This window comes from Triturus cristatus, chromosome 2_1 (assembly GCF_964204655.1).
Source record: "Triturus cristatus chromosome 2_1, aTriCri1.1, whole genome shotgun sequence".
NCBI lineage: Eukaryota > Metazoa > Chordata > Amphibia > Caudata > Salamandridae > Triturus > Triturus cristatus.
The window spans coordinates 147,763,913-147,908,091 of NC_140581.1; positions in this window are offsets into that span (position 1 = coordinate 147,763,913).

Genomic DNA, 144,179 nt, shown 5'->3' on the forward strand with positions numbered 1-144,179 from the left:
TCCCCTGTCACCATGTATATAGACGTGCTATTGTGTACAGGTGTCCACTGTGCAGCCTGACCTGATTGTCCCTCTTCATACTCACAGTTGCCAGTGCCTGTGTGTCTTGTTATACTCATCTGAGGATGGGCACTGGTACCTCATTATTTGTACAGGCGCACCTTTGCTGATTTGCGTCCAATCTTGCCTTTTGCCTGCCACTGTGTTCATCACCCAGACTATGAGATGTTGGTGCCACCTGTGTCTCAGCAATTAGCATCGTGTGGGGGTTGCTTGGGGCGGGCAGTGCCTATGTGTCAAATCCTGATTCCTAATTGCTGGGTCTGGACAGTGTGTGATGTTACTGGACACACACGCAAGGTGCAGTGACCGAGTTATGTTGGGCATGTTTGCAGCATTACCTATGCAGCATGTGTCTCAAGTTCATGGATATTGTCCCTGGTCATAGGTATTTTCACAAACGCTGTGTGGTGCAGAGGCAGTGCAGGATTGTCCCCAGGGCCTGGGTGCTATGTCAGACTCCGTTTCCTGTCATCAGCTATTGTCTCATGCTCTCCATGGTATTTCAGTGGCATGGTGGCTCAACCAACTGTGTTTCATGCCCTACATCGGTACCTTGTTTTGCAGATGTTAGGGATCTGCCTCTTCAGGCTATGCAATGTTGACTATGTAGATTGGACTCATGTGACAGATGTGTACAGGTGTCTGATTAATTTCTGTCTCTCCACCCTGCCCACAGCATCGTCGGGGGACACAGAGGGAGACATGGACACGGACCAGGCGGAGGGACCGAGCACCAGTGGCAGCCGTGACATCGGGGCTGGCACATCGAGTGGGACAGAGGCGGAGGATAGTGTGGCCGAGGACCTGTCGACTGGCACATCAGACTACGAAGCTGACAGGTCCGAGGAGGATGTCTCAGAGTTGGCGGAGGCTGCACCAGCAGCTGACAGTGGAACAACACCTGCCACCGCCCCCTCAGTTCCCACCAACCGCCTCCCACTTGCTCGTGTCCCTTCCCAGCGTGCCCGGTCACCGCATGTCTCCTTCCTGCCAGGCACCGCACCCCCTGCCCCTGTCTCCACTGCTGCCGCCAATGCTGAGTCTATGGACATCCAGCGGCAAATGCAGGTTGGTCAGGCTGCGATCCTGAATGTCCTCCATTCCCACGGGAAAACCCTCAGCAACATCGAGGCATTCTTGGAGGGCATTCATTCTTTGCAGGCTGACCAACGCAACTTGCTGAGGTCCCTAGACTCCACACTGACTGCAGCAGTGGGTCTCCTGCAGCGCGACCTCCCCCCACCTACCCCTGCCCCATCCACACTTCCCACTTCCATGCCTGTCCCACGTACACCCAGACGTCGGCATGCACCCACCACAACAGACACAGGCACCACACCAGCAGGGAAGGTCCACCGCACTCCTCCTGACACGCACACACAGGGTGAGATAGGCACACCCACTGGGTCGGGGGGCAAACGTGTGACACGCAGCCAGAGTGGGAGTCCGCATTCCACACAATCCACTCCCTCCAAATCCCCTCCCCTCAGCTCTCCTGGCCACATCTCCCCCAAGGACTCCTTCATGGCCGCTCTGTCCTTGAGCCCCACAGTTACGCCACCACGCAAGCGGTCAAGGAAGTCCTCGGTCAGGGTGGTTGAGTCTCCCCCCCTGTCTCCACCCTCCCCCGGTGGCGCTGCAACCCATCCCTCTGAACCCCCCCCCTCCTTGGGGCCTGAGGTCACTTCGGGTGCAGGGGACTCCCTGGAGGACCTTGCTAAGGTGTGTAGTGCCATCCTGGCCTCCGCCTTTGGCCATGACACACCCCCTGTGGTTGAGTCCTCCATCCCTGCACCCACAACGCCGCCCCTTTGCCCTGATGTCCCTGCGGTGCCTGTTGCTTCCCCCCCCCCTGATGCCCTCACCAGTATGGAAGACGATGGCATTTGACTGTGCAGGCAAGGTAGGGGACACACATCCCACTGTGTCCCCCATGCAGCTGGGAATAATTGACTGCCCTATGGCCTTTGTTGACTTTGAACTGCCGTTGATCCACGGACATTGTGCTCATGCTGATTAAAGCTTTATTTTTTTTTTCATTATCACACTCCTGCTATGGTGGTATTGGTGTTGGTGGGGCTGCTACATTGTTTTGGGTGGTGTTTAAGGCTTTGGGTGTGTGGGATTTGTAGTAGTGTTCTGCTCTTTGGGGCCACCCTAGGATCTGTGTGCCATCACAAGGTGTTGGCTAACTTCCTTAGGTCATGTCAGCAGTTACTGCATGGTTCAATTGTCCCAGGGTGTATTCCTTCCTCTGTGTACCCAGTTTCTTCCCTGCAGGGTGTTCCCAATGTTTAGCGCAGAGCTGTGTCTACATGAGCTGTGTGTGTGACGGAGCCCTTCTACTTTGGCCATGCATGCATGGCCATGTCTCCACCTGCAACAATCGTGGCATCCTTGCTGATCACTGTACTTGTGTGTGGAGTCAGTTGACATGAGTTCATGGGGACATGTTCCCTTGTAGGCAGTATGGATGTGGGTAATTGTGGCATCCCACACATGTGTTACACCCCTCCTGGGTGTGGACACTGCTGGGAGGACTCTGCACCCACCCCTCCTGGGTCTGGACACTGCTGGGAGGACTCTGCACCCACCCCTCCTGTGTCAGGGCACTGCTGGGAGGACTCTGCACCCACCCCTCCTGTCTCAGGGCACTGCTGGGAGGACTCTGCACCCACCCCTCCTGGGTCTGGACACTGCTGGGAGGACTCTGCACCCACCCCTCCTGTGTCAGGGCACTGCTGGGAGGACTCTGCACCCACCCCTCCTGTCTCAGGGCACTGCTGGGAGGACTCTGCACCCACCCCTCCTGTCTCAGGGCACTGCTGGGAGGACTCCACACCCACCCCTCCTGTCTCAGGGCACTGCTGGGAGGACTCTGCACACACCCCTCCTGTCTCTGGGCACTGCTGGGAGGACTCTGCACACACCCCTCCTGTCTCTGGGCACTGCTGGGAGGACTCTGCACCCACCCCTCCTGGGTCTGGACACTGCTGGGAGGACTCTGCACCCACCCCTCCTGTCTCAGGGCACTGCTGGGAGGACTCTGCACCCACCCCTCCTGTCTCAGGGCACTGCTGGGAGGACTCCACACCCACCCCTCCTGTCTCAGGGCACTGCTGGGAGGACTCTGCACACACCCCTCCTGTCTCTGGGCACTGCTGGGAGGACTCTGCACACACCCCTCCTGTCTCTGGGCACTGCTGGGAGGACTCTGCACCCACCCCTCCTGGGTCTGGACACTGCTGGGAGGACTCTGCACCCACCCCTCCTGTGTCAGGGCACTGCTGGGAGGACTCTGCACCCACCCCTCCTGTCTCAGGGCACTGCTGGGAGGACTCTGCACCCACCCCTCCTGTCTCAGGGCACTGCTGGGAGGACTCCACACCCACCCCTCCTGTCTCAGGGCACTGCTGGGAGGACTCTGCACACACCCCTCCTGTCTCTGGGCACTGCTGGGAGGACTCTGCACACACCCCTCCTGTCTCTGGGCACTGCTGGGAGGACTCTGCACCCACCCCTCCTGGGTCTGGACACTGCTGGGAGGACTCTGCACCCACCCCTCCTGTGTCAGGGCACTGCTGGGAGGACTCTGCACCCACCCCTCCTGTGTCAGGGCACTGCTGGGAGGACTCTGCACCCACCCCTCCTGTGTCAGGGCACTGCTGGGAGGACTCTGCACCCACCCCTCCTGTCTCAGGGCACTGCTGGGAGGACTCTGCACCCACCCCTCCTGTCTCAGGGCACTGCTGGGAGGACTCCACACCCACCCCTCCTGTCTCAGGGCACTGCTGGGAGGACTCTGCACACACCCCTCCTGTCTCTGGGCACTGCTGGGAGTGATGGGCACCCACCCCTCCTGTGTCAGGGCACTGCTGGGAGGACTCTGCACCCACCCCTCCTGTCTCAGGGCACTGCTGGGAGGACTCTGCACCCACCCCTCCTGTCTCAGGGCACTGCTGGGAGGACTCCACACCCACCCCTCCTGTCTCAGGGCACTGCTGGGAGGACTCTGCACACACCCCTCCTGTCTCTGGGCACTGCTGGGAGGACTCTGCACACACCCCTCCTGTCTCTGGGCACTGCTGGGAGGACTCTGCACCCACCCCTCCTGGGTCTGGACACTGCTGGGAGGACTCTGCACCCACCCCTCCTGTGTCAGGGCACTGCTGGGAGGACTCTGCACCCACCCCTCCTGTGTCAGGGCACTGCTGGGAGGACTCTGCACCCACCCCTCCTGTGTCAGGGCACTGCTGGGAGGACTCTGCACCCACCCCTCCTGTCTCAGGGCACTGCTGGGAGGACTCTGCACCCACCCCTCCTGTCTCAGGGCACTGCTGGGAGGACTCCACACCCACCCCTCCTGTCTCAGGGCACTGCTGGGAGGACTCTGCACACACCCCTCCTGTCTCTGGGCACTGCTGGGAGTGATGGGCACCCACCCCTCCTGTCTCAGGGCACTGCTGGGTGGAGTCTGCACACACACCTCCGATTTCTGGATATGTGCGCTTGGCACATACACGGTGGGGTTACGCACACTGCATTAGAGGTGAGGGTACGAGTCTACTGACACTGGTGTGGTGGGGGTACGCTCCGTACGTCCGCGGGTGGGGGTACGGGTCGTACTTACACTGTTGGGCTGGGGGTACGCTCCGTACGTCCGCGGGTGGGGGTACGGGTCGTACTTACACTGTTGGGCTGGGGGTACGCTCCGTGCGTCCGCGGGTGGGGGTACGGGTCGTACTTACACTGTTGGGCTGGGGGTACGCTCCGTGCGTCCGCGGGTGGGGGTACGGGTCGTACTTACACTGTTGGGCTGGGGGTACGCTCCGTGCGTCCGCGGGTGGGGGTACGGGTCGTACTTACACTGTTGGGCTGGGGGTACGCTCCGTACGTCCGCGGGTGGGGGTACGGGTCGTACTTACACTGTTGGGCTGGGGGTACGCTCCGTGCGTCCGCGGGTGGGGGTACGGGTCGTACTTACACTGTTGGGCTGGGGGTACGCTCCGTACGTCCGCGGGTGGGGGTACGGGTCGTACTTACACTGTTGGGCTGGGGGTACGCTCCGTGCGTCCGCGGGTGGGGGTACGGGTCGTACTTACACTGTTGGGCTGGGGGTACGCTCCGTACGTCCGCGGGTGGGGGTACGGGTCGTACTTACACTGTTGGGCTGGGGGTACGCTCCGTGCGTCCGCGGGTGGGGGTACGGGTCGTACTTACACTGTTGGGCTGGGGGTACGCTCCGTGCGTCCGCGGGTGGGGGTACGGGTCGTACTTACACTGTTGGGCTGGGGGTACGCTCCGTACGTCCGCGGGTGGGGGTACGGGTCGTACTTACACTGTTGGGCTGGGGGTACGCTCCGTACGTCCGCGGGTGGGGGTACGGGTCGTACTTACACTGTTGGGCTGGGGGTACGCTCCTTGCATTAGTGGGTGGGGGTTCGAGTCGTACTTACACTGTTGGCATGGGGGGTATGCTCCGTACGTCCGCGGGTGGGGGTACGGGTCATTCTTACACTGTTGGCATGGGGGGTACGCTCCTTGCATTCGCGGGTGGGGGTACGGGTCGTACTTACACTGTTGGGCTGGGGGGTACGCTCCTTGCATTCGTGGGTGGGGGTTCGAGTCGTACTTACACTGTTGGCATGGGGGGTACGCTCCATGCATACGCGGGTGGGGGTACGGGTCGTACTTACACTGTTGGGCTGGGGGGTACGCTCCTTGCATTCGTGGGTGGGGGTTCGAGTCGTACTTACACTGTTGGCATGGGGGGTACGCTCCGTACGTCCGCGGGTGGGGGTACGGGTCGTTCTTACACTGTTGGCATGGGGGGTACGCTCCTTGCATACGGGGTGGGGGTAGGGTCCGTACATATCCGTCCCCACGCTATGTGATGTTTGTGCGGCCCGTACCCAGGCCTTTGCCACGTGGGTGCGATCCGTCCCGCCATTGTTGGGGTGACGTGTGTGGGCGTGGTCCGACTCGTACCCACGCTCTTCAGGCGTGGGTACGGGACGTACCTGTCTGGTTGTGTTGCCGGTTCGCGTGGTGACGGACTTCCGTTGTGGCGGTCGCTGGCTATTCAGGACACGCCCCCACCCCCTCGTGGTGACCAGGGCATGGGAGTCAGGTATGTCCAGGCCATGTGTAGTGTGTCACTCATGTGGTTGTTTTGTGGCCTGCCCTGGTCGTGCCACCCCCACCCCACCCCACTTTCCCCCCTCCCTTAGTTATTCTGACCTTCTGCGGCGTCTGCGTCGTAACCTGTAGAGGAGGTGTACTGCTATGAGGGCAGGGATGACTCGTAGGTTCGGGTCCATGTCTGTCCGTCGCGTACTGGTACTCCTTGCTCGCGTCGTCCTGTCGCGTACGGGTCCTCCTTGATCGCGTCGTCCTGTCGCGTACGGGTCCTCCTTGGTGGCGTCGTCCTGTGTGTCCGTCACGTACTGGTCCTCCTTGTTCGCGTCGCCGTCTGTCCGTCGCGTACTGGTGGTCCTTGTTCGCGTCGTCCTGATTTCCCGGCAGTTTTTGGGTGCCGCAAAATATTGACCGTGCGGGGTGACGTCGGTGCGAATCGTGATTCCTGGGTCGTGAATGGCTGGCTGCGTGCGTCCCGACGTCAGGTCGGCGCTTTCCCGGATCGCATTGGTAGGTGTTTTTTGTTCGGTCGGTCTTTTTTACGATTCGTACGGTAATGGTGTACCCGTGCGAATCGTAATTCCATGTTTGTATATTTTGACGACCGGGTACGCGTCGGACGGAGAATATGCTCCGTCCGACGGTTCGTACCCGGTTTTTGCCGGATCGTGATCGGCACCTTACTGAGGCATGACAAAACTGTTTGGGGCCCTTACATTAATTCTCCTTGTAATTCAGTAGCTGCGGGTACACCAATCCCAGAATCATGGAAAGGGGCTGAAATTACCACCATTTTTAAAAATGGTAACCGTCAAGACCCTTCAAATTACCCACTGATTAGTTTAATAGATTTTTTACAAAAAATGTATGCTAGGCAAATTTTAACAAAACTAAATGATTGGATTGATTTAGAGTCAGAACCAGCACAATTGACCAGGCCTTTAGATTTCTCTGTATGAGCTGGAAATATACAATTTTAACCCCTTCGACGCCCATGACGGAACGGTTCCGTCATGCACGTCGGTTGGGCTGTGCTTATGACGGAACCGTTCCGTCATGGCCCCGCCCGCGCTCAGAACCTTCAGCGTGGCGCGGAAATCCGCGCCGCGCTGAAGGGGTTAAAGAAAGGTCATCTGTATATTGCCTTTGATGACCTGAAGGCCGCATTCGACCTCATCCCTAGAAATCTACTCTGGTAATCATTAAAAGATCAAGGGGTACCAGGAGAACTCCTCATGCAAATAATAAGATTGCATGAGGATAACTATGCAAAAGTTAGATGGGGTCCGAGGGGCAAACTCACTGAGGCAATTCCAGTAAAAAGGGGCGTAAGGCAAGGGTGTGTGTTGGCGCCCACCCTGTTTTAATTGTACGTAAACGATATGCCAGAGGATTTATTGGGTTGCGAACATGATTCACCCAAGTTAGGGGGGTCGCCAGAACCAGCCCTTTTATTTGCAGATGAAACTATTTTAATATCTCAAACCCCAAAAGGTTTACAATGTCTAATAGACTCTTTCAGCATATACTGTGATACTAAGGGCCTAGAAATAAATTCTAGCAAAACAAAATACATGACAGTTAACCCACATAAATCTTTTAAAAAAAATTAATGGTTAAAAATCAGAAGCTAGAATATGTGAAACCTTTTGATTATTTAGGCATAACCTTGGATACCAAAATGACCTGGAAAACGCAATTGGAGAAAAGCAAGACTGTCTTGCTCCAAAATTCCCTACCGATAGTAAAGAAACACGAGGGTAGTACTTTTAAGGCAGTATCCCCTGCCCTTGAGGTATACAAGTATAGGGCACAATCAGCATCCCTTTATGGGGCGGAATGATGGGGGCCCTCATTTAGGAGAAAATACATTTTTCAGGAAGCTATTATGTCTCCCAGTGTGCACACCTCTAATCCCTATTGTTATGGATCTAAACATTAAACTTATAGATCATCAAGCCATACTGAGAACATTATTGTTTTGGGTGCGACTGTGGTCTACCACAGAACTTGCCCACTATAAAGATGGCCTAGAAGAAATTCAAAGGTTTGATCAAAGTGCGAGTCTCCAGTGGCTCAAGCATGCTTTCTGTTGGTTTTGTAAACTAGAGCTGAAGCACTTTTGGGAAGAACCCGCTCAAATGACACTGGCTTCTAAGAAAATATTAAAATCCACCTTTTCGGCATACATCCAAAATAGTGTGTCCCATAATTCTGCTATTGGTACACTAACAACTCAGTTTCTTCCTATGAAGCCAACTTCGAATTTTGAGCCATTTCTGGATGAAGTGCAGCCACAGTTAGCAAAATCACTTTACATGAAATTTCGATATGGTGTTCTGCAAACCAACTCGAACACATCGAAATGGGTCCGTATACAAGGGGAGAACAATAGTGAGTGCTATGTATTGTGCCAATCTGATACTCGGGAAAATGACCTACACGTATTATTCTTTGGCCCTGCTTATGCTAAACGTAGGAAGAAATGGATCAAACCCATTTGCCGAAATATGGACATTAGTTCCTGTCTTGAGGCAGAAAGTATACTGAAAACTGACACTTCTCAAAAAATAGTTTTCAGTGTCAGGAGGTACCTGTTTGAAGTGGGTATAATAAGAGTAAACGTAGGCTTGAAATTTTAGTGACCTTATGTATATGTGTATTTGGAATTATGTTGTCAATTAATAGCCTGGCACGTGCACTTTAAAAATCAATGATAGACTATGAGGAATGTCCTGTTAGTTATATTTGTTGCACTTTTTAACTAGATTCCTACCAGGAAGCTGCACTTAAAAGATGTATAGACAGTCACCTGCAGGCCTTGGTTATTTGCAATGTTATTTGATTCACGTACTCCTCAAATGCCTTTTATAAACTTAGCTATGCCTAGCATTTTTTTTATCTATTTATGATATTTTAAAATTGTCAAATAGATGAACGGTTTCTTTTTTTCTCTTCTGTTTTTAGAATTTTGTATTTAAATTGTGAACTTTTTCTTTTTTCTTTTCTTTTATGTAAATGGTCTAAAGCAGTACCTTCGAAAGGCACAATTCTTTTCTATGTTTTTTATCATTATGGTGTGTTACTTGTTACTGTGTATCTTTTATGATTTAAACTAAACCGAAATAAAGACTGAAATTGAAATTGAAATAGCAGGGAAAGTCTTGGAGTTTGGAGGTGTTTAGCTTATTATTCCCATTCCAATCTAAGCAACACTAGGAAGGAATTGGACTTCAAAGGGGTTAAGTTAACTATTCTCACTCCAATCTAAGTAACAATAAGAAAAGTGTTGCACTCTGGAGGGGTCAGATTTACTATTCTGTTTCCAACCCATGCAGCAGTAGGGAAAGTGTTGGACTCCGTAGGGGTTAGATTTACTTTTTACACTACAGGATAAGCAGCAGTATGGAAAATATAGGACTTTAGAGAGACTACCAACAACATTTCACTACCTAATAATGTTGTAAAAAACATGTGAATGCCTAATTCAAAACAAAATTTCAATCTTATCAAGTAAGACAAATGCATATCGTAAAGTAATAAAATAATAATTTAAACAAAACATAATAAAATGTAAAAAAAAACATTTAACAAAATGAACTTCCCTTCCCTATCACAGAAAAGGAAATAGCAAAAAAAAATCATTATTTACATAATAAATACAAGATTTATTTGTAAATATTACTTTAACAAACACAAAAAATATTTAAAAGTACATACATTTGCAAACATTTTTATTAAAAGACTTAGCATGAAAATATGAAATAAGTCAAATATTGTACATATTTTCAACATTAATAAAATACGTAATTTTTAACTACAAAAGTAAATTCATTACAAACCACTACTAGATTGTGAATTACTAACTAATTTGAACTAAACAGCTACATAATTATGATAACTATGCTAACAACTACAATTAAGATTATAAAAAAGATATATGGTAGTAATGCATATGAGAGCGCACATCAAAGACAGTTAGTAAGAACGGATTGGGTATACAGTGATAATTGTCAGGACAGGAAAATAAATCACATAGCAAGATCAATTAGTGGTGCCACTCGGGATAAGAAAGCACCCTACTACCTAGGTGCTAAAATACATGGGTCATGCAAAGCAATCCCCATGATGAGCAAAATTTGAACAACGATATCCCAGCACTCCAAAATTACAGTTGTTATTTTTGTTGGTTACTAACCAAAGAAGCATAGAACAGAATATTGACAATGAGACTGGCTGCAGAACAGATTAGGTCCTCACAGTAATATGTAGAAAAGGATAATTTAATTACGAATTTTACAAAAGTAAGGAGGAATCGCAATCATGAACACAAGTCAGAGTTCCCTAATACAATAGGTGATAATCAATATTTCATGAAAAGAGACCATGTGGTCTCCACGTCTTAGTCCAGATGGATAACAGCCGACACGTGTTTCGTCACGTATAGTGACTTCCTCAGGGCTTTTATTGTAAGTTTATAGAGACAGTTTGAGTAACAGTCATTTGTTTAAACTTGTTTCCAATGATATTTAGGTTGTACGTTTTCCAAAACCGCATTCGAGAATAAAGAAGATTCCTTGTAGTTGTTTGTAAATGTTGTCTATTTCATAGGGAGTGGTCCTGATATTCGTACAGTTTGTATTGAGGGTTAACAAGTCTCCATCAATTATTTCTAATGTTCAGGAAATATAGACCATACTGTGATTTGCTATGGCCAGGGTACTTGGTTATATTATCTCTTCTGATAATTAGTCGTTGTGACGATCCTCGTATGGTTATTTAACAATTAGTTCTTAATATGATTACTGGCTCCGCCATGCTAAGTGGGGTCAGTGAAACGGCTATGGTGAGCCCGCGTGATGTGATCGGGGTGACCGAAGAAACGCCTCCCGTGTCTTCTTCACAACGAGGTCTCTTTTCATGAAATATTGATTATCACCTATTGTATTAGGGAACTCTGACTTGTGTTCATGATTGCGATTCCTCCTTACTTTTGTAAAATTCGTAATTAAATTATCCTTTTCTACATATTACTGTGAGGACCTAATCTGTTCTGCAGCCAGTCTCATTGTCAATATTCTGTTCTATGCTTCTTTGGTTAGTAACCAACAAAAATAACAACTGTAATTTTGGAGTGCTGGGATATCGTTGTTCAAATTTTACAATTAAGATTATAACTAATATAGCATACATTGAAAAGAAAGTTCTTTACAACTTTATTGAAGTGCATAATATTAAATTAAACAATTTTATTTAAAACAATATTATCTACCAAAAATATATTCTTGATGCCAATATTCTGTGACACAATATTTCCGTCCTAACAATATTTTTGAGACACTATTTATGTATCACAATATTAAAAATCAATATTTTGTGCTAACACCGTCTGCAGATTGAGGCAGTGTTTGATAATGTATGAAGTCATGGCTAGTACTATATATAGTGCCACATTCCAATAGTAGTTGGCCCTTTTTGCCCCACAAGGCTTTCTGCAGATGCAGATGCATTTTAACAAGCATCCTGAGATAGCTGAAGAAAATCACAAAAAAACAACCTTAATACATTTATAATGTGAAGTCTTGTTTGCTTATTGTGTAATTTTCATTGCTTTCTACGTCACTACTGTGCGGACAATGAGTGGGACACTGGAGCCAAGAGCAACACTAACATTCTGAGCAGTCACTCCCTAGGCAATGAGGCATTATTCTCTAGTATATCATCTTTATTGCTAATTATGTACCTTTTGCATTAAACAACATTCATGCATCTTCACCTATTCATTTATGTATCTATCTACAGTTAGCCACAGTTATCCGACTCTACATATTTCTATTTAACACAGGTTTCCATGTATTCATCCAGTTTTATTTCCGTCCTCAGACATTCATCCACCCATAACCCATTTATTTACCCATTTGCCATTTACCAAGAATACATCATTCAGCCTCAGCCAAGAACAGTTGCCATCTACCCATACTGTGCATTTATCTGTCAAGCAACAGGCAAACATTACTTTTCCATACTCACTTGCATCCATCTTGCTATGCAGTTGCACCAATCCACCCTCCCACTATTACATGCACCAATATCCATCCAATCAACTGTTTATCTCTGTATGCAATATCACATTCATGAATCTATCCATCCATGCATAAACTGGCACTCTTTTGTAAAATATATACACATACAGCAAACATATAGACATACTTCCAGTAAATGAGCACACATGGGGGCACATGTATATGACATCATAAAAATAAAACCAAAAAGCAATGCCAACAACTAAAAGCAAAACATCAATACTTAACAAGAATTAATAAAAAAAGAATAATACTATATTCATTCTTGTATTTTAGTGGAAATGCTAATGTGGTAAGTAATCTGGCCTACAACATTGTGTGTATGATTTGTAATTGCATTTGTGATATCAATAGTAGGGTCATAAACATTGCATTATGACCCCTCCATTTATGGCATGGTTTGCACTGCTGTTGTGTGAGTCATACATTTTGGAACTAACCACAATGCACAAATTTCAGTAGATTTCAGGCTTTATTCTATAACTATAACGCCCATTACATATACATGTTTTTGATTTTCTTACAATGTGCTTTACTGTTAAAATTGTATTTATAATGATGGATTTGCTTGTTTAAAATATATTTTAAATATTAGCACATTATCCAAAGCAAAAAATGTGACTCAAAACATTGATCAACATATCTGCAGTCTTCGGATGAAGCTCAGGTTCTCCAAATCTTTGTAAAGAGTACTATTATTTTCCTTGAGGACCCTGTTATTCAGGCCATGATACATGTGGCTATTGGGCAGTATTTCGTGGAGAATGAGGGCACAGCGTCAAGCCCACAAGTAGCATGGGACGCCTTCAAGGCGGTGATCAGGGGCAGATGTATCTCCGAAGCTATAGGTATCCGGGGGACACTACTGCGGAAGACTTTGACTGTGGAACAACTATTGCAAGACATTGAGCAGCGTAGGCTCGAACATCGGGAGGCACAGAAGATGCTATTAGAGGACAAAGAAAAGTGGCCTAACAGTTTGAAAGACTGAGATGCTTTGATTACAGGAATTATATGATCCGAGCGCCTTCGGAAAGAGATCGTACAGGGGCGTTCCTGGGGTGGGTGGCAAATGCTGCTAAAAGAGGCTCTGTAATTTTCGAGCTTAGGGAGGAGCACTCTCCCCCTCTCTATCGGCAACAGGATATTAATCGGCCATTCTATGATTATTATGTTGATATATATCAGAGCAGGGTGACATTCACAAATGCGGACATTGATATCATTTTGCAGCCTGTAGTCTTGCCGACTGTGTCGGATGCGGTGGTGGACTCCCTGGGACAGGATATTAAGCTTCCCAAGGTCAGGGCGGCCATTAAAACAATGGCCAGGAACAAGACTCAAGGCACAGATGCATTGCCAGTAGACTTCTACTTGATGTACGTTGAGGAAATAGGCCCCCAGTTGGTGGAATTATACAACTTTGCAAAAAGAGCCGGTAGGATCCCCGCAACCATGCGTGAGGCCCTGGTTGTGCACCTTTTAAAACCCAGGTAACCAGCTTCAGAATAAGACAGCCTATAGACTGCTCTCAATGCTCAATTTGGATTATACGATCCCGAGTAAGATCCTGGCTATGCATCTCCTACCACATATGGAGGCTCTTGTCCATCTAGACCCAGCAGGATTTATTCCTGGCCGCAACACTGCCATTAATGTCCAGAGATTTTCAAGTGCTGGAGGGTGACATGAATGACAGGGGGAAAGTCGCAATATTTGCAGTAGACATCGAGAAGGCTTCGACAGTCTGAAATGCCCTATCTTTATAGGGTAATGAGCAGGTTCAGTCTGGGACCTGGGTTTGTGGCCTGGACTAGCCTGTTCTGCACAGACTCAATGGCTAGAGTGTAGATGGGGGGCATGGTTTCAGCTATTGGGTGGAAAGGGGTATCAGACAGGGGTGCTCTTTGTCACACCTGTTGTTTGCTCTGGCCATGGAACCTCTGGCCTGTCAGGCCAGATCAGGAATCCCACACAGAGGCCTGGAGGTTCAGGTCAAATAGCACCATATTGCATTATACGCAGATGATCTCCTGCTTATCCTCCATACTCTGAGGGAGGACTTTGTAGGAGCAAAGGAGATCCTTATGCATCTTGAGAGGGTCTCAGGCTTACTGGTCAACTAGAGAAAAGCGTGCCTGTTCACGACTGTCTCTGGCAGGGTTAGACCAGTAATAAAAAGGGACGTGGTGTGGGAGTCCTGAAGCCTACTATATCTGGGGGTAAAGGTTTATCACAATGCCACTTACTTCCTTGAGGGCAATATTGGTAATGCTATCAGGAGAGTGGGGGCAAGCATGGAATTCTGGACTTCATTTCCCTTGTCCGTGATCGGTAGAGTCGCCCTATTGAAAATTGTGGTATTACCTCAACTGCTTTATTTTTTTGTAGTCCTTCCGGTATGGACCCCGGAGGGTGTATTCCAAGACCTCCGCTCATTAATAGTTGGATTTATCTGGGGATCAGGCAGGCATAGAGTGGCACTGTCCATGATGCAGAGACCCACTGCAGAGGGTGGCCTGTCCCCCCCAGACTTTGAGTGTTATTACCTGGCAGCAAAATTAGAATGGCAGTGGGTGGTGGGAAGTGTCCATGAATAGAGAATTTGGGCTCCTATGTGCCAGATCTTTGTTTTCTGTCCTACTTGGTGCTGAAATTACCAAACTCGGGAACAACAGATAGCGCTGAATTTAGTTTTAAATCTGTTTTATTGTCACATTTGCACATCATGTTAACAATTCTCAACGTGAGAGGTAACCCCTCTTCATCCAATCATAGATAATGCGACTTTTAAACCCCTAAAGGAAGGAAAAAGAGAGAAAGAAAGTAAGGAATAAAAGGAAACTTCCCCCATCGCACCCAATACTCCCCCCCCCATCCACAGTACCCACAGCTGTGTAAAGTGCGGTGTTGAGGTTTTGATTGTAGGTTGCTTTCAGATGCTCTCCTTTCCCATTTCGGTTTCCAGGTGTTTCTGGGCTGGGGATTTGTCTTCGGTCGGAGAGGGTTGGAGAAGAACGCTCTGAAATAAGGTATTTGCCTGATTGTTTGCCCAGGAGCCATTTCTTATAAGATGTCAGTAATCTCCCTGTCACATCGATGGGTGCATAAGCCAATGTCTGATTTGGAGATATCATAAACATTCATCTTTGGGGACAGTATAGTCTTTCTTTAGGGTGTCAAAGGAAATAGGGCCGTCCTGGTCAAAGAAGTGTCCTGCCATGTTACAGGGTGCTTCTCGCTACACCCGGAATGATGTCCCGACCCCAGGTGTAAAGTTAGGGTTGTCTATTATCGGTGTAAGGGGTAGGGAATGGTGGTGCACCCATCACACACCTTCAATAGGGAGTGTGTAATTGGCAAGATGTATAGGCTGGTGCTCGGTGTGCTCATGGGAGGAATGGGACTTTCTCCAGTGAGGTCCCTGCCAGGGCTCTGTCCATGAACAGCCAGTGTTTTCTCTGACTCAGCTCTGGACTATTCCACTAGGTATCGAAGCTGGGCGGCTTGATAGTACTGGAGTAAGCAAGGTATTCCATTCCGCCTTCTGCTGGGGGAAGACAGCTTTGCTCTTAACTCATTCTGGGCCATTTACCTGCCCAAATAAAATGGTGCAGTGTGGCCCGTAGGGCTGCAATCGTACCAGCGGGTATTGTTGCCACTGGTCTAATTCACTGTGTACCCGTTTTGTTAACACTCCATAATTTAGGACATTTGTTCCCTTCAGTGACGGGCAGAGCTGAACTCCCAGGTATGGGATAGGCTCGGGTGTCCAGCAGATCGTGTCAGTTCGTTTGAGCACCTCCACTGCCGGAGGGGGAATTGTGAGGTTGAGAGCCTGGGATTTATGAAGATTCATTCGAAATCGTAGCACCCTTCCAAACTCTTACAACTCGTTTAAAAAGTGGGGCAGACTCCCAACAGGATCGTCGAGCATGAACATAATGTCCTCTGCATGGAGGTTAATTCGGAGTTCCTCCCCGCCTAGGGGGATTCCATAGATATTTGTGTGGTCTCTCACCTGCTGTGCAAAGAGCTCAATGTAAGAGCCAATAGGAGAGGGGAAAGCGGGCAGCCCTGTCGTGTGCCCCTGCATATTGGGAAGTCCTCTGAACCCTGTTCATTCACTCGCACTGAGGCCATCGGAGACCCATAGCCGATGAGGACACAGGATTGGACTCTCCCCGAATCCAAAGTGCGTTACCGATACACTCAAGAAGGGCCAGTGGACTCGGTCGAAAGCTTTGTCCGCATCCACTGATAACAGCATGCTAAAGCCTTGCCTTCGGTGTGCTTTGTCTATGATGTGCAGGAGCCTTTTGGCGTTGTCCGTGCATTGTCTTTGCGTGACAAATCCCGCTTGATCGGGATGTATAAGGCCCTGCATGAGGGGGTTAAGGCAGGATGACAAAATGCCTGTGAATATTTTTGCATCCATGTTCAGCAATGATATAGGGCGGTAAATGGTGCATGATTGCTTATCTTTGCTGGGATTAGGATTGACGACTATGGTCGCCTCGAGCACCGAGGCCAGAAGGGTGGCCAAATCTGTTATTGTATTGAAGAGCCCAGTCGGAACTGGAGCTAAGGCCGAGCAGAAGGGTTTATATAAGCCAGAAGAGATCCCCCAGGCTCGGGGATTTCAACAGTTTCTGCCTAGAGATGGCGGATATGACCTCTTCGATGTGAAAAGGATCGTCAAGGGAGTTAACCTGGGAGTCAGCTAGTAGGGTCGCGGAGGAGTAGTGGAGGTAGCGTGTTATGGCCTCAGAGGGACAGGTTGATTCTAGTACAGAACCGCGTAGAAATCCCTAAAGCGGGCTGCTATTGGAGCGTCCTCTTCCAGCACATCCCCACTATCTGACAGGAGGGAATTTACTCTGTTGACCTGTCGCTGAGCTTGAAGCTTAGTGGCCAGGAGCCTGCCACTCTTATTCCCATTCACAGAGCAAGAGTGTGTATTCCACTCTTTCAAGATCTAGACTTGCCAGCTGCTACCATGTTGTCTCCAGCTAGAGCCATATCCTGGGGACTCCGGTACAATGGTGGATAAGCTCCAGTGCTCTGCCCTTTTGATCTTACGCTACCAGTTTTTGGCAGCAGAGGGCGATACCAGCTCTCCCTTACCGACCACCGTCAGTGCATCCCAAATGATGAATGGGGATTTACGGGTTGTCATTGATATCCAAATAATCACGTATGGCATTCTTAAGCTGCTTGACCACTTATGGTCACTGCAGTAGTGTTTCCAGATGCCTCCAGTGTCGTCGTGCATTCGTCTGTTGGGGTTTGTGAATCTCAAGGATAAGGGGGAGAGGATGTAGCCTTGCGGCTAGAGCGGTTGACGTCAAAGCTCGGGAACCGGGTTCGAGTCTCGGCTACGACGCTCAACATCCTGTGATTCTGGGCAAATCACTTAATCTCCCCGTGCCTTAGAAAAAATGAATGTGTCCTTGTGTAACAAAACTGGTGCTATGTAAAGCGCTTTGATACCCAATTTATCGGGTCTAGTTCGCGCTATAGAAAACTTCCCCCAAGCGCTGAGGGGTTGGACAGAGCTCTCGGCTCAATCTCCACTGAGTGGAGTAGTTGCTGGAAGTCTCGAGTTCCCAAGAAATAATCTAGGCGGACATATAATTTGTGAGCGTGTGAGAAGAATGTGTAATCAGGGGTGTTGGGATGGGATGCTTTCCATAGGTCTGTCAACCCTGCCTCTCCTATCCAGGCAAGTCTCTCGCCAGACAGTGTCCCGGCTCCTCCTTCCCTAAGAACAGAGCAGTCCATCTTCTTGTCAAAGACTATGTTGAAGTCACCCACTACTAGAACCAGTCTGTCCTGAGATGCCAGGGTCCTCACTAATGCCTTGCGGATAAAGCACTCTTGACACTTGTTAGGTGCATACAATGTGCCCAGGGTTAGCTTCTGAGTGCCTAGTTGGAGTCGGTGGACCAGGAGGCGGCCTTTGAGTTCAATAAGCTTAGGGCCTATTAAGCCTTGGAATTTACGTGAGAATAGGATTGCCACCCCAGCTGACTTGCGCCCTTGGGAGGAGACCAATTGTTGCAGGAAAGCTTTGGGTTTGAGTCTATAAAAGTTGCTCGCGAGGAGATGGCTCTCCTGGAGGAGACAGATATCCGCCCCAGTATGCTCTAGATAGGCGAGACCGGCCTATTGTTTACCTGGGTTGTTGAGCCCTTTAACCTTTAGGGAAAATATCTTCTGGGTGTCATCTGACATCATGTATTGTGTTCTGGCTGGGGGCTAGTGGTCCGTCCACTCATCTCTTTGGTTGTACTAGAGTGTAAAGTTGGTGCCCAAAATGCTGTAGTTGTTGCGGCAGTGTCCCTGTCACCCCTAGAGTTGTGCCCCCCAATAGCGGAGCAAGCTGGTACATTTCAACTAATATCTAGAAACAAACAACATAAACAGTCTCAGAAATAGATAGGCCGGTTAGAGCGGCCCATTGTTTCTGCCGAGAGGAACGAGAGATGGGGTTCTTGATGGCCATGTGTCTTCTTGGGGGTCCCCCCCATGGCCCTGTATAGCATTGGATGTGCACCCCCCTTATGAATCATCTTTGTAAGGGTACCCACTTATTCACAGCTGTACCAATAACCACTTTTTCTAAACTCTGTCTCACATACATATCAGAAATACACGGCTTCCATTCTTACCCATTTATTATTCTTTATATTTTACTACTTCAATTGCTGTATATTTAGAACGCAATGAACAAGCATTGTGAGATGCAGCCCAGTTCTTGGCTCTGGGTATTGTATATTTTTAGAGAACCTACAGATCAAGAATCCATCAGTTGTAACAGTAGTTTCTCAGGGATCCACCCAAATGATGCGTTGCTAAATTCAGAATTGTATCTACTTTTCAGAAATAAATCGATTTCTGGGATTACCCATGGATTTCACCACAAACTGCAAGTAGGTTAAAACCACAAACATTTTAAAATATTCTTCCTCTTAGAAAATTTTAAAAGTAAGTAAAACAATTTTTTGATACACCTCTGATTGTTCCTGAAAGCTAGGAAGATGGTGATCTTAGCACAGTAAACGTTCCGTTGATGCCATTATTTGGAAAAAACAAATTTGCTTTTTTGCAGAGTATTTTTTTCTCATTTAATTTTAAAAAGCCATTTTGGCGATTTTCCTGGTACCTAATAGGAAAAAAAAACCACTGAAACGCATTAATTATAGGAGATAAGCATAATTTGTGTCCTTATACATATATTACTGGCTAGTTATAATTAGGGCCCTATTTCCATACGAAATAGATTTTTTGGTTTGCTTATAAATTTGATGCAATTTCATGAATTTTTACAAAACTTTCCCCAAAAAAGTTTCATTCACCTCAGTTTCTTCATGGAAAGCTTTGGGGTGATCCATCAACCGGGGGCCGAGAAAAGGGGGGGGCCAAAAATGTGTTTTTCTGATTCATTTTTTCGCAGGAAAATTGAGAGAAGGATTCCACCAAAACTGAGTGACTCCACATATTGACAGAAAGATAGATCTTGGTCCAGAAAGTGTGCTTTTGTTTAAATCTATTCTGTAGTATTTGACTAAAGAAGGTTCAAAATGTATGAATATATCACACTATGCAGGATCTGCTGATCCAACTGATCAAAAGATTTGACCTGATTGGCTGCCACCACATCAACAAAGATGTGGCGGCAGCCATGTTAGGACTCAGGGACTCAGTCCCCTATCATGTCAAAGAAGGGGGCAGGGTGCGATACCCTGCTGCTAGGCCTGGTGTGGAGGGTCCTGACGGTCTGCTTTTGGGGAAGGGGGATGCCCCTCTCTCTTAGCCATTTTAGTCTCCGAGGACCCTACCATGGGGCACTTTTTTTTTAAAAGTAAGAGGAGGGTACACAGCTTCCCCTGAGCCTTTTTAAGCCCATGGGGACCATATCCCCCGGGGCTCATTCTTTAAAGAGGGGAGGAAGGCAGGTGGCCAGAGACCTCTTTGAGTCTCAGGGGGCACCATCCCTCAGGGCAGTGTGGCATTTTGTGGGGTAAGGGAGTGCCAAACTACCCTCCTCAACTAGAGATTGTCCCTAGAGGCCTTTTGTCTACACCCTCAGCTGAATGATTTACATGTTGTGGGTTCCCTAGGAGGGTACTGTGGTACCCATTAAAAAAAATAATTCTCAAATTGCTGGCTCTCGCCACAGTGTGGGCTGGAGAGCCAGCGGAGGCCACGAGGACTTGGTGCTTTTCCAATGGCCCCAACTATTCCCCATGTTGTTGGTGCACTGGATAGGCATTGGGAAACCCAAAACTCAAAACAAAAATAGTAAAGATCGAATAAGTAATGAGCAGCAGGAGCCACTCATTTACTATTCACTGATCTGTCAAGGGCCACCCCATAATGCTTTAGACTATTCAAAAGTATATTTTTCATCCTGGTGGTGCCCCTAGAAGAGGCAGGTACACCAGTAGCAATTTATTATGCTGTGTGTGGCTGTAGGGAGTGCAGCAGCCCGAGCAACATTAAAAAGCTCAGTAAGTCTCCTGGGTTATAGAATGCACAATCCCAGGAGAGCTTACTGTTTTTTATAAAGCACTCCAGGCTGGAGCTGTGTGCTGTTCAGCTGGAGTGCAGGGACCCCTTGTGGTGGGTTCTAGTATTGCATTTTGTAGTCTGAAAAATGTTACAAAAGACTTAAAGGCATGTGAATTTTTATACAAGGGCTTTAATGAAAATATTTTATGACAATCACTTTTATTAAACATTCTAATGTGTGAATGCATGGAATTTATATTTGATTATAATTATTGGTGACTTTCTGACGAAGACTATGTGGCTGCCCTTTATATGTTGATGTGCTGATACCTTGATTACGTTAATAAACCCTCTTTTTATATTTATGTGTTTTGGCACTTTGACAAAGCCAGTAGATCTGCCGTACTTAAAATGATACCCTTTATATTGTTACATAACATAGTCCGCTGTGAGCGTCGATGGCCAGGCCTTGTGACCAACCCTTTGTGATGCATGGCGATGGATATTATACTCAACATTATGTAAAGTGATATTACATTTAGGTGAAAATGTCAGTTAAAACATAGAGATCAACAAGAACATGCCTACTCAGATTTACCATATGGTGAGCTGAAGTAACTGTAACTTGTAACCTCACCATGCACTACTAATTACGTCATATATTACGTCACTTATATTATGTTCTATGACATAATTGACAGCATTACTATAACATCTGAAAAGACATCATTGAGCACAACACTGTGCATGGCAGGTGAGCAAGTTATAGGAGCCTATTTACAAGGCGGCGATAGTAAATTATCGCCGCTTTTGCGGCCGTTTTCGGCCGAAAAGCGGCGATAATTGTATCGCCTAATTAGCAAGGTCATGCTACCGCGTGAAACCTTGCTTTAGTGTACGAAATCTTGACGCCCAGCTTTGCATCTCTAATGAGATGCAAAGTGGGCGTTCCTGACCTAACATGACAGGAGAAATGTCGCTAAGCGACATTTCTCCTATCATTAAGCCCCACGCTATGAAGCATAGCGGCAAGAAAAGTAGCGATAACCCCTGTTATCGCTACTTTCCTTACGCCTGCTTCAGGACTGACTTAGCCATGATATCCTATGGAAGGTGGATATCATGGCTAAGTTTGTGGGGCCCTATCAACAAGCTAACACCACAATATGTTAGATTATCGCTGGGTTTCCAGTGACAATCTCACGTTAGGCAGTTAGCGCTAGGATTTTTATCGCTTTTGAGATAAGCGTTGCTAATAGCACACTATCTCAGCGATAAAAATCCACGCTAGCCGGCAATAATTATCCTAGCGCTAAGTGCGCTTAGCGATAATTATCGCAGGTTGTTGTTCATAGGCCCCATAGATACTTTAGGGAATGAGTTAAAGTTACTTGAGATAACTACAACTGGTAAATTTCAATGGTATGTTTTAACTCACATTTGCAGCTAACTATAGCATCCTTTAACCTTGGTTTTTTTCAGTGATTATATATATATATATATATGTTCTTCTTATAGACATATAATGTTTCAGTTGCTTCGCCCCCACGAAATAATGAAAGGGACGTAAAAATGCAACACTTTTATTTCCCTTGACTTTGACACAAATGTTTAACAGCGTTTTCTAGTTTTGCTGGGGCATGGCCCACCATTGAAGGAAAGGAAACGCAAATAAACAATTCAGTACAGTCTGTCTGTCCAACCATTGATTTCCATCCATCTATGTGGTCCCACGGGTATCATTTTTAATTCATCATGTGAACAATTATTTCTCTCCATCTATCAAGCTGTCTGGTTGTTGTTTAGCCAGATAATTCTTGCTGTCACCGAGCAGTTATGGTATGGGGCTCGGGCCTCTAATCATTGACTCTCACATATATCTGTTGTTCCTGGGGGTATGTCTACTTAGCAGTATATATCGACTAACTCTGGGGCAGTCAATAAAACAGCGTTCCAAATGCTAGATCGTCCGCTAGGATGTTGATCTTCAATGGTTTTCAATTGACTACGCGGCACTTTTTTTTAGAGGGCTTGTTATAAAAATCTACTGTTTCCTTTCTAGGAAGGCTGCCCAAAAATGCATCGCATTGTGCAAAAAACAAAGTACAACTCCCTTTGTTTAGCTCTGTCATTATGTCAAAAACTGTATTGCTAATAGATGTATACAATAAATAAAACACTAAGAAGCAGCACAGGACAACAAAATGATTAAAGTACTTTGTTATTCACTTGCTCACTTAATAGCAACTTTAAAAGTTTTGAAAGCATGTAGTATTTTTATTTTATTTTATGAACGCTTATTTTATAGCATCATGCAAGCCTTAATTTGTAAAACAAAAAGCCCGGGCCCTGCGCTAATAACTGTTGGCGCGTCGGCTACCAAGGCTGGTCGTCTTGAATCCACCCCAGGCCTCGTTAATCCTGCCCCTTTAACTCACTCTTGCTGGTTCGTCTTCATTTGTTTCTTCTCCCCTGCCACGTTTTCGTCTTCCTCTCTTTTCTTTGTTTCTGTCTCTTGTACTGTCTAATAGTGAGAAATACGTTTCAGTCCTCAAAAATGAGTGTTCATGGACCTCACTTGCAACCTCCAGCTCAATTTAAGCCCAGCATGCATCATTGCCCGTGTACTCTTTTCAAGGTGCTTCCACAATACTGAAATGCAGGTAGTAAAGCAGCCGTGCATCACTGTTTAACACGCCAGATTTGGGGGCAGATTTACAAGCCCCTTGTGAGACATTTACGCCGCCGTTGCGTCACTTCTGTGACGCAGCGGCGCCGTAAACCATGCGCCATGTTGCGCCTTATTTACAACGTGACGCATCTAGGGAGATGCGTCACGTTGTAAAGCCCTGCGCTCCATTAAACCTGCGTCAGCTTTAATGTATGCAGGGTGGGCGTTCCATCGGAAAAAGCCTCGGAAAAGTGACGCAGTGAAATCTACAAGATTTCACTAAGTCACTTTTCCGATGCTGCTGCGTCAAAACCCTGCGCCTGCTTGAAGCAGGCGTAAGGCATGACACAGCATGTTCGGTATGGGCAGCCCCTGAGCATTGCTGGAGTTGCGTCGTGCTTGCGACACGACTCCAGCAATGCGCTGCCCTTATGCCATCAGATGCGTCACGCTCTGTTTATCCTTGCGCCATGATGCGCTGCATTGTAAATGCGGCGCATCTGTGGTGGCGCAAGGGTAAACTTGCGTGCCGCATCTTTCCTGGCGCATCCCTGCTGATTTGCAGGGATGCGCAAGGAAACATAAATCTGCCCCAAAGTGCCTAACAAGAGAATGAAGCCGTAATAGGTTGTGGAAGCCAACCATTTAACAAAGAGAAATTATGGAATCCCCTTTTGGTTGTGATAGTTGATGTAGGACTGGGTAAGAGAACGGGATAATACTGTTCACAGACGACTCTTTGACATGATAGATTCCTTTGAATGGCGTGCCCCGGAGAAGAAGTGTAATCCGGGGAATTAAGAGCCTAATTCCGAAGAAAACCACAACAGACAATCTGTTACGCTCTTCACGCAGGACATCCCCCGACCTTGTCAGTGGGGGATTGTGGGATTGAAACAGCCTATTGGAATGGCGGAATCACAGTCATGTCAGGCAGAAAGACAGCTGTGAAAAATCATTGGATACTTATCTGGACATTCAAGGACGAATTGGCAGGGCGGGGAGAGGAGTTGGCCTAAGGTCTAGGGCTGTCGACGTCAAATCTGGGGAACCGCGTTCGAGTTTCGGCAAGGACGCGCAGCACCCTGTGATTCTGGGCAAATCACTTATTTCCCCGTGCCTAACAAAAATGAATGTGTCCTCGTGTAATGCGCTCTGATACCTTCGGGTCAAGTTTTTGCTATATAAAACTCAGTGGAAATAAAAAACCTACAACCTGCTGGGAAACTAAAACCCAGTATGGAAGGAGGCACACAACTCAGTTTGCCTCAACTTTGTGGTGCATTGCTGTGCTGCCACTTGCTGGCAGGAGTCCAAGTAGCAAAGGCAAGGTTTGACATATTTTTATCAGGTGCACTTGCCACCATATATGCCATCCAATAGCAGAAGGCTCATAATCTCACCACTCTTGCAGACACTATTCCACATGATGGATTTTTCTCTGTAGTTCTGGCAAATAAGATCATTGTTTCAGGATACCAGATGGAAAGCAGCCAACAATTGGCAGATGTCCTGTCTGCACTCCTTGAACCCCTTCACCTCGTGTAGGGTGGAGTACCACTAAGTTTTCAAAGATCTGACATCAAAAACATCTTCTCGAAAGGCCAGTTGCTACAGGATCCCCCGCTTCATGGCAATGGAAGGCTCATTCTGTTTTGTTTCTCAGAACCACAAATCCACTTTGCATATTTGTGTTCGAAATAAAAAAATGCTGATTGGTTTGCTAAGCGCCTATTAAATGATGAGTCAATCAATTAAGCCCAAAGATGTGACCCTGTGATGGCATGAGTATTTTTGGTGACTCATCTCTGATTTTACAGCGTAGATGTTTAAAAAAGGCAGACAGGATGATATAGGGAGGTATTGGTGGGGCCTCTGCCACCCAAGTGGGTTTATGGTTTGCCCTCTGAGGACTAAATTGCCTTCTTGATATTAGAAAGAGAGTGATCATTTTACTTTCTTCCACACGCATGGTGGGTGCTGTTAGTCCTGACATGGATTAGTCTTCTATTCCTGACTTTCTTTATTTACATATCAAAGCCTTTGTCTTCCCTGCTGATATAGTCTGACATGACAGAATCAGAGGGGTAGGTAATCTTGTTTCAAAACTAGAGTGGAATGCACAGGGAGTGTTTGAGGTACATAGTTGAACATTTGATTCTGTACCTGACTGGAATCCATCTCAGTTTAATATTGACTGTATCCAGGGGATTCCTCCTTTTGAATGAAACACAAGTTCAGGTATCACATGGGTTCTCTGCAGTCTATTGCAAAGCTATTATGTGATGCTTGTTTTGTGTGTGTTTGCATTATCGACCTTGGCTTAAAGAATGGTGACCACCACAGCTTTGTGAAGATGTGAGGCATTGTACAGAGCTGTCCAAATTGAAAATTAAATTCAAAGGTGATATCTTTTTTCTGCTTTCTGGGTACAATTTGTTCTCACAGGGGAAAGAGAAGAGTTTTAACAGTCTGGAAGTCGAATTCTGAAGTGTACTTACCAATGCAAGTTCAGGATGCTTCTGCCATTCTAAAGTGTGGACTAAAATTAAGTGTCCTGACCTGGAAGATTTTCAGGAGAAGCTGGACTTTGCAGTGAGAAAATGCCATACATTCTGTTTGCGAGAGTCAAGCTCTGGGAGGGCTGAACACAAATAAAACTAAATCTTTCAGTATAATTTCCTTTAGCAAATATATTCAAAAATTGCAAAAAATGTTCTGGAACTATGTTGATGGAGATAGATCAATGCACTTAGTACTCCTCCAAAGATCAGCATATTATTGGTACAGATTACAGTGATGACAGCTCACCTTTTAAATGTATCTGTGTCAAACTATTGATTTTGTAATATTATTATCTATTGCTCAAGTACGGGGTTCTGGTGTGTTCTGTAGAAATAGTTATATATTTATAAACAATGTGTACAAATATTTGCAGAATTGTACAATACGATATCACAGGTCTCCATGACACCGCCCTAGATACTTGCAAACAATCTTGGGGCTTGATTATGCATTTGGCGCTTGTTGCAAAGTCATCATGTGCCCTGGGCACCCCCCAACTTTTTGCTGACTGGTACTGGTGGTAACCAACTCTGACTGATCCTGGGCTCTGCCTAACCAGGCCCAGGGCCAGTGCTATGCTGAAAGACACTTAGAATACAGTGAGGACACCTACATACACTAGGGTACATTATGGGTTGGGGTACCCCTGTGATTGGCATGACCTACCCCATAGGGCCCTAGTACATAATAGGGCAGGGGGATTGAAACTACCTATCAGTCCCTAGTATATAATAGGGCATGGCAGTTTAGAGGCCAGAAGCCCTTTTCCGCACTTGCATGTGTGCACTGCTGAGCCTGAGGTCAGTTTAAAAGTAGCCCTGTGTTGCAAGACTGCTTTTAAAAAGTAAATTGTGCACAAACTAAACTTTGGGGCACTTAAAAATGGTTAACCTACAATTTTTGGGCATATTGGTGACCCACAGGGCTCTCCTAGGTAACCCAGGGGTGGGGGTCACATATCTCTAAGGTGGACCCTTATACAAAAGAGTTTTATAGGCTCTGGGTTAAGTGAAATTGCACATTTCACTCCCCACATTCTGATAAAGTACTGCCCCAAAACGACTTTGGTGGTAGGAACACTGTGGAGGGAGGATCTGCAATATTTCTGCATATTCAGAACCCCTAAAGTCTCCCCTAGGTATACCAGGGGTGGGGGTCCTGAAAATATAGGCAGAGTACTTATGAAAAATGTTTTAATGGGCCCTGGTGCTGGAAAAATGGCCCAAGTCATTTTTCCCATTGCAAATCCCCTGCCACATAGGTTAACATGGCAGAAAGGTATTAACTAATAACTCTTGATAGGCGAAGGCTAAAAGTACCATTCAAAGACTTCCCAGAATGGTATTAATAAATACAACAATACAATACTGTTGAATTTCTCCTAAAAGGTACATACAAGAAGTTATAAGACTTTCTTGCTTGTAAGTCCAGATTCAGCCTTCCAGTGGTCTGTCCTGATTGGTCAGAGTTAAGTGGCTTAGCCAGGCTTCTTTGAGGATGTGATAAAGAGCCCCTGGGGTTGACCAGCTCTGCTGGGAGGGCAGAGTTCTGTTGCACAGGAATGCCAGAGCGGGGGGGGGGAATCATAAACAATGGACTTCAAGGGAAGGGCAGGACCCCAGTGTCATTTACAACTTTACCCTTGTGAACCCCAGCCATATGCTAGGATTAAGGAAAGGAATGAGTAGATGCAAGGGGGAGAGACTATGGAGATTTGCCATCGTAGGGGTGTGTTTAGCCAGCTCTTCTCTCCCTGCTGGAAAATCAGCCATTATGAATTTGGAAGAATTGGTGCGCTCTGGGACAAAATAGTGCCACACTCTGCAGGAAGTGGTACCCTGCAGCCCATTGGACAGGAGTGACCTCTTGCTTGACCCATAGAAGTTGGAATAAGTATCTGAGAAGGGGAGAGCTCCTCAGAACTGCTGTTTGAAACTTAAGAAAGCAAGGCAGGCCATGCTGGAAGTTTGATGTGCACTTCCTAAGGCCTGCACTCTGAATACTGCACCTTCCGCACCATCTGAAACTACAGCCTGTGGATTACCTTGCTGTAAAAAAGGACTAAAGAGTGGACTCCCTGCAAGCTACAGGTTAACAGAGCTCACCTGGAACATAACCACCAAGAATCCTCAACCTGGAGAACTACCAGTGGATTTGTAAGGGTTTTGTCCAAGTGGATTGTGGGATCTGAAGTCCCCAACTTTCAAGGACCATCTTGGTGATTCCAGACTGTTGGAGTGACTTTGAGACACTCTGGGACCCTTTGGGGAACTTCAGGAAGAAGTTCCAGGAGTTTGGAGAACTTTGGAGCAACTTTGGAAAAAAGTTCCATAAGGAGACTGACTCAATCTGGCCAGCCAAGCCACCTGCCTTCAACCGCGAGTTGGCCTGCAGTGCAGGTGTGAGAAGTTGGCCTGGCATATGCTGTTCACTAGTTAAAGTGGCCACCTTGCACTAGTCCAATTCGACTCTTATGATAGATAGGTTTCAGACAACCTTTTAAAGAAAGCTATCCTAGTGGTAGCTGTGGAGAGCAGCCTTCAGGCTAAGTCTCAGAGGAATGTAAAGCAGCTTGGTTTACCTTATAATCTCTTGAATTACCAAACGAAAGGACACCACACAGGTATATACATAAAATATATATGTATTTATTTCTAGACACACTCTACTAATCTCTTTATGAGATTAGATGTCAGGAACATATGCACAAATCAATGTTTCACAACAAATTAAGCACTTATATGGCTGGGGCCCTAGGGGCGTACCAGACCATATACTAAAAAAGAGGTTTAGGAATGTTGACTTGCAAGGGGACAAGGCCTAGGGCCATTAGAATCTCTGGGGCCTCACTAATCCACCCAAGGTAGGTAAGTAAAGGACCCACGGGAGACAAGAGCAGTGTGAGAACACAACCGCGGGTTCCCTATTGATTTCAATGGAGCAAGTCGCGGTTGCATTTTTAAAGTTTTAGGGTACTTCGGAAGAGTTTGCAAGCAAGCCACTAACAAGGTAAGTACTTCGAGGGCCAACACACACAGGAGAACCGGAGTGCACGAGTTACCTCACGCAGGGAAGCCGGGTGCATAGGTGTCTTTTGGCGTCGGACCGCGGCGTCGTTTTCAATGGAAGCCAAAGAAGATTTGCTGCATGTGAAGACTGGAGAAGTGTTGACCACAAGAAGCTGCTCCTAGAATGATGTGACCTCACTACAGTTGTAAAGTTGTTGTGAGTATGGACATGGACATGAGACTGGAGAAGTGTCCTGTGGAATCCAAGGCTGGATTCAGAAGAAGGAAGACCTGAAAGCAGAAGGGACAGTGTTCACAGTTGATGGGGCCGGATTCTTGCCTACCTGGTTATCTCCAAGAATCTTCTCAGGTCGCCAGGATCTTTTTATCTGCTAAATAGTGTGGAGGGGAGGAAATATAATTATCAGAACATAATCACCAAAATTAGACTTCATTTGGAAAGGACTACTGACTCTGAATCTAACATTTATAGGATTTTATTACATCCAAAAATAGCTGAACATACAGACACCTCAATACAAGGTGTAGAAGGTAAATGGGCACTAATACAAAAGCAAGCCTACGCAGGATTCTCATGCGACTCAAAACAAAGAGAATCACTGACTCCAAAATCATCAAGAAAGCGATTGTTAGGCCAATATCCAAATTAGGAATCATCAGTCTAAAAGGAAAGCGTTAGTCTATCCCTACACCAGCTCTAAGGTGACATCCCTACTTAGCATTCCCCTTCCCAGGCAAGAGAATTAAAAGGTGTCAGAAGAGAAGACTTCTTAAGAAGTGCATTCACTTAGTCAGCTCGATCTAAGATGCTCTTCCTAGCTTCCCGTTTAAACCTCAACTGTTCAACCCATGGGGCACTGTCCCTAATACAAAACCCCAAAATTGTAAAACACGCCCTTCGGCACACCTCTTCAGCCAGGTCTTCGCCCAATAGTTTTCCAAAAACTTTGTCTGGCGTCCAACGACGGTTAGCTTGACCTTGGGTCCTAGGCACCTTCTCCGCTCAAAGTATCATCCTCACATTCCAGTGTACTCCCCTGTTGGCTTCTCGCAGCATCCTAACTCCTAAAACAAGGACCTAGTCTCACTAACGAGCTAAATGTCCTTGCACCTGCAACAGAAGCATGGGAACGAAAAAACATTTCACGTCTCCAAGATTTTATGTCTCCTTGCAACCCAAAGCCCTTACCAAGGGAAATCATTTTCGGCCTACAATGTTAGCTATCATAAGAAAAATAACAGGCCATTCTCTTTACATATAAGCGATCAGGCCTTTACACTATTAAACACTCTACTGAATCACATTCTAAGCATTGGTTAATTATTCTCATATACATGAGTAAGCGACTTGCACGGGTAATTCTAACATGGCACACGTTAACCTAATACATTGCATTGTACGAAACTAATCATTGTACATTTTACTAAATACATTCACCATGATTTGCAGCGTTACTCTTCACAAAAGCATTATTACAATTCTGATCACATCTATGTTAAACGATGACCGCAATACATTTCTATGGCACTACTTAACATACATCGATTAATATGCAGGTGCTGACTAACGATGAATAAGATGTACCCCTACAATTTCAGAATCACATGACGCTCTATCAGTTCCCCCCTTTGATGACAAATGTCATCACACCATCACATAATTACTTCCCTTGCAGAAATAACTGACCTAAACAGTGCTAGTTGCCATCCTCCCCTGTCGGAACCTCTCCATTCTCTTAAGATTCTGGTATTGACTGTCCTGCAGTCTAGCCATTCGCCTCTCACTCTCTCTGAGAGCTCTTTCAATTCTGTTTCCTCTGTACCACTTATAGGCTCTGATGAGACCCCACAAGCAGATCACACAAACCACAACAATAATAAGAGGCTTCAAGGCAAATCCAAGGAACCCTTTTCCCAAGCTCGCAAACCGCCTCCCCATACGACCAAATCCTTTACCAATCTTTTCCCACTCGCCTTCCTCAGTCAGATCCCCAATCTCTTGATGAATCGTAGTGATGTTGTCTATATATTTCTCTAGATCCTTGCTATTGTCTGGAATATACGTGCAACATTCCTGAACTTTCAATAAGTGACAGACTCCACCCTCTTTTGCCAATAATACGTCTAAAGCAAGACGATTCTGTAAAACCATCGTCCTTATCTCTCCATCCACCAATAGCAAAGACCTCGCAGTATTCATCGACAACTCATCAACCACAGTCGCCAACCTTCTAATCCTCACATCATTCAAAATCACGCCCAGACTTGGTATCATCGCTCCAAAGATATCACCAATCACTGCTCCTGCACTTGCAGCTCTTCGCACCTTAGAATGATGTCCAGTTTCCAAAAGATCCAAATCTTCTGCATGATAGATTTTTGGAAAAATAATAGCCAAGTAACATGTACCATACCAATTCACAGGCAACCTCACATAAGCATTCCTTCCGCACACATAATACACTGTTGGAATCACTTGCACCGGACATTGCAAGAAGTTCTTAGCAGAGTCCTCCATGGTAAAGATATGGTCACACGTACTTTGTCCTACTCAAACCTTTTCATAATAGGTCTGAGGATGTCTCACACACAACTTCCCCTTTTGCACCTGATCTTACGCTATGGGTCCATAACTCCCTTTGGATCTGTGCAATCTCTCCTCATCTGTCCAATCTACTGGACTCTCTCCTGTATTTCGTGTCTGTGTTAGTTTTCTACATCTATCTTCTACGTGACCTTCTTCTCTGTATCTGACAGTGAACATGTCAAATTATGTCGGTGAGCATGAGCCGTATCCAATTCCACAGACGGTATGAAATACTTCTGAAGTCTGTCTTCTGACTTATAATAATCATATTTATTCAAATGCTTATAAGCTGGAACTTCAGGAAGTACTGCATCGTAATTGGAAAAGAAATACTCAAATTGTATTCTCTCATAAAAGATACTAAGCAACAAACTACAAGAAATTCCGTAAGCTAGTGGAAGGTGATGGTATCTAATGCCCTCATCTACAGAAGAAGGTAGCTGCATGCACACATAACAGTATTTCGCATCCATTGCATCCACATACTCATACAACAGCTTTGCATAAGCATTAAGCTTAAAGTCACTTCTAGAGAGATCTATGTGAAATCTACGACTCTCTTCAAGTAACAAAGCTCTTTGAGCTCCTATAGTAACCTCTTTCTGGCTAGAGGTGGTAGGTGTAGGTGTCCCCTGTACCTCCTCCTCCTGCTCATGTGAAACAATATATGAGGCTACAACTATCGCAACTATAGCGACTATCACTACCCGTAAGAGTGTATCTATCACTAATTTAGCTCTACGGTGAGTATTTCCAGCATCGGCCGTCTTTGCAACGGTCTAAAAGTTCTTGGCTCGACAGCAGCAAGTAAGAGTCTCTCTCTCCTCCGGGTACTGCTTGTCAACCAGTTCAAACAACGCCTCAAAGCTGGAAATCCCCTTGCAATTTTCAGTTCCTTATTTACACAGTCCACAAAAAGACTTCCCTAGCCCTCTTTCATCATTTCGACGGAAAGTCCCTAACTTTATTCTTCTTCCACTCTGGCCTAGGTTATCTTCTTCTTTGGACCTTTATGTACAACAAAGTCTTTATCTTCAGTCCTGAATAAGATCAGCTCCCAAAATCTCTAAGACACCCTGCAGAATTTCAAGACGAATTACCACTAACTCCTGATGTGGTGGTACAATACCAAAAGTCGGAAAAACCAGCGTCTCCAGGATAAATTCACGAACCTTACTCAGAAGTGGTGGATTCGGAACATTGAGAGTAAGTATTCCTTCGATTTCCAACCCTGGAACTCGTAACAACACGTCTATTTTCAGGTTCGCATAATTGCTGATCAGCGTCAAGGACCTCAGCCTCCCCGTGCTCGGTATGCCTGGCATCAGTCACAACGTATGTCCACTCTGGTGAGGCGTACCTTTGACACGGCACTCTTGCTCTCCTTGACCTTCTCAGATTGGTTTGGGCTTGCTCTTCGTCATTTTGCTCAGATTCAGACGTCTCAGAAACTGGTGCAAGGTCTCTCTGAGGTGCCAATCTCAAGTTCAGCCGCCTCTGACTCACGGGCCAAACTCTTTCTGCTTCTGTGGCACTTCTGCTCTACCTTCTGATACCTTGTGCACTGCTTCCTTCTTCAGCAGAATTTGACTACTCCACCCACAGCAACACTTTCTCCGTCTGAGTCAAATTCGGGACTTCGATTTGCACAACCCCTTTCAGCTCGATCTAGTGCACAACCAACTGCATCAGCAACCCTCACAGCTTGGCTTGCCCTCTCAGATGTCCCTGCCACCTCAGCTGGATTTTCATTTACGAGAGGGGCTGTATCTTCCAAGGGTGCTGTAACTCTGCAGGTATGGGAGGCATGCACCCAGTTCAGCAGTACCCCACACTCGTGACCAGTATTACCTGGTACGGACCATGCCAACGAACATCCAGGCAACTCTTCCTCACGTGTTTACGCACAAGCACCTAATCTCCCGGGCACAAGGCGTGGCACAGGTCACTTGCAGCTGTAACAGTTGCTGCTTGCACCTGCTGGGACACAGAACGGACTACGTCAGCCAGTCCCTTACAGTAGTCGAGAATCAAGTCATCAGTAATGTTAATCAAAGCAGTGGCAGGTATGGCTGGTACTCGCATTGCCCTCCCCATTAGTATCTCAAGAGGTGACAACCCAGTCCTCCTATCAGGAACACTACGGAGGCTCATGAGGACTAAGGGCAGTGCATCAGGCCACTTCAAGGATGTCGAAGAACACACTTTTGCCATCTGTGCTTTCAAAGTCCCATTAACTTGTTCCACAATCCCAGAAGCCTCTGGTCGGTTCTCTTTCCCGCATTCATCTGCTGACAGGTAACACACCTCTGACATACAGCTTCAGCAACTCCACAAAACTTCGGATTGTACCATGTCTGTCTGAACACACGCACCATTGCATCTCTGCCAAGATGAACTGCACCATGAATCAGTCTTGCCATTGGACTCAACAGACATTCTGGTAGCACAGCTTGTCCATCACTCGAAACCCACACATCCACATCTCCCTTCTCACATCCTGCTTGTATCCAACCATCTCGTTTCTGATCGGTAACCTCATCCTGCAGTCGCTTTAGCTCCTCCCATGTATCGGCCATGGCTAACATCATGCTGAGATCGGTTCTTTCTTGGCTTTCTCCAGTATACCCTTCCGTAAATATGCATCCTTGTTCTGCACAAAACCGGGCAACTTCATCAGCATAGCAATTCCCCATCGACACAAAGTCGCTTCCTTTGGAATGAGCTGAACATTTGACAACAGCAATCTCTTTCGGACATTGTAATGCTTCCAACAACTGTCTCACATATTCCCCATTTCTATTGGGCGAACCAGAAGATGTAATGAACCCTCTCTGTGACCATATCTGTCCGAAGTCGTGAACGGCACCAAACCCGTACTGACTATCGGTATAAATCGTTATCCGAATCTGATCAGCAGGCAAGCAGGCACGGGTCAAGGCAATGATTTCAGCTACCTGTGCGGATTGTACTCCCTCTAAACAAGCAGCTTCAACCACCCCTGTGATGGTACATACAGCAAAAGCTGCTCTCAATCGACCAGCACTGTCTCTTAGACATGAACCGTCCACAACGAAAATTTCACCAGGGTCAAGGAGCGGTTCATCAACAATGTCTGGTCTCGGTTTGGTGCACAGTTCAGTCACATCGAGACAGTCGTGATCCTCACAATCTTCGCCATCTACATTTGGGATAGGCATCAATGTCGCAGGATTTAAAACAGAACACCTCTTCAACGTCACATTCTCTGCAGCAAGTATAACTTGCTCGTAACGTGTCAATCGATTGTTCATGAGGTGCTGTGTTTTAGTCCTCGTCATCAACAGTTCAACAGAGTGTGGCACATAAACTGTAAGTGGATGTCCCGTTACAATACTCTCACATCTTTCAATACTGACACCTGTTGCAGCAACAGATTTAAGACATCCGGGCAACGCAGAAGCCACTGGATCTAAAGTGGCTGAAAAGTAGGCAACTGGTCTACGGACACCTCCATGACTCTGAGTCAGAACTGCCAATGCGCATCTTTCTCTTTCGCAACAGAACAATGCGAACGACTTGTTGTAATCAGGCATCCCCAAAGCTGGAGCGCAACACAAAGCTTCTCTCAGCCTCAAATATGACCTCAAGCAGTCTTCGTCCCATGGTACCGGATCACTCACATCCTTGCGCGTCAGCCGTTGTAAGGGCTTCGCTTTAAAGGAGAAATTGGGAATCCATTAGCGACAATAGCCAACCATTCCCAAGAACATTCTGACTTCTCTCTGAGTGGTAGGCACAGGCATATTCATAACAGCCTCAATACGATCTGGTCACACCTTTCTCTTGCCTTTCTCAATTCGGTGACCCAAATACTGCACTTCGCCCAGACAGTATTGCAATTTGCTCGGAGACACCTTGTGTCCATTCTCTGCCAAATGATTCAGTAAGGCAATTGTATCGATCCTGCAAGCGTCTTCGGTCTCTGACGCAACAAGCAAATCAGCAATGTATTGCACCAGAACGGAGTTCTGCGGCAACACAAGACCTTCAAGATTCTTCTTCAAGATTGATTAAAGATCAATGGGCTCTCTGTGTACCCCTGTGGGATACAACACCACGTTAACACACGGCTCTCCAGCCGGAAAACAAAAAAAACTGGCTTTCCTCATGTAGTGGAATCGAGAAGAATGCTTGGCACAAGTCAATCACTGTAAACCACTCAGCTTCACATGGGATCTGAAACAGGATTACAGATGGATTTGGTACCACCGGACAACATGGGACGACTATATCATTGATTTTTCTCAGGTCTTGCCCGATCCTGAATTTCCCACTCTGTTTCTGTAGTCCCATGATAGGTGAATTGCATGGGCTACCCATGATCTCTTTCAGAATTTCCTGCTTGATCATAGACTCAATTACAAGTTTGATCCCTGCAATCGTCTCAGGTGACAAATTGTACTGGGGCGTCCTAGGGAATTCCACATTCAGCTTGACATGAATTTTCAGTGGGTCTACGCCTTTTACCAAACCGATCTCCTCGCCACTAAGATCCCACACATCAATTGACACAGAATCCCTCAGATCAAGTGGAAGCTCCTCCACTGTCAGCGCTGGGTACATTTCTATACACACACGCTGATTCGCAACCTTAAAGGTTGCATCATCATCCTTCGTCTGTACTTCCACTCCCTTCGATGTGCAATAGATGGTGCAATTCAGCTTGCACAGCAACTCTCTTCCTAACAGGCAAACCGGACTTGAGTCGCACACCACAAACTGGTGTCGATCTTTAAAGGTCCCTATTCTCACTGGAATTGGCTCAGTCAGCGGGTTGCTCAGTTTCTTATTTGCTACGCCAACAACTTGGATCGATTGTCCCGAGAGGGGTAGGTTGGAGACTACTGCTGATCTTAAAGTAGACCGGGTAGCACCAGTGTCAACCAAGAAGGTGGTAGGGTGACCATCAGTGTCAGCATCCACAAATGGTCCCCTCTGGTCTACCTCTAAGACTGCTCCAAGTGTGCAGTCTTCCTCCAGTCTCAGGCACCGTCATGCCATTGGATCCGGACCAAACTCCTCACTTCCCTCGAACATAGGCATCTGTATATAAGTTCGGACTCCTTGTTGCATGTTCTGAACCCTAGGTGGTTGAGGGATTTGCACTTGCGGGCTATTGGTCCCCCCTTTCACCATCCTAGGTCTAGTCACAGTGGGAACCATTTCAGATACAGGGACCTGAGCTATCTTTTCTTCCTGCTGCATCTGATTCATCGGGTTCAAAGGACGCTCACGTTTCCAGTGTCCAATCTGGTGACAAAGATGACACGCAGTGGTCTTCTTCAATGTCGCCACATCCATCCCTGTCTTAGGATCAATTCACTTTGGTCTTCCCTGACCTTAGACATTCTGATTTCCTCCTTGGTTGTTTCCCTGCTTCCTTCCTAACGTTCCTCCGTTAGGCTGTCCCTGAGCTGTTTGCATCTGCACAAGCATCAATTTCAACTTCCTGTGCTTTGATTCTATCTATTCACTACAGTACCTAGTATACCGTAAGATCTCATCCACAGGCTTGTTCTGCCAACAAATCAAATGCTGCTGTATCATGAGACTAATCTCTGGCCTCAATCCCAACACAAACTTCGAAACAAACTGTCCCATGTCTTTTGTATCTAACACGTCTAATCCACTGTACTACTTAAAAGCCTGCAAAAGTCTCTCATAAAACTCATGCACCGTCTCTTTTGGCTCTTGCACTGTCCGATCTATCTTGACCCAATCAATATCCTGAGGTGAGATTTTCGACTTCAACCATGTAATCACCTGTTCAAACTTTTTCATAACTACAGGTGACGGACCATTTGAAATTGGATCCCTGTCTGGCCCTGAGGTTGTCCATTCAACAGCAATTTTACATGCAACCATAAATCACTCGGAACCATAATGTCAAACAATGTATTCAAGTCGGCCCACATCACCTTCAAAATCTTAACAAACCGATCGACCTGCTTGTACCACTCCACAGGCTTTTCCCTTAGACGGGGAAAGTCATTCAGAAATGCAGCCAAGTCACCCCTGCTCCAAGGCACATGCACGTATCCTCCATTCTGTACCTCTCGTAAAGGGAAATTCCCTACCTCTGTCATCCCTCCACCTGGAGGTGGCGTCTCTCCTATCGTTCTTCTAGAACTCTTCTTTTTGGACCACCTTTCTTCCCACTTGTCAAGCATGAGCCATGCACGTATTGCTATAATCAAATCCTTGATATGGGTTCTCAATCCCATGACCCTTTTCTCTTCCAATTCTTGATCGCTATACTGCAACCTGTGACTTCCCTGCAATGATTTTATTTTAGACAGGTCCACATCATACTTCTTAGCTAAATCTGACATCTTCTCATGTGCAGTTCTTGAACTTGCGAGTCAGATCCTTCGCTACAAAGAGTAACTCATCTTGTTCGTACATGTACGTTCTCTCAAGAGGCAAATTTCCATTTATTATCTCATCTACTTCTGCTTTCAACCTCAAAACATCCAACATTCTTCCTTTCAAAGCTCCCTTCAACATTTCTCGACAAGCTGCCCCATCTCGTTCGTCATAATCACATTCCCGTTCCTGAGACCTACTTTCTTCTGACATGCTCATAGGAACAGAACGATTTACTATCGTGCCTCGTTCACTCTCTACCGTCCTCTCACTCTGATTCTGATTTCTCACTGGCGGTGCCCACATCCGCAAATCTGATCTTGACTCGGCCAAAGACCTCTGCCTCACTGGTCTCGCCTCTGCCTGTCCCCTAGAGGAGTCTGTTGTAGCTAGCAATGGCGTACTCCATTCTATAGGCTTTGGAGTGTGCTCCATTCCGCTCACTGATCCATTTCCCTCAACCACACTACTCGCTCCTACAGCTGACTTTACTGAACTCCCAACCTTCTCCTGATCTGGGTCGTAAACAGAAACAATGGGTTCAATGGTAACCGGCACCTTCAGAGCGTCCGGTAACCTCACACCTCTCCCAACCTCAGTGTTTGCAACAGACTGATTTTTCATGTCCACAGCCCCTGTCGAGAATTTCCCTTCTACTCTCACTTCTGACTGAGTCGGTACTCCACTACTCCCTTCTGCTTGAGCCGACCTCCCTTCGCTGGAATCTGGATTGTATGGAGGTGGTCTCTCGGACAACAACCTCTCTAGTAGGCTGTCATCGGTACCACTGTCATCATCATCATCCGCACTCGTTACCTTCGAGCCATCGTTCTTTACCAGTATTGGATACAACCTGTCTCCTTCTATTGTTTGCACTCTCCACCTCTTCTCTACTGCATTCCACCTCGCATCCTGAAATGCCTTAATTGACTTCTTCACCCTTTCCTGACTTCGATCTCTTTTCCTGTCGTGAGCTGCTGTAATCCATGCATGCAACGCCTCAAATTGTGTAGGTCTCGGCAAAGGTCGTAAAGCCGCCATCACCGATTTCAACTGATACAACACTTCCAACCTGAAAGAACGGTATTGTGGGAAAGCCAATTCACCCTCACCCTGAGTCATCGTATGCCAATTCTCAAGCCAAATTATGGTATGCAACCCCACATTTCTTGCCATGTAATGCGCCGGAGTATCCTCGGGAGGGGCTTCCTCTCCCCCACGAGTAACCACATGTTTCTCACCTCTACATAATTCTCGGAAAACTTTAAAACATTTCATGATGAGCAATTTTCGATCACACATGATGTTTTCGTTCCCTTCCTGATGTCAAACCCACCAATAGCAGCGCGACTCACATCAACCAACCTATCGCAGCGCGGCATCTTCTGATGTCACTCGTCCTCCGCTCGCAGCAGTTCCCCTCCTTCTCAATTCACATCTCACCCTTGCATTCGTCCCATTCATACGCTGAAATAACAGTTTGTCCCAAACAAGTTACTTCTCTGACTGTCCGTCCACAGTGTCTCGAAATTGTCGACCTCGGCTGGCAACCGTCTGTCCGCGAACGAGCAGACAATCACCTCTGATAGGTTACAAATACTCAATTCCACATACAACAACCCACGACCAGCGTCGGTTCCTCATGCACTCACACATTCGCTCCCCCTATCTCGGTCTGGGCAATCGATGACGTCTCACGATCCCCTTTCGGTGGTCAACAGAATCTACCTTGGGTGTTTTCAACACCACAATTACTTAAGCTACTCGTCGAGCCTAAGATTTTCCCGGTCTGAGTGCGCTCATAGCCTGATCTCACAATCACTCAACACTCACTCCAACTCCGCAAGACATCACACAACAAAATCAATACCGCAATCTACAACATCTCACCCTATTCATACTCACTACTCCACGAACTGCTGCTTTCCGCCGCACTGCTTTTCTCCATCAATCTCCATCAACCGCCGTCGTCCGCTGCTCGCCATCCGATGAGTCACCATCACTTGACTTCTATGGGCCTCAAAAATCTCTTATCCTGATCTAGATCTCCCCTCACTATCAGAGATAACCATCCTACTCTGCTACCAACTGATGGGGGTGGATTCTTGCCTACCTGGCTATCTCCAAGAATCCTCTCAGGTCGCCAGGATCTTTTTATCTGCTAAATAGTGTGGAGGGGAGGAAATATAATTATCAGAACATAATCACCAAAATTAGACTTCATTTGGAAAGGACTACTGACTCCGAATCTAAAATTTATAGGATTTTATTACAACCAAAAATAGCTGAACATACAGACACCTCAATACAAGGTGTAGAAGGTAAATGGGCACTAATACAAAAGCAAGCCTACGCAGGATTCTCATGCGACTCAAAACAAAGAGAATCACTGACTCCAAAATCATCAAGAAAGCGATTGTTAGGCCAATATCCACATTATGAATCATCAGTCTAAAAGGAAAGCGTTAGTCTATCCCTACACTAGCTCTAAGGTGACATCCCTACTTAGCATTCCCCTTCCCAGGCAAGAGAATCAAAAGGTGTCAGAATTGAAGACTTCCTAAGAAGTGCATTCACTTAGTCAGAGCTCAATCTAAGATTCTCTTCCTAGCTTCCCGTCTAAACCTCAACTGTTCAACCCATGGGGCACTGTCCCTAATACAAAACCCCAAAATTGTAGAACACGCCCTTCGGCACATCTCTTCAGCCAGGTCTTCTCCCAGTAGTTTTCCAAAAACTTTGTCTGGCGTCCAACGACGGTTAGCTTGACCTTGGGTCCCAGGCACCTTCTCCGCTGAAAGTATCATCCTCACATTCCAGTGTACTCCCCTGTTGGCTTCTCGCAGCATCCTAACTCCTAAAACAAAGACCTAGTCTCACTAACAAGCTAAATGTCCTTGCACCTGCAACAGAAGCATGGGAACGAAAAAACATTTCACGTCTCTAAGATTTTACATCTCCCTGCAACCCAAAGCCCTTACCAAGGGAAATCATTTTCGGCCTACAATGTTAGCTAACATAAGAAAAAGAACAGGCCTTTCTCTTTACATATAAGCGATCAGGCCTGCCCTTTACGCTATTAAACACTCTATTGAATCACATTCTAAGCATTGGTTGATTAATCTCATATACGTGAGTAAGCGACTTGCACGGGTAATTCTAACATGGCACACGTTAACCTAATACATTGCATTGCACAAAGCTAATCATTATACATTTTACTAAATACATTCACCATGATTTGCAGCGTTACTTTTCAAAAAAGCATTATTACAATTCTAATCACCTCTATGTTAAAGGATTACCGCAATACATTTCTATGGCACTACTTAACATACATCAATTAATATGCGGGTGCTGACAAACGATGAATATGATGCAGCCCAACAATGTCAGGATCACATGACGCTCTATCACAGGGACTTGCCAGTGACCCGGGGCCAGGAAGATGGATGCCCGTGATAGTCGGGTGATTTCAGGTGATCCACGGGTGTCTTGACTCTTCAGCCACGAGGTCCAGGAGGCATCGACGACAACCATTAGCTGGATTCGGAGTGTCTCATAAAGTCTGCAGCTTACTGAGGTGTCGACAACTGGATTGGAGCCAACAAGCCTTGGCAACAGCAAGTCTTGTGGAATGTGAAGAAAGTCAGCGGTGCAGACCAGCAAAGTCTGAGGGACTCACCCAGCTAAGGTAAGTCAGGGCAGGTCTGGAGCAACCAGGGGAGCTCTTTGGTTTGATGAAGAAGTCTTCAGGGGACCCACAATCCAGCTCGCAAGGGATCGCAAAGACACCTCATGAGGATTCGTTTCACAGAAGCCCCAGGTCACTCGGGACGAGGTAGGCCTCTGATTTCCAAGGGAAACCTAGCTGGAGGCTTGGACCACATGTGGTCCAATGCACAAGTTCGTAGAACGTCGTGAAGGGGTTGCACTTGACAATAGTGCATGGTACCTGGGTATTGCTGTTCCTCGTCACTTGCGGGGTCCACTCACCTTAGGTTTGCTGGGGACTCACAATGGCCATCGAGAAGTCAGGAAATCTACTTCCAGGGCTGCAGGGACTTCGGACTCTGGCGGGAGCGGGAAAATTTGCGACCGTTGATTCAAAGTTTTGGTGCCTGTCAAGCAGGAAAGTCACTCCTTGACTCCAAGGGAGATTCTTCAGTCTTCCAAAGGTAGTGGAACGTCAAAGGTCCAGGATTCTTCTTGTAAAGCATCGTCCATGGATATCTAGTTTGCAATGGCAAGGTTTCCCTGTCTTATACTAAAGGAAAGGGAGGAACTAGCTCTATGACCACTCCTATGGGAGGGTCAGGGAGTGGGTGGTTACACCCACTTCCCTTTGTCCAGTTTCATGCCAATGCAGGGTCTGGCAGCCCCTGAACCGGTTTGAGCTGGCATATGCACAGAGGAGCCTACTGCTCCCCCAGTGCAGGACTTCAAAGCACTCTAGGAGTGCACCCACCCAGCCCCAATACACTAAATCCTGTCTGGAAGGTGGTGACACCTCCCTGTGACAGGATGCCTATTGTTGGGCCTCCTCCACTGCGAATTTCAGTCAGCAGCAGGAGGGCAGCCCAGTGTCTCTGCTGGTGGCATCCATTTTGTGATGCCAGGCTCTTTCAGATTTCTACCGTGTTTCCACAGTAGGTAGATGTCTATCCCTCTAGAAGGGTGGGATCATACTCCCACACCAGTTACTGGTGTGGGGGTATGATTCCAAGGCATTTGACACCAAACACAACATGTTTTGATGCAGCCATCCCAAAGTTAGCATTTACCGCTAGGTTATAATGCACTTAAGAGTATATGGTGTAACCGCATCCACAAACAGCCACAGAGAATAGACTCTGAGGGCTTCAGAGGGGCCCTGCTCAGGCAGAGGCACCCCCTCACATGGGAAACCAAGCACCCTGCCCTCAGGATTGATAGGGCCTGCCTTAGGGGTGACTGATAGGTTTATATGTGTGTGTAAGGTGAGATATAGGGAACCTATACCTCAGTGAGGAGTGCTAACACTACCTCACCCAGGCTGCAGTAGCAGGCCTGTGGTGTCAGATTTAGTCTGCTTCCCAGGGGTGGCATAATACATGCTTCAGCTCCTGGTAGGCCTGTGAATTACCTATGCCCTTGGTACCTAAGGTACCATATACTAGGGGCTCATAAGGTACCACAGTATCCAATCACTAGTGCATCTAATATGCACTCCAAGTTGTTTAGAGAGAACAGAGAGACTGGGGCCCTGATTAGCAGGGACCCAGCCAGACTATAGCCAGAAACCAGTGTTAACATCAGAAAAAAAAGTGGGGGCAACATAAGTGCAGATCCTACTCTCCTACACCAGGTTTGTCCAGCTGAACAGATCCATAGATCCTACTTCCAGAGTTTGACCGGGAATAGTCAAAATCAGAGGCCGGCGAACCCTCACCGAATCTGGCCTGGTGAAGAGCATCAAGGGACCCCGTGAGAAAAAGCTTGGTAAAAGTTTCCAAGTCCTAACGAAGGAAAGGTGACCGGGAGCAACCGTGAGAGCCAAGCAGCCTGCCTTCAACCGCGTGTCGGCCTGGATCCTTGGTTTGCTCCGCTGGAACCCTCCGGAGGTCGGACTTCCATAAGTTTGACCGGGAGCTCGTCGCAAGGCAATCCGGCAAACCCTCACCGAATCCGGACTGGCTGAGAGCTTCGAGAGACACAGGGAACAAAGCTCCAGAAATGTTTCTAAGTCAGAAGGTAAAAACTTTGACCGAGACCTATCGCGAGGGGTATCTGCCTAGGGCTCCTTTGCAGTTGGCCTGATAATTTGATTTTGACCCGGTCTATCTCGACCAGATATCCCGATAAGGTGCTATAGGTTTCTATGTGCTAGAAACTGCTAAATCTTTGAAAATTCATATCTCCGGTTACCTACATTGGATTTTTGTAGTTTTGGTGTCATTTTAAAGATACATTTTGTTCCCATTGTTATAAATTGTTGTTGGATTTCTATTGTGCATTGTGTCTTAATTATTTACTGAAATGGGGTTTTTAAAGGCTTTACATACCTGTCTTTGAAGTTAAGCCTGCCTACTTTCAGCATGGCTACCAAGGGTTGAGCATAAGAATCATTTTCTCAGACCTATTCTGAGCCCTATACTGTGTGAGAGGCCTTATTGGCAGTGGCAGATATACATTTGCCCCTACTAATAATCCACTTTCCAACAGCAACCCACTCCCACACTGCCAAACTCCCCGCTGACCGTCCACCGGATTACAAGTTGTAATCTGCGTGGGATGTCCTATGGTAGATGGCCCACCGTGCTGCCTTTCAAAGGCTCATTGGAGAGCCTTAGAAAGGCAGTGAAATGGAACCACCACAGCGCGATCCAGCATGGCATGGACTGTAAAGTCCATGCTGTGCAGTAACCTGGGGTGCAGAAAGACAGGGGGCACACCATGTGGTCCTGCATTCACCCCGTGCACTGAGGCACCAAGGGGCCCCTTGGGGCCCCCTTAGTTTCTCACTGCTACCCTTTTCACGGCTGGCTCACTGCCATGAAAAGGAGGACAGTGAGGAAACTCTTAGGGGCATAATATCAAGGAATGGCAATAACTGTCGCTAACCTAGGTTAGAGTTAGTTTTTTTATCGCCGTCTATCGCCCTTTTAATTCGCCTTGTTAGCGACGTATTATCAACACGTCGCTAACAGGCGATAGCTGCCGTGAAAACTGCCGCTAACCTCTGCCTGATGGCGATAGGTAAACAGGCTATATAACAGGCAGAATCCAGCGATAAGCTTTTAGCGACAATAAAACGCATGCTAAACCGCAAGTGTGGACTTTGAAAAATAGCCTATCAGTCCACCTACCATGGAAAAGATGTATAAAAAAAGTGAACTGCAGATCTGAGCACCCAGGGCCAAGTGCAGCAGACATCAACAACCCCCTCAAGCCCCCTAACATCCAGGATTACCAGGATGAGAGCCTGCGTATTGTGTCTGGATGCCTCGCTGGACCTGTGTCTGGTGCCTGGATGCCTGATGGACTTGCGCCTAGAGCCTGGATGCCTGCTCGACTTGCCCCTGGAGCCTGGATGCCTCACTGGACTTGCGTCTGGTGCCTGGATGCGTCGCTGGACCTGCGTCTGGTGCCTGGATGCCTGCTGGACCTGCGTCTGGTGCCCAGAGTGGAATGTGGAGTAGTTGTGCAGTTGATGACCCGTGGTGGGAGACATTGATGTCTGACTATTGCCCGTATCTGGTGGTGAAGTCTGGCAGGTCCCATGGAGACACGTTGCTGACCTGTGTGAGAAGTCCGCCTTGCGCACCTTGGAAAAGTCAATGGTAGAGGCGCTGCAGCGCACCAACGTAGTGAGGTCCTCATCGCATACTACAATCCACCACTACACCGGTGTGCACGGAGTTGATTACCAACTGTGGGTGCCGTCTCCCTGCATCACAGGATGGATGATGTTGGGATGGCTGGACGCTGTGGAGGGTGAGGCCCCTGTGCTATGCCCAACTTGTGTTGTCTGAGTGCTGCAACTACATGCCTAAGGGAGCCCTGCTGCATTAACTGCATTGGGAGGTCCACCACCGGACTACACAGTGACTGCTGTACCCAGCCCAGTGAAATCACACCTGGCTCAGGCTCCTGCTGGCTGAGTCACAGATTTGGAGAGAGTGCAGTGGATTGCACCACGGGGTCAATGTCCAGGCAAGGAGAAGGTGGGGTGTGTAGCGCAGGAGGGCTGGGGGGTGAGTCGCTCATGCCTATCACACGTTGATGGCACACCCCCAGTGGCGTCTAGACCACTATGGCGGAAGAGTGTTGCCCCACCACCTCAAGCAGTGCAGAAGAGGAACAATCTTCACATGATCATAACTCAATCAATCATCACTCAGGGGAATTGTAAGTGCGCTACTCACCCGTGAGGGTCTCCAGGCACTGAGGAAGGGGGGGCGTAGATCTGTTAGCCGAAGAGCAAGGTCTTGAGGGTCTTCCTGAAGGTGTTCAGGGAGGGGTACCTCTGATGTCTGCCGGTAGTATGTTCCAGGTCCTGGATTCAATGTGGGAGAAGGATCTTCGAGCTGCTCTGGCTCTGTGGATATGTGGGGTTTAGGACAGTGCGAGGTTGGGAGATCTGATGTCTCATTTGGGTACGTGGAAGTTGATTCTGTCGTTTAGGTATTTGGTTACGTTGTTGTGTAGGCATTTGTAGGCGTGAGTGATGATTTGGAATGTGACTCTTTACTCCATGGGGAGCCAGTGGAGTTTACGTAGGTATTGGCTGATGTGTTTGTTCTGGGGGATGCCGAGGACGAGTCTGGCGGCAGTGCACTGCAATGTCTGGAGTATGAGGAGTATGGATTTGTAAATGCCGGCGTAGAGTACGTTTCCATAGTCCAGTCTGCTGATGATGAGTGCATGGGTGACTGTCTTCCTTGACTCTGGGGGGATCCCTTTGAAGGTCTTGTGGAGGACACAGAGGGTTTTGAAGCAGCTGGAGGTGATGGCGTAGACCTGTTGTTTCATGGTGAGGGATGGGTTGAGTACGATGCTGAGGTTTCTGCCGTGGTCCGTGGGGGTAGGTGGGCTTCTGAGGGCAGATGCCAACTGCTGTTGTACAATGCTGAAGGTGTGGTTTCAAGGAAGAGGACTACTGTCTTCTCGGTGTTGAGCTTCAGGCAGCTGTTCGTCATCCAGACTGCGACGTCTGGCATTCCTTTCTGAAGGTTGAGTCTGGAGGTAGTGGGGTCTTTGGTGAGGGAGAGAATGAGCTGGGTGTCATCAACGTAGGATACGATGTTGAGGCCGTGTTGTCGGACGAAGGCGTCGAGGGGGCCATGTAGATGTTGAAGAGGGTCGGGCTCAGAGATGACCCTACTGGGACTGCGCAGGTGATTTACGTGGGATCTGAGAGGAAGGGTGGCAGTCTGATCCTTTGGCTTCTTCCAGTGATGAATGATCGGATCCAGTCTAGGGCTGTTCCTTTTATGCCGGCATCATGTAGTCTGGCGACTGGTGTGCGGTGGAAGACAGTGTTGAATGCCGGTGAAAGGTCAAGTAGGATGAGGGCTGCCGAGTGGCCTTGGTCCAGGAGGGTGCATATTTCATCTGTGGAGGCGAGTAGGGCTACCTCGTTGTTGTGGTTGCTTGGCAATCCGGATTGGGACGGGTCGAGGCTGGTGTTGTCATCAATGAATCGTGTCAGATCCCTGTTGACTGTTTACTCAGCAACTTTGCCGACGAAGGGGAGGAGCGAGATGGGCCAGTAGTTCTTAAGGTCAGTGGGGTCAGCTGTGGTATTATTGAGCAGGGGCCAGACTTCTGCACGCTTTCAGTCATCTGTGTTGGTGCCGGTTTTGAAGGTGGTGTTGATGGTGCGTTGTAGATCATGTGTGATGGCAGACGCAACACTGCGGTAGATGTGAGGAGGGCATGGGTTGGTGGGGGCCCACAAGTGGATGCTTTACATGGTCGAGGCGGTGTCTTCAGCTGTGACTGGCTTCCAGGTGGAGATGGTGGGCTAACTGGTGTGGCCGGCGGCCGGGGGGGTCTGTAGATGAGAGCTCCTCAGAGTATGGTGTTGTGGCTGGTCTGGATCTGCAAGTGCGGGTGTTCGGTGGAGGGGACGGTTTAGCTGGAGGCGGAGAGGCAGAGGGTGTTCTTTTTTGGGCGATGGCGAGGCCCTCTCCTGGGGTGTTGTGGCAGTCCTTCCTCTGGATCCTGTATCGGGATGGCGGTGTTGATGTTGGGTGGAGGAAGTGTTGGTCCAGGTCTCTGTGAAGAAGGTGATGTCGGGCGAGAGGGAGTCGAGTATCTCCCAGATTTCCACAGCGTGTTTGTGCACGGAGCGCACATTGAGGACGGTGCATCTTAGGGTGTCACCGGTGCTGGTGTCAGCTGTGTTTGAGTCCGGGGTTGTGGTTAAACTCTGGCAGCAGTGGAGGCCGGAGAACTGGCCGTGGGACATGTTTGGCAAGGCCTGTTGGCAGTGTCTGACTTTTCCAGGGTTGAATGCGTGGAGTGTGGCTGTGCTGGAGCAGTGGGTGGCCCAGGATCCAGTGTTCCTGGCGCTGGTTGCGGTCGGGTCGCAGACGGGCGCAGACAAGTGCAGACGGGCGCAGACAGGCGCAGATGGGCTTGGCTTAGGCGCGCCTTCTGTGTGCCAGTGGCTCGTCCACTGCGTAATCGTGCAGCGTCCGCCATTAATTAGGGGAGGGTGGATGACCGATCACCTGGGAGGCGGGAATGGGTGAGGACAGGGGTGCAGGCCTGTGGGGGCAGCAGCGGCAGGAAGCTTAAAGTGCAGGCTCAGAGAAGCCAACAAAAAAGTACAAAATGGGAAAAACAAGGGATAACTAACTGATGTAATCATGTTATGTATCATCAGGGGGTGGGGGGAGGGTAGGACTGCTCCAAACACCAAGCAGGGCATGGGTGGATGGGCATGCACACTAAAGTGCGCATTGACTGTTTGGTCGGCCCACTTAGGCCAGCCAAAGCAGTCATGTGCTCTTCCCTGTTCGCAATGCAGGCTGCATTACAGCCTATATGGCTAGTATGCCCACCCCTCGGGCACTTGGCTGCATGACTTGTCCCGTTGCCAATTGCCAATCCCACCGCTGTATTGCAGCATTGTGATTGACTCAGGGGAGGGAGCCTGGCTGCCTACTTCATTTTAATGGAAGCAGATGCAGAAGAGCATGAGCTACGAAGACACGAGAGACGGATTAGAGGTAAGACATCCCTTAATAAATTTCTGACGACACCCGCTCACATACACATCCCGCGTCTATGCACCATCCAGTGTTCTTTACGGCTTTTATCACCTCAAAGCTGTCCAGACCCCCCGCATTTCTCAATGTTGGCCGGTGTGCACCCATGCACCGTGGGCGTACCACTTGTGTGCCAAAGCCACATACGTGGTTGCGACGCATGCCATGACATTGCATTCCATTCCAATGCATACCAAAACTAGGCCCATCGCAACAGTAAAGTAGGTGTTGCATGGCAGACACATGAAGATCACTGTTCCCACTTCAGTGAGTGCAAACCAAAACTAATCTTAGCACAACAAACCCAAACGTGAACCCTGCAATTCCATTTTAGGACCCCCAAAAGACACCCAAAAATCAAAATTGAGACAAATGCACACCCCAAAAAGGTACCCCAAAACACCCCCCAAATTTTACAAATTTCACCCCCAAAACACCCAGTTTTTTATATTTTCCCCCAAAATACACCCACTTTTTCACATTTTACCACCCCATTTTTCATATTTTATACAAAAACACACCATATTTATATATTTTACCCCAAGATACACCCCATTGAAAAATCTTTACCCCATAAAACACCCCAAAATTATCCTATTACTGACTTGAGAATGTGTTGTATATAAATGCGATGTTAAGGCACCCGCATTGTCGTAGTTGCGTTGTTAACGATGTACTGTCTGCGTGCAAAGGGCAACCCATGGGCTATGTCGTTTGCATCTGTCGGCACCCTGGACATCAAGGAGCAGCCATTGCCATCACCTACAGGACACACTCGGACTGACCACGCACTCTAATGTGCCAATGGTGACCATGGACCAGGTCAAGTCCCAGATCCGGATCAAGCCCATGGACGTCCTCTGCAGCACCCTCATGTGCATGCCCCCCGAACCATGGCCACCATTCTCCAATCCCATTGTAGACCTCATTGCACACCAGGGTCTCCCTTCCACCGACAACATCCAACTCTGTGAACTCAAGTTCCATCTGGGCTACCCCAGTTACCAGAGCACCACCCCCTCCTGCCACTGTCGTCAGACACAAGCAGCAAGTCACCTCAACAGGCCACATTGTAGGACACACGGTCGAGTACGTCACCTCCGACAGCGGGTACTTCAACTACTAGCCACAACAACAGACTCTCCTGGCACTACCATCATTGAATGAATCACGTCTTCACCTTGCCCACCGGATGCCAGCGCCATCATTGCACCCACTTGCAGCTGGATCAAGGCCACCGCAGAACCTCTCAACAACTTCCTCTGCACCAACACTCCACCAATGCTTCCAAACGATGACACAGCAGAGTGGAACCACTACAGATGGATCTCTAATGACACCAACATTCGGGCACCCATCATGAACGGCACTGCGTCAGTACCTTGCACCTGCCTGATGGCAGGCGTGCGGGTGAGGCAGTGCCCCAGGGATAGGCTGACCCCATGCATTGCTGGAGTTGCGTCATGGTTGTGACACGACTGCAGCAATGCGTGACTTTAGCGCAGTCGGATTCGTCAGGATTCCTGACGTTTCTGTCATTACTTGCATCATAGCTTTTTATGACTGGGGCACAGGTATGCGCACTATCTTATTGATTGTGCGCACTCCTTCACTGTAGTTTTGTCGCAGCGCAGTGCTGCATCATTGCTTGCAGCGCTGTCCTGCACGAAAAGCTGCATTGATGAGGCGCCAATAGTTATCACCATTTTTAGACATGCTTTTTTCTGGTCTTAGCTTCCTGCAGCTAACAGGCCTTAGCGCAAGTTTTTTTATCGCTTCGCGTGTCCGGGCCATCCTTGATAATAGGGTGAAGGGAATGCCTACATTGCATGTCATTAGCGATAAATATCGCTAGCATTCAAGGTGATTGAAATTCCGGCTGCTATCGCCTGCAAACTGTCGCTAACGCCTGTTAGCGACAGCTTGCTAATAGGGGATAACAATATTACCACTTAAGCAGCAAAAAAGTGCCGCTAAAGCGGTGAGGAGCCCTTGATAATATGCCCCTTAATATGCTTGCGGGTGCAGCTGCTGCACCGCCAGCATATTGTGGTTTCTGGCCATTGTAAAACTGCCAGGGATTGCTAATCCCTGGTGGTAGCAGCGGTCCTATGGAGGTCTAGAGTCATAATAAGGCTGTCGGATTGCTGGTGCGGCAAATTGGGCACATTGGTTTTGCCTGGGATGAAAAAAATTATTTGACGTTTTCCAAACCAGTATATAATTGCAAAACATTCATCAAATGTGTTTATCAAATCCTTCCGTTCACAATGATTTCAAGCCCAATGCATTTTTCTTGAAAAATCCTTCCTTGGGGCGTATTTCTTCTACACAAAATTATTTAATAAGAATGATAATGATGCCTAGTTTGAAAAGATAGAATTGATTTTGATGTAGTCAAGTCGTAAAGTGATGTAGTGAAAAGTTGTAAATTTCACTGCATCAGTTCTATGTGGCTTTTAACGTGGGAAGGGAACTCTTAACCTGCATGCATTATACCTGGCATTCTTCTAATGTGACACAGGCCTCTACAAAGTGACGTTTTGGGTCCAATGTTTCAGTTTGTACATATGGAGCAGTGTGGCGCCTTTATTGCGCCACCGCTGCGTCAAAAAGAATAACCCTGCGGTGGTGCTAGCTCCTTGAAAATATGCCCCTCAGTGTGTTAAACAAACTGTGCTGCATCTGTCATTATTGAAAAATTCATCCAGGTTGCTTCATCCTACGATCCATCATTTCCTGCTAGAACTCCTTTCTTATACACTTTTGTAAGAAATTGGGTCATTGGGTAGGATGGTAGAAAGCCCAACTCAAGTAATAACCACAGTTCTTGCATGGGTGAACCACAAAAGTCAAAAAATGAACGTGCACTTAACCCTCTAATAGCTTGGCACAGAAGCACTCATATTAGAGGCAAAGTGTAAAGTAATTATAAAGCACACAAACAGTAATAAAGTGAAAACACAACAAAAGAAAAATTCCCAAACAAATTTAGAAAAACAGAGTCAATTTTAATATATAAAATTACAACATAACAACAAAAATCCAATCAGTAGAACTGGAGATATGGCATTTTAAAGTTGTCAGTAGGTATAGCACCTAAAAGTGCAAATCGCCACTTGCGATCATCTGGTCGTGCTGTACCTGGGTAAAGTCATGAGTTTAGGCCGACTGCAATAGAGCACAGGCCAGATACAGGGAACGCAAAGCTCCAGCTAGGCATTGCTGGGGCTTTGCATTGGCGGTTCCCGCACGCTGTTGTTAGCATAAAAACTCATTAAGCCACGGTTGGAAAGTAGGTTATTAGTAGTGGCAAATGTATATCTGTCGCTGGCAATAAGGCCATTAACACAGTCTAGGGCTCAGAATAGGTCTTAGAAAATTATTTCCATGCTCAACCCTTGATAGCTTGACTGTGAGCAGGCAGGCTTAACTTCAAAGACAGGTATGTAAAGCATTTAAAAACACCAATTCAGTAAATAATTAAGACACAACACACAATAAAAATGTATAAACTTAGGAAATATGTTTATCTTTCACGTGAGACCAAAATAAAAAAAGTCCAATGTAGGAAACCGGAAATATGAATTTTGAAAGATGTAGCACTATATAGCACATAGAAACCTACAGCACCTATTTGGACATCTGGTCACACTAGACTGGGACAAAGTCAAACTCTCAGGCTGACCGTGATGGAGCCCTGAGCAGCTACCCCTCGCAGTAGGTCTCAGTCAAAGTTTTTACCTTCTGACATCCTGAGGTCCCTCGAAGCTCTCAGCCAGTCTGGATTTGGTGAGGGTTTGGCGGCTGGTCTTGCGATGGGCTCCTGGTCAGACTTGTGGAAGTTAGACCTCTGGAGCATTCCAGTGGGACGAACCAGAGATCCAGGCCATCACACGGTTGAAGGTGAGCAGCTTAACTCTCGCGATTGGTTCCGTTCACCTCTCCTATGTTCGGACTTTTATGGAGCTTTTTCGTCAGGGGTTCCTCAATGCTCTTCACCAGGCTGGCTTCAGTTAGGGTTCACCTGCTTGGGTTTCAGCTTACTCCTGGTCAAACTCTGAAAGTAGGCCCTCCGGAGATTTTTAGTGGGACAAACCTGGATGGCAGGCCTATTCCCCTTTGAGGGTCACCGGCTTGGCTGGCGAGGTTGAGTCGGTCCACTTATGAAGTTTTTTTGCAAATTTGCTCCAAAGTTCCCTAAACTTCTTCCTAAGTTCCCCAAAGGGTCCTAAAGTATCCAAAGCCTACACCAAGAGTTTGAAAGCTCCAAGATGGGCCTTGAAACTTTGGGACTTCAGTTTCCACAATCCACTTGAACAAAACCCTTACAAATACACTGGTAGTACTCCAGGCTGAGGAATCTTATTGGTGATGCTCCAGGTGAGCTCTGTTAACCTGTAACTTGCAGGGAGTCGACTCTTTAGTCCTTTTGAAGCAAGTCAGGTCCACAGGGCTGTAGTTCAGATTGTGCAGCAGGAGCAGTCTTCAGAGTGCAGAGCCTGGCTGGTGCAAATCAAACTTCTCAGCATGGACCCTTCTTCTTCCAATTTGTTTGCCCCTGTCTTGTAAGTGGCGATGAATCTTAACTCATTTCTTTCTCTCTTTTCCTCTCTCCAATTCACAAGGAGCTCTTCCCTTTTCATCTTGCTCACCTTTCATACTGCCTGATCTAACACCTTCTTAGACTATCCTCTTTCCCTAAACCTTGATATAATTATCTGTTGCTCTATGTGAAATCTTTCCCAGAGTTGCAATTTTTCTTAGCCCTTATGAGTTCCCCATTTGGTATACTCTATATACACTTTTGAGACTGTCCTTATTTTGCATGTAATAGGCTGTTCCCTGTTGTGGGTTTTCTGAATAAGTTAAAACCCTAACCCTACATATGTCAATAGTGTTATCTAGTAATTCCGCACTGATGTATTTTATATTCACTACAAAATGTAAGTTGCAGTCATTCCTATTCAACAGGTTAACAAATTCAACAGTCAGATCATATTGGCTATTCCAGATAGCAACAACATCATCTATAAAAAGTATCCACAACATCTCATGTTCTAGGAACATAACTTTCACTCCGAGAACCTGCTCCTCCCACCAGAAAATCAATAAATTAGCATAATTGAGAGAGAAGCAGGTCCCCATAGGATTCCCCTGTGTTTGTTTGAATAATTCATCATACAAAAACAAATAATTATGGGTCATACAAAAATGCAACATCTCAATTAACATTTAATTTTAAAGAAGATATGATAGCGACTCTGGTATAGGCTGATGACATCTATATGCCACACTATACTCCTAAAAATTTAACAGCCCCTAAATAACAAATAGGGAAAATAAATCAGTATTGAATAAATTACATAATAAATATCAATCATATAATTAAATATAATTAATTAAATAATAATTGATCAATTATTGCTAATTCACTTTCTACCCTATCCCCCTACTAACCCAGCAACTGGCTACAACACTATAAATTACTATTAAAAATGAATTCAAAATTCAAAATCACTTAAAATTACAAGCAATGTTTTGAAAGCAATTAACATTTAGAGAAACAGCAGGAACACATACAAATAATATATCAACTAAACCACATTCAAATAATTAGAAAAGGATATTTTTAACTACTATATAAGTGAAAATTATTGTGAAAAGTTTGATATTGTTTACAACAATATTACTTACCACAAAAAATGATATTCTTGTCAACAATATTTGTGCTTCACGAGGTGTTTGTATCACTATATTTAATTTCCGATATTTATGTCTCCAGATATTTTGAATTCAATATTGTAACCAAACTAGGCCTGGGTGAAAATTCCGTTCCACTCGCGGAAATTGAGATAATTTGACATTTTCGCATTCCACGGAGAGCGCGAAAATGTCAAAATTTCCGCAATCCGCATCTTACCGTAAATTTTTTCTTGCTTGCACTGTAAAAACATACATTCTCGCGTGCGCGTGATCGCCTTACCTGAATACCCGCGTTCGCCAACAAGTTTTCACCATCCGGTCGTGTTCTCCACGACATGTTGGATTGTTGGTAGCCATTTGCGCATCTCGCGACAGTTCACGCCCGCATTAACGTCATTTGTCACGTATTAACGTAATTCGTCGCGCAATCACGTCTTTCTTCTCGCTATCATGCACCGTGAGAGTATGAGATGATTGAGATCTCGAACACGTCATTCTCCACCGCGAGCAAGAGCGTGAGGACGCGGGCACGTCATATCGAATGCGAGCTGGCGGGACAAGTGAAAACAAGATGGCCGCGCCTGTGAGCAACCGCATGGGTAAGTTGGTGAGCCGGGATCACGCAGAAAATACCGCAAACGGGCGAGAAAAAACTTCAGCGTCTTCGCGATATTTCCACGTGTTTGCGGAGATTTTTAACATTTTCGCGATAGTTTGCGAAAGTGAATTTTGCAAATTCCGCCCACCCCTAATCCAAACACCACACCCATGAGTTGTGTTGTATTATGTAAATGTGGAACACTCATTTGGCAATGTTATTGCAGACACATATGAGTCAATGTTGTTGAATTGTGTCAGTGTCTCTGCTTGACAAAGTGCTCTTGGTGAGCTCCTCCATGAGGATGAGCAGGAGTTTGGTTCTTGGTATACCTCCAGATCTTGATGCTTACATTTTTTGGGTGGCCCACTTTTTTGGGGAATGGGAGCAGAGGTCATGAGAGGTTCTTCTTATGTCATTAACTGCTCTATTTATTGCTCTAATAGAATTTATGCATTGCTGTATCCAAGCTGAGCTTTGTCTCTTTGGTGACTCTGGAACTAGTAGTTAAGCCTTTCTGGTGAGCTACTCATTGGCACTCATGCATTAGATAAAAATATACAGCTCATTATCAGTACATTTACACTTGCTTTTCCTTCCATACTCCTCTTCCTCATGGTATTCTTGGTTGCCAAATTTGTTCCATGCTCCATGCTGATCCTGTTCTCCTATCCTATTGAGAAGCGCTGAGCTGAGACTGTTGTTGCACTTCCTGGTTTGTGATGTCATCAGTGAATGTTGAAGCTTCAGATTAAATCCGTGAGTATCCCCGAAACCAGTTAGCAATTTCTTAATCACCGGGTATGGCTATTAACATTCCAACAGTTTGTTCCCCACTGTAATGGTACATTTAATTTCTGATTGACAATTTGGGAGTTGGCGTTTGTTGCAAATTCAGATTCACAAAATGTATGTATGTATAGCACAGCTAAGGGACATACTTTAAAAAAAAAAGTGAATTGGCATTTGAAAAAGTGACATCTTACAGTACAAACGATGCATCCCAAAAGAGTAAGAGCAGTGAACAGTGGTGGGGTGGGAAGGGAAGGGGAAGAAGGAAAAGAGAAGGAGGTTCCATATTGTATTTACATCAAGTATGGTACATAGAGCATCCCAGGCATCAATTAGACGTTACATAGTAGGCCGACATTTCCAAGTAATTATCTCAGGGGCCATTCTAGTATATAGGATGAATTACACAGAACTCTTGATCAATTCGGATTTTCCTGCGGAGCATAGCGTTAGGCCACTTCATCTCACAGTTGACCTGTGCTAATCTTTTCCCTTCAGCCAGGTGTGGAAATGTAGGGTTGTATTTGCTGCGATTGGTTTTCTAAGGGGGCGCAGTACTTCATAAGTGTAAATATGTTAGAAGTGGTTCCCAACTATATTTTGGACGACTTTGCAGGGGCATTAGTTCCCAATACTGGGTCAACTGCTCCTGACAGTATGACCCATCCTGCAGTCATAAGGCAGCCTTGGGGACACCCTTCCTCCCCCAGTGTTTAGCGAGTTATTTGCTGCAATTGGTTTTCTAAGGGGGCGTAGTAGCCTGTGAGCGCAAATATGTTAGGAGTGGTTCCCAACTATCTTTCAGACGACTTTGCAGGGGCATTAGTTCCCAATACTGGGTTAACTGCTCCTGGCAGTGTGACGCGTCCTGCAGTCATATGGCAGCCTTGGGGACACCCTTCCTCCCCCAGTGTTTAGCGAGTTGGCATTTAGCTAGTAGTAGCAGCATGGCTGTTAGGCAACATGAGGGCACAGGTATATCCTTAACATTGTGAAATACAACAAGACCTACCCCGTACACAAATTTATTTAAAAATTCTTAAGTGGTGTGCAGGTACTCAATGTCTGTAGTGCCTGCCTCGCTCTCACTCAATGGTGTTCTTACCACATATATATAAAAAAGAGTTGTTGACCGCTATAACCGGGTGCAGTCACTTGGCGGTGGCAACAACAACGTGATACTTAGTGTTAAAAAGTTTCCCCATCCTGTAGTGCTGTAAAAACCTGCTAGTGATCAGATCAAAACCAAGGAAGGTTAAAGAGGTAAAGAAGGTGTGATAGGACGTCAGCGCCTCACGGAAGCAGCCCCAATGAGGTATATGTAGACAGGTACTCGCCTACTACCTCCTGTTGTCATCATCGGTCGCTAACATTGTCAAAGAGGCTAACTAGTGGGGTGAAGGGGATTGCATGTCCTAATATTTGTTGAATTGTGGAGTGTATCTCCCGCCAGTAGTCAGTATCTTGGGGCATTCCCAGGCCAAGTGCAGGAATGATGCTAGTGGTGTCGAGCATCTTTCACATCGTGCCCCCTTCTTAAGGCCCATTCATTTCAGCTGCAGGGAAGTGCGGTATAGTCTATATAAAATGTTGAAATGTATGAGGCGAAACTGTAGTTAGAGGATAATGCCTCTTACTGCGTGCAGCAATAGGACCACTGGTCTGTGGTAATGGGGGTTCTGTGTCCAACCTAGTGATGAGTTTGCGGTGGGAGGTGTGTGTGAGCACGTGCTCACGAGCGTGTAGTGTGGTTGGAGGTCCCTGGAAAGTAGTGTGGTTTGCATGACACATAGCTCGCATTTAAGTGTAGAGAAGCATATCCATCATAGTGGGTTTAGGAGTGTCAGTGTAGCTAGGAACTTGCTCTTCGGGTATAAATCCGCGTATGTGTGAAGATGTCTGTTGTGGGCCCGAGTGCACAATCCCTCCTCCACTAATGCTGGCATCATGGAATTGCCAGTGATAAGGATAGAGGGAGCATTTAAGCAGTCCAGGGATGCTTGTTTCCTCAGTCCATCCCAAGCCCATGTCACACAGTCTACCGTGTTTGCAGGTATCCAAGAATGTCTATAGGGTTGATATAGAGCTGTGGATAATGGCGTTGGAAAGGTTAAATCTGCCTCAGCAGTGGTATGTGGCTGAAATTTGACTGAGTATAGCCAGAAATGCAAGCTTTGGGCTTGGGCACACAGCACATACAGTGTCAAATCTGGAGTGCTTAGGCCTCCTTGACGAAAGAGTAGTCTGATAATTTCCCATGCTAATCTGGGTTGTTTGCCCGCCCAAGCTAGGGAGATTAGGTTGGACCTTAATAGTTTGAAAAATTGCTGCGTGATTGGGATCGGAAGGTTGATGAAGGGGTAAAGAAACTTACGCAGCACGACCATCTTGGCAATGGCCAATCGTCCAGTGAGCAAGAGGGGAAGGCAGTTCCAGATCGGGATTCTCTCCCCCAGCCACGCAATTACCCTGCTATAGTTAGCCTGACATAACTCCTCCATGTTTTGGCTGAGCCTAAATATCGCAATGGCTCTGTTGCCCATTACAGTTCAAATTTAGGTACAAATTGACTAGTACTGTCAGTTAGGGGGAAGAGGTTGGACTTAGTCCAATTTATCGTTATGCCCGAGTGGCCCCCAAATTTGATGATTTCCCTGATAACACAGTATAAGTTTCCTTGTGGCTTTCTAACATATAAGGCAATGTCGTCCTCGTACATAGAGATTAAGATGACTCATTCGCGAAATCAGATTCCCTGTGAGCATGATACTGGCGTAGTTTAGCTGCTAAAGGTTCCATGGCTATAACGAAAAGGGGTGGGGACAGGGGGCATCCCTGTCGCGTGCCTCTCAAAACTGGAAATGGGTCAGATAGCAGACCATTTATGTATATCCTGGGCTAAGGGGGCTGTGTACAGAAGATTAATAAGGTTTAGAAGTTGTGTGCTTAGCCCAATATGCTGGAGAAGTTGGAATAGGTATGACCACTCTAGAGAATAAACACCTTGGTAGCGTTGAGCAGGGCTGCCACTGCTGCCACGCTTGGATCCATCCCATGCATGGCCGCAAAAAAGGACGGAGATTGTGTGTGGTGAATTGATCTGGCACAAAGCCAGATTGATCGGGCCGTATTATGTCAGGGAGAAGCGGTGACAGGCGGTTGGCGATGAGCTTAGCCAGGATTTTGTTATCAATGTTTATCATAGAAAGTGGTCTATAAGAATCACAAGAGGTGGCACATTTGCCAGGCTTTCATATGGGAATAATGACCACCTCTCATAATGATTGTGGTAATTCCCCAGTTTCCATAGAGGACTGGTACATGGCTTGCAAATGTGGGAGTAGCATGGCAGCAAATTCTTTATAAAAGGATGTGGTAAGGCTGTCCAGGCCTTGGGCCTTATCATTGGGGAGGCTGCAAATGACATGTAGGACTTTCTCCTCTGTAAACGGGGAGTCTAAATATCGACGGCGCGCATCATCTAGCCACAATAGTTGTACTGAGTGCAAATAATTTTTGATTTGATCGGTGGGAATATGGTATTTGGTTTGATAGAGCTTGAAGTAGTACGCGGTCATGAAGAGCGGTATATCAGTGGATCTAGTGTGGTGTTTCTCATGTTCATCTACTAGTTCAGTGATATAGTTATTTGCTGCAGGAGGTCTAAGCATATAGGCTAGTGTCTTGCTAGGTCGATCACCCTCCCCGTATCTGCAGGCTCTAGCCTCTCATACCAGGTAGTGTATTTCTCAATCCGCTTCCTCATTGTTTCAGTTAAGGTTTCACGTATACGCACTAGGGTGCTCTGGTAATTGGATTGAAAACATTATTTTTCTAAAGCTCGCAGCTCTGTCTCAAGGAACGCAAGTCTTGTGCGTATGGGTTATAGAACCCCTGCTTATTTTGCAATACCGACACCTCTTATGATGTCCTTAAAGGCCTCCCATAAAACTGATGGGGACTCTACTGACCCTTTGTTTGTTGTGAAGTAATCTACAATGGCATTGTGCACCTCAGTTCGAAATGCCAAGAGAAGGCATGTGGGGGGAGCTTGGGGCCTTGCTAGTTGTAGCAGCACCGGGGCGTGATCTCATAATGTTCGGGGCATTAATGAAGTGTTTGTCGTCCACACCTGTGGAAAAAGCACTAAGCAGACCATGGTCCTCTACTTGTGCATGTAGTTGTGAGGCAGCTTTGAATTGTGGGCGGCGAGTGGTGCTGGATCGATCCTTTTCTGGGTCCAGTCTAACATTGAAGTCACCCCATATGACTGTTCCCTGTCTGAGAGTAGTGATATGTCACCATACTTCACTAAATAATTCAGGGCAGTCGGTGTTATGTCCGTATATAGACGCAAATATTATGGGGTGATGGTGCAGTATGACAGCTGTGAGAACAAAACGACCCTCTGGATCTAATTTCAAGTGTGTGAGTTTCCATGGAATATTTTTTGCGAATAAGTATCGCCGTAGCCTGGGTGTAGTTAGAGTAGTAGGATGCATGAGTTTCTGAGCACCACCGGGCTTTAAGGCGGGTTGCAGTTGAAGGTGTAAGGTGAAGTTTCTGCAGGAAGCATATGTCTATGTAATGTCTTGTGAGGTAGGTGTGTACTAGAGTGGCTTTTCGTGCATCATGGAGCCCCCTAACGTTCCATGTTAAGCATCTAATGTTCAACGTCATGGGGTTGTGTGGGGGTAACATATTAATGTGATTATCCAAGCAAGTTTGATGCTTAGCCCGGGTGTCTCTGTCAGGTAGCGATAGATTAGGGTTCTGATAACTAGGGAGCAGATGTCGATGGTCAGTGGTCTCGCTAATTTAGTACTTAGGGAAAGTGCAGAGAAGACCAGGGTAGGGGCCTACTCTGTGATGTGAGTGCATTTTAATAGAAGAAACAATAACCCATAACAAATCCTATACCCACCTCCACCCACTCCACCCCCCACCCTTCCCCTCATCCAAAACCTGTATTTTTCATTGTAAGGGACTCATCCCAGAGGACAGAGGTGAGCCAGCGTACACCCCAGTCTGGTTGGGGCTGGGTGGCTGAGACAACTGATGCCACCCAGGAAATCTGGCCGGTTAATCAGAGTTCGATGCGGCGAGTTCCTTTTCTGCAGTGGAGCTGTTCTTGTGAGCATAGGGGTGCGTCCATCTGCTCTTGTGTCTCGGAAGAGAGCTCCCATGCTTTTTGAAGAGTCTTACATGAATGTTCCTAGTCATTTTTATCCATTTGCAAACCTCCAGATGCTCCCGGAGGTATTTTCCGGGCCTCTGCAATTATGCTTTTGGCGAGCTTGAGCGCAGATTTGGCATTAGTAAAGTGTTGGGTTTTTCCATCATGAACCACCTCCAGCTTCTCAGGATATAGGAGAGCATAATTGACATTAGCTTGTTGCAGGAGCTTTTTGACAGGTTGAAAGTCTTTTCGGGCTGCCTGGATGGCAATGGTAAAGTCCTGATAAAAGGAGACAATATTGTCCCCATATTGCACTTCGCCTCTTTCTTTCGCTTGGTGCAGCACCATGTCTCTGTCCTTATAATTTAGTAGTTGTGCAATCACTGGTCAGGCCGGTACACCTGGGGGCGATCTTGGTGCCAGGGATCTGTGTGCCCTTTCAAATATGAACACAGGCAACAGGGATTGGTTGAAAACACCTTTAAGCATGTTAGTTATGTAGTTCTCTATGTTGTAGATGGCGGTAGATTCTGGCACACCTATGACACGAAGATTGTTTCGCTTCGAGCTGGCATCAAGGTCTTTATTCTTGGCTTTGATGACAGCTAGGATTCTGTCCATTTCCAGCAGTAGCTCTTTGGTTGTTGTCTGGCTGTCGTCAATATCTGAAACTCGAGTTTCTAGGTCTCCATGCTTATTGACTCTCTCCTTGATTTTATCCAAGCAGTGTGCCATCAGCTCTAACTTAGTGTCAATCTTTTAAGGGTCACTTTGACGTCTGCAAGGATAGATTTGAGATCTTAAACTTGGTTCTGTTCTTCCTTAAGGGGGTCCATGGATTGTCCCTGTGGTTGGTGTGCACCTGTTTGTCTGGTAGATTTGCTTTCGAGCGAGGTTTTTGATTGGCGTGTGTCATGCTTGCCCAATGTATTCAAGAAGTGTCTCCCAGTGCTGTGCGATTGTCAATGGGGTGCTTCATATTATTCCAGGTGTCGGGTGAAGTTACAATGGCTTGCAGCCCGATTCCGATTTATAGTAGTCTGCAGCGTGGCCTTAGCATCTATGTCAGATCTGCTTTTGGTTGTATCTGATAGGGTGTTGTGGCAGCCCACCTGCAGGCCTGGGCTTGGGGCTTGTTGGGTCGCTGTTCGGGGTTGTTCTGTATTGCCTGGGCCTAGGCTCCAATGCTCCCCTTCAGTATGTTGTTGGGTTCATTTGCACTTTGGAGGGCACGCTTATATTTCACCTGTCTCACAGGCTTGAGAGCTAGCAGAGTTGAGGGCAGAAATGGAGGTGAGAGATGCAATCTCTTTATTGTCACGCAGGAGGCTCAGGGGTAGTATTTTATAATGATTGGTAGAGAGCTGCTGAGCTGTAATGTGGTACAAATGGTCATTTCAGTCCCTCGATCCTCTTGTGGCATTAATGCAGACCTGTTGGTGGATCCCCGCGGTCCCCACGCATCTGAGGCCAGGCCGGACACAGCCCAGCCGTCTCCGCCGGATCGTCAGGTCCTCCTCAGCCCCCGCAGAGAAGGGTCGACGAGGTCTTGGTTCTTGACGTAGTGGGGGCGAGAGTTGGGTCCAGGCCCCCACCAGCAGCATGGATGGCATGGAGCATGGAGGCAGAGGCTCACCAGCACAGCTCCTGGGCCTGCTGCCACACGCTGTGACCTGGCATAGCAGTGCCCCAATCAGCCGCCAGACCCAGGAGTCTGACTCACCTTCCAGGGTTGTGGGTGCCGTGTTGTCACAGAGCAGTTCAGCTCAGGATCACAGGTTCATTGTGGCAGCAGGGCCGGGGTCTGGGGAGCTCCCTCACAGCGTGTTGTTCAGTCAGCGGTGCTCATTGCCGCTGCACACTGTAGAGAAATATTGCGCCCCCCGGCTCCAGAGGTCTGACGCGCCACTTGCCACAGTACCTGTAATATCGACTTCTATGCACTCTGCTGGGTATTGGCGGGTGCACAATATCATCTGGATGTGGGTATCCTCCTCTTGGCATTGCTGAAGGGCAGTGGGCTCAGGATAATGTTGGATTGTTCGCTCAGCCGGTGAAGTCTTCTAATGAGCGTTCATTTCGCTGTGCGGCAAAGCTCCACCCCCCAAGGGACAGATTTAAAAAAACATTTTACACAAGTTGGCACCCCATCCTAATTTGTTGAAATAGATTGTGCAAAGGGTACAATTGAGCACAGGGCCATATCTACTGGGATTGGTCTTCTCCTGGTGTCTTCCCCTGTGCTGGCGAACAAGCAGGCTGAATTGTGCTGCTCACAGCCTTGCACCATGATGGAAAGCTGAGTGTGCTTTGAACACAGCATACGGTTTGTACAGAAGGCATACCATTCCGGTACAGATTCATATATTTGCTGTGCATTGGAATACGCACGCAATGCATTTTTTGCTTTTTATTTTAGAAATCAACACATTTTCCTTTGTTTGTTCATGCTTCAAGTAGAAATTAGTTTTAGTTTTTTTTCTGATCCACCCCAGTCATGCTTCTTCAATGCGAAATTTGGCTTTTGGAAAGCTTTAGTAATTCTGGCCCTAAATCTTGTAGTAATCACTATTTCCTAGGAGTTTGATCTGATCCTAAATCTTCTCCAACGAAAGTGCTATTTACAAAAGTGCATGACTACCAAGGTGTCTGCAAGATTGCTAGCCACCTTCACCCTTGACTGCTCACTCCCTGACCCTGATAGCATATTTGATCACATGTTGGATTACACTATACTGGTGTACTATTCGCTTTAAAGAAATCACAATGCAGTGTAAATTCATTTTTTTGTGGAAACGAAATGTGAACTTACAATCTTAACACACTTGTGGACCTATGTCTGTTGTGAGCAGCACAACCCTCATGTAATTGTAAATAATGTTTAATTAGAACCTTAGAGTTTTCGCCACATTCCCGAAAGTAAATGTTGATTATACTTAAGACATTAGACTAATTCGTTAGAAGCGTAGCATTTTAATATGTATAATTTGAATCAAGCACAATGATGTTGTTCAGGTGTGTGCTAGTTTCTTGCTTACTGTTTAGTGACAAAGTCATCGTGACATAGGCCATAGGCTATTATCGAGCACAGTGGGTCCACGTTAACCTTGTTTGTGTAGTAAAATATATCCACGATTGTGGTGTAGTGGGTCATTCCTAAGCATGGGCCCCAGAACAATTGTAGAGCGCCTTGAGACCCTAACAGGTGAGTAGTCGCGCTTTACAAGAAACTTGATTGATTGCTGCCCTAATGAAAACTACACCCGGTGCTGCTTAAAGTCTCTATTCTGCACAAAAAGGGCAGGGCATCAGCATGTGCCCCCGTTCTCCTGCTGATCAAGTGGTACCTTCCCAACTCCATCCCTGGCTCATCAAAAGATGCCTAACAAGCAGGCATCATAAAACACGCGACCCGCGCGCGGCGTCGCCAGAGACTTTTTGTTTACGTTTTATCAGATTATTTCCTTCCTGCTGTTATCACCTGACACTAAATGTGCACTACATTTTTGTTTGAAGAATAGATGCAGCTCGGAATGTGACATCAAGAATCCACACAATCCATCAGCCCGAGAAGGCCCTGCCATTGTGCAAAGATGAAACGGAGCAGGTCGCAGGCGGGCCATTTGTATTCCGCTCACACAGCCCATCATGTGTGTGATGATACTTTTGCCCTCTCTCAAATGATTTCTGAACTGTAGACTGATCTGCTTGTCAGAGTTTTATATTGCCTGCACTTTCTGCAAGTGACAGCCTCATCCTTATAATCCCCACAAGCACCACCAGCAGTGCAGGGAAATTGAGTGTTCTGTAGGAAATTATTGGTTGCTGCTTTTCTGATAAGTCTGCCTGCCATATATATGCTGCTTTGTGTGATTCGGATACAGCTCCTCGTTGTGGGGCATTGTGTAAGGCTATTCTAAAAGGACATCTGCACATGAACGTCTCCATCATTATTTTCTGCCTTATGGGTGATTTGTATGATGGTACATCACCACTAGAAACTGTAGGCAGTTACTCCCTGCTTTTGTGCAATGGCTCTCAGGAGTACTCACCGTATTAGTATGAGCTGGCAAGTAGAGCATCATTTTGCTCTCTAATCCGTGCATTATACAAAGGCCATAACTCACGCTTTAAGAGTCCTGACCTGCTCTTCGTCCTTCTCCTCTCCCCTTTCTCTGGACTATGGTAGGAAACCTATTTTGAGATATCTAATTGTGGCCTAGCTAGGTCTTTTTAATGAAAAAACACATTTCCTCTTCTCTGCAGAGGCTCTGTGTTGCAGGTCAGATAGGATGTTTGAGCCAGGAGAAATGAAATGAGATCCCATCTCATGGGAGCTTTCCCTCACTCTCGCACTTTTTTATTTCATTCTTCCCAAAAAGAAAGGAATTTCTGGTTGTTGTCTTCACTGCCGTAGATATTGCGTCTAGCGCTGCGAACTCTAAAGAGATGGCGTTACAGTATGGAGATCTGAGATCTCTGGCAACACACATCAAACAATGCAGAACAGTATACACCTGCACACCACACCACACCTGCAACCACATTAGCTATTGCTGACAACCACTTCATTGATGAACCTACTCTAACAGGAGAAAGGACTCTGACCTGAGATGGAATCTTTGAGGCCCCGCTACGACCCTGTACAGTGACACGCTGTTTTTTGGTTAGGTTCACACTATAGAAATACCACATATACACATACGTGCAATACAGTGCTATATAAGTCTCTGGTAATATAATATATACTGATAAACCCTTTCAGTGCTCATGACGGACCGGTTGCGTCATGAGCCACGGTCGGCGTGTGCTCATGACGGAACCGCTCCGTCATTGCACCCTCCCATGGGGAAGCGCTGGTGTTCCCCCCATGGGCAGCAGATCTAGCCCCCACAGAGGGGAATGGCAGCGGAAGAGTTTCCGCTGCCACCCCCGAACCCCCCACGCAATCCCATGACGTCAGCGCACACAGCGCGTGCTGACATCATCAGGAAGCGCTGGAAACCATTTGTTTCCAGCGTGTCCAGGAGGAGCAGGTGAGTTTCATTGCTCCAGTGGCGCGGGGGGATTTTGTAATGTATTGAGGCATCGGGGGAGAGGAAAGAGTATTTCCTCTCCACTGATGTCTCAATACAGGGCATTCCTGCAGCACGATCGCGCACAGCATCACGATCGTGCTGCAGGAATGCCCCCACTCGGCACCAGGGATTTATTTTCTGTTTAAAGGAAGTGACCCCTTGGACAAGGGTCGCTTCCTTAGGGGGGAAAATAATTCTAAGACTTTTCTGCCCCCCCTGGGGCCAGATCGCCTGAGTTTTTGGGCATTTCTGGCCCCGGGGATGGGGGGCAAAAAAGCCCACTAGAGCCAGGGATCTTTTTTTTTTTTTTAAATGGAAGCGACCCCTTGGGGAAGGGTCGCTTCCAGGGGCCTCATTTAAAAAAAATTGTATTCTGCCAGACACTAGACACCGGGCGGGGGGGCATTTATTTTAATTATTTAATTGTGTATTCTCCCCCCCAGGGGCGGCAGAAAACCCCACTAGACGACAGGGACTTATTTGAAATTAAAATAGAAGTGACCCCTTGGGCAAGGGTCTCTTCCAGGAGGCAGGTTTTTTAATATTTATATTCGGCCTGTTATTTCTGCCCGGGGGTAGAAAACCCACTAGGCACCAGGGATTTTATTTTGTGTGTAATGAAAGCGGCATGGTTGCTTCCAAGGGGGTAACATTTGGTTAATGTTTTTTTCTGCCCCCTAGGACGGATCTGCTCCTTTTTTGGGCCTTTTTAGCCCTAGGCGGGAGGGGGGAGGCAGAAAACCCTACTAGGCACCAGGGATTTATTACTTTTGCAAGGGGGGCACATTTTTTTCTACTGTTTTCTGCCCCACCCTCAGACAAGCTCACCCGATCCCTTGGGCAAGTTCATACCCCATTTTTCACAGCCCTATTTGAAGACCCATCTAGCAGATTGACCATTTGGGTAGTGACATAGCGTGTTATAATGTTAATTGTTTTATTTCTTGTGAATTGCAATTGTGATGCCTTATTTCTCCCTTTTTGTTCTAGTTGAAAGCTTTTGCTCTTTAGACTGTTCCAGGTTGCTGTTTCGTTACTTTTGGTACTGCTGTTTGTGCAGTTGCTTGTGTTTGGTAAGAGACTTTTTTTTGTATAATGTAAATGAGTTTCATTTCTCTGCATGAATGTGTTTTTTGCAAATGGTGTAATAATAGCAGTATGTTTGACTTCTGTTTTTTGAGTGTCAAAAACTTTTTGCATTTGTGCTCGATGTGTATATTGTTGTCTTGTGAGTAATTGGTTTTGTTTTTTTCTTTCTAGTGGGATATTGTTAGTTTTTGCTGTCTCTCTGCAGAGTAGGTGCTGCTGAGTGTAGCTGTCTCTTGCAAGTAATTTGTATAGTTTGAGTATATAGATCTTTGGGATAAAGGCACACATTTTTTGACCTTATTTTGCACAGTGTTGGTTGTTGTTGACTTGTTTGTGCAGTCTCCTTTCTTAGTAAGGATAATGGCTAGCCGCAGGATTACTGCTCAGCAAGTTGTTGGTATGCTTTTTGAGTCTGACTCTGCATCTGAGGCAGAGGAGGCAGGAAAAGATTCAGGCAGTGAGTTTTCTCTCCACATGGCATCATCGGATGATGAAGCTACTCTCAGTGCGGATGAAGCTACTCTTAGTGTGGATGAAGTGCCTGTTTTAGAGGAGGACATTGATGTCCCAATAGCGCAGCAAGAGGCATCTGGGCTGCAGCCTGGGGCTGTAAGGCTTCCAGTTGGAAGTGATGACCTCTGGGTTGCCCCAGGCATGGTGCATCCAGCATTGCCAGACTTTAATGGTGTTCCAGGTTGTAGAGTGAATACAGAACATTTTTTGCCGATACATTTTTTTCAGTTGTTTATGGACGATGTGTTTTTGGCAGAGATTGTTGAGCAGACTAATTCTAATTTGTACGCCGAACAGTTTTTGAGGGACAACAGTGCCAGCCTTAGGCCTCACTCTAGAGCTACCCGGTAGACTCCCACAAATCTGGAAGAGATGAAGAAGTACTTGGGTTTAACTTTTTTGATGGGCTTGCTAAGGAAGCCATCAACGTCTTCATATTGGTCTACTAGTCCCTTGATGGCAACGGCTATATTTCCGGCAGTCATGAGTCGTGATAGGTATTTGCTTCTGCTTCGGATGCTGCATTTTGTCGATAATGGTTTAGCATTGCCACGAGATCACCCTAATTGTAACCTTCTTTTTAAGATTAGGCCTTTCGTTGATCACTTTGTTGATCGATTTTCTGAGATCTATGCTCTAGGGAAAGAAATAGCAGTGGATGAGTCTTTGGTGTTGTTCAAGGGCAGCTTGGTTTTCAGGCAATAGATTCCCAGTTAGAGGGCACGCTATGGAATTAAGCTGCATATGCTGTGTGACAGTAGGACTGGATATGTCTCTAATTTCAGGGTGTACACTGGTAAGGAATCCAGGATTAACCCCCTTGGTTGTCCGTCCACTTTTGGAGCGACTGAGAAAATTGTGTGGGAACTTTGTAGAGGACTTTTTAACAAAGGTCACCATTTATATGTAGATAACGTCTACACTGGTGTGTGGTTGTTCAGGGAATTGGCCAAAGTGGACACTGTTGCTTGTGGCAAAATCCGCTCTAACCGTAAAGGTTTCCCAAAAGAACTTGTTTGTCAAATGCTTGTGCGGGAACAGTGCAGTGCGTTGCGAGGAATTTCTAGCTGTGAAGTTTTCAGACAGGAGAGATGTCTACATGCTGACTAACATCCATGATGGAAGCACTTCACCTGTGACTGTTTGGGGTCAGGTTGCTGAAGCGCGCAATCCTGTGTGCATGTTAGACTATAATAGGCACATGGGTGGTGTTGATAGAGTAGATCAGAGGTTGGAACCTTACGCTGCTCTTCGCAAGGCTTACATGTGGTATAAAAAATTGGCTGTCCATCTTTTCCACTTGGCAACCTTTAATGCTTTTTTTGTATTCAAGTATTCTTGTCCTGAGTCAAAGATGACTTTTGCTAAAGTTCAGGAGTCTGTAATAGGCAGCCTTGACTAGTGGAACAGGCAAGTGGTCCTAGAGTTGGAGTGGTGGAGGATGTTGCTAGATTGAAAGATCGCCACTGTCCTGATCACATTCCTCCCACACCCTCAAAAGACTTTCCCAGTAGGAGATGTAGAGTCTGTTGGCAAAGAGGTATGCAGAAGGAGACTCGTATGTACTGCCCCGAGTGTCCCTCTAACCCTGGACTGTGTGTGCGTGCTTGTTTTAGAATGTACCCCACGCAAAATAATTTTTGGGAGCATTCATGAGTGGTAAAGTGAACAGCCTAGTCTCTATTGTTTTATATTTTTTGTTCAGTTTAAAGGTTGGCATTTGTGCAATGTATTTAGTCTCAGATTTAGTGTTAGTAGATTTGCATCTATTTGCAATTTGTTTGTGTTTTCTTTTTTGTATAAAAAATCCTAAATGTGATGGCGGTGTGTGTAGGCTGGCACTAGGCTGGTAGTGTGCGTGGACTGGTGCTTGGCTGGCAGTGTGTGTGGGCTTGTGCTTGGCTTGGCGGTGTGTGTGGACTGGTGCATGGCTGGTGGTGTGCCTGGATTGGCGCTTGGCTGGCAGTGTGCATGGACTGGCGCTTGCCTGGTGGTGTGTGTGGGCTGGCGCTTGGCTGGCAGTGTGCCTGGACTGGCACATGGCTGGTGGTGTGTGTGGACTGGCACTTGGCTGGTGGGGTGCGTGGACTGGTGCTTGGCTGGCGGTGTGAGTGAACTGGCGCTTGGCTGATGGTGTGAGTGGACTGACGCTTGGCTGGCAGTGTAAGTGGACTGGCGCTTGGCTGGTGGTGTGTGTGAACTGGCATTTGGCTGGCGGTGTGCGTGGACTGGCGCTTGGCTGGCGGTGTGAATGAACATGCGCTTGGCTGGCGGTGTGGGTGGACTGGCGCTTGGCTGGCGGTGTGTGATTAGTGACTTGCTGCTGGTCACTACACACACTGCTAGCCAAACGCCAATCCATGCAATCCATGAGCTGGTGTTGTTGCTGTGTCAAGAATGTGGGTGGGTGAAAGTGATGGGCCCTTGAATGGTGCTGTCTGCTGGTGTGAGTGTTGTAATGTGCTGGGCCCGCAGCTGGCGGTGTGAATGGTTTTGTATGTATCACACGTATGAAATGTGTATGAATGGCCTGTAAAGAGGTTGGTGCCTTGTTGTGGCTTTACAGCTCATGAGCTGTGCGTCAATGGTTCAATTTCTCGTCCCTTCAATTATTAACAGTGCCTTTCATTTTTGTGAAATCTCTGGTTAAGACAACTGTATATACTGAACCATCACTCACCCTCGTGCCAAATCCAACCAGTATGTATGTGTGCTTGAGGAATAGGTGGTTGTGCAGAAATATTTGTCTTTTCTGTTTTTGTCAAGCAGGGTGTCCCTTGTTCCTTTTTGTGAATGTTGTAATGTGTTGGTTTCATGCCTGGTGGTGTGAATGGTCTTGTGTGTATCATGTATGAAAGATGTGTGAATGGCATGTAAAGCGGTTGGTGCCTTGTCGTGGCTTTACAGCTCATGAGCTGCAGGTCAATGGTTCAGTTTTTTGTACTTTCAATTATTGACAGTGCATTTAATTTTTGTGAAATCTCATGTTAATCAAATTTTATATAATGAACCATCACTCGCCCTCGTGCCAAATCCAACCAGTATGTGTGTGTGCTTGAGGAATAGATGACTGTGCAGTAATCTTTGTATTTTTTGTCTCTCTGCCAAGGTGTACATTTCATCTAAGGTAAACTGTAGATATTGTTGTAAACTAAACACCCATGGGAGTACATGGTGATGTCTGTCTTGTGGATCCCAACAAGTTATCTTACCCACAATGTCCTGCAAACCTCAAAATTTGACTGTCACATTTTCCTTGCATTTTTGTGCTCAAATTCTCACGCTGCAGAAAGTAACAACACATTTCCAACCCCCCAGCATTTCTCCAAGTAACCCCAAAAGAAATGGTACCTCACTTGTATGGGTGGACAAAGTACCCGCGGCAGGGAAGGGCCCAAAACCTATTGAGGTGACATCAAAATTACCCTGGTTTTGCAAGGGGGGTCCCATGAGTTTTTGGCCCGGGGCTCGGCAGCCATCTAGGGAAACCTACCAAACCCACAAATTTCTGTAAACTAGACACTCAGCGGAGTCCAGCAAAGTATGGCTTGCGTGGCTCTCCCAACATTCTCCTACCTATAATCCCCTGCAAACCTCAAATTTTGCTGAAAAAAATCACTTTTTTATCAAATTTCTGTGTGAGAAAGCTCTGGAATCTGAGTGGATCCACAAATTTCCTCCCACCCATCATTCCCCCAGGTCTCCCTATAAAAATGATACCTCACTTGCGTGGGTGGGTCAAGGACCCGCGACAGGCCAAGGCCCAAAACCTATTGAGGCAACATCAAAATTACCTATCACAAACCAACCTGGTTTTGCAAAGGGGGTCCCATGAGTTTTTGGCCCGGGGCTCGGCGGCCATCTAGGGAAACCTACCAAACCCACACATTTCTGGAAACAAGACATCCGGGGAAGTCCAGTGAGGTATGGCTTGCGTGGGTCCCCCAACATTCTCTTACCCAGAATCCCCTGCAAACCTCAAATTGTGAAGAAAAAATCACTTTCGTCTCAAATTTCAGTGTGGGAAAGTTATGGAATACGCGTGGATCCACACATTTCTTCCCACCCACGTTCACCCTGGTCTCCCGATAAAAATGGTACCTCACTTGTGTGGGTAGGCATAGTGGCTGCAACAGAAAATGGCCCCAATCGTACTGTGGAGACTTCAAAACTACCTGGTTTTGGGGGGGCACCTGAGATTTTGGCCCCGGGCTCGGTGGCCATCTTGGGAAAGGACCAAACCCAAACATTTCTGAAAACTAGACACCCAGGGGAGTCCAATGAGGTATGGCTTGCATGGATCCCCCAACGTTTTCTTACCCAGAATGCCATGCAAACCTCAAATTTAGCTAAAAAAACACATTTTCCACATTTGTTTAGTGAAATCACCGTGCCAGCACAAATGTCCTACTCCACAGCATTCTCCTTAGTGTCCCGAGTAAAATGATACCTTACTTGTGTGGGTGTCTAATGCAGAATTGGCTAAAAATATATTTAAAAAAAAAATTTGTGCTTAGAATTCTTGGTGCTATACCTTTTTTCCCTATATTTTGGGCTCTTCTCAGTCACAGGCCCTTGCCCCACCCACACAAGTGAGGTATAATTTTACTCAGGAGACTCAGAGGAATGCTGTGGGGTAGGACATTTGTGCCGGCACGGTGATTCCACACAAAAATATGTGGAAAATGTGGCTTTTTCAGCTAAATTTGCGGTTTGCATGGCATTCTGGGTAGGAAAACATTGGGGGATCCACACAAGCCATACCTCATTAGACTCCCCTGGGTGTCTAGTTATCAGAATTGTTTGGGTTTGGTACGTTCCCAAGATGGCTGCCGAGCCCGGGGCCAAAATCCCAGGTGCCCCTTCAAAACCAGGTAGTTTTATTATAGGTAATTTTATCCACAGTACGATTTGGGCCATTTCCTGTTGCAACCACTATGCCTACCCACACAAGTGAGGTACCATTTTTATTGGGAGACCTGGTGGAACGCTGGGAGGGAGGAAATGTGTGGATCCACACAGATTTCAGAACTTTCCCACACAGAAATTTGAGAAAAAAGTGATTTTTTTCTGCGAAATTTGAGGTTTGCAGGGGATTCTCTGTAGGTGAATGTTGGGGGACCCACGCAAGCCATATCTCGCTAGATTCCCCCAGGTGTCTAGTTTACAGAAATGTGTGGGTTTGGTAGGTTTCCCTAGATGGCCACCAATCCCTGGGCCAAAAACTCATGGGACCTCCCTTGCAAAACCAGGCTGATTTGTGATAGGTAATTTTGATGTTGCCTCAATAGGTTTTGGGCCCTTGCCTGTCGCAGGTCCTTGACCCACCCACGCTAGTGAGGTACCATTTTTCTGGGAAGACTTTGGAGAATGCGGGGTGGGTGGAAATTTGTGGAGCCACACATATTCCATAACTTTCCACCACAGAAATATGAGGAAAATGAGTGTTTTTGGGCAAATGTTTAGGTTTGCAAGGGATTCTGGGTAACACAACCTCTTGGGAGGCAGTCAAGTCACCCCATCTTGGATTCCCCTGGGTGTCTAGTTTTCACAAATATATAGGTTTGCTAGGTTTCCATAGGTGCCAGCAGAGCTAGGGATCAAAAACTACAGCTAGGCACTTTTCCAAAAAAGGGTCATTGTTCACTGTAAAATTGTGGTGTGTTCACGTTGCATTTTGTGCCGTTTCCTGTCACAGGCACTAGGCCTACCCACGCAAGTGAGGTACCATTTTTCTCTGAAGACTTTGGGGAACGTGGGGTGGGGGAAAATTTGTGGATCCACGAAGATTCCAGAACTTTCCGTCACAGAAATGTGAGGAAAATGTGGGGGGTTTTGACATTTATTTAGGTTTTCAAGGGATTTTGGGTAACAGAAGCTGGTGAGAGGCAGTTAAGTCACCCCATCCTGTATTCTCCTGGGTGTATAGTTTTCAAAAATGTATAGGTTTGCTAGGTTTCCCTAGGTGCCAGCAGAGCTAGGGTCAAAAAACTACAGCTAGGCACTTTGCAATAAAAGGGTCATTTTTCACTGTGAAATTGTGGTGTGTCCACATTGCGTTTTGTGCCGTTTCCTGTTGCGGGCACTAGGCATACCCACACAAGTGAGGTTCCATTTTCTTGGAGGACTTTGTATTTATTGTTTCTGTAGTGTCAGACCCTACAAAGACGACTATTCATCTTGACATAATTATAGGTCCATTAGATGAACATTTGTTACATCAGGGTTTAAGGAGTTATATAGCAATATTAGTAGGGAACCAATGGCTAGTCACTCTGCCCCTCCACAGTCTGAGGTACCCTGGCTGACACCTCAAGGTAAAACAATCTACGCTGGTGAACTCAATGCGATTCTTGGCACCTTGCTTCTCTGCCAAGGTCACCTTGCTGGCCCAAAGCTTTTCAATCCTGTGCTTTTTTTTTTCTGAGTCCCAGTATACCGCTTGGTTCACTCTGCTCTTGCACATAGTTGATTTCAGCCCCCTCGCTTCAATGATCCTCACAATTCCCTTGTCCTATAACAATGTGTTTAATCATAGCCAGAACCCTATGCTTTACCCATTTTTTTTATGTTTAAGAAGCTTTATTGAAACATAGCAAATCAGTAACATACATTAAAGGCCTGGAGAATAACAATATATGAATAACATGTAAGCAAAATAGAGTAGGCAGTAAATCAGGGAAGAAAGCTATTTATATTTTTTTAGGGAATTAGGGAAAAGGAAAGGAAGGGAGAGGAAAAAGGCAGGGTATAACACATCTTTGTAATCAAAAAACACTGAGATATACGTCGATCAATCCTATGCTCATAAGAAACTTAAAGTGTAAAGAACAAATAACTGTTGAGCATAAACTTTGCTAATTAATAAGAGAAGAGGAAGGATAATAACAAGAGGAAGGAATTCAAGGGGGTTGGAAATTTTCAGAACGATGATGAGAAACATTATTGATTGAAACTATATTTAAATAAGCAGTTAATGGCATCCAAAAAACATCTCTGTTAACATGTGAATTACACTGGGAGGCAAAAGCCATATCCAACTTATCATATTGACATACTGTAGTCCACCATGACTTAGTTGAATGTTTAGTCAAACACTTCCAATTCATTGTAATTTGTTGAAATGCTAGAGCCATCATAAGATCAAACAACCCTTTTTTATAGGAAGGTAAAGGAATGGATTTTGAGAGACTTCCCATAAGGAGAAAAACATTTGATTATGGTGTGTGGAATTGACATTTTTTAGATAAACAACCCCAGATTTGTGTCCAAAAAGAAAGAACAGGAGGACATGAAAAAAGGAGATGTGAGAGATCTGCTGACGGGAAGTCACAGGACCAACATTTCTTATTATCTATGTGCGTGAAAGTAGCTGTCGAGACAGGAGTAAAACATAATCTATGATAGAGAAAAAACATAGATTGAGTGGTGAAAGTGGATCTTGAAATCCTCAGTGACCGAGCCCAAATCTTATTCCATATATTAGTGCACCACTGGAAACCTAAGTCTGATTCCCAAGCAAGTTCCAATTTAGTCTTATCTCGTTCTGGATTTATGGTGTAAAATAATTTGTAAATTGAGGAAGCTTTTGGGACTAATGTTAGTATTTTAAGAAGTGAGTCCTGAGTGATGGAAACTTCATCTGATGGGAGGAATAAAAAATATTTAAAATTGATTCCATAAGTATGTAAAATGTATGTAAAAAAGATCTAGGACAACTAAATGTAGCTTGAAAATCAGGAAAAGAACAGGGGGAAGTGCCATCAAATAGATCGTGAGCCCAAGAGATTCCCTTTGCTCTCCATGAAGCCCAATATATAGGTCTATTATTGATAGTTATTAGATGATTATGTCACAGGGAAGAATGAAGAAAAGTATTTTTGGAAAATGTTTTTGGTTGAAAATGAGATTTTAATAAGGAACAAGTGTGTTTAAATAGTGGGAGGGATGTAAGGGTGTTTTTGGCAGTAAAAGAAAGAACTTCCTTGGTCGAGAAAGGAGCAAACGTACAACGTTCAATAGTGACCCATAGAAGAGTAAAAGGAGAGGATTCTGTAAGAAGCCAATGAGAAGCTTGATTTAAGTTAAATGCTTTATGATAATCGAAAATCCGGAAAATTCACCCCAACTACCAATCTCGGTTTTCTGAGATAAAGTAAAGAGATTCTAGGTTTTTTGTTTTTCCATAGAAATTGAGAAAGAAGAGAGTCTATTTTTTTTTTAAAAAGCTTCCAGGGATATGAATAGGAATCATTGAGCAATAATATAATAAAATGGGAGTAATCATCATCTTAATGGAATCAAGATGACCCCACCAGGAGAGGAAAAGAGGATTCCAGAATGAGAGGAGCTTGGATATGTGATCTATCGCTATATTCATGTTTAATTTAGCAGAGTCAGTAATGGAATTGGAAAACCAAATATCAAGATATTTGATTTTGTAGCTATTCCAATGAAAACCGGTAGATTCAAATTGTTGTTTGAGGCAGAATTGTGTAATTGGCAAAACTTCTGTCTTACCAGAATTGATCTTAAAACCTGATACTGCTGAGAAATCGGATATTTCTTGTAATAAAGAAGGAATAGAAGATTCCGGATAGGAGATAAAAAGCAAAATATCATCGGCATAAGCAGATAATTTCAGCTGATGATCTCTATATGGAAAACCAAAGATAGAGGGGTTCAGATGGATACGGGAGAGAAAAGGTTGAAAAGAGAGTACAAACAAAAGGGGGAATAAAGGGCAACCTTGCCTAACACCTCTACGAAGTGGGAAATGCTGCACAATTTGACCATTAACAATAGTAGAAGCAGAGGGGGTAGAATAAAGGAAAGAGATAAGGGAAATGAATTTAGTACCAAAACCATGCCATCTAAGAGATTTAAACAAAAAGGACCAATCTACCCTGTCAAAAGCTTTTTCTGCATCAATGGAGATCGCCGTGAGCGAACAAGATAGAGAGGGAGCTTTATTGAGAACATTGAAAAAAAGACGAGAGTTATCAGAGGTTAGTCTACCTTTAACAAATCCAGATTGTTCGGGGCCTATTAAATGAGGGAGGAAGGATTCAAGGCGTAATGCTAAGAGTTTAGCAAAGATTTTATAATCAACATTTATCAAGGAGATGGGGCAGTAATATTTGCTGAATTTAGGGTCTTTGTCTTTCTTTCTTATGAATAAGACAGATAGATGCTTCCAGAAAAGTACCACTTGCTGCACCAGTAGAACAAAAATGTTGTAAAAGGTTAAAAAGTTGAGGATTTATTCTTCTTCAGAGAATTTAAAGAGGAGGAGATTTCCTTAATGAAAGATCTATGTCAAGAGAGGTGAAATCAAGATCAGAAGAAGAAGGAGAGGGGATAGTACTGAGATAATCATTGATAATTGTATCCGTTGGAGGCGACTCAGGAGTGTATAGAGCAGCATAGAATTTTGTGAATTTGGTTCGGCTAATGTGTCTTTATCTTTAAAAAGATGTTTACCATCAGTAGATTGAATAGATTCAATGAATGTTCTTTCTTTTCTAGATTTTAAATATTTAGCGAGAAGTGAACCAACCTTGTTGCGACCACCGTAATACCTGGCACTGCTACGAAGCATGGTGAAGGAGGCTCTATCAGTAGAATTTTTTTTAAAGTCCATCTTAGCATGGATAAGTTGTTGTAGAGTATAGTCTGATGAGGAAGTATAACATTGGTGCTCTAAGAGTTTGATAGAAGATAATAATGCTTTGTGTTTATTAGAGGACTGCTTCTTTTTCTTAGAAACGAAGTCAATAATAAAGCCTCGAGCAGCTGCCTTAAAACTATCCCAGACCGAAACAGGAGATATAGAGGCATCTTCATTGATATAGAAAATAAATTCAGTAAAAGAGGTGAAGAAAGAAGAAAAAGCTGGATCTTGTAGAAGATAGTTATTAAATCACCACCTAGACATTTTAGAGTGGGGAGGAAGTAAATCGAAGTCCACTACCACCAGAGCATGATCAGAAATCAAAATGGGCTCAATCGAGGAGGAAACAAGGTTTTGGGCCAAGGACTTAGAAAGAAATATGTACTCAATCCGAGATAAGGAACCATGTGGAGGGGAAAAAAGGAAAATTCTGATTGATCTGGGTTGCATAACCTCCAGGCATCAACCAGTTGAGTCTGCGTAATGGTGTTAAGAAATTGTTTGTGGGTTTTATGAGGGATAAAGCGTACCTGGGATTTGCGATCAATAAAAGGGTCTCCAACTTGATTACAATCACCTCCAAGTATAAAAATTCATCCTTATTTTGAAAAAACTTGTCTGTAATAGCAGGCCCAAAGGAAGAGTCGGGTTGAGATGGGCCGTAGAGGTTAAATACAGTAAGAGGGATGGTATTGATAGTTTGACCAGAATCCACCTTCCTTCAGAGTCAGTATCTTGTGCAACAACAGTGCACTTCAATTTTTTGTGACATAGAATTACAACTCCATTCTTTTTTGTATCGGTGGGGGAGCCAACCCAATTATTTTTAAGTTTAAGAGCTTCAGCCTCAGATAAGTCAGTTTCCTGTAACAAAACTAAATCAGGATTATATGAGGCTAAATGTCAAAGAATTCTCTGCCTCTTTATAGGGTTATTGAAACCTTTTACATTCCATGTAATAACTCTAAATGGAAAAGATTAACATTGTAGAAACAACAGTATAATTTTAAAGAAAAAATACAATTGAGCATAAAATGTAAAGTGAGCAAATGAAGAATTGGAAGAGATAAATGACAGTAATAAGATGGAAAAGTAAGGAATAAAGAAATAAAGTGGGAAAGGTGGAGAATTGAGAGGAAATAAGACAGTAACAGATGTCTTCCAGCATCAGAGAAATGAAAAACAAAATATAGATAGAAAGAAGAGAGGATATGAAGAAGAGAGAGTCAGGTATAGGAAGAAAAAAGAAGAATATGAGGACGAAGGGAAAAGGAAAGAGAAGAGAGGATAGCAGGAAGATAAGACAGTACATATCCAAAAGGACAACTGAAAAAACATACTTGAGGGGACAAAGGACGAAAGAGAAACTGGGGCATGGACGACACATGGAAAGATGAGACACCTGAAAAAGGGGGGCTCCGAGCCACATCGGGACGGGAAAGAGAAGGGAAACAAAACCATGATGGGGAACATGGATGAACGGACCTAAAGAGGGAAATAAAGGAAAAACAGGAATGTTAAGCATCAAATACATAAGACAAAGGATTTACACTCTTATTAAGTCAGAGAAAAATAGAGAAGGAAAGACTTGCATCACATAAATAATTTAAAAAAAAGAAAAAACAAAAAGGGCAACGAAGAGACAGCTGATGAACCTTGAGACAGGTCGACATTGTCTATTGCATAACCAGAAAAAAATCAAAAATTGAACTAGACCAACAGGATAAACCATGTCATAAAACACTTCAAAAGTAAATGGAGAAACACCAATACAGTTAAGAAGTATAGTCTAATCAACCATTAGAAGGGCCAGCAGTGTCCATGTTGTTTGCAGTATGAGACTGGAGAAATATTTTGAGCTCCGCTGGATCTTCAAAAGACCAAGTACAATTTTGAATGAAAAGTCGCCTTAAAAATGCAGGGATGAAAAAGACCATAAGAGGCGGACAAAGACTTAGGAACTCCTTCCTCCTAGTTGATGTGGCATTGGAGACATCTTGGGAGAGACATACCTTCTGACCAAGCCAAGTAATTTGACGTTTGGTTCTAGTTGCAGAGAGGACTGAAAGCAAATCCGTGAATTTTAAGAAAAGAATGGGGACTCCTCTTGGTTTAGCCGGGGACGTAGAGAGTGAAGGACGAGGACCAAACCTGTGTGCCCTCTGGATGTTGAGGGATGTGGTAGAAGGCATGTCCAAAAGTTTCGGCATGAAGGTTGTAAAAAAGGAGACAGGGTCATCTCCCTCCAAAGTTTCAGGCAGACCATAAATGCGTAGATTATTCCTGCTATCAAGGTTTTCCAAATCTTCAGTATGTTGTTTCAAATTACGGACTTCTTTTTCTAAAGAAGACAGTCTCTGGGAATCACCTTGAACCACCAAAAGTTGCTGTTCTACTGAAGACACTCTGGTTTCTATTGTAGACCATTTCTCCTCCAGGAATTGCATCTTGTTGTTTGTTTTCTCCACAAATGGACATAAGGCACGAATTTCCTCCAGCAGCAATTCCATAGAGATGGGAGAAGACGCCGTGTCCGGAGAAGGAGATCCTTGCTTCAGACTTTTAGAGGCTGGTGATGGCGGAGATGATTTAGAAGATGACTGTGATGAGGAAGAGCGATTGGAAGAAACCCCAGCCACTGATTCTGCAGTAAAAGGTGAGTTCAGAGCAGAAGTAGGAGGAGAGGATGTTGATAAGGTACGTCCTGTATGTGTGAAAACAAATTTTGGCTTGCACAGTAAATTCATATAGAGGAGTCACCAAAATAGTGATTAGGTCATTGAATGAGTTAACAAAAGTGTTGGTATACAGGTTTTCGCATGAAAGGCGAACGTTGGATGACCTCTAGGAATAGGTAGAATATTGACCACACTTGTTATACAATGGGAGGTTTAGTGCAGGTTAGCTTATAGTTGGAAGAAGCTTGACTGAAAACGACCAAAAAAAAGGATGCATGCAGAATTGTACAAGGATATGTAGAACAGCAGATTCCAGTCAGAATAGTTATAAAATGCCAAAAATGAAAAATATCTTGAAGAAAACACAGCGTTTCATGCCTTTCAGTAGTGTAGCTGATAGAGAATATATGACGATATCCTGCAGTCAATTACCCCGCATACCACCACTCGGCATTTTTTACAATGCGGGTGCAATTACTCCACGATACAATCCCCCCGCAAATTTTTACCCCGCATATGACTTTACCACGCATGCCATTACAACACAAAGGCATGCATGGTAAATGCATAAACTTACTAAAATGACTTAACCTAAATATATATATATATTATTCACTTAAAAAACCATAGGTTTCACACACGTTATAGTTAGGAATTAGCATTTAAAAAACCTTGCAAATTCACTTAAAAAACCATAGGTTTCACACATGTTATAGTTAGCTGGACATTTCACTCGTACAAAACCATTGAAATTCCCCCGTTATAGTTAGTTCAGATAACTATAACTCGCGCGCCCGCAATGCACTGCTGATGACGTCACATATTACATCACTCATGACATGGTCAGTGGCATCACTCATGACATCACTGATAACATCATCCTTGTGATGTGGTCGCGCGAGTTATAGTTATCTGAACTAACTATAACGGGGGAATTTCAATGGTTTTGTACGAGTGAAATGTCCAGCCAACTATAACATGTGTGAAACCTATGGTTTTTTAAGTGAATTTGCAAGGTTTTTTAAATGCTAATTCCTAACTATAACGTGTGTGAAACCTATGGTTTTTTAAGTGAATTCGTAAGGTTTTTTAAATGCTAAGTTATATATGTATTATTATATTTTTAATATATTTATTTTACAATAAACTACCTATGTATATAGTTATAGATTGACTGTATCCTGTAATATGGAATGGCTCGTTTAAAATGTTTTTTTAAGGTTTTTCACCGTGCGCGCACGGTATGCGCACCCCGCCATTTTTTGAAAATAAAATAAAATGTTTTTTTCAACCTTCGGGGTCCTTCAGGGACCCCCTGACAAAGGCTAGGGGGTCAGGAACTCTCTACCCTGCCCCCTTTTCACGTTCTCCACCTTTGTTTTTCTCTCTCACACAAGTCACACACAAAATGGCGGCCGACACTTCCTGATTTCGACCGATTCGAACGTTGTCTGACATCTAACCACCAATCAGATTTACGCTCGTGCACGGCACCGTGCGCGCACTGTGCGTGCACGGTGCGCGCCTATAGATATTTATATGCTTTTAAATGCAGTTTTCTCTGGAAATACTGAACAGATTGACTCCATATATGCAAAAGGCACTTCCCTGACCTGAGGACTACCTCTTTGCCAAATTTCAAGTAATTCTGTTCAGCCGTTCGGGCTGTACCTTCAACTAAAGGTCCTATGGGAAAATGCATAGGGAAAACGCGTTTTGGGACTCCCCTTTTTTCTCGGCCCCCGCTTGACGAATCACCCCGAGACTTTCAGGGTAGGAGCTGAGCAGAGCGCCCCATTAGTTTTGACATTTTCGCGAGGATTCGTCAACCGGCGCCAAAGTTATTCAAAATAGAATTTTCAGTTTTCCTATGGAAACACGATCCTAACTATAACTATCTACTGGCGACATGTTGAAACTCATCATTCCTGAACCTCCTGGTGCGGCGAAAAGGAACGAGGCGAACTCCTCTTGTTGGCAACAGAAAATTATTTTTATTTTCTCTCAACTGCCTGCCATGACGCATTTCGGCCGTAACGCCGGCCTTGATCACATATGAATATATGTGTATATTATATATGCATATTTATATATATGTTTTTTATAATATGTCCAGAAAAAATTCTTTAAATATTTATTATTTATATATATACACATATTTATATATATATATATATATATATGTATCATTTTTTTTAAAATTAACCCTTTACACCCTAAAAATTAAACCCACCCTGATCCCTTAAAATAACCCTGCACCCCAAAATCCTAACCCACCCTTACCCCTAAAAAACTCATTTACCCTAATACCCCTTAAAATTCACCTGTACCCCAAAACTCAAACAAACCCTTAACCCTAAAAATACCCCTGCACCCCAAAGCCTAAACCCACCCTGACCCCTAAAAATACCCCTGTACCCCAAAAACTAAATACCCCCTACACCGTAAAAATACCCCAGTACCCCAAAACCCAAACCCACCCTAAACCCTAATAATGCCCCTCTACCCCAAAATCTAAATTCACCCTCAAACTTAAAAATACCTCCTTCACCCCAAAACCCAAACCCACCCTAAACACTCAAAATTCCCCTGTACCCCAAAACCTTAATACCCACTAGACCCTAAAAAATCCCTCAGCCCTCCAAAACCCAAATCCATCCTGAACCATAAAATTACCCCCTGCATCCCAGAACCTAAACTTACCCATAACCCTATAAATACCCCTGCACCCAAAACCCAAACCCACCCTAAACCCTAAAAATACCGCTGTACCTCAAAAACTAAATACCCTCTAAACCCTAAAAATACCCCAGTACCCCAAAATCAAAACCCACCCTAAACCCTAAAAATGCCCCTGTACCCCAAAACCTATATCCACCCTCAACTTTAAAAATACTTCCTTTACCCCAGAACCCAAACCCACTCATAACCCTAAAAATTCCCCTGTACCCCAAATCCTTAATACCCCCTAAACCCTAAAAATTCCCTCAGCACCCCAAAACCCAAATCCATCCTGAACCCTAAAATTACCCCCTGCACCCCAAAACCTAAACTTACCTTAACCCTAAAAATACCACTGCACCCCAAAACCCAAACCCACCCTAAACCCTAAAAATGCCCCTGCACCCCAAAACCTTAATACCCTTTAACCCTAAAAATACCCAAGCTCCCAAAAACCAACCCTATACTCTAAAAATACCCTGTGCACCCCATAACCCAAACCCACCCTTAACCCTTAAAATACCCCTGAACTCCAAAACATATACCCCTACACCCCCAAACTAAAACCATATACTTACCTTAAACTTAAACATAAAAAAATATGATTTTACCATACATGCATTTACAACGAATTTAGTTGTAAAAGCATTTGTGGTAAAAGTATATAAAATGTAATGCCATGCGTTATTATGGTATTGCGGGGTAATGGTACTTTCATTATAAAGGTATGCAGAGTGATGGCATGCGGGATAATAGTTTTGTTGTAAAGGTTGATTACCGCTGACAGAGCATTAAGGGCAAAATGGAGGGTGCCCTGAGGTGACTCAAACAGCAGAGTAAATGCCACCTAATGCTGTGATAAAACATGTCTTAGTATATTTTTCACCATAAAAATGGTTGCAGGCATGAGGGTAATATATTAGTGGCTATGCGCTGAGACAAGGAGAAAAATCGGGCATTTCACAGTGGAAGTTGTGGAGGAGCCGATAAGCATCTAAGCTGGCGGATCCTTCTGCAGGAAAAACCCGCTTGCGGCTATAAATAATGAAAGCGAGATGCGCTTGAAGCGAAAATCAGCTCACTGGGGTCCCCGCATTCTCCGATATCAGAAATTGCTGTTTCCAAGTGAAAAGGGTGCGAAGAAGCGCGACCGCGGATCTGGCAAAGTCCTGACGATACGGAGCTTTCCCCTCAGGCGGCCATCTTCCCCGGCGCCCAAGCCACCCCCCCCAATCCTGTGCTTTTTAATGTATATCAGTCTTTCCCACAGCAAAGTGTCTGCTCCCGGTGTTACAGATTCCCTAATTATGTTAGGACACTGTGCTATGATAGCCACTGTCAGATTCACCGTCAAGCACGGGTAGGAAATTGCTAATCTGAATGACTCTAACTCCATAGACCTCATTTAAGTTACAAAGATATCATCACTTGAACAGGATGCCAGCCCCACACTGGACAAACCCCTTCCTTACAATGTCAAGATATTACAATCAAAAAGAGAAAATAAAGTTTTAATGACTTGCGTTGTAATGTTATGCGACGTAACAACACAGTCGTTGTAATGACCGTGTTGTAATGGAATGCATTGTAGTCCATTCGTTGTAAACGATGTTTACTGGGGGGACCTTACACCTCTAGCTTAAGGAATTGTCCATTACCAATTCTAAATGTTTAAAGAATCAAGAAGTGCTCAATTTAAGATTATAAACAATAAAGCCACCTACAACGCAAGACATCTACTGAACTCAATTTGGTCTACATTGGCCAGTATCACACTGAAGGTCGCTATCCCACTTGCATGGACCGATAATTTTGGCATTCCCTTTCCTTTGCATGTGTTAAAAACCTCCAACTTCAAACCCTCCATCGGCAAGTCCTCTGCTATGGCGGAGGAGTGTCGCCCCTCCATCAGCAGCCTCAAAAGGTTACAAAATATAACGAAAATAAAATGTCTTTACTATTGTTGTATTTTTGCTCTCGGAGCCAAGGATTGGGGTCGGAGCCATAGCGGGGAGGCCAGTCACAGGGGGAGAGGTGGGCACTGTTGTCTGTATGCATGATGGTTTAGCCGGCCATCTCAGACTGGCCAAACTGTTATGCGCACTAAAGATGTCTCCAACCTGAGCTGTGTTGCTGGGTTGGAGACAGCAGGCATGGGCTCCCAGTCTCCCTGGGAGCGCAAATTGAAGGCGCTGGGGCTAATCCTGACACTGCTCCTATGACATGAAAGTAGTGTCAGGATTGGCCACAGGGAAGTCTGGGACTTGTACTACCTGTAGTGGAGACGGAAGATTGGAAGAGCGGTGATGCAACAAGTAAGTTCTTATTTGTATTTATTTTTTAGTTGTGCTCCGTTGTTCGTTGTCCTCCTTACCCCCGCCTCACCACTCTACCCTGACACCAGCCACCACTGAAACCTTCCAGTGCTTGTCATGATACTGTAGATCTTTTGACTCCATTTTCTTTATCTATTACACCACCCTGCCAGCCAAGAGAAAACAACTTAACAACTCTTCCACTCTAGTAGGTGGTTCTCCTTGATTTAAGGAACTGGAGGTCTTATTATTCCTCTGAACTTAAAGAAGCTTACTTTAGACAGCTGCCCAAACCTCTTTAAATGACTTGTTTTGGCTCATCTCTGAATTAAAGTCCCGTTGCTACTCCCTCTCTGATATTACAGATGCTATACTTTATGAAAATATTTCGGTTCCACCTGACTGTAATTGAGTTATTACCCCTGGTAATCCGAATGCTGGGTTTTTCGCCCGTTCACAACATTACAAAATCCAAAATTTCGGAAACCTTCCTACTCAGCTAGAATCACAAGTCCACAGACCCAAACATGTCGGAAATCTAACATATACGTCTGGCAGGAGTTACAGCACATTTCTAAAGTTCCCGACTGCCATGTAAATGACAAGAATGCACCAGAGTAGCAGGGTAATTTCTTCTTGATTTTCAGTGACAAATTCCAACTTTGGCGATTTGCTTATGAAAGTAAAAATAATATGCAGGCTGGCCAGCATCTATCTCATTTTTGGCAAAAGTGTACTCACAGTTCCCGTCTACTCGGCAAGTCGAAAAAAGTCAAGTCAAAAAAAGGTTTATTGTTTCAGTTAATTAAAACCATAACAATACAATTACTAAAACAGAATGCTGTGATAAAAAAAATATATTATTATTTTTTCCCTTTTTTTTCATGAAAGCCTTTTGTTTCTACTAAAATTATGTATGAAGAATATCATTGTTAAAAAATGGAAACATTTTTAACGTGCGTAGTTTACATTTTGATAAGTCTGGAGCGTTGATTGATCCCTGGGCTGCTGTGTAGGATTGAAGAGTGTTCCTCCCAGTGTTCTGATATTATTCTGCACTGTGTTCGGGACTACAATCTGCTTCTGAGCAGACCGTCTTATTTGCTTTTTGCGAGCAGGGCATAGGGTTCCTTTTTAATGCTTGCGCATGAACTGAGAGGAACTTTATTAGTTGGCAATTCAATGGAGTGTCTGTTGGGTCCAAGGCCGCCATAATTGCCGATCTACATGTTCTTATGCCTCTAATTTTCATGGCTTGTTTTAGGAAAGTGACTCATGCTTGAGATAATTTAGGACAAATACAGACAAGGTTGACAAGGTCCTCTTTACTGCTCCCACATAGTCTACAATCTTTAGGCCCGTCGTGGACCCAAGTTGGCTGGTCCACAGTGAACGGGAATTTACCTAGATGCAGGGCCATTAATTGTAGTTTTCTGTGGGCCGAGAACGTAATGGTTAGGTAAGGTGCTGGGGTGAGTGATTTGTAGTTGAACATTACCATCCAGGCATGTTTTCTCGTGCTGAAAGTGATTTTGTCTGCTAGCAACGAGTCTAGCTTTTCCGATGTGTTTATAGCTTGCTTGAAGGCCAGGTAGGGTAGGTTAGTTTCCCAGCATTCTCTTGTGCAATTATCTGGTAGGGCCTTTTTTAAGTATTGGTTGTATGGGGACTTTGCGTCTTTCTCTAATTCGTCTCACGGAGCCTTATTCAGTTCCGAGACTGATATGTTTTGTTTTAGGCTGTACCATTGGTTGATGGTTGCATACATTCTTCCCAGCGTTTCGTTGGTTACCCCAAATTCTAGTCTGGTCTGTACTGGTGAAGCTCCCTGATGGATTTGAAAGACTCTTTTGTAAATTGCAACTTGTGCTTTGTTTAGTAGGTCAGCGTCTTTCGCATGGAGAGCTGTGCTTCTGTATGATAGCGTTGGTAGCATTTTGGCTTTCATTGTTGCTATTAGGGGTTTGAATGATGGCCCCCTGAGGTTTTTTTATAAGGACCTGAAGGCAAATGATAAGGCATTTGCTCTCTGAGTAATGTAAGCTTTTTGCTCCTTATGGTTGTGCCGATTATCAAAGTAAAACCCCAAGTATTTGTAGTTAGATACTACTTCTAACTTTTTGCCCTCCAGTTGGAATTGTTTGGCAGTCTGTTGTCTGGTAATAAGCATTGTTTTGCTTTTTGTGATGTTTATCTCTAGATTGATGTTGGATATAATTTCCAACATTCTTGCAAGTAATCTTCGTAAGCCGATCTTGGTTAGGCTCATCAAAACGATATCGTCCGCATAGGATAAATGGGTTAGAGGTAGAGTACCTAATTTAGGTGGGTGGGATGTGATCTTATTGAGCTTTGGCGCGAGATCTGCCATAAAAAGTTGGAAAGATGGGGGGCCGGGACACAACCTTGTTTGAGCACTTTGGTGGTTTTAACTTTTCTTGATAGCCTTGCTCCATCTCCCAGTTTTACTCTCATCCATGTGTTGGAGTATAAGAGCAATATTCCTCTGAGTATTTTGTCCGGGACGTTCCAGCTGCGCAGTTTTCCCCATAGAATGTCACGGTCCATGCTATCAAAAGACGCCTTTTGGTCGAGAGGTGCAGCTGTTGTTTCTTTCAGATGTATTTGTCGGCTATCAGTGACAGTGATAAAATATTTGTTGCTGTCCCGCACCCTTTCCTGAAGCCTGTTTGATTAAGCGGGAGTCGTTTTGAACTATCTGACCAAGTAGTCAGTTCTTCCAGAAGTAATGAGGCGTAGTGCTTCGCGTCCACGTCCAAAAGTGCAATCAGCCTGTAACTTGCTGGGGACTTGCTATCTCCACTTTTGAAAATCAGAGTAATTACTGAGCCTTGCCAGCTTGATGGAATTTGAAATTCCCTCTCCACTTCATCAAACAGTTTTTTTAGGTCTCGCTGAGGCCAGCGCATGCGCTGGCTCGGAGAGCATTTTGTATTTGGGATTTTTTACGTGCTGCCTGTGGCCTAAAGCTTGAGTGCACGTGAGCGTGCACACGCGCAGCCGCCAATCACTGCTGCGCGCGCACCACTCACGTGCTTGCAGTTGCCACACGCAGCGCTCCCGTCCAAGCGATCGCGATCACTTTCGCTTTGATCGCGATCGCTATTACTTTCATTTTCACGGCCGCGCGGCCATTACTTTTACGGCCTCGCGGCCGAAGGCTTGTTAATCCTGTTCATAGATCTGGCATACATGTAAACTGCAGGTAATCTATCTGTGTGTTTATGCTTTGTTGGTGGCCTTTATGTATCGGTAATTTTTCCTTTAGTATCGTTTTGTATCATCCACAGTGGTTCTGTAGAATTAAAATACAGTTCCACCGTAGCGGAAAGAACGCTCGTTTACCTGTGCAATGCCTGGCGTTTTGTAAATGAGTGCCATCAAATTACACAAACTGGTGACTTGAATGAATACATTTATGTAGTGTGGTTAGCAGAAAAACCGCTCTAGCTGCTGATCGTTGAGGTCTGGGATTCCTTCCTGGTTTCAAAATCACTGGTGTTTACAGTTTTTACAGAAGCCAATGACCGGAGCGGACACAGTTTTTACAGAAGCCAATGACCGGAGCGGACCAACAGCCAGTAAGTTTTTAAGGATGTTTAATGGCTGTATCCTTGTTGGGATTGTCATTGATTCAGCCTGAAAATCATGTGTTTATGTTTGGGTTTAAGTAGCACTAATCTTCATTCGCTATAGCTTGCACCATCATACTGTGTTCGCTTTTCAATTAACTTTATTACTCATGGCATCCTGTCTAATAGTAAGCACTTTTTCTTTAAGTCGCTTTTGAGCGTGACGTCTATTTAGCCTTTAACCCGACTCACGTCGAGTCACCAACATCCCTGGCGATGTATTCAGGATTCTTCCACTGTCCCGGTATGCTCTGCATCTTTTGATGTCGAGTTTTAAGGCTTTTAGTCACATCCTGTATTTACTTGTTGAACGAGATTACGAAAGGAGTGAATGCCTAAATATGCATATAACGCGGTCACGTTTTAAGCTTTGCAATTTTTGATTTCGAGTGTTTCGCCTGTTGAACGAGATCACGAAATGAGTGATGTGTAATCGCGCGCATTACGCTGTCACAATTTAAAGCAGCGGTATCATTTGATCACCCTGGCAGATTTAGACCTTCTTTCACATATGAGCACTAGTACGCATAGTATATTTTGTTTGCACACACTCTGTCTTCCGTTAAAGACGTCTTCATGGATTTTGAACACTGTTTTGGTTGGCTCTGCATGTTTTGTAGCACATTTATTTAATCTTGGCGAGCATGCTTTTCTCGTTTTCAGCCAGGTATTTGGTGCTGCAACTTTTTGCTGAGTTTGCACGATTGTCACTAGTTAGGATGACGGTATTAATGCTGGTTAGTTAGTAGTAACTAGTGGACTGTTCTTCAAAAGTCATCTATTTCATTTCATTTTTCAGAATCTTTTGAAGTGACCCCTGATGAAGGGTCATGTTCAGACCCGAAATGCATTGGGATATATGAATGTGGTTTTCAACTGAGCATGATTTGGTTACTAATGAACCACTGATGTAACACCATGTCCTTAAAAATAATTTCGAACAACAGCACCAAAAGTGTATGAACTGATTGCTATTGAGCTAAAGCAGCTAAGAACATTTTTTGTCATCGGATACGTTCTCCAGCCAGCTTGGAGGGGCTCTCCGTTCCACCATACCTGTTGTTTTTTTAAATCTAGCCCTTCCGCAGCGTTCCGACACTTTTCTGCTTGCTTGCGCCAGGACACTCTAGTTCGAGTAGCTGTGCGCTATATTACATGCGTTCATTTCATTACATTGAATTTAATTTCATCTTATAGAACTTGGGGAGCCTCAGACCACGTCCATGTACCTAGACTGGTAAAACAGCTCCACAAATGCTTTCCATATATATCCAGGGAGTTCTTTTTTTTAAGGGGGTACTGTCAGGATTAGTAAGATCTACAGACAGCAAGTGAACTGTAGGTTGGGAAGAGGGTAGAAAGTATAGAGGATGGGGACGTAGAAACTACATACTTCATGGTGCCCCACTACCTGCTTATGGTGAGAACCTCTGGGTTACGGGCGGTAGTACTAATATTTGAATCCATTTCTACAGAAAGCAAGTATCTAGCCACATTTTACTTTGTTGTGTGGGTCTTCTGCTTTTGACTGAGTTTGCACCCATATTCTTTCTCCATTCTGTGTTTTCTTTTCTTCCCGGCTCCCTTGATTTAGGCCTCTTGTCATTTCGGCCCATGGTTCTTATGTTCCTTGCCCTCTTTTTATCGTGCCTCTAATTGTGCTTTCTGCTCAGCTGTTACCATAGTTTATTCTGGAGTCCAATAATCTTTCCCTGGAACCTGGTCGGTAAAAGGCTTGCAATTACACTAAATTGTTTACCATTTCTGCCACTACTCACAGCTGTATACAACGTGTTTCACAGTTGTTACTCCTTCCTGTTTGCTGCTTTCCTCTTCCCTTTAGTTGGTTTCCTATTACTCTTGCCACACGAGGAATGCTGAAAAAGAGATCTTGCTTATGTTACCGAGACACTTCTACCCTGAAGAAGTCAGTACTCATTTTCTGTCACCCTTATTCCTGTTCTCTTTTCCCTGTTGTCCCTCGCTCTTTCCGTTGGCATTGTTGTATTGGCCATAATGCTGCTTATAGGTTAAGGAATCGTAGAGGATTTTCAGCAGGTTCGCCTTCCCTGAAGCCTAACAACATTAAATGATATACATAGTACATATAATGACATCTACAGTCTCAGCAATGATAACATCAAGACAAATCCGTACAAAACCTGTTTGTGCTCCTAATTGAACACACGATGCACAAGTGAACAAGCATTTGCAATGCAATAGGTCGCGCATTTATACGAGTTTGAGCTATTGGCATTGTAAATGACAATGCTTTTTCTTTAAGTTTGGTTTTTTAAAAACATAAATAAAAGGCACTGTCATTTACAATGCTAATAGCTCAAACTCTCGCCAATGCGAGACCTATTGCATTGCAAATGCTTGTTAGTCTTCCGCTCAAGAAGTCTGGGTCCGATTTAAAGTTTTTGGGGGGATGCCATTTGGACCTGGGGCCCCGTTACCATGGATCTTCCTGAGTGTTCTTCTTTCGTCTTCGTCGCGAAGCCTGGGTGCCCGGATGCAGCTACTGCCTTGCAGTCCTCACTCGATTGTGTCAGTTCTGCGTAGTGCAGCATAGGCCTTTGGCCAGTTCCTGGTGCTTGTACTGCCCTCCGTTCTTCTCTCAAGTATGCCTCTTCTGTGTTGTGCAATGTAGGTCATCCGCAGTTTGGGGAACTGTTTGTAGTTTGTGGGGCCTCCTGTCGTAACTTAGTTGTTCTTCGCACTCCTTGGGCGACACTCGTTTCCGTATATTTGGCAGATTGGTGGAGCGCCTCCCATACATTGTATAGCAATGTTTTGGAATAGCTCCTTGAGGCTGCTGTGGAGCAAGGATCAACTAATGATGACCTTTGTTATGTCTATGGTTTGTGGCGACTCAGGGAGGATTGCATATCTGAATGGATGAAGAACAGCTGCCTGAAACTGAACTCGGACAAGACAGAGGTCCTCATCATCGGATCCTCTCCCTCCGCCTGGGACGACTCATGGGGGCCAGCCGTGCTGGGAGCTGCACCGACGCCCACTGACCACACACGCAACCTGTGGTTCATCCTGGACTCATCGCTGCATGCTCCATAAGATCTACAGATGGATCCCCACCGGAACCAGAAGGACGGTCACCCAGGTCCTCGTTAGCAGCAGGCTGGACTACAGAAACGCCCTCTATGTGGGAACCTCAACCAAACTCCAGAAACGACTACAACGCATACAGAACGCCTCTGCACACCTCATCCTTGACATCCCCCACCACAGCCACATCACAGCCCACCTGAAAGACCTGCACTGGCTCCCTGTCAACAGGAGGATCACCTTCAAGCTCCTCACCCATGCTCACAAAGCACTCCACAACACCGGACCAGTGTACCTCAAAAAACTACTCACCTTCTACACCCCGAACCGCCAGCTTCGCTCCGCTGACCTCGCCCTCGCCACCGTCCCCCGCATCTGACGAGCGACCGCCAGTGGCAGATCATTCTCCCACTTCGCCGCCAAGACTTGGAACACCCTCCCCATCCACCTACGACAGACCCAGGACCTACTTACCTTCAGAAGACTTCTCAAGACCTGGCTGTTCGAGCAGTAGCAGCACCAACCCCCCCAGCGCCTTGAGACCCTCACGGGTTGATGGGTCCGAGGACAGGTCCATATATGTCACTATGTTACTCTGCATCTTAATTACCTAAGGATTTCGAATGTTAAGACAAAAAACTGTGTAATATTAGGAATAGGTTTTATAGTTCAACAGGGTCTGATTTTACATCACTTATGAAAACGAATATCGTACTGATCATTGAAATGGCAATGTTTTCAGGTGGAAACACAATCGATTAAGTCAAATCAATATTCACTTTACTCTTTAATGTTTGTCACATTAAGTACACTGAATATAATCTCAACTTAGTACTTCACGCTATTTAAAACCGGGTGCAAATCAAAGCAATATACATGTCATTCAACTGGCATGAATAAACAGCGCACATTATGACTGCAGATTTCCTATACTAAAAAATCATCCATATGTGTGTTATATCGCTAACATGAAACAAATGAAACATATTAAGATAAAAACAATATAACAAACATGTAGCAATGAAACAATGTAAAATGTTACAATTTACATTGATGAAATCGTGGATTTGGTGCATCATGTTTGTAGAATATACCATAGCTGGTGATCAGTAATGAGGGAACAGTGCTTGAAAGGGATATGCTGCATAGAGTTACAGTGAAGTAAACATGATGATGCTTGCATGTACAAATGGAATGTATTTCAAATAAAAGCATCAGGTTGTATGTCAGAATATTGTCTCAGTAATATCATTCTACCAGAATGTGGGTGACAAAATGATGAGGACAAAAATAACAAGAAGGTAAGTGCAGGTACCTAGATGTAGAGCTGAGAACGATAAATCTACACTTACAGATATAGTTATCATGTCGATATTTTGTGTCCTCTGTATTTTGCGTACTATATTATGCTACAATATTATTGAGACACTATTCTGGGGATACAGTAAGCAACACACATGGGCAGTGACTTAGGGGTTTATTACGAGTCTGGGGGTGCAGCGGTGGTGGTCTTCGCACCGCCCTATTCGGACCAGGGAGGGTGGTCTGCCCTGAGACCACCGCAACCACCTGGAATCTGGCGAGCGATTCCTGCACGGGTTTGGCAGCGCGGGAGCAGGGCGGTCCAGCAACCGCACCACCAAACTCATTATAAGGCCCTTAGACACACCAAGGGGCATATCAACAAGCAGGCGATAAAAAATTATCGCCGCTTTTGCAGCCGTTTTCGGCCGAAAAGCGGAGATAATTTTATCGCCTAATCAGCAAGGTCACGCTAACGCGTGAAACCTTGCTTTAGCGTCAGGATTTCTAACGCCCAGCTTTGCATCTCTAATGAGATGCAACGTGGGCGTTCCTGACCTGGCATGACAGGAGAAATGTCGCTAAGCAACATTTCTCCTATCAGCAAGCCTAACGCTATGAAGCATAGCGTCAGGAAAAGTAGCGATAACACCTGTTATCGCTACTTTCCTAACACCTGCTTCAGGACTGACTTAGCCATGATATCCTATGGAAGGAGGATATCATGGCTAAGTTTGTGAGTCCCTATCAACAAGCTAACGTGAGATTATCGCTGGGTTTCCAGCGATAATCTCACGTTAGCCAGTTAGCGCCAGGATTTTTATTGCTGATGAGATAAGCGTTGCTAATAGCACGCTATCTCAGCGATAAAAATCGGCGCTTGCCGGCGATAATTATCCTGGCGCTAAGTGCGCTCAGCGATAATTATCGCCGGTTGTTGTTGATATGCCCCCAAATGAGGATAATAAATTAGAATTGTAATGAAGGATAGAGTGAGTTGTAGAGTGCGCCGCTATTAAACGGTGTTCCGGCGCTAACAACCAAGCAAGAAGGCATAGAAGGTAAGTTTCAATCCTTTATGTGATCTGTAATTTAGGAAATTCAACTATTTCTTATCTAGTCCAAATATTTATTCCTGGACCCCTAGGTGGTCTGTTGCCTGTTGCCTGCATCTTATCAATTGTATGCCTATGTAAGGTGGTGCTTCTTGTAACCATAAATTACAACCTGGGGGATCGAGTTATCCACAAGAAAAAGGCACGTATTTAGGCATTCCTTGAACTTCTCTGCTTTGAGGCTGGCCTTCCAATTTGATAGAAGCTTGCGCCACAATTTCAGTTCCAGCACATATAGGGGCATATTATCAAGCCAGGCGATAAAATTATCGCCGCTTTAGTGGCAGAAAACTGCAGCTAAAACGGCGATAATGGGCTTGATAATATGCTCTATGGCATTCCAACTGAAGCCCATCTTAAATGTGAAGGACGTCTAACATGGGCTTCAATTGGAATTCCATAGAGCATATTATCAAGCCCATTATCGCCGTTTTAGCGGCAGTTTTCTGTCGCTAAAGCGGCGATAATTTTATCGCCTGGCTTGATAATATGCCCCTTAGTGTTTTGTATCCGAAGCGCTCATGGCTGCACCATTTGCTTGACCGCTTACCCTTTTGGGTTGATCTACCAGCCAATGGGGTAAGCCTAGCTGATTGGCCGAAGACTGTGCAAAACACCATGACTCAATAATGAACCAGGGCCTTGACCAGAAATCACTGTAAAGAATGCAGAATGTGTGCTACATGATCGAATTTTAGTGTACCTGATACCCATCGTGTAGAACAATACTTATTTTGCAGAAATGAACAGAAACGGAGCACTGCAAAACCCAATTCGGAGCCAGCAATGCCATGGGTGATAGTAGACTACGTTTATTTTTTTATCCGAGACAGGTAATTTCACATTAATTAAACAGATATAATAGTTTGAATTCAAAACAAATTAGTAACTGAGAGGAACACCAACTAATCATGCACTAATACACAGAATCACACTACATCATAAAAATAAAAAAACAATAAAAACGTATGATAAAACTGCGAATATCAGACTGCTAGCAATACAAGTTGTGCATCATTCACAATTGCACATATTGTTTAGGTAGAAAATTGACCAACAAGCACTTGTTTGGCCAATAGATGTAACTAATACAGGACCTTGTGCCAGCTCCCCCTGTGACAGTTCTCCTGACCAGCTTGCATACAGTCCGCTACCCTCTGCTGCCTGTCTACCTGCTGCCCTCTGTCTGTGCCTCCTCTGCTCGTTTCTTGCTCTAGTTTGCCTTTTCTTCACATTTTCTGCTCATTTATCTGCCTTCTGCTTTGCCATTTCTGCTCGTTTTTCTGCCCTCCATTTTGACTTTCAGCTCATTTTTCTGCCCCCTGTTTGACCTTTTTCTGCTAGTTTTTCTGTCATCTGCTTTGCCTTTTTTGCTTGTTTTTCTACTCTCTGTTTTGTCTTTTCTGCTCACTCATTTTTCCACAGTTTTTTCATGAACTGGCTCCTTTGACAGAGCCCTCGCACCACAGTGGTCAGATACCCCCAGGAGTGACAGTGACGCACTATAAAAATGCTGTTTGATGAAGTATCAATTACATAGATTATCCACCGGGCATTTACAAACAGAAAATAAAATCAAGTCCACAAGAAAGGAAGGTGCACTCAGATTGAAGTCAGTCAGGAGACATACGTTATCCAAAAAAGTCTTCTTTTTATTAGCGTAGTTTGTTTTTTAAAACCGGCACACAGCCAACGCGTTTCGTTCCCTAGTGCCACTGGACCTTCGTCAGGGCTTACTCCAAATACAAATTATCGGGTGTAACCAAATTGTCTCCAATGTCCATTAGTGTGTGAAGTCACATGTAGTGGTCGTGCAATACAGATTGTTCAATTATATCTCAAATAAAATTGGCTCAAAAAGATATAGTAGTTATAATGTAATGTAGAATTCGATACCGTTGATCTCTTTTTAATCCAAGGGGATCATATTTAGAAGATACTATATAGCAGAAATCTTTGTAATAAATCAATAAGATTGACACAACTTTAGGCTCCAAATTAAGCGCAAATCCTCAACAAACTGAACAATCAATTATCAGCAAGGCAGCAAAAACGTCATATATTTCTGGAATAAATAAATAAATAGAACTCCCAAAATTGTAAGGCTCCTGGGCACGCGAATGTACTCCGGTGTGGAGAACGGAGCTGTCAACAGAAGATGGAAAATATCTCTCATAGGAAGGCAAGGAGCATCCTATATTTGATGCACCAGGGCACGCTGTGCTCCTCAGATTAGGGACCACCAACTTGTAATAATGCTGATGCCGGTTACCATGCCGGATAGGATTCTCACATTATGTGGAGCTCTCATTCTATGAAACTGACAGTTGCCGTTTCCAGTTAATGCCTTATTCTGAGTGTCCAGGTACAGCACCAGTTTATCTGTGAATTAATGTGTGTGCGTCCCTGTTAGAAATGGGGGTCTCTAGCTGGCAGAGGTATGCACCTTTGTCCAAGTAGGGACCCTTGCTTCTAGTCAGTAAAAGGGAGTTACACACTCTAGATAACCCCGGCTCACCCCCTTGGTAGCTGAGCATGAGCAGCCAGGCTAATCTCTAAAGCAATGTGTAATGTATTTGTACTCAAAACACACAGTAACACAGTGAAAGCACCACAAATGGACACCATACCAGTATGGAAAAATAAAGTATCTTTATCTAAACTTAACAAGACAGAAACACAAAAATGCAACATACATGTAGTAAAATAGCACTTAAAAACATTTACTTCCAAAATGAAGCTTGTAGAATACAAATGGCTCCACCTGGGGCTATTATGACATCCCGATCCCGACAGCAATAATCAAAAGTACAGGCGCCGGCTGCAATGTGCGTTGGCGCGGAGTCACTCGGACCCCCAAACAAACAAAGTCTATGATGATGCATGGTGTTGTGGAGGTGAGGCGTCGGTGCCGAGGTCGAGGCTGGCTAACAGGCTGCCACAGGGGAGGCGATGCGTCATATCCACGAGGAGGTGACATTTCGAATCCCGGACAGGGAAATTAGGTTGCTTCGGCGGTGAGGCGTCGGTTTCGGTGAGGCGATGCCAAGTCAGCGAGTTTCTGGAGTCACCCTCGCTAGTTATCAGCACTGCCATAACAGGATGTAGGCGCTGGCAGTGACGGAGCCTATGCGAGTGCAGGCGCTGGGAATGCCGATAACTGCAGGCGTCAAAGGGCATCAGATCTGCAGTGCAGGCCTGGCGGTGCATCGTGCACTTCACGAGCGGTGCACCTGGCCTCGGTGCAGGTCACTGATGGCATCAGAGATTGTTTCTCTTGCTTCTCTTACGTATCTTCCAGCTCCCAACAGCAAGAACAGCTTCCAGAGGCCCAAAACTTGAACAGGCAACTCCTGGCAGGTCAGAACTCTCAGCAGTAGAGTTTAAGGGAGCTCGGAGTGAAGTCTTTGTGTCCCTAGGACTTCAGAACACGAGGCCAGCACACACAAGCCCTTGGAGATTCTTCTTTAAGCAGGTTTCTCAGCAAAGTTCCAGTCTTTTTCCTTTCCTTGGCAGAAGAAGCAACTGCAGGCCAACCCCACACAGCACACAGCAAAAGGGGCATTAATCCTCCTCACAGCTCTCCAGCTCTTCTCCTTGGCAAAGGTTCCTCTTGAGTCCAGAAGTGATCTAAAGTTCTGGGGTTTAAGGTCCACTACTTATACCCCATTTTGTCTTTGTTCTTCCTTGTGCAAGGGTCTCTGAGCCCAGTCCAAACCAGTTATGTCCTCACTGGAGAAGTATGACCACAGGGGGTGGAGAGAACATTGTGCAAGGGAGACAGGCCCTATTTAGGTGCAAGGAAAACTCCTCCCACTACTCTAAATGCAGCCATTGCCTATTCAGCTCAGCTCCGAGTCATCCAGGAAGGGCCAGGCATACCTCACCCGTCCCCAGTGGCTGTCTACAGTGAATGCACATCCCCAGCCAATGTCACTCCAAAACCAGACAGTTACCATACCTACATTTAACTATGTCAAACAGTGGTATCAAGTTAAAGTCAGCTAATGTGTGACATTTTATTGTTTAAAGTAGCTAATGTGTGCCATTTTCAGGCTTCATGTGTGACACTCTGACTGACACCTCAGGGAAAACGTTGTCTTTGACTCAAGCAGATACGTTTTACGCACACTTAGAAGGAATTTTCACTGAGGCACGTTCAAGGACCCTTTGTGGGCAACTTACCCTATTTGTGTATGGAATTTCTTCCTGGCAGTATAATTTGACTTCATTTGGACCTCTCACAATAACATGACTCCCTTTAGCAATAGCTCTCTTACAGCCACCTGCCACTATCATCACCTGCCCAATAAAATCATGTGCTTGGTCTCCTTCCACACAGCCTCTTAGACCCCCTCCTTGGTATCACTGACTGCCTTGTAATACACGAGGAAAAGATTTTAGTTTGGAAACTAAAATAACCAATGCTGCTATACATTCCTGCTATGTGAGCTACCAGTAGGAAAACACAAACATACTTTGTAGAAAGAAGTAAGAAAAGGCTTGCATGCTCCATGAGGGTACAACAAAGTATCAATTTGACCTCACATTTTTCTATTTTAGCTATGAGTAGCTAATGCATTGCAATCTCTTACTTGTAGTCCTGTCTATAATGGCAGCCTGGTTTAAAAAACAAGATATATCTGACAAGAGAGAGGTTGTGATCTCCTCTACAGAATCCTGCATCCTAAAGTGAGTATATGAATATTGAATTCACAGAATTTGTTTATGTAACAGAGAGGCTTCACTTTGGTTAAAAAATAAAATACATGAAGTAGTATTAAATATTTCAGTAAAGCTAGCCACTATCATTTTCCAGTGCTGTGCTTTTATTGGTATATATTTGTCAATTATCTTTAAACTGTATGTAATGCTTATTGCTTTTATCTTTGGCCTGGCACAATATTCAAGTTATTCAAAGCATGCACAAGGGAAATAGGACCTCTGGGTTTCCATCTGATCCTTTAATGGAAACATTGTGAAATGACCTGTAATGACTTGCATTCACTGTCCTGGCCTTATGTTTTTCCCCTTGTCAGTACATAATTTAAACAGCTAATGTAAAAAGAAAATACCTTAGAATATGTTCTACAGCAGTCCTAATGACCCCTGACTGATAACTTAAGTAAACAAAAACATAAAGGCAATGTTAAAATGTATACAGATTATTTCGCATGAAGTTTTACTTAACAGTGGTGTGTAGGCCTTTGCAGAATCCTCAAATGTGAAGAGCAGGCTGGCAATTTCTCTTGGAAAGGTGGAAACCCTACCTCTACTCCTGTGCTAACTCTTACCTCTTAAAGGTACAGTCCTCTATGGCGAACGCTCTCTCTCATGGGCCCCCTACCCTTTCCTGTTAGTTGCCTGCAGGCTTGGATTGAAATGAAACAAATAAGTTATTGTGTTTCTACTTAGTCCGGGGCCAGCGCTGTGTCAGCTCAAAGCAGGCAACACACTGCAGCTGCTTTAGAGAGACACACGCTGCAGAGACAGGTTGATGGGGCCCCATCCATGCAGAAAAGAGCAGTAGGGCCCCTGCACTGTGGGAGCTGCGGGGTGTATATTACGCCCCGTTCTAACTTCAGCAGCAGAAGGCATTGTAGCGTAAAGGTGTGCAAAGACCGCAGATCTCTCAACCATTTTATTATCCAAGTAAAGAAGCCAGCATAGCATGCAGGCAGAGTACAATATTGAAGGCATTATCTTGCTGGAAAAAACTTGCCTGAGCGGGTTTAAAGATCTCCCTTCAACTTTATTTTGTTAGCATTTCAAATCAAAAGTACTGTGTGAAGTCTTACGCTTAGATTGAACAACTTGAGTGCCCGGTTCAAATTAGATATGTTTTTTGTTTGTTTTAATTGGCGTTTCATACGAAAGACAGTGAACTATGACACAACATTGCAGTACATTAGTTAGCAATCAGGACAGCGGTCCAACCGGGCAGACAGAACAGACTCATTATAACATTTGAATGCATCCACAGATCAAGGGGTAAAGTGCAGTCTAGTTGAGCGCTCCCGAATATCTGAACATACAAGCCATAGCATTATCACATTTCGGCACCAGCAATCTTAACAGCACGCTTCAACTCATTGCGGACCGAGGCCCAGGCTCCAATGTTTATTGTGTCAGGGGTAATCTGCATCAGCAGAACCCAGCCAATTGGTAAATGGGCCCCAGATGTCCTCGGGGCGGGATGGTGTCGGCATTAGTTCTCAATAGTAAGACAGTTGGTCCCTACAGTATGTAACGTCTTTGACCCATTCTCTGGTGGTCGGGGGAAGCAGCGCCCCAGTGCAAGGCCACTAGTCTCTTTTCCAGCAGCAGTAGCATTGCTATGAGCCGCCTCGACTGCGGTGGGACCTCTTGAACTACTCCCAGCAGCGCCACCAGTGGCGTGCTAAGCAGTGCGTGCCCACTTATGTTCTTGATGTGATGCAATATTTTCAGCCAAAAGTTGGCTACAGACCTGCATTGCCAGGCTAGGTGTATGAAAGTGTTTTAGTGGGCCCCGCCCCTCCAACAGTCATAACTTGGCCACAGCCCCCTGCGATGGAGCTGTGTAGGAGTGCGGTTAAAGGCGGTGAATATATTTGAAGTGGATATGCCTTAGGCGGTAGTTAGGAGACAATTGCTCCAGCTGTCTTCAACAGAAGTCCCACTGCTCATCTGTGATATCCTCCCCCCCCCCCAGGTCCTCCTCCCATGCCCTCCGGGGTGTTGGCACGACAATGGGAAAGTCTCTCTGTGTGATTGTGTAAATGCGTGATACCAATTTGCAGTCGGACTAAACAGGTATTATGTTTTCAAGCGCCGACAGCGCCAGAGGTGGGCCCGGGAATTTTGTCTGAATCTGCCCCGACACAAGGCGCGTAGTTATTAGTTAAACAGCATGTCGAGCACTTATAGAGGTGTAGAGCCGCACATCTGTTTTGGCGTTAAGAACTTATCCCCTGGGAATAGGTCCTGGCCTGTGTAAATGTTGTACGAGTGCGCGCGCGCCGGTGCCCTGCCATCCCTGAGTGGCAGAAACAGTGGATTATTCTCCAGTGGCACTGAGGGAGCGTAAAGTGTGTCAGTGTTTGCCATTTTAGAGAGACCCCTCCAAGCCCACTGCAAAGTTTCTGTGGTGTCTACTTCATGGCGCGGACGTGTATATGTTTGATGGAGTGCTGTGCGCAGTGGTAGTGGTGCCACCCTGTCTATCTCAACTGCCACGTGTGGCTGAAATGGTATGGGGTGAACACAAAAATGCAAAAACTGTGCCTGTTCACTGTAGTCATAGAGAGCGAAGTCCAGAGCTCCCAATCCCCCCTGGGCCAGGATACCCTGGGCTGTCTCCCTGCCCACACCGGCTCAATCATGAGTGACCTGTGACCTTATACCGTGTTTGGGACGGGAATATTGACGAATAAATACAGTAATTTGGGCAGGATGATCATTTTCGTTATGGCAATGCGGCCCGTCAGAGAAAGGGGAAGTGTCTTCCACCTCTTCACCCGATCCTCTATCCAGTCCAACACTATACCATAGTTGGCCGTCCACATTTCTTGTAGGTTACCACTGAGCCACACACCCAAGTACCGTGTCGGGCCCTCCGACCACACTATCGGGTATTCAGTGTCGATGGCCTGTGTCCCTGCTGTCAGCGGAATGATGACGGATTTACTCCAACTGACCACTACCCTGGACAAGCCTCCGTATCGTACCAGCTCCCTTGTCATTGGTGCGAAGTTATCACTCGGATTCGTCATATATAACGTGATATCATCTGCATACATGGATACAGTGAGCCCTCAGTTAACCCAATCCCCCGATTGGCATGGTGTTGCCATATTCTGGCATCCAAGGGCTTTGTCGCTATTACAAACAATAAAGACAACAGAGGGCAGCCCTGCCTGGTCCCCCTGGTGATGGTTATGGGTTCAGATATCAAGCCGTTTACCTTGAGACGTGCTGTGGGTAGAGTGCATAGAAGCCTGATCAGCTGTATGAATAGGGGACTTAAGCCGAGCCTGTGAAACAGAGGGAACAGGAACCCCACTCTAAGGAGTTAAAGGCCTTTGTGGCGTCTCAGAGTGCCGCAATCACCGGGACGTGAGGAGCAAGATAGTGTAGTAATGGAAATATAGTTCTACGGTTCGAGGTGAACCTACCGGGCACAAATCCAGATTGGTCCTGCCTGACTATCATGGAGAACAGCGGCTGGAGCATATTAGCCAGTAGTTAAGCAAAAATCTTGGCATCTAAATTAATCAATGAGTGCGGGCGATATGAATCACATTTCGAGGGATCTTTATCCGGCTTTAGCAGTGTTATAATGATGGCCTCGTGCATAGATTTGGGCAGGGCACTAACCAGTGCGGCTTCTTGATAGACTGCTAAAAGGTGGGGGTAGTAGGTCTGAGTATTCTTTATAAAATGTTGCCGTAAGGCCGTCCACCCCTGGGGCTTTGTCTGCCGGTAGGCTGTTTATGACCCTCCTCACATACTCAACTGTGAATGGGACACCATGCTTAGCCACAGTAGCTCTATCGAGTCAAAATACTCTGAGTCAGGCGGTTTGGACTGGGGGGTGTATAAATGTGCATAAAATGTCCTCATTGTATCAAAAATGTCTGGAGGCATGATCTCCATGTTCCCGTCTGGGGTGGAAAGCTCCGTGATATATTTAGATCCCCTGGGTGGCCTCAGGAGGTTTGCCACCGTCTTTCTGGGATGGTCCCCTTTGCCGTAGTGCGGCGCAGTTGCGTTTTTGTGTAGGAAGTGTGTTTCCCTTCTAGCCTCCTCCTGGAAATCTATTAGTTTGCTACGCATGCGCCCTAACAGTGCAGACGATTGGGATTGAAAGTATTGGGACTCTAATACTTGAATTTCCTTTTCCAACCCACTCAGCACCTCCGAATGTCCCTCAGCACCCCCAATTGAAGAGCAATACAGGACCCCCTGATCACCACGTTGAACGCCTCCCACAGCATCCCAGCAGAGTCGACGGAACCAGTATTATGTCAGAAGTACTCCATAATGCGTGTGCTTATCTCCTCCTTGAAAACAGCATCTAAGAGCGGATTAGGGGGGAGGCACCACACAAATGGCTGTATGTAGGGTTTTGGGATAGAGAGTTTTACCATCACTGGGGCATGATCCAAAAGTGTGCGGGCATGGTGCAGGCTGACCTCATTGGGCCAGAAGTGGATGTCTTTAGATGTGAGCCAGAAATCGAGTCTGGACCAAGCGTGGTGCTGTTGGGTTATACATGTACCTTCTCATGTGGTGGGATGAAATACGCGCCAAGAGTCCAATAGATGTTGATTGGACATTGATCCTTTTAGGGCAGAAGCAGCCTGCAGATGGTGTGTACGCGAGCAACCTTCCCTGTCAGCCGTGAGTGACAGTGCAACATTGAAGTCCCCTCCCCACATTATAGCGGCATCCCCCAAAGATTTCATTTTGTGCCACTTGTGATAAAAGAACTCAGGATCTTTAGTGTTAGGGCCATACGTTTTGGTGATGATGACCCGCAGGTTGAAAAGTGTACCCTGCAATATTATGTATCGGCCGTCTGGGTCCTTGATCTCTCGCTGCATTTGCCAGGGAAAACCCAGCCGAATCAGGATTGCCACCCCCATGAATACTTTGAGTAGTTAGATGTGTATACCTCACCCCATCTGTTGGAGATTCATCTAGAGCGGGTGGCCTCTTTTAGGTGCATCTCCTGTAGGACGCAAATATCTGCTACATGCCGAGTAAGATATGACTGTACAAGTCTAGCTTTTCTGTAGTCATTCAGATCGCGCACATTCCAAGTGATGTAGTTTAGTGTTGACATCTACACTATGTGAGTGCCAGCGCGATGATCTGAATGGTTATATCTGATCTGATGCGCCCCGGCAGCTGTTCGAGTGAGCGTCACAACTGCAGGAACCCCCGTGTGTCTCTTGATGGCGGTGTGTGGATTTTGTAGAGTCCTTCCCGGTTTCAGGACTGGCATAGACATTTGCGATGCATACCGCAGTGAAACACAAATAACAATGACAAACCCTACCCTCCCCCCACCCACACCAACTGCCCAAACAGGTTGTGTTTCCCCATTTAACAACCCCAACAGCAACATACACCCTGCAGTCTTATGGTTAGAGGGAATTATCCCAGGGGAACGTGGGGTTGCCTGCATTCTGTCCTGTCGCAAAGCAGCAGGGTGGCCAAGCATATGCTGTACCACCAATATGCTTATCCTGGAACAATGCTAGGTAGAGTGAGAAAACATCAACTTTACTCTATATCGGGCAAATGGTAGTGCAGGGCAACATTTCTGAGTATAACTACTGCTGCGTGCCCAGGGAGCTCATACCGGCACAACTCCGGAAGTGGTGCTACCATGGAAGATAGTGCCAACCTGAGTCGCGATGGATAGGACCTGCATGTTCAGTCATTGTCACTCAGCAGGCCATGCAATGAGGCCTCGTCTCTGCCTTTCAGGCCGTTTTGCTTCTTTGCGGTCTGTTTAGCGAACTTTAGATCTGCACTTGCGTCCGTAAAGATAATGGGCCTGCTGCCTGTCTGCACCCGGAGCTTGGCAGGATAGAGCATTGCATAATTGGTTCCCGTCTTTTGGAGCAATCTTTTGGCCTGGATGAACTCCCTCTGTGCTGCCTGGACCGCCTGGGTGAAGTCTGGAAATAATGCAATGGCATTTCCCTGGTATTGCACTGATCCTTGCTCACGGGCCAACCTTAAAACAGTATCCCTTTCTCTGTAATTTAAGAGGCGAGCTAGTATCGGGCGAGGTTGAGCAACAGGGTGCGGTGGGCTCGCTCCACCAAGAAACATTTCGGACAGGTCAGAACCGAGTAAGTCTTTCAGGAGCCCTTTTAGGTATTTTTCCATGTTTGTTATATTTGTGGTTTCTGGAATTCCCATTCTGCGTATGTTATTTCTACGAGATCTCGCTTCAAGATCTTCATTATTCACCTTTACGATGTTGAGTACCTTATACATGTGGAGGAGTTGTTCCTGTGTTTCTGCTTGACGGTCGTCAGAATTTGACACTCTGGTTTCAAGTGTGTCAATCCTGCTTTCATATTTCTCCACCTTTTGCGATACATGATTCATTCTCGCCGCAAGGGAGTCCAATTTTGAGTCTATCACGCGCAGACTGATTTTGACCTCACGCAGCATGGCCTTGATATCATCTTCTTAATCTGAGTCATCTGCATTTCTGGCACTATTTTGGTAGGCGCCGGTTCAGTGTCTTGCTGCCTGGTAGAGCGTTTCTCAAAACATAGCTTGGCTTGTTTGTTGTCAGTTTTCCCCATAGCTGCCCTTCTTCTGGTCAATTGCCTCACAGTCTGCTTATATGCGGGGCCTAGTAATACCCTGAGCACTAGGTGCGTATATAGAGTGTCTTAGAAGGTACCTTACTGCCATTATTCCCAGTATTACGCCATGTCACCCCAACAGGATGTGACCAGCTGGCCACTATGTGATCTCTAGATATGTAGGGCCTCATTTATGAGGAACTGGCATAAGGCAGTGCCGCAAGTCTTCTTGCCGACCTGCCCTACGCCAATTTGAAAGGGCAGGAATGCACCATATTAATGAACTATGGTGCATTCCTGTCATTTCTTCCTGTGCTGGCACACAGTGTAATGCCTAGTGCCAATGTTGACAACCCTTGCACGATGGTTTCGGTGGAGCATGGCCATTCCCATACATTCACTCATGGGTTTTGGTGCAATCCCAGATTTACTAAGGATAGTAAACCTAAGATTGCATCAAAATTAAGCCTGGGCAAAGCACTACGCTACGCTCGCGTAGTTTGCGAAGTTCGCGCTACTTCGCACTACGCGAACTGCACGTAGCACAGTGCGAACACGCGTAGCGTAGTGTTGCGTAGTGCTGCGGTCATTTTTTGCTTGCTCGCGGTCCTCAACGTCAAGTTGGAGACCGGGAGCAAGCAAAATCACTTCCCGGCGAGACTTTTTCCTTGTTCGCGATCAGCAACTTCAAGTTGGCGATCGCGAGCATGGAAAATAAACCTCCCGGCGAGATTCCCAACACGAGGAGGTCAGGTTTCTCATTGCGAATGGTCGCGTATGCTCGCGACCGCTCGCGATGAGAAACTACCAGTTCGCGTTGAGAAAGCTGAAGCTCGAGTAAAAATCTACTCGAGCAGCAGAAAACTACAGCTCGCACTGTGCAAGATGCCATTTTCAATGATTGCACAGTGCCGGTTGCTTGTCCGCACTGTGCAATCATTGAAAACGACATCTGGCACAGTGCGAACAAGGTACTACGCAGTTCGCGAAGTGCTACACGTAGCTCGCGTAGTGCGAACTTCACTTTGCGTAGCTTCGCGAAGTGCTACTTCGCGAACTACGCCCAGGCCTAAAATGGTATGCCTTCTCAACAGATGTGTAATGAGGAGAATTATCTTTATATCTCCTCAATATTTCCTCTTTCTAAGCGTTTTGCATTCTGCAGCACTCATAGAATGAATCAGGAAGGTGTGCCTTCCTTCAAAAAATTATCCTGCCTGTAACACAGACACCCTTGCACCAAAGCACAAGGGTGCCTGCATTGGCGCTAGGCAGCACTCAGTGTCCAGCGCAAGGAGAGTGCAGGAATGTGCCATATCAATGGCCCTTACCGTCATAATAAAAATACCTCTGCCTCTAGGTTTGCGCACTATGGGAATGTTTTTGCTTTCACATCTTGATGCCACAAAAATGTCTGAAATCAAATCAAATTTGGTAGCCAAGATTAAGATTCCATCCAATATCACATTCCAATACTTTATTTGGTTTAAAAAATATAAAACATACAATAAAATAATTAAAACTTCTAATCATTGCACTGGAATATATACAATACATTAATCTTTAAATACAAATCTGAATAAAGTGCATCATTGCAAATTTAAAACAAAATGAATATTAATGAAAACATTTCACTCAATACGATCTAGAACATGAATCTTAATAAAACTCATTATTTTTTCCCCAATAGTTCCCTGTATTTCATACACTTTCTGATATTTAACATTTTCAAGAATGGCTTTAAAAGTAATTTTCTCTGTTCTTTGTAGAGCTCACATAAAGAACAGCTCTGTCCTGTCAATTGCATGAAGTTCGTTCTTTACACAGGTCAACCACTTGATCTTGTGGGCCTTTGAAAGTTTTAAACAATTATTGATTACTGATTGGGTCAGTGCTGCCTCGGGTCTTGACCTAATGGAAAGCCAGAGTAAGGTATGTGCCATTTCTATAATGTCCCCAATGTACTGCAATCCTACTTCCTTATGAACTATTGACTCGTGGTACTACAGAGGAGTGGCAATAGCCTACGCAGAAATCTGTTTTCACTATTTTGTAAAGCTGTTAGGGGCATATTAACAAGCGTCAGAGATAATTATCGCTGGCCGCCCTTAGCGTGAGGAGTTTTATCGCCGGCTATCACAGATAATTATCGCCATGCTAGCGCTGTATTACCAACGCATAGCGCAATGGTGATAATTATTCCTGTGATAGCGATGTTCCATGGAAAACGGCGATATCCTTGTTGATAGGGCTGAGTGGTCTCAGCCCTATAATCCACCACCCAGTGACTAACATTGTTTAATTAAAGGAAAAGCAGGCGTAAGGAAAGTAAGGATAACCAAGGTTAGCGCTACTTTTCTTATCGCTTTGCTTGTTAGCGTGCCCATTGATAATTGGAGAAATGTAGGTTAGCGACATTTCTCGAGTTATTTTGGGACGGAACGTCCACTTTGCATCTCATTAGAGATGCAAAGGTGGGCGTTACGGGAAAGGGCGCCAAGGCAAGGATTCATGCGATAGCGTGACATTGCTGATAAAGTGATAAAATTATTGCTGCTTTTCATCCGAAAACGGTCGTAAAAGCGGCGATAATTTTTTATCACCACCTTGTTGATATGCCCCTTAGTCTGTACACCCCCATACACCAGCACCGTATATAACTATTGCCATGGGTCTGGCTTTATAGATAGTGAATGCAGCATGTAAAGGCATGGACTCTAGCGTAGAGCCAAATTTAAAAAGTGCCGCAGTGGCCTGCTCCAACTGTATGGCCCTTACACTTTTCAAGTGCACCCAAGTGCTCCGAGAATCGAATGGATCCCCAAATATGTGAAGATGGGAACGGTTTTGAGAGCAGTGTCACCGATATGAAATGGAGTTCATCTTCTACGCGGTCGCCCACATACCATGGCATATGATTTAGTTTTATTTGTTGACAGCCTTAACTTAGACATGAATCCCACAAAACGGTCCAATAATTTCTGAAGTCCATTCCCTGTTTGAGCCATAAGTACACAATCATCTCTGTGCATTAGGACTGGTCGATGACGGATCCCTATCCAAGGGGGTTCTGCATCTGCTGACATCAGATATTTTTCTTGCTCGTTGATGTAAAAGCTGAAAAGAAAAAGGGCCCACATGCAGCCTTGCCTAACTCCTTTTTTAATCTTAATGTAAAAGGTACATTCCCCTTGTGTCATACAATACATGTTTGGTGCCATAAGCTGAAATAGAAGTGGGGTTGACCTGTGGGTCATTTGTAGCATGTCAATTAACTTGTTTAAGAATCTTAAACAAGTTAATTGACATGCTACAAATGACCCACAGATGTAAGGTGAGTAGGTGATTGTAAAGAGAAAAGCTTCCAGCAGTCTTTTGCTGAACAGAGCAAATGGATTAAGGAATATCCCAAATGCCATCAAGAGTCCTAAAACACAAAATCCATGCTTCACTTTTAGCTACAATGGTAAGTCAACTGCTAAAAACACAGGGCCTTATTTATGGGCTTTTGCCGTAGGGCAGCGCAGCAGGCCTCCCCGCGGTGATGCAGTACGGCAAAAGAAAAGGGCAGGATTGCGCTGTATCTTTATGATATGGTACATTCCTGTCGTTTCCCCCTGCACTGGTGCACAGTGGGCTGCCATGCACCAATGCAGGCATTTTGCACCATGGTGCAAGTGTGCCTGCATTGCGGGGATGATTGATTTTGTGCAGGAAGTTACCCTTCCTGCACAAAATCAATCCATTCAGGCACTTTACATTTTCTATGTGTGCAGCACACATAGAAAAATTAAAGCACAAGGAGAAATGTTTTCATTTCTCTTCATTGAGCTTTACCAATGCCACCCCTGGGGTGGCGTTAGGTTCTGATGCATTTCCAGCTTTACGATGCCTCTGGGAATGTGTCAGGTTCCATGGGTTTTGAGTGGGAACACCCACAGCAACACCCATGGAACGCTCCTTTCACACAGTTTTCTGCATGGAAGGGGCACATATTTATAAGGCCATGAAAAGTCACATAAAATGGCTTGAAGTGGCCTTATAAATATACTGCGGCACATTGCGCCACTGGAACGTCAAAAAAGTGACGTTCCGGGGGTGCAAAAGTGCCACTAGGGCCTCCTAAATGAGGCTCACAAGGGGGAAAACTCTTCATAGCTGTTATAATGTTTACCAAGGGCTGTGTCACAGTTAAGGCGCACTGTGCCGTCAGCAGTGACACTCCTTTACCTAGGGACGTTGGGAGGAGACAGGGATAGTCCTCCCTATTACAGATAACGTTATGCACCCAGAGCAGCTGCATACTTCTGCCTGATCTGGGGCAGCACATTAGTGAAAGGCGGAGGTAGCTGATCAGTCATCACAGTACAGGCAGCAAATGGCTTCCTTTTGAAAGGGGGTCTGAGATTCCTCTGCGTGGGGTGTCCAGGGGTCCACTTGCCCCCTTATAGTGGTCCCCCTGAAGCAGCATACTAACTGCATGCCTCCTCATTGTGGTGCACAGTCAATGTACCTATTCCGTCATTTTGCCTCTACACCAGGATCCACAGAATGGCACAGACTCAGAGACAAAGTTTTCTCATTAACATGGTGCCAAACCACCATGCTAATGAGTCAACTGCCTGGTGTAATAGTGCCAGCAGTGAATTTGTACAGCACAAACTTTACTAATTAAGGGGCCCCTCAAGCATCTGCAACCCTTTTCTGTAATGCTATATTAAAGTACCCCAGGGTGCAAAAGCAGGCACGCATGCCTGTTTTTTGTGATACTGCCCCCCATTTGCCGGCTCATCACATTTGTTTTCCCCTGGTTGGAGATGGGTATTATGATCAGCCCATTCCAATGTCTGTGTTTTCTAGACTTCCTGACTGTGGAGTTGTGTTAAATATTAATGTAAATACATTTTCTATTAAAATAACGTTAAAATAATTTATTAATTCAAAAACATTTGTTAAAATACTTTATACTAATTTATTTGGTAACATTAAATGATATTTATTCGCATTTTTATCTATTTTAAATAATTACATTTTATATTATTTCCTATGATGTTGTATTTTAAATTCCTACTGCCATTATTTTCCATGGGGTGTTGTTGCAATACCAGTAAATTGCCATATGTGGTGCAGGACTTACTCCATCTCTGAGCTGAAGTCATTTACTACATATTAGGGTTCCTTTTTTGGCAGTAGCAATTTTAGCAGTGCAGTTTGTGATTAGTAATGGGCTTACATTTTTGTGGGTGTGTGCATGTGGCATGACGCTGGTGGCTGAACAAGACGAGGTGAACAGCGGGGTCTGAGATAAGATGGCCTGTGGCTTGCTGCACCTAATAACCGGGGCTTCACCATTCTCCCTTGGAACCGGAGCTGGGAGATTGATACGGGAGCTCGTCATGCTGAAAACCTCTGAGGAGGTGAGTTCTGCATGTACTCTCCATCACTGAGCTGCCCAGCCAGGCCTTTGCACACCAGAAGCTGTCCCCAGCTCCGTGCGGTGAAGCACATGAAGGGTGCCTTCCCCCAAGGGCCCGGAAGAGGTGGACTGCGCGACTTGGTGCAGATTTACTGCAGACTCCCCCTGCTGCTTGATATGACCTGGGCTTGACGCGACGAAGGCCAAGACCTTGTCTGGAGATTCCTGCTTTACCCCAGCAGGTGCACCTCTGTGCTTTCCTCTCCCCTGAGGCTACAGATAGAGGGAGTGAAACACTCGGAGGCCTGGCGGCTCACCCGGCAAGACCACTTGTGGGTTGATGGGGTTCCCCCACCATGGGGGCTGTGACACCACTGAGCCTTAGATGACCGCCCCTGAATGGAATAGATCTGCCATCACAATCTTATATATGCTGTAACTCTGTTGGGGTGCACTGACCGGGTCAAGGCCCTATCTCTTCAGCGGACCTATGAACTGTCCCAAGTAGCCTATCCATGTTGCCTGCACTACTGTAAATTGTCAAGCACCGAAGACCCTGAAGCGCGCCCCCCCCCAGACTCAAGGGCTATGCCACCTCCTCTCTGCACTGCTGCACACTTACATTCGAATTGGTGGAAGAGACCAGGCCCAATCCACAGTGCTCCGACAGGCGTTCTATGGTCGAATCCCTTGGAGGGCACCTCCTCAGATTTGAGCCTCAATAACCCTACGAGCACATCCTATGCCTGTCTTTGGAGGGGCCGTGGGGTACCTTGCAGCTACTCCAGAAACCAGTCATTCTCTTCAATAACCATATCCCTGAATTCACCTACCACTAACACTCAAAGGTGAGGCTTGACAACCTACCTCCTTGCAGGCCTCACAGACCGAGGACCCTGAAGCTCTATTGACTCACAATCAGGACCACCGTGGGCCTCATCAGACCCCCTGCCTACATAGCACCCTCAGATTGGAGGCTTAGTGGCCTCTTCCTCCATCTCGAAAGCACATACCATACCACCACTAGCAGCTATGTCTACCAGAAAAAAAGGATTGCCCTTTTAAAGACAAGCTCCCTAAACCTGCGGGGTCCCAGGCTGGTGATCCCACCCTGCTCCCGGGTTTGGTAACTGCTCCAGATAGCGAAGACGCTGATGCCCCGCTCACCTGTCCCTTCATTGAGGCCCTATTTGCTTCACTCCGGGATGATCTCCAAACTCTTAGGAAAGATCTCTCCACTGATCTTAAGGAGGTCCATCCTGACCATGACAGCTTAGGTGACAGAGTCTCCTCAGAAGACTGCGACACAAGCCAAGATAAAGAGATTGAACAGCTACAATAAGAGGTCCTTTGACTCAAAGACCAACAACTTGACCTCCAAGCCCACACTGAAGAGTTAGAAATTTTATTGAGCCAAAATAACATGTGCATCAGAGGGATACCCACCGGGGCTGAGGAATGGATATTACCCTATTCGTCACAGAACTCTTTCTGTTCAATAATGGAGACTTAAGGACATTAAGATCGATAGAGCAAATAGATGAGGCCCTAAGAGACCGGACTCTACTCCACCAGCAAACATATTGGTGTGCGTCCACGATTTCTCATTAAAGGAACAAATCATTTGAGCGGCTAGAGAACAACACCCAATACAGTATAAAGATCATAAGCCGATCCTTTATCAAGACTTAGCTTCCTCTACACTTCAAAAACACAGAGAATGTAGCCCTGTCACATACCACCTAAGAACAGAAGGCATCTCTTACTCGTGGGGGCCTCCTTTCTGGCTTGTGCTCTGCATGAATGGAAGGCTATACCAGCTCCACTCCTTGAATTAGGCAAATCAGATCTTGGGCATCGCACACACTCCACCAGATACATCCAAGTCTAACCGGTGCGAGCAAGGAGCCAACAGACGTCAGCAATCGAGGCCCCATGCACAGTGCTTCGTCCTGATCCAGAGACTATTGCCAGATAAGGACAGGCAGTCTTAGATACGCTACCCTGGAATTCCGCGAATACGGAGGCGACATGATCATAGAAGAGATGTTTTCTTCTATTAGTTATGGCGGGTGGATTAGCTGGGTGATGTGTGGACAGAACCATCAGGCTAACACACACACCCTATTTTTTTCCTAGTTGGGTACCTGACCCTGGATACTGACTCCATTGTACAATGTTCTATTTGATGTTCTCCCCGTTTTTGTTTCTTTCTAGTTTGCGTGGGGTTGAAACCACAGAGGGTGGTCTTACTCCATTAATTCAGCAATACCTCATCCTCTCCAGGGGAGAGGAGTGGTGCAGCAGCCGGAGCGGCTGACTCCAGAGCACAGGGCTCACGCCTCGACCCCCAGCGGCAGCTCAGCTCAGCATCCTGTGACTCTAGGCAATAGCTTACTTAATCTCCCCAAAGGCCCCCAGCGCCTTGAGACCCCTAGCGGTGATTAGTTCATGCTTTACAAATACCGGATACATCCTGCTCTTTCATGCCTCACATCACAGACCATATATGATGACTCATCCTATATATATTAGCAACTCCACAGGGGATTTCTTCCATTGGTATTATGCAACATAATCTATGAATTTGTACCCTTAATGTTAAGGGTCTTAATAATGCAGATAAGTGCTGAGCCATACTTTCCTATCTAGAGCATTCATAGGTGTGCATCTGCCTTCTCCAAGAAACCCATCTGTTTGCCAGTGATTGACACAGAATGAAATACAGGGCTTTCCCACACCAATTTATTCTCTTCCAGCTCCTCTAAAACTGCAGGATTAGTGATACTGTGTCTAGATCCTTCTGAGACAAGGTGGGCTCCAAACAGGCGGAAATAAGAGGCAGACTGTTGGTTCATTCAGTATCACTGTGCGACTACACTTTCACATTAAGGACTGTTTATACTCCCAATGAGGGGCAGGAACATTTCACACACCACGCAGTGGCTAAGGTAATTGCTACACAGGATTAACTGATGCTCCAGGGAGGGGACCTAAATCTGTTTTTCAACAATGGTCTAGACAGATCAGCCCAACGTCAGGGCCAGACTAGGGCTCTCTCACGGCAGGGAATACTCTGGCTGGGGGAAATGGGCTTAGGAGACATTTGGCGTACTCTTCATCCACAGACACTGGATTACACATTTTATTACCATACACATAAAACATACGCTTGCATAGATTATTCCCTAGGCACATCAGGCATTCAATCTTTAGCTACAGCTTCCAAGATAGAGCCCCAATCATTGTCGGACCATGCAGCGGTGTCCCTTACCCTGACCTTCCTCCCGGTGCGGCCTCCACCTTGTTCTTGGCAGCTACTAGTAACCCACCTACATTGACCTGCAGTCATTAAACAAATTAACAAAGCTCTGGTAGATTTCATTAAAATAGATGATACTTCAGATGTCTCTGTACCCACACTATGGGAAAACCTGAAGGCAGTAGTCAGAGGTAAACTCCTTGTGATCTCCGCAGCACACAACATGCTCCTCCAGGACAAAAGAGAGCAACTCTCCCGCCAGGTCCAGGAACTCCTGAGTATCCATAAACGCACCAAGGCTCCTTAAGTTTAGTGTCAGTTGGAGGCTGCCCGGACACAATTGGCAGGTATTGATCTTGACAGAGTGGAATATGCTGCTCTTTGACTACGTCACTCCTTTTATGTCGGTGGAGATACATATGGATGCCTCCTGGCCAGTAGATTACCATTGCAGTGACAGGCTACCGGAATTCAGACCATAGTACATGCGGACAGCTCCACAGGCACCGGCAATGGCCACATCACCTCTGCCTTTCGGGATTTTTATAAAGAACTATATGCAAAATAGGACCTTTCTGGAGACAGCCCAGGCATGTATTTCCAGAGCGCCCACAGCCCAAAACTTACACCAGCACAGGCATCCAAATTGGATTGGCCAATTCGGGTTGAAGAGGTTATCTCCATCATTGCCAGCCAGAAGCTACTTAAATCGCCTGCGATCTTCGATAATACCTTCTGCACGACCCTTGCCCCCCTGTTAACACAACTGTTTAAATCCATTAGAAGCCCATCTTCGATTCCACCCTCTATGTTAGAGGCTGCCGTTGTTGTCATCCCGAAACCAGGCAAGGATAATCGACCCTGCACTTCTTAAAGACCGATATCCCTTTTAAAAGTTAATATTAAGCACTTCACTGTGATCCTGACAGCTCGCTTAGGCCGCCTGTTGCCAAGCCTTATTGCACCAAACTAGACATGATTTTTTACCCATCGCCAATGTAGCGATAATACGAGACAAATCTTACACTTAATTTACAAAGCCCAACGGACAAACTCCTGACAATAGATGCTGAAAAGGTGTTTGGTCGAGTCCACTGGCCAGATCAAGATGCCATGCTTAAACACTTCAGACTCAGCGTGTGCTTTTGTTTCTGGATCTTCTGGATCTTCAGCAACTACAGCCGTCCGGTGGCAAGGGTTAGGGTGAATAGGCAGACATCAGTTCAATTCTCTATATGCAGGGGTGCATGCCGGGGGTACCCCCTTTCTCCCCTCTTGTTTGCTCGCTATATGGAGCCTTTAGCTAAGTGAGTCCATGATAAAACGGGAGTTATAGGGATCCGCTTTGGTCGAGAAGTCCACTACATCATTATATATGCGGATGATGTCTTGATGGCTCTAGAACAGCTCTCCACCTCACTCCCAGCCTTTCTGAATGAACTAAAGGCCTTCGGGCAAGCGGCAGGATTCCAAGTGAATGCGCACAAATCTGAAGCTCTCAATCTTTCCCTTATGCCAGCGACACAACTGCCCCTCTGCCAGTCTTACCCAACACAATGGGTAATGACATCCATTCCATACTTGGGTAAACAATTGGCCCCCACCATTGAGGCAACAGCATCCCTTAATTATAAGACCCGGGACCAACATATTAAAAATTAAAATGGGTCTAGCCAGGTGTAAGCATTATCGTCTATCCTGGCTTGGTTGGGTGGCTTCCCTGAAAATGTCAATTCTGCCTGCTATCTTATTCTTGGTTTTACCAGGTGAACCTCCCCCCCCCATACCATCCAGGCCCTACAATGTGATTTAAACATTTTCGTGTGGGCAGAAGGCCGATCCCGTATGCAGAAGGAATTGAGTTATAGACCTCCATGTGAGGAGGAACTGGGTATCCTGAACCTATTACACTATTACCAAGCAGTGAAACCGCAATTCTTTCTCAAATGATCCATGGAAGAATTTGAAAAACATTGGCGGTTTAGGACAGAGCAGTGGCAGGGCAACACCTATGGAAGATCCCTTTTTTGCAGAAGACTGCCCGATTGAGAAGCATCTATCTATCCCCCATCACTAAGACCTCTTTAGAAGTCTGGGATCGGGTGAGCAAGCGGAGAGGGCTGACCACGTTACCTTCTTCGTTAACGCCAATAGTTGGCGATGGCAACACAGATTTCCCCCAGGGCTAAATTCCACAGAGTTCCAACATTGGCAATGTAGGTGGTTGGCTTAGTATATGGTATGCAGTCTAAAGAGTGATGCTCCTTGCACTAATCCAGGCAACCCTTGAGGTGATTTTAGTGGTCTTTGATAACCATAGAAAGCTCTCAAAGTGGTAGCTCTGGAGAACAGCCTTCACGTTTATCTTGAAGGAGTGTAAAGCAGCTTGTTTTACCACATTTATCCAACAGTGTTGATTAGATGAAAAAGAACCACCCAGTGCATGAAAATAAGTCTATTTATTACACAAACACAATCATTAACATGTTGGTATATCTCCTAGCCAGAGATATCAACAGTACATTTGGAAATACTCAAAATAAATCAGGTAGGTAGCACAAACATACACTGGTATCCAGGGGAACACCAAACCATGTACTATGAAAGTTGAATGTGAACTACAAGGATGAAGGGGACTTGGACCAGAAGACTCAGAGGAGTTGGGGAAACAAGGAACCACCTAAGTTTAGTACCCAGGAACCCCATGGAGGCTGCGTACAGAGTGGAAACACAGCTGCGCGCCCAATGGAAGTTAAAGGAGAAGTCACGGTTGCAGTTTTAAAGTAAAAGGACCCTTGGCAGAGGACCCCGGAGATACTCTATGGAGGACAGAAGGTTGATGAACCACCCCACCCGTGGATACCCCTGGAACCAGATAACCGGGTGCATGATGGTGAAGTGACTTCAGAACCGGCCGTAGACGACAATGGAAGACTTTGGAGAAAAGGCCCCTGTAGAAGTTTGTGAAGATGGCCCGTGGAATCCAAGGGTGGGCTCTTGAAGAAGAGAATGCAAGCAGAGGGGACAGAGTCTATGCCAGACAGAGGTGACCAGGAGGTACAGAAGCATAATGCCCACCCTTGGCATGGAGCTGTGGAGAGATGATGAGGACCTTGTCGCTGCAGCTGTCAGGACAAGGCGATGCTGAGGAAAACCATGAGCTGTGCACGAGTTGTCTCACGTCGGATGTCAGTGTCTAGGTGGTCGGTGTCTGGTGGGAGCACTAACAAGCCTCCGTAGCCGCAAATTGCTGGAAAAGAGAAAAGATGCAATAGTTGGCACCAGCAAGGTTCAAGAGACTCACAAAGTGCAGGAGAGTCAGAGCAGGCCCCGAACAAGCAGGGGAGCTCTCCAAAGCAGCAGAAGACCCTCGAGAAAACCCACAGGCCGAAAGCACTGGAGTCGCAAGAGGCTCTCATGCAGCTCTCCCAAGATGAAGCCCCGCAAGGGATGCAGTGAGGTTGATGATCTTCAAGCGTTAAGGTGCTGGAGGTTCATGCTTCTTGTATCCCGAAGATCTCTGGAGTGCAAAGTCAACAAGCCTTGGCAACCGCAAGTTGATGTGGTGCACAGGGGTTTGGTCCCAGGGCTCTGACAAGGGATACTGTCCTCCAAATTGCAGAGAAAACAGGTCAAGCTTCTAGGGAGCCGCAGAACCATCACCTGTGTTGCTGGACATCAGGAAGTCTGTTGGACGACAGGAGCAGCAGACTGGTCAGCTTCATTGCGGTGCCTGCAGGTGAAGGGGAATGACTCCTTCACTCCAAGGAAGATTTCTTCGGATGTCCTTGAAGCCCACAAGACCTCAGGGGAACCTGAGCAAAGCACAGACACAGATGAGGCAGAAGACTAGAAGAACAGAGAGACCAGTAGCAGCAGGAGTCTTCCTTGATGCAGTATCGATTCCAGATGAAGCCCAAAGAAGTCCAAGTGTCTAGACAGTCGATGAGTGTCTTGGTTTCAGAGGTGAGTCTGGTTCCACACCCAATCTTAGAACAAACTCACAGGGGAGACCTTAAATACCTAAGGAAAAGGATTCCAACGACTCGGAGGTCCATCCGAGAGGAGGGGCTGGACAGAGGGGAGGATACCTCCCTGTCCTTTGTCCCGTTTCACATCATAGCAGGAACCAATGGTTCATGAACTGGCTCAAAAGGAGTATGCAAGGAGGGCACCAAATGTGCCTTTCAATGCAGTCTGAGAGTGCTGCATAGCACCCCCATCTCAGCCCAATACACTAAGTCCTGTCTGAGATGTGGTCACACCTCCCTGTGACAGGAAACCTATTGTTCTACCTTCGCCTGCTTGAGCTGAGCTCAACAACAACAGGGCATAGTGTCTGTGGTCATCAGCAGCACTTGCTTGCTGGCAGACCTTAAAAGTCTTGTACCAGGTGTACAGGGGGATTCTCTAAAGGTCCCCCTAGTACATGGAATCAAACCTCCAACACCGGAATCGGTGTTGGGGTATGATTCCAACATGTTTGATACCAAACATGACCAGGTTCGGTTTAGCCATTATATTATTAGACATCTCGTAATGACTGATGTCCACTATATAACTTAAAATGGCTGACCACACTTACAATACCTGGAGAATCAACTCAGGGTTTTGTAGGGGTGTCCTGCTCATGCAGGGGCACCCTCACACTTATAACCAAACACCCTGCCCTCAGTATTGAAGGGCCTTCCATAGGGGTAACTTATAGGTTTTAAGTGCAGTGACCTCAGATATAAGGTAACTTATATCTGTTGTGAGAGGTGCAAGAACCAACCCACACGGCCTGCAATGGCAGGCCTGTGGTCAGAGTTGAAGTGGACTCCCATGGGAGGCACAATACATGCTGCAGCCCATGGGAGACCCATGGTGTACCTATGCCCTGGGTACCTCAGAACCACATACAGGGACTTAAAAGGGTACACCAGTAGCCAATTGTGGAGGAACAAAAGTACTTACCAAAGCCATTTTGGGAGAAAGAGAGAGCACAGATGCTGGGGTCATTATTAGCAGGATCCCAGGAAACTACAGTCAAAACACACTGACACCAAGCAAACGTGGGGATAACCATGAAAGCCGATCCTACTTTACTACAGGCAACATGTTTGGTGTTAATGCGTAGGCCGCTTGTTTGATGAAGAGGGTCCACTGCCTTTTGAACAACTCCAGTCTGACAATGCACTGCCTGAGACTGAGCGGTTATACTACCTTTAAATTCAACATTGGTTGATGCACCCTACAGTTCGCCAGGAAGCACACTGCCTCCTCACCACTCATGAAAAGGGGTTGGTAACCAAGACATCTGATAAACGCCATATTTTCAATCTCTACGGCCTTCTTCGCCTGCCCATCCTAGGTTAAGTCGACAAGCCATAAATGTTGGAAATTTGAACTTGGACTCTCACTGACTCAAAAAGAATGGGGAGAAATATACTACAGTGCGCGACACATAGCCTGCAAAACGGCTTGTATAGAAACAGCCACTAAGATAGACAGGTACTAGTACGTTACACCGGTCTGTCTACACAGATGTAATACCACGCATAAACCCGAGTGCAAATGCGGATGTGGATTCCCTGGCACCCTATTGCAATTGCTATGGGATTGCCGGAAACTTACCACCTACTGAACACAACTATTAGATGAGGTTGACACTCACCTTAACACCCAGTTACCTCTAGTTCCTGCATACACAATTTTGAGGTTGCCTAACGCCCTTATCTTCCTACTTAAATCTTGCAGGGGGGCAGCAAATTGGATTAGCCTTGGGAGCGGCCTTGCAGAACATCTTGACACACTGGGAAACAGGACAGATTCTTACATGCTGGGTTTGGCTGAACCACAAAAGTCACTAAATAATCATGTGCTTAAAACTCTGATAAGTTTGCAGAGAAGCAGTCAGGCTTAACTTGGAAGCAATGATTGAAGCATTTAGGCAGTAGTCAAACAGTAATAAATTAAAACCACAACACAGCATAACCCCAGACCAAATTAAACAAAAACTGAGTAAATAAGCTTTAATCAATAGAATGACACCAAAATGACAAAAATGCAAACAGCAGAGTCAAAGTTATGAATTTTTCAAATGAAATGTTCAAAATAGCAGCAAAATGTGTTCATTGACAACCACTGTCATCTAGTTGAGCTTCACAGGGACAAGGGTAAGGTTGGAGCACGGGTCAGATACAGGGACCATGTTTGTCCTTATGAAAAGGTTTGGAATTAGTTGGGGGAAGTCAAAAGTCCACAGCAGGCTGCGGCCAAAGAGGTCTCCATGTCATCGAATGACTTTTGGACCAGGCCTCAATGAAGCTGTTGATTTTTGGGAAAGCTCAGAAAAAGGAGACATTTGAATTTCACACCCAGAGGCGGTCCCTTACTAGCTGGATACTTTTCACACCATTGCCCCGATGAAGATCTCTACCATCGGGCTTAATCAGTTTTTTGCAGCTTGGATTCTTCACAAAGGGTATGGCTGCAGGATGCAGCTAAGAGAGCTCCATGATTTCATACACCTTCTACGCACAGTTCCTCTGGATCCGATTTTCAAAGAACGAATGGGAGCAACTTTAATCTTTGGCAGGGTTGGTCCCAATACTCCATTGGTTTTAAGATCAAAAAGTTAGCAAAAGTTTCAAAGTCCCAGATTTCAGAAAACTGAAATAGAAGAACACTTTGACACCAGCCAAGAGTCCAAGACCTTGGAAACTGTTTTGGGGGCGAAGACGCATTCCAGTAGAGGCCAGCAGCAGGGTCCAGGACAGGTCCAGTTGGAGTTGCAGGAAAAGCCTCTGGAAGCATCTTGTGTCCCTGTTATAAAAACAACTCCCTCCTGGAGTCACCTCTGGGGTCATGGCTTCAAGGCAAGCAGGTCCAGTCTTCCTTGTGGTTCTTCAGATAGCAGGACAGACCTTCTCCTGATTCTTCACAGGTCCAGGAGTGTTCTGAGATGGGTATTTGGGATGCCTTTTTATGCCCAATGCCAGATTATGGGTGGGGGAAACTCCTACCCATTTCCTAGCCAATTGGGTAAAGGATCCCGGGGGGACCCTACCAGCTACTGCAGCGTGTTGGGTGCTTTACTGTAAACTGACTCACAGGGCCCTTCTCTACCTAAATCCAACATGGCAGGACACTTCTTCCACTGGTCAGAACTCCCTTTGCCCACCCAGAGGTGTTGCTATGATATTACAAAACTCCTCCCATCTTGTCACTCCATACCAGTTCTGTGGCAACTCCCAGCTCCCACTTAGTTTGAAGTCAAGCTGACTAGGGAGGCAGACCTAGGTGTGAGCTAAATCTGCCATGACAGGGTAGGCACCCTTGATAGCTCTGCCGGGGGCCAGACACACCACCAATACCATCCTGCTCATGGAAGAAAAACACCTCTCCACACCCAAACCTTTAGTCCACTGTCTGATAGTAATGCAGATAACATCACAGGAGAGCCATTAACAGACAGCTTATATTGTAAAATGGCAAGAAGGAATATTTGGCTTCGTCAGAGAAATGGAAACTTTCTAAAAGTGAAAAATCTAAAATAGTAATATATAATCTGACTTAACCATTAAGTGGATTTTAAATTACTATTAAAAGTAGTCCTTAAATCCTAGTTCTAGCTGCTCCCAAATTAAATCTAAGCATGATATATTTTTTATAATATATCCCAATGTTTTCCTAATGGAGGGGTTGCCTTGCCACACTGAAAACATGACTTTGCAGGGTTTTCACTGCCAGGTCATGTAAATAACTAGACATGTCTTACTTTGTAAATACCATGTGCATTTAGGGGCTAACTAAGGGTTGAATTGTAAGTACTACTAGGGAATGTTTAGACCTGACAAACTAATTGTTTTCCAGCTCGAAGTGGTAGTTTAAAACTGCACACCATCCACCAAGGGGTGGCCTGGAGACATATTTGACGGTGCTATTTTAGTGAGTGCTGCAGGCCATTTGTAGAATTTAAATAATATGTCCTATAGACATGAAGTACAATATACTAGAGATAAATTAGAGGTGCCAATTAGGTGTATGACAATTTTACCATGTTTAAAGGGGAGAGAACAAGCATGTTACCACTGGTTAGCAGGAGTAAAGTGTGCAGAGTCCTACGGCCTACAAAATGTGTCCAGTTAAAAAAGACAAATTATTGTCCTTACCGAAACATGGCTAAATAGTTCCTCCTCTCCTATCCTAGACCTTCTGGTACCCACTAGTCACAACTTAATCCGCCTAGACAGAAATGTGAAACCTGGCGGCGGGCTAACTTGCATTTATCGAAACACAATTTCAGTCAATCAAGTAGATTCCATCTCTTTATCCTCCTGTGAATATCTATGTATCAACATCTCCGATGATAAGCACCTCGCCAGCAATCTTCACATAATCTACCACACCCCGGGTGATAATCTGATATTCATTGATAAGATAATGGAAGTCATTACATCCAACGACAACTCACAAGTGCCACAGATTTTCCTGGGCGACTTCAATCTCCACTTGAACAATGCAAATGGTCATGTTGTAAGCTGTCTTAAATCTTTTCTGTCAGATCAGAATCTGTCCCAATTCTGTGACAGTCCAACACACAACAAGGGAGAGACATTAGACCTCATCATAGCAAAAACGAGCACCGTATCACTAGAATCCATCACCCCATGTGACTGGACAGACCATTGCAGCATTGTCTTCACTATCAAAATTGAGGTAGCTCCAAAATCGGGCCAACCCACAAAAACAAAACAATGGAAAAGGAATATACAAAATATTAATCCCAACGACCTGGTAAACCGTTGCAACTCCGCTCTAATCCCCACGACAGACATGAGTGACGTCCATGACCTCACAGTCTTTTACAATTCTACAATGCTTGAAATTCTTGATTCCACAGCGCCCCTCCAAGAAAAGAACGTTTCCTCCAAAATCTCCAAACCATGATTCAACGAGAACCTGAACTCTGATAGGCGCAAGTTAAGATCAGCTGAGCATCTATAATCAGCAGTCTCCACTGATCACCTACAACACCTCAGAGTGCTGAGCAACTCATACAACAGAAAGATCCTAAAGGCCAAGGCAGACTTTTTCAAAACCAGGCCAAACCAAGCCATTAACCACCCCAAAAAACTATTCGAAATTGTAAAACAACAAGCGCGCAACACGCCTAAGTCTTTGGAACTAAACGATTCGGCTACACCTAACTGCGATGAGCTGGCCAATTTCTTCCTAAAAAAGACAAAAGCCATTGAACTCGACATCCAATCTAAGAAAGCCATTTCACAACCTATTGCTCATGATACTAAATTTTACTCTCAGATCAAGATCCATTTTAGTACTCTGACGGAAACCCCAAAAAACAATGCCTCTTGGCACTCCTTCTCACCCATCCCTGAACAAGAAATCTATAACACTCTTCTAGCGATTAACCCCTCCAATCACTTCTCTGACCCCCTACCTCCTTCTTTATTCAAAATGATAAATACATCTAATCTACCCCTATGGTCAAAGATTGTAACCGCCTCTCTGAGACAAGGCTCCACACCGGACTGTCTTAAAGTAGGACAGGTCACACCCCTACTGTAGAAATCTGACTCCCTCCCCTCAGATCTCAACAACTACCGGCCCATATCCAACATCCCCACCCTGGCGAAACTGCTGGAAAAATATGTACAAATACACAATTATGTAAACACAAATCGAGAATTTCAACCTCCTAGACAAACACCAATCCAGCTTCCGTCAAGGTCACAGCACGGACTCTGCACTCACCCACATAATGGTTGACATACTAAAAATGCTAGATCGGGACGAAGCATGCCTATTGATACTTCTTGAATTATCCTCCGCGTTCGATACGGTCAAGCATGACAACCTATTATCCCTACAGGAACAAATGATGGGCCTTACTGGCCCAGTGTTACAATGGTTCACCTCCTTCCTAAATAACAGAACACAAAGAATCAAGATGAAGCATTCACTCTCTCAACCCTCCATGGTCACCATAGAGATCAGCACTCTCACCCATTCTTTTTAATTTACTCATGGAGCCCCTGGCAAACGCATTGAACTCTGCGAACATTCTACATCACCTGTACGTGGACAAAACCCAATTGTATATGAAAATGTCCTCACCAGATGACTTCATCTCCCTCAATGCTATTCTACAGAATATTCAAAGCTGGCTCACTGGAAACCACCTCATGCTCAACACCAAAAAAACTGAATTCCTGCTCATCTCCCCACCCAACCACACACCCAAGATAGACGTATGGTTGAAACATCTAACTGCCTTTGACTGTGCTCCCCACATCATCGACTCCGCAAAATCCTTGGAAGTCACCATAGGCAAACACCTGAACATGCAGGCGCAAATCACTAATGCCACCAAGGGAGCCAATCACCAGATGAGTATACTAAGAAAACGTAAACCCTTTCTACCACAGACCGACTTAAAAATGGCGGTACAAGCCCTAGTGTTACCAAGATTAGACTATGGAAGCACCACTCTAAGCTGTCTCCCCAAATACAAGCTGGCCCCACTGAGGGCATCGCTTAACGCTGCAGCCAGACTGGTCTTAGGAATTAAAAGAAATAACCACATTTCCCCGACCTTAAAAGCTCTGAACTGGCTGCCCTACAAGGCAAGAATTACCTAAAGATCGCCTGCATCACCCACAAAGCCATGCATAGCAATACCCCCAGTTACTTAACATTAGAGCTAGAGTGTTCTGGAGGATGCAGGCAGTTGCGAAGTGCGAGCTCACTACTACTGAAACCACAAACCTTCCATAAAAAGAGAACTGGTTGCAGAGCTTTCTCAGAGATTGCACCGAAGATTTGGAACTCCCTACCGCCAATGATACGCGGAATCCCCTCATTTACCTCCTTCAAAAAAGAAGTAAAAATGCTTCTAATGAACAAACTCACCTCCTAAGACTTTAATGCTAAGTCGACTACTAGTCATCTATGCTACCCATTTATTACTGCCTACCTCTTTTGTATTGATTGACGATTACTGAACGTACATATACTACCTCAACCTCCTAAAGTTTAATAGCGGTGTGTGGATCATTCATTATTGATTACCAGTCACCTATGCTATCCATATATTACTATCTATCTCTATTGTACTGAATGGCGAATATCGAATGTACGTATACTACCTCAACCATCTAGCGTTTAATAACTGTATATTGTAAAGCGCTCTGATACCCTCGTGGGTTGTGTTTGCGCTATATAAAACTTCATAAATAAATATATATATCTGGAGAAATACCACGCTTAAGATGGTTATTTCCAACACATTCGCTCAGATCACTAAGCATGTACAAATCTGGGCTGAGTGAATAAAGTCAACAGAAGGTGTTGTATCATGGAGCATGGGCGTCACCTTGTGGTTCACATAGCCGAGAGGTGAGCCATAGGATTAGCATGTTATCAGAGTGCCCCTGCTGCAGGGCACGTCAAAATATGTCATACTTTTATTTTTTTACATAATAGTAAGATATGAAATTGGTCAACTGGCAAACTCATTTGATTGTGAAAGAAATCCCCTCATCTAAGATGGCCACTTGTTGATCCCATTGAAATAGTGGCCTTCTCAGTACTAGTCTTAGGGGACTCCAATGGGTTTCGCCGTCTGGGCCATTTCGATCTTCAAAAAACTAGTTGACGTGTGGATATTCACAATGTTTCAAGGCTGATCTACTGGATCTGCATAAATAATTTCTTTCTTTCCCATGATTGCCACACTTCCTGTATGCAACCCTGTGGGCTCCCCTAAAATGTTGAATAGCATCTCACAAAGAAAGCAATCACTGAAAAGGGCTGACCTAACCATCTACAAAGCAAAGTCCACCTTTCCATGCATGCAAAAATGCTGACCAATCAAATGCTCAGTGAATCAATTCTCAACTGCAAATGCTCCCTGCAGCATATATGGTTTTAGATCACACAAGCTCAAATAAACAGATACATTTGTCTGTAGCTAGTCACTATAAAATGTTATAATTATATCAAATGTAAAGTATGTCATGCTAAACATGCACCACTACCCTTGATTCTCTCAATTTATTTCTATTTGGTATCGAATTTATGTGTCACATATTTGAGATTAATGATGGTGTTCATTATGATATCAGCCTTGGATAAACTGATACATACATACAAATGTGCAACACACAGAAAGACAGTTCTATGCATCCATTACACACAGAACAAGAAGAACATGGGAATCAGCCTCACTGCTCACATGAAAGCACACAAGCATCCAGGTAACACAGGTGCAGGCACTCATGCTCAGAGACACATACAGGCCAAAAACTTGCACAATTACTCCTCAGAGTAGAAGTGACCCCATGCCGTCGGTGGCACATTTCAGTATGCCCACGGTTTTTGGACAGCAGAGTTTTGCAGACTGTCCAGACAGCGAAAGTGAAAGTCTGCGAATCCAAGGTTCGGATGTCTACATTTGGTTCGGACGCAATCACCTCATAATTTCGGGTAATTTCCTCCATTTAGGTTGTCTGAATAGCCTAAAATGATGCCATTACGACGGGGTGTGTAATTAGTCCGTCGTTCAGGGAACCATTCAAACAGGGGAACATGGGAACAACGTGAATGAACAGAGCGCTCCCGTTGAGTGCAATTTAGTGCTATTTCAGTCCAACATTGATGCGACGGCGCATTTCATGCTACAATATAGAGCAAAATGCCGGATTTCACCTCTAGCCTGATTATTAAATTTGACATGATTACCCAAGAGGAACTTATGCAGAATTTGCACAGCCCTGCCTAATGAGCTGGTACTGTGTGACGGTGTCACAATGGCACAGGGAAACCTTTCAGCTTTGTCCATGTATAAATTCACACATAGAGATAAAGATAGAAATTGAAAATCATATATATTTAGGCCCAGAATTGCTTATCTTTCAAGTAGGCTTTTGTAGTATAGGATATAACATAGGCCAACGCAGTCAAGGAACCTGCTACATTATGTGAACAGAAGAGAACACAAATACGACATATTTATTAAGATATGGTGCACTTCGGCTCTCATCTTGCACTGGCACACTTGTGGCATCCTAGCGCCAATGCAGGGACCTCTGTACCACATGTTGGTCAGGATGCGTTTTGCAGGAAGGCATACCTTCCTGCACAAAAACAATTGTTAAAGGCTTATTACCCTTTGGATGTGTGCTGCTGCTCACATGCAAACAAGAAGTAAGGAGAACTACAGATATTTTTGTCACATCGAGCTCGGGTAGGCAAACCTAAAAAAGCACTGAGCATTGAAAAATAAAATGATAATAACATTGTGTTATTATCATTGTTTTTTTCCTTTTTTGCACTACTCATGGAGTAGTGGGGCAACGCTCCTCCGCCTTAGCAGAGGGGCCGCCACTGCGATAGCACGTGCAATCTCCTTGTTCTTATAGGTACAAAAGATTTGGCAGGTGCAGTTGCTGCAAACTCCAATCACTGAGTCAAATGTGAACAAGCCTCACCCTCCTGCCTGGCTGTGTTTTCTTAGCAAAGAACTTTGACTTCTCACATGCTCATTCCACCTAATGAACACAAACAAGTAATTATCTTCAGGGCACAGATTTACCACGTGATATCTTTTACCGGTAGGCAGTATTTTCACCCCCAACCATCTCGTGCTCAGCGGCAGTGAATCATAGCAGATGCTCCCTCCTAGGGGAATCCATTAGCTGCCACACCCCGGGAGATGCAGTTCTTCCTCCAGCTTTCAGAGCCTCGGCGGCCATAAGGCGAACGGGAGAAGTTAAACAAAACAAAAAACACACACAGCAAAAGCAAACATAGCTCATGGGTTGAAAACTTGCTAGACAAGGGCATGGTGCTGAATCAACCTCTTTTAATTGGACACATGGATCCACGTGAGGCCTCGTCGCCGCTGCAACATCTGTTTACCTTTTGTGTTCAATTTTTAGAGATCAGCACAGAAAAGTGAAAAAAAAAGCCCACACGAGCCAGCTCGGCGCAGACATGCCAGAATAGAGGCGCGTGCATTATTTGTGTCCTGATTGCTAGATTTTGGGCCCTGCACACTGCAGTGATCACGTGTGGAAATGTACATTGTTTAGGAGCTTTACTATCAAATGATAGAGCTAGATTATTCGGCTTTTTATTAAGTTATGGTAGTCAGTAAAAAGAGTGCTGATCACAAGTCTGTTTATTTTAGTGCAATGCTGTCTGCGAGAGATCCCAATATCGATAATTGAATCAAGCTTTGTTTAAGCGTTCACTTTTTTGCACTTATGTACTTTTTTCTAATACACACACTTCAAATGGTACAGTGCCTCGATATACGTTTTTTTCTCCCTCAAACCGTTGCAGCTGTAGCCATCAGTTGCATTGCAATCCTCTAGTGTGTGAGAACTGACAGATTTACAGGGCCTTCCTGGAGATTTTAGTACAAAGAAATGTAACTCCTCGGGGCAGATTTACAAACATTTTGCGCTGGGTTGTCGGGCAGATTTACAAACATTTTGCACTGGGTTGGCGTCACAAAAGTGATGCTAACCAACACAAACTCTTTTTTCCCTAATTTACTTTCCAGTGCACAACGTGCTTTGCGCTGGAAAGAACCCTAAATGTAACGCAACAGCGCGGGGCACTGCTTTGCGTTACTTAGCGCCAAGGGGGTGTTACATGGGTGGTACATGGGTGTTGCCATGCAACCACCCATGTCTTTTGATGCAAAACACTATCTACAAACAATAGTAGACAGGGTTTAGTGACAAACGTTAAAGCTAATTACCTAATTACATACGTTTTGTCTCATCCACACGACATAACGGTTCTACACAGGCGACCTTTTACCCAGTAGCTTACTTCTGTCTTTTCGACAACAGGCTCTCAGGACCCTATCCTAATCCCTGTACCTGACGTACATAAAAATGTCCTCAGGTACAGTAGATTTATTCTGTATAAGGGTCACCTCTCTTTTTTCATTCATGGCCAACAGCCAGCTATGCAGGAGTGTTTTTGTTTAGAAAAGGATTAGCAGAGGATTATCAAATGTTATTAAAACATATTGATTCTAGAAGAAACCCTGCAGTGACCACTTTAATACAAAAGAACCTCACTCCCCCTTACAGACAGAGAGGAGAATTCTTTCCAGACTGGACCGTGACTCTGCAGGCTGATCCTCCGACAGGCACAGACCTGGCATCCCTTGCGGGGTGCCATCCTCGATGCAGGGACCTTCATTCAGAACCATCAGGTGAGGGGTTAGCACTTCCCTGGGGGTTTCTTGGCTCCATTAGGAAATATCCTGACATCTACATAAACAGGCTTCACCTACATATCTAGGCTAGGTACATTTAGGTAGGCTATGCATCGTAGGAGTACGCCAATGCTATTGTTTTACATAATCTGGCTTTTATTCTTCTTAATAGCACTATGTAGAAATGTATCTGCTATTTACGATATTGGTGCTAGCGATCACATTTGTCTGCTCCTGTCTTTTGATTGTGGCAGCTAATATGTTTCACACTAGACTGACGCTTGACCAATAAATACTTATTGAAATCATTCCAATCGTCATTCTAAGTTTACTCTGAGAAAAGTAGGCACGAGTGACTGAGCGAAAGATACTGGATTATTTTCTATGATACCTGAGGAATCAGGGTTGTCATGTTCAGTTGTTGCCAGAAACTACGTACACCGCTGTAGAATGCAGGAGGTGGTAGTGGCAATGTAGAGATAGCTGGTCTAACGATTGACTCATCCTGTGCTGGTGTCCAGAGTCTGTCTGCACACCAAGCCCTCAGTTTAGGTCACATAAAACAAGCAGCTCCTGGGCGGTCATAGGAACTATACGACATGGCGCCGCCAACATTGGTTTGGTTCTTATATTAATAGTTAAATCCGAATAGTTCACTCATGCTTTCTCAGACAGTCCTACTCACACTTTTCAGAGACGTCTGAAGTGGGAAGGTTAATCCGCCTCAGCTGAGCAGGTACACCCTGTGCATTAGCTGAAGGTTTTAGACAAGCTTGTAAGGATTAAATGTTCCCATATTGTCCTCTTAGACATTTACCTTCTTCTCCTTTCAAAATGACTGAATCTGCGACTAGCGGCGGAAGTTCGGAAGGAGCCGAATTTGCTAACGCTCCTAACATGACTCTGAGATTGTTAGAACATGGATTACCTGCAAGAGGTGGCCATGTTACTTTCGTGATTGAGGCGCATGAGGTATTCAGATCAGAGGTATTCTATTCCTGGGTAAAATTCCCACCTGCAGATCCACAGACACATTAATTCCATAGATCTACCGGAAGAATACATCCCATACGAGGATATTGAAGTCCCGTTAACTTACCAGCCACATAAAAACTGGTTTAAAGACACCCTGGAACACACAACTTCAGTCGTAAGACTCGGTCCGCACAGCACAGGAGGAGTGACATGGCTGGTATTAGTGCCTTACACTCCACATCCTGAGCTAGAAACACTCCCAGTAGGGGAAGTGGGTACACTATACAAAGAAGTTGTCAGGCGATACAGACATATTGTCCAGTTCGTCATGCAAACACTCACATTACAACCTGCGAGATTTGCTCCACCTGGAACAGTACAGTCCCATCACACACCAATAATTAGTCCACAGACACTAAAAGCAATAATGGGTGTGTTCCCATCAAAAAGGGATCAGGTACCTTTCTGGATTGCTCAAAAAATAGCACAGTTGAAAGCAGAATTTCCACATCAATCAATCAAAATAAGTTTTATTCGATTTACAGAGTAGATCATAAAAGCTGCAACATACATCTGTCGCAAGAATTTAAAATCAGTATAAAAGTAAAAAATTATGTACATCAAGCTAAAATATATATAAAACCATTATCAACTGAATGACCATATAGATGTTATTTACAGTTGCTTTCTATATTTAATAACGGCCAGCAAAAATCGTGACATTACTACACATGTATATACATTTGTCAACATTTGTAGATGTAAAACAGTGGGGCGACATTGCACAAAGTCCAACTGTAACAACAGGGGTTTGATAAGTTTCTTTCTCAGTTCAGAAAAATATTTGCAGAAAAGCACAGTGTGCTTAGTACTCTGAGGTGAAATATCATCCTAGGGGCATTTCCCCCGGTCAGGTGACCAGTTGTTAACAATAGGGAAACAAATTAGACGATGGAAAATCAGAAGCAGGTTAACACAAACCTATGGCGTGGGTTATGCACTTTAGCTAGATACGATTCCATGTAATGGCTAGTCAAAATCATCTGATTACTCAACACTGAAGGTTTCAAGATTTGAGAAGATAATCTAGTTTCCTCCAATAGTGATAGACATTTCAATTTCAAGGCTTTCCTTTTTACAGTAATCAAATTCTTGGGGTGGTAAAAATACTCTATGAAACTAAGATCTTTCAAGAAATTGTGCACGGATTTGAGCCATGGAATTTTAAGCGCGCGCGTGGCTTTTAAGCAATCAGTAATTATGGCTCGATTCAGGGAGGTAAATTTGGCTGACCAAATTTAATGGCAAAGAAGAACCGGCTGTATCCTGATCAGGTCTGTTATAAACGGGGCTCCTAACTCAGCATAGCAAACATAGGTTGGGCTACTTTTTGGGAGGTTCCTTAAAAAGGCATTTTCCTCGAATTGTAGAGTGTTAATCTTCCCATATCCCCAGAGTTCAGATTCATAAAATGCAGTAGATCTACATTTTGCCTTATAAATATTCAACAGTTCCCTCGGCTGTTTGATACCAAGCTGTCTCACAAAATTTAATAAAGCTGTTATCATTTTGACAAAGTGAAGCCGCCTTGCATTAATTGCCGCTGACCAATTCCCTGCTTGGCTGAACACAATACCCAAGTACAAAAATGTTGCTGTGAATTGAATTTTTGAGCCCTCAATAAAAATGTCACGGCAGCGGGTGGCCTTATTCCCAATTTTCATTGCAAAAGTCTTACTAATATTTATATTTAGTCCACGGTTTTGCATGAACTGGGCCAACTCGTCAACTAGACACTGGAGGGCAAGTGGGGTGCGGGCAATTAATACTGCATCATCGGCATAAAAAAGTGCTGGTATTGGCCGATGGCCCACCTGTGGTAGGTTCAGGCACTTGCTTGCCTGCGTCTCTCCTACACTGTTGAGGTGGAGGTTGAACCTGAAGGGGGCCAAAACACATCCTTGGCGTACCCCTCTTCCAATTTTGAATTGGCTGGTGAAATTGCCATTCAGGCCATAGCAAACTCTGCCTCGACCTTGGGCGTACAAATCTCTAACAACAATAGATATCTCGAATGGATTCTTCTGACAAAATATAGCTCCTGCAAGTTGATATTTGACAGGATTTTCTGCCCTCTGCACTCAGTGTCAGGCTTGTCGTCTGCCCCAAGGCTATAAGAGCAGCCCCGGGCTATTCTCGGCAAGAGTGTCAGAGCTATTACAAACTTGCAATGAAGAGACAGTGTCCTACGTAGATGATATTTATCTGAAGGATGATGAATTACTTGAAAACCTGTGCAGGGTGAACAGCATAATTGTTGGGTTTGTCAATTTGGGCTACAAATGTAATTTTAAAAAATCTGAAATTGCCCATCTCAGCGTCCTATTTTTGGGATATGAGCAGTCAAGTGAAGGCAAAAGCCTTGCGGTAAACATTTTAGAAAATTGGACGCTAATTCAGCCTCCAAAGACTCTGAAGGGTTTGCAATCCATTTGAGGAATTCTGAATTTCAGCTGAACATACATTCAAGACTATGCAGAAAGAGTCAAACCTTTCTGCGACCTAATCAGACCAGATTTCACAGCAAACAAGTGTACTCAAAAACATACAGACACGGTTCAGTTCTGGCTGACATGAGAGATTCAAACGCTTGCAGACATGAGTAAACGTCCTCAACCTGGTAATACGGGTCATCCCCAGGTTATCAGGATATACTTACATCACGTTCAAAGAAGATGAGACAGTTCCAATCACATACAAATCTCATTTGTACACAAATGCTGAAATTTGATTTGCAGCAACAGAAAAAATACTGACGGCTGTCCAGACTGCTGTAGGGGGAGAAAGAGCACTTGCACAGGGGAAAACCATCATCATTGTAACCCTGATACCGACTTTAGAAGGGGTAACCAAAGCCAGCATCCCAAATGCGAAGGCACTACATCCACGATGGATACAATGGGATAATTTTCTCACTGCAACAGATGTGGAATACAGATATGATCCTACAATGAAAACCCAATCGTTCCTGCAGTACGAACAAGAAAACCCTCTCCCGAATGAAATCTTGCCTCTAGATCAGTATGAATACATCACTGACGGATCTGCTCAGCCCGCCATAGGTAGCAAACAACAATACAGCACTACGTGTGCTATAGTGAAAGGTTGGATGTGGGATGGCAAGTTCCATCCCAGCAATACGACTATGGAATCTCTAAGAGATTGTACAGCGCAGCTGGCAGAACTGAAAGCTCTGATACTAGCATTACAGTATATGGATCGGGAATTCCCCACACTGATTGTGTGCGATTCATTTTACTGTGTTCAATCTTACAATGAATATCTGCATTACTGGGGCTAGAATGGGTTTGAAGATGCCAAGGGTGACACAATAAAACATACATTGTTCTGGGTACAAGTGGCAACGCTGAAAGCATGCCTGCCATGGGCTCAAGTTATTCACACATTGAGTCATCAGCTGGTTGGCATACACCTTGAAGGGAATTTACTGGCTGATGAAGCCGACAAGGCGAATGTGTGAACTGCTGATATTGCCACAATCACTCATTCACACACGAGAATAGACGGAGAAATGCTAGTAGCTATTAATGCCACTGCTGTCCTGACAAAAGGCTTTCCACTCAGGTACTCCTACAAGTTAGATGTGCATTACACACCATATGGTCAAATTCCAGGAGCGGGGGATAGAATAATAACAAACAAAGATTGCAGATTATGTTTAATACTAGCTGCACACATGGGTCTAGGCTCATCCATGCAGAAGTCACTGCAACAATTTCATTATTGAAGCAGCGGTACTGGTGGTTGGGGCTAACAAAACAAACAAAGGACTATGTCCTGAAGTGTGATATTTGCCAGCAAATGAAGGGTCCACCATTCACAGGCCGCTGCAAACACCATTACTGATTTCAGACAGACCCCTCACATATATCCATTCGGACCACTGCGGCCCCCTTAAATTCTGACGGGCTTACAAGTACATCTTGGTGGCAGTGGATTCATGCTCTAGATTCCTATGGGTTTGGCCCCAGTGCTCATCTGACTCTCGAACTGTTATAAAGGATTTGCGAGTCTTCATTGGGACATACACAATTGGCATGTTACATTCCAACCGTGGCCCTGTGTTTAGCTCTAGGGCTTACAAGGAAGCCATGGAAAGTATGGGTGTGGCCTTGCGGTACTCCTCCCTCTACCATACCAAGGGAAATTCAGTGGTAGAGAGGAAAAACCAGGACCTAAAGCAATCATTAACAACTGGAGTATAAGGTGCGGGTGATAGTTGGGTCAATCACCTATATGGAGTCCAGAGGGCACTAAATAATATGCCAAGAAAATCCTTTGGAGGCCGTACCCCTTATGAAATCTTGTATGGGACACGAATGTGGGTACCTGATCCTGATTGTGTCAGCACAGTGGTGGATGCAAAACCATTTTAACTGAATGACTGTTTGGCTGTCTTACAGGAACACAATGAATTCCAGGTGTTACAAAGCAACGTGCAAATCAAACGCACCATCACTGGGGAAGCGAAACCAGTTCTGGTAAGACCTGCCTGGGTCACACAGATTGGGGACCAGGTCAGGGAAAAGATTGTTGACAGAAGAGAATTCCTTCCAGGCTGGACCAAGACTCTACAGGGTGATCCTTCGAAAGGCAGAAACCTGACATGCCTTGCGGGGTGCATCCTTGACGCAGAGATGGGGTCCTTCATTCAGAACCATCAGGTGAGGTGTTAGCACTTCCTTTGCAGTTTCTTGACTCCATTAGGATCTATCCTGACATTTACATACACAGGCTTCACCTACATATCTAGGCTAGGTACATTTAGGTAGGCTACGCATCGCAGTAGTACCCCAATACTATTGTTTTACATAATCTGCTTTTATTCATCTTATTAGCACTATGGTAGAAATGTAAAATGTATCTGCTATTACGATATTGGTGCTAGCGATCACATTAGTCTGCTCCTGTCTTTTGATTGTCACACCTAATATGTTTCACACTAGACTGATGCTTGACCAATAAATACTTATTGAAACCATTCCAATTGTTCTATGTGTACTCTAAGAAAAGTAAGCACGAGTGACTGAACAAAAGATACCGTATTCTTTACCACGATACCTGAGGAATCAAGGTTGTCATGTTCAGTTGTTGCCTGAAACTACCTACACCGCTGTAGAATACAGGGGGGTGGTAGTGGCAAAGGCTGACTCAACCTGTGGGGGTTTCCAGAGTCTGTCTGGACACCATGCCCTCAGTTTAGTTCATCCGAAATGTGCAGGTCATGGGGAGTCCTAGGAACTACACGACAGAACCAGGAGCAGAATTGGACTTTCAAAACTTGGGAAATGCCAGGTGGAATAAAAGTCCTATCCGGCACTGTGACCAACCCTTCTGCAAAAGTAAGTCAAGTCTCTCTAAATAACTTCCAGAACATAAAAATAACATGTAATGTTTTCTTATGCACTCTCGCCTAGCAGATATTTCACATTGTCTGACAGTCACTGATGCTAAGTGTACTCAATGTAGGCACTCAGGAAGGGCCCACTTTCCAGTAAGAAGAGCAGCAATAGGATTAAACTAAGGAAAGGGCAGCACCGAGACTGGTACTGCCACAGCACTTTTATACATTCTATCAAGTACTGATGACAAAACATTTGAAATCCACTATTTATATTTGGAACAGCAGATGAACAATGTGTGCCAGTTTTGCTAAACCTTTGTGCCTTACTTGTATTGTGAAAAGCCGTATGACCGGCAGATCACTATTTACTGTCAAATGCAAATTTGTATTCTCCTTGGTTTTAGACATATGCTCAGTCCAAAAAACGTTGCTTCAAAAACATTTTCAACGTTTGAAAGGTGGACATGCCTGGGTGGGACCAGTGCTAACATTCATCAAAGCCCTCAAAATCATAGCTACTATCTTTAGACAAAGTCATGCAAATTAGAACAACGAGTGATATGCACAGAAAAATAACACAAGGTCAGAGCAGGTGTGTATGAAATCGAGTTATTGGTTGAGGGGTGGGGAAGCCCCACTCAGGCAACAACCACAATCTTTGTAAGGGTGGACCACAAACAGTCACTAAATTACACCGGCTTAATCATCTGGTGCTTGACACAAATTAGTCATGCTTAACTTAAAGGCAATGTGCAAAGTTTTATGCAGCACCAAAACAATAATAAAGTGAAAACACAACACAACAGAAAACCCACATCAATTTAGAAAAATAGGGCACATTTGAATAAATATAATCACACCAAAATAAATTAACTGAACTCAGTAGAACCAGTGATATGCAATTTCAAAGTCTTATGTAAAGTAGTGCCAAAAAGCTTTGTGGTCACCAGGTTGTGCCTAACTGGGACAAAGTTTCAACTTCACGTCTACTGTGATGGCGCATTAGCCAGATACAGGACTGCGTTTGGCCTGCTGAAAAGTGTACATGGCTGTACCTTGTGCTGAGATTTTAGGTCCTCTATTGCTCTGACTTGTGATGCATCGTTACCAATCAGACCACTGATCAGGATCTGAGAGATGCTGTGATGCAAGTTCCTGTGTCGAGTTGGATCATGCTGCATCTTTTCTGATGGGGTTACGATCAGGACACAGTTGGGCAAAGAGGAGTACACTCTAATATCAAGGGTCCAGGACCTGGGGGCCACCTCTTGGGGATCAGGACTCTTTCCAGCAGGGGTCAGCAACAGGACATAGGCAGGTCAAGTTGGGTCTGGTCAGCTGGGAAGATGCAGGACAAGTCTCTGGAGGCTTGTTTTATCCCTGTAGCTTACACAGGAGGCTGTCATTATAGTGTCTCTGGTGGTTCTGGTGGTTCTGGTTTCAAGGAGCATATACAGTTTTTCTTCCTCAGGAGAAGAGCAGCAGTGCAGTCCTCCCAGCATCAGGACAGAAGGGAAGTTCTTCTCCCAAGTCTTCCACAGATCCAGAAGTGATCCGATGAAAAGCTCTGGAGGTCCAATATTTATATCTGGTGCCAGCCGTTGAAGTGGGGGGCATTTCCTATACTACCCCTACATTTGGCTCTGGGAAATTCTACCATTCCTCTATCAAGGTTCCAAGAAGTCCAGGGAAACAGAAGACTTGACTAGTGGCAGGTTCCTTTGTGTGTGAAGGAGGCAAAACTCTTAGAAACTATCCGGTCTAGAAGCCTATCCCGTCTACATCTAATCCCATTTTGTCATACTGGCCAGGAAAGGAAAATGCCAAGGCACATTTTTAGAAGTGTGACTTAAATTTAGACTCCTCTATTAAAGAGGATTTAAAATTACAATGAATGTGAGGATAAACATTGCATTCCTTCCTGCTCCCTATCAAGTGCTAGAACTTTTAAAATGTAATAAGGGAACCCAATGTTATCCAAAGGGAGAGACAGGTCTTATAAAAGCGAAAAATGAATTTTTCAGTTTCTCACTACCAGGACATGTAAAACCTAAGAACACATGCCCTACTTTTTAACTCCTTAACCGCAGTGCAAATTCCGCAGTGGTGCGGGAGTTTTATTGAGTGGGCGGGGCCGCGTCGGCCAACAGACGTGCGCTGCACTACTAAGGTACTGCTCGCAACGGCCGTTCGCTGACGTGCGCACGCAACGAGTTGAAATAAACTGCACGCAGCCCTGTGAACCTTAAGGCCTATCTTAGGGATGGCTTATATATATTACAAATGAGGTTGAGACCTGGTAAAAGGTTTATTTTGCCAGATTGAAATGGCAGTTTAAAACAGCACTACAGGCTGCAGTGGTAGGACTGAGACATGTTTTAAATGGTTACTTTAGTGGGTGGCCCAGTGGGCGTGGACATTGTTATTTTGGCTAAGCACAAGCAACTCACTTGAGATAACTAAGAGCACTTCAGAGACCAGCACTGGCAGTTGAACTGTCCATACCCACTGGGGCAGGTATCATGATGAAAAGCAGGTCCTCGATGGCTTGGCGTTTGCAAGTGATTACGCCTCTGACAAAGTGCTAGCCAGCATAAAACGCATTGGTGAAGGAAGATTTGAGTGATGTCCAGACAACTTTGCTGTAGCTTGCACCGAATAAAATGCTAAGATTAACCTACCTGTGTTGTGGCTCTTTCGAGGGGATACGTCTTTGTTTGGATTTATGAAACGGCCAGTCCTGCCGTGAAAGTTGCCCCACCACATAGAAGCAGACCAATGCAGACGCCAACCGGTATGTAGCAGTAATTGGACAGGAGGTGAGGTGGTGAAAGTCGGATGGTGCAGAAGAGTATGTGCAAGACATTTACTGACCTACTGGGGATTTTATTATTGTTATTTTTGCTACGCACAAGCAACTCTCTTGAGATGACTAAGAGCACTTCAGAGACCAGCAGGCAGTTGAACTGTCCACACCCACTGGGTGGGTATCATGATGAAAAGCAGGTGCTCGATGGCTTGGCGTTTGCAAGTGACTACACCTCTGACAAAGTGCTAAGCAGCACGAAACGCGTCGGCGAAGGAAGATTTGAGTGATGTCCTGACAACTTTGCTGTAGCCTGCACCAAATAAAATGCTAAGATTAACCTACCTGTGTTGCGGCTCTTTTGAGGGGACACCTCTTTGGATTTATGAAATGGCCAGTCTTGCCGTGAAAGTTGTCCCGCAGCATAGAAGCAGACCAATGCAGATGCCAACCGGTATGTTGCAGTAATTTGACAGGAGGTGAGGTGGTGAAAGTCGAATGGTGCAGCAGAGTTTGTGTGAGACATTTACTGACCCACTGGGGATTTTATTATTGTTATTTTTGCTACACACAAGCAACTCACTTGAGATGACCAGCAAGCAGTTGAACTGTCCACGTCCACTGGGGCGGGTATCATGATGAAAAGTAGGTGGTCGATGGCTTGGCGTTTGCAAGTGATTACGCCTCTGACAAAGTGCTAGGCAGCACAAAACGCGTCAGCGATGGAAGATTTGAGTGCTATCCGACAACTTTACTGTAGCTTGCACCAAATAAAACGGTAAGATTAACCTACCTGTGTTGCGGCTCTTTGGAGGGGACACCTCTTTGTTTGGATTTATGAAACGGCCAGTCCTGCCGTGAAAGCTGCCCCGCCACATAGAAGCAGACCAATGCAGATGCCAACTGGCATGTAGCAGTAATTTGACAGGAGGTGCAGCGCTGAAAGTCGAATGGTGCAGCAGAGTTTGTGCGAGACATTTACTGACCCACTGGGGATTTCATTATTTTTTTTTTTGCTACACACAAGCAACTCACTTGAGATGACCAGCAAGCAGTTGAACTGTTCACGCCCACTGGGGCGGGTATCATGATGAAAAGCAGGTGCTCGATGGCTTGGCGTTTGCAAGTGATTATGCCTCTGACAAAGTGCTAGGCAGCAACATACGCGTCTGCGAAGGAAGATTTGAGTCATGTCCCGACAACTTTGCTGTAGCTTGCACAAAATAAAATGCTAAGATTAACCTACCTGTGTTGCGGCTCTTTCGAGGGGACACCTCTTTGTTTGGATATATATATATATATTCACTGAAAAAAACATAGGTTTCAGGGGTGTTATAGCTAGCTGGATTTTTCACTTGTACAAAACCATTGAAATTCCCCCGTTATAGTTAGTTCAGCTAACTATAACTCGCACGCCCGCAATGCACTGCTGATGATGTCACATATTACATCACTCATGACATGGTCAGTGACATCACTCATGACATCACTGATGACATCTCAAATGACATCACTGATGACATCATCCAGTGAATGTGTGTTTTTCTGAAAATTAAATATGTTTTATATATGTATATCTCAAGGTCGATGGAAGAATAAATGGGTATATAAGTGTCTAAATGGATGATTTGTTTTTGAAAAATTGATTGTGTAACTGACTGATTAAGTGTATCATAGTGAATACATGGCTTAGTGAGTAATGTTTAAATATGTAAATATCTGTATCAGTCTCTCACTTTTGTGTATAAGTGGCTGCATGGGTTGGTGAGTAGCTACATGGGTGTCTATATATGTTATTAGTTGGTTTTTTGAGTATCAGTCTGAGTGTCTGCATGGTTCGGTGGGGGGTATTACGTAGTGCATAGGTGCATAAATGAGTGACTCACTCTTTGTATGTGTTGAAGACAGCATATGTGCAGGACTGTATGGGTGGATGAGTGCGTGTATGGGTGTGTTATTGAGTGAATGACTGTCTCAATAGTGTCTTTATGAGTAACTACATATGTTTTAAACTAGTATATGTGACTATTGGTGTATATAAGTGAGTATATGTGAGAGTGAGAGATTGAAAGAGTTCCTGTATGAATAAGTATGTGTTTCTATAAGTGATTGTTTAAAAGACTAAGTATGTGTAAGTTTCCGTAGAAGTAAGTGTGGTGGTGTGTGTATAACTGTATATGCAAATAAATGTATGTTTGATTCTTTATTAGCATGAGTGACTATGTGTGTGAGTAACTCTATGGATGAGTGGCATTGTGTAACAGGATTTATAGGTGTATGAGTACATATGATGAGTGAATACATGTATGAGTGACTGTATAGGACTGTTGGTGAATGAGTGGATGTGTATGTGGATCTTAGAATTACTGAAGAGGTTGTTGTAACTGGTATTGGTATGTCCATTGTTTTGAAAAGTTTAGTCTCTATTTTTTAATGTGTGTATCAAAGGTTATATTAGGGTGAGAGGAGGTCTGCCACTCTATCACAAGAATGATGTCATCAGTGATGTCATCAGTGATGTCATTTGAGATGTCATCAGTGATGTCATGAGTGATGTCACTGACCATGTCATGAGTGATGTAATATGTGACGTCATCAGCAGTGCATTGCGGGCGCGCGAGTTATAGTTAGCTGAACTAACTATAACGGGGGAATTTCAATGGTTTTGTACAAGTGAAAAGTCCAGCTAACTATAACACCCCTGAAACCTATGGTTTTTTCAGTGAATTTCTGAGGTTTTTTAAATGCTAATTCCTAACTATAACGTGCCTGAAACCTATGGTTTTTTCTGTGAATTTCAAAGGTTTTTTAAATGCTAATTTCTAACTATGCCTACAGAGCTAGGACATGTGAAGAAAGTAGAAAAAATGCACAGAAAGAAAAAAAAGAAGTGCTGAAAGAAGCAACAGAAGTCCTCAAAGACGAAGAAAAGTGCAGGAAGAAGGATAACGTGCAGAAAGAACAAAAAGAAGAGCAGAAAGAAGCCTTGTTGCAAAATCATCCTGTACCCTCAACTTCTTCAGACGGATACTGTTGGTAACTGAGTCTGACTAACCAGTCCTAGAGCCAGTGCTATGTTAAAAGACACTTAGAATACAGTGAAAACACCTACATACACTAGAGAACATTATGCGTTGGGGTCCCCCTGTGATTAGCATGACCTCCTCTGTAAGCCCCTAGTATATAATAGGGCAGGGGGATTAAAACTACCTCTTAAAACAGGCCACAGGGCGTTTTTGCACACGTTAACTCAGGCCCCGTCCCCTCCCTTCACCAGTGTGTAAACACGCCCTGTGTCCGTTTTTAGTTGGGAGATTAAGTTCATTTGAATCCTGAGGGTCCCTAGGGTCCAACTAGCCCACTAGGTACCTCCAGTAAGTGCCACAGAGCTGCGTTGCAGAGAGGTGTAAAAAGTGGCACGGCCTGGACCACCTCTCTGCAATGCAGCTCAGTGGTGCTTACTGGAAGCACTTGGTGGGCTAGTTAGCCCCCAGGGGCGCTCAGTATTGAAGGAAAATTATATCCCCAATTTAAAACGTGCCATAGTGCGTGTTTGCACACGTCACCTCAGGCCCCGTCCCCTCCCTTCACCACTGTGTAAACGCGCCATGTGGCTGTTCTAAGTTGAGAGATTAAGTCCCCTTGAATCCTAAGGGTCCCTAGGGTCAAACTAGACCACTAGGTACCTCCAGTAAGCGCCACAGAGCTGAGTTGCAGAGAGGTGTAAAAAGGGGCTTGGCCTCAGAACACCTGTCTGCAGCGCAGCTCCCTGGTGCATACTGGAGATGCTTGTTGGGCTAGTTGGCCCTCAGGGACCCTCAGTGTTGAAGAGGAATTAATTCCCCAACTTACAACTCGCCAGGGGGCGCGTTTACATAGTGCTGCAAGGAGGGGGCGTGGCCTCCGGCACGATGCCAGTCTTTTATTTATTTTAATTTTTTAAGAAGGGGGGCTGTGTGGTTCCCCTTCTTATTCTAATTTATTGGCCCTGATGACCCCATCCCCCAGGGCCTGTCTCCTAATTATATGTTTTTTGACCCCAATCCCCAGGGCCGGCCACTGTTTTTTATTATTTTAAAAAAATATATATTTATAGACACACCTAGGACATGCTGGACAAACCGTACGTACCTATCACCATGACGATTTGCGTGATATTCATTAAAAGGCGACTATGCATACAATGAATCCACGTGGAATGTATTTACACCACTAGTGAAGCTCTGACATGTCTGATGCCCTACCGTGCCTAATCCCGGTAGACACCCTTGTTGTTTATTTATACAAACATGGGTAGCTATTGACGGGCACATTTAATACACATGCACACCAAGCCATTCAAAGGGGATTCGACAAAAATTCGACCAAAACTATGCAAGAAACCCCACTCACGGTTAATAAAACACACATCCACTGCCGGATGTGTAATACTTTTTATTTTACTCTCTGGAAAGGGGACGAACCTCACTTGAAAGTCACAGCGCGCTCCTGGCAGAGCCCAATGATGTTTTACACCCACCATTGCCTGCTGAGTGCCACACACCTCTGTGATGTATTCCACTAGCTAGTGCATATGCTATGACACTCTCTAGCCCATGTGCACTGTAACACCACCCCGTGAATATGTCATGCCACACTTGTTTTTGCACGGGTTATATTGCCCCATCTAACGTGCCTTCCTCGATGCCTATGTTATAACGCACAGTGCTATGCCATACATATTACAATCTGGGATCCATATCTTTGTCACAGTGCATATGCAACGTTACACTCCCCAGCACATATTTTATATTACAACTTTAGAGACTAGTTAGGTTACACAACACTGCCCTGTGCATATTACACTCCAAGGCGCATATCGCATAGCACGCGCTAGTGCCTGTGCTATCTCGCGCTCTCCAATGAATCTGTCATTGCGCACAATGTATTGCATATTATATTTCACGCCCGGTTCATCTTATATCACACTTTTTGGTGCATAGTTTATACCATACACTATATCTAGTTTTCATTTTCAATCGTGCTCTCAGGACTATGTTCTATATAACACAGTGTTCACCTACCCTTTTCACGGGGATTACATTTTGCGATAGGGGGTGGAGGGTCAGGGGGTGTTTCTGCCAAGTGAGCCCGGAGTCACAGTCACAAATGTCCTCTTCTTCCTGAATAAAAGTGAGATTATGCTGCATACTTGTTCATATTTTAAGTAGTTCGCACAGACACACGTTTTAAAAACAATAAAGTTCCTAATACCCGCCTTCTCTGAACAGTTAGCTTGCTGCCCCATCCCCCTCCTCCCTATCCTCTGTTGTGTGAATCCATGGACTAGCCTCCTCCCTCCTGCCATGCATGGTCTGATGTGCTGCCACTGCCCTCCATTTAGCATGATGTACCAGTCCACTCCTCCTACACTCCATTGCCCAATTCT